Source organism: Chiloscyllium plagiosum, unplaced genomic scaffold, assembly GCF_037043375.1.
Source record: "Chiloscyllium plagiosum isolate Xiang-an unplaced genomic scaffold, Cpla_swu_hap1 HiC_scaffold_35, whole genome shotgun sequence".
Taxonomy (NCBI): Eukaryota; Metazoa; Chordata; class Chondrichthyes; order Orectolobiformes; family Hemiscylliidae; genus Chiloscyllium; species Chiloscyllium plagiosum.
Genome location: NW_028270173.1, coordinates 13,868,332 through 14,012,510, shown reverse-complemented (window position 1 = coordinate 14,012,510; position 144,179 = coordinate 13,868,332). Strand labels below are relative to the sequence as shown.

The 144,179-nt window shown below is 44.5% G+C and overlaps 1 protein-coding gene and 1 pseudogene across 1 annotated transcript; both read left to right on the top strand.

Annotated features, from left to right (window-relative positions):
• Positions 1-31,417: 31,417 nt before the first annotated feature.
• On the top strand, positions 31,418-118,341 carry LOC122541451 (E3 ubiquitin-protein ligase TRIM69-like; annotated as a pseudogene).
• Positions 118,342-123,755: 5,414 nt separating this feature from the next.
• LOC148140079 (zinc-binding protein A33-like) lies at positions 123,756-134,311 on the top strand. Its single transcript, XM_087979275.1, is given in 7 exon segments — positions 123,756-124,216; positions 124,441-124,536; positions 124,630-124,863; positions 125,460-125,482; positions 128,020-128,135; positions 133,745-134,277; positions 134,279-134,311. Coding segments are annotated over 7 exon segments (1,446 nt in total). The 5' UTR covers positions 123,756-123,805.
• The last annotated feature ends 9,868 nt before the right edge of the window (positions 134,312-144,179 follow it).

The window sequence follows — 144,179 nt, the reverse complement described above, 5'->3', positions numbered from 1 at the left end:
CTAAAGAGCTGTAACCCGCTGCAGCTTAGCCACTGAGGGCCGATCACAATATACCTTCCCTGTTGTTTTTAGCCGTGCTTCAAGCAGGTATTGCTGCTCCCCCTTCTGTCATTTCTGACACTGTCTAACAACATGTTAACATCGAAAAGGAAGAATTCGACTGATCAATTGCTGAGCTTAAACAAAACAAACCTCATGAAGCCTAAAAAATAGAGAAACTAAAACTACTACATATAGCAAAAAAACTGACAAACCGAACACTTAGTGAGGGACTGTACCTCATGCCAACGTGGGCACTTACATATCTCAACAACATCTTCATAACTCCTTCTAGTTTGAGCCGCATCCCAGATTCAAGCCAAGAAAGGAAAGAAGAAAAAAGTAATATTAACAAGGAAATTCAAAGTAGGCTCTGCACCCATCCCCAAATATACATTAATACCCATTGATATCAGAAAAAAAATCAACAACACTTTCTTTCAGAAAAGGAGAGAGAGAGAGAAGAAGAGCCACTATTGTCCACATCCTTTAAATCATCCAGTCTATTTTAAAGCATCCAAACATTTTTTCACTTTTTCGGAAGAGTCAAGGAAGTGCAAAGACCCATCATAAGTGAAACAAAGGATACCTCAAGGAATATTGAATACCGAGGTTTCTCAGTCTTCTCTTGGCTTCATCAAAGGAGTCGCTTTCATGAATCACAGCCGCAGAAAAGTTCTGGAAGAACATTATCCTGGAACCTTTGTGAGTTAAGTCTTGTGGATCCTTCCACTTCATTCTGGAGGCCTCCATAACTTTAACTTTGTCCCTCTAACTGTGGAGTTGCACGAGGACCATGCAAGGGTGCTTGTCCAAACCGAGCCTACACACCGTAACCCGATGAGCCCTCTCAGCTTTCACCCGGCCTGATGCAATCTCCAAGCCAAAAAATCACAATAGTCAGCTTTCAAAGGAGCTCGCTGACTGATTGTCCTCCGCTCCCTCTGGCAACCCGATGGTGTGGATATTCTTCCACCTACCTCTGTTCTTGAGGTAGTCGACTTGTTCCAGTTCAGTAAGGAGCAGCTTCTCAAGAGCTCAAATCTGTTCCTTTGAAGAGTTCATCGCGGTCTCTGAAGCTGTGAGCCTTCATTCAACCTTCTCCATTTGGCATCCAAGGCCTTCCAACTGCTCCTCGTGCTTGTGGAGCATTGCCGAGATCAGTTCTAGCCTACTGCAGAACTTCTCCTCGATCAACAACTTGATCATTTCTCATTGTTTCACAAACTCTGCAGCCAGGGCCTGATGGGTGAGTGACTCTGACAGACTAGTGGAGGGGGCTGCAGGTGCGGCCATGTGCATGTTTGACATCTCCGGTGAGTTGGGTCTTATTCAAACCTTTACAATTTGTCATATTTCTTTAATAGAACAGACTTTGTAAAAATTGGTAGAGGTTCTAAAGCTCTTTAAATGCTGATTTTCACAAAGATAACTTCAGTGGGGATGATGAAGGTGTTACTTTGCCTGAGTTGAGATGCCGAGCTCAGCAAAGCAGACCTTTCCGATCGCCACGATCTTGGATCCCCCAAGGTCCCTTTTCAATCTTTTCCCTCGCACCTTAAACCTGTGCCCTCTAGTTTTAGACGCCTCTACCCTGGAAAAAAGACCAGGGCTATTTACTCTGTCTGTGCTCTGTGTGATTATATAAACTTCTGCAAGTCATCCTCAGACTCCAGACCTCCAGGGAAAATAGCCACAGCCTATTCAGCCTCTCCCTACCACTCAAAGCCTCCAATCCTGGCAACAACCTTGGAAAGCTTTTCTAAACATTTCCATCTTTCGATAGCCGTGAGACCAGAATTGAATGTGACTTATTTTTTTTGAAGAAGGAACGAATAGAATTGATGAAGGCGGAGTGGTGGATGTGATCTATCTGGATTTCAGTAAGGCGTTCGACAAGGTTCCTCATGGTATACTGGGTAGCAAGATCAGATCACATGAAATACAGGGAGAACTAGCCATTTGGACACAGAACTGGCTTGAAAGTAGAAAGCCAAACACTTTAACTCCCCCTCCCAGTGCACCAAGGACGTGCAAGTCCTCTGCCTCCTCCACTGCCAAACTCTAGCCACCCTTTGCCTGGAGGAGGAACACATTATCTTCTGCTTTGGGGACCTCCAACCACATGGGAACAATGTAGATTTCACCAATTTCTACATTTCCCCTCCTGTCACCTTTTCCTAATCCAACCTCCCTCTTGAACTGTCCTACCTGTCCACCTTCCTTCACAACTCTCTGCTCCACATTCCTTTCCAAAACTATCACCATCATCCCCCAACCTCCATCTACCTATCACATTCCTATCTAGCTTCTCACCGGCCCCACCCATCTCCCATTTATCTCTCAGCCCCTTCGGCCATGCTCTCATTTCCTGATGAAGAGCTTATGCTCAAAACGTATGTTGCCTGACTGGCTGTGCTTTTCGAGCACCACACTTTTTGACTCTGAACTTCATCATCTGCAGTCCTCACTTTCTGCTTTAAACCATCTTTGCAGAAACTGTCCACCATCATGTCTCTCCCAGACACCATTTCCCTCCACACCTTCCGAGCACATGCCTCATCAGTTGTCTCACCTTCACTGTTATCTCTCTGCTCCTCAACTGCTTTTCCTCCTCATTCCATCAACTTGCATCCTCCTCTCCTCTTCCATGTCTTCTATCCAAATATATATCTGTTGTCAGAGCTCTGATTGTCCTACTCATCACACTCACCAGTTCTCCAAACATAGTGGGTTCTCTCCATCATTACCTCTTAGTCCAGCATTTCTTCATATCGTCTGTTATCTTTATGATCATTTACATGCTATTTCATATTACCACAATGATTGCATCTCCCCCAGCCTCACATGATGGCTTTCCCCTCCTTCCCACACTGTTTTTGGTGATTCATTATAGTGATCAGCCGAGATAACTCCTCCGCAGCATTTAAGAACTGTTGTGGCAGCAAATTTCAAATATCACACAAAACATAAAGAGGAATTTTCAAATATAATTGATAAAATAAATGACAGCATGAGTATAAATAACTATGTTACGTAAATTACTCCAGCTCCAGCGTATCTGACATTGGATCTGAACACAGCAAACCCTTGGCTCATCCTGTCTGAGGGCCGGACCCAGTGTAAGACTCAGAAACAAACTACAACCTAACATCCCGGAGAGATTTGTCAACTGGCTCTTTGTCCTGGGATCAGAAAGATTGATATCAGAGAGACATTACGGGCAAGTGGAGGGAGAAAACAAGACTGAGTGGAGTCTGGAAGTGGTCTAAGGGTCTTTGGAGTGGACAAAAGGAAGTTAGTTTCAATACTGACACCGGCTATTGAATTATGCAGCTTTTTCCTGGAAAAAGTTATTTTGCCAACACCACCATCTTCTCGACCCCTCTCATCCCGAAAGCTAAATGCCAAAATATTTGCGTTTTCCTGGATTGTGAGAATGGACAGGTGTCATTTTACAATGCAGGCAACATGTTCCATTTCCACATTTTCACCTAAACTTTCAATGAGAGGATTTTTCCCTTCTTCAATCTGGGATCTAAGGAATGTGGAAAGAACTCAGCACCACTGACAATCTGTGATATTCAAGATCGTTCACAGGTCCTGCATGTAATTCCACACCATCTTAATTTTCTCTGCCAGCCGTAAACTGATGGAGATTTGTCTTCATCAGCCTTAAGTAAATATTTTATCTTTTTTGTAATAAAGAAACACTGATTGACAACACACTGATCAATGCTGTTGGAAGAGTAAAACACAAACTGCGATAGAATAAAAACCAAAAGAACTGTGGATGCTGCAAATCAGATTCAAAAATAGAAGTTGCCAGAAAAGCTCTGGAGGTCTGGCAGCATTTGTGAAGATAAATCAAGATTTCGGGAAAGATGCTGCCAGACTTGCTGAGTTTTTCCAGCAACGTCTGTGTTTATGAAACAGATGAGTTGTTTGCAAAGCCAGCTCTCAGAGGGACCTCATAAAGTAACTTGTAGGTTCCTTACTATCAGCTGCCCTTGCATTTCTGGGTATCAGAAGTCACAGATTTGGAAGGTGCTATCGATTAAGATTACCAAGGACAACCTACAGTTATATAATGCTTTCCATGTAGTTCAATTCATTCCATACATAGAAGTCATAGAGTCAGACAGAACAGAAACAGATTCTTTGGTCTAATTTGTCCGCACCGAACACATATCACTGTCTGACCTAGTCCTACCTGCCAACATTTGGCCCTTAAAACACTTCCTATGCATACAACCATCCAGATGCTTTTAAATGTTGTAATTGTACCTGCCTCTAGAGGTTCCTCAGGCAGTTCATTCCAAAAATATACTGCCTTTTGTATGTTATGCCTCAGGCCATTTCATAATCTTTTCCCTCTCACTTGAAACCTCTGTCTTCTCATTTTGGCCTTCCCCACCCAGAGAAAAGGAGATTAGTTAATTATCTTATGCATGCCCCTTATGATTTATAAACCTCTAGTTCTCCAGCTCCAGGACGGAGAAACAAGTCACTGATTCATGTGGTCACGAGCATTTATGAATAATCCTCCCTGCCAAACTCTCTGGATTTCCTTCCTCACTGGAGATCAGGGGCTTCACATGATTTCCCAAGAGTGAAAGGTCTTGCTTCTGGACAGCATGGTTTTGTGCAGGGGAGATCTTGCCTCACTGTCTTGATTGCATTTTTTTGAGGAGGTGACAAAGATAATTGATGAGGGAAAAGTGATTGGAGTTATCTAAATCATAGTTTTCTGCAAAGCCTTTGACAAGGTCCCTCAAGAGAGATTGGTACAAAATTTGAAGTCACATGCTACCAGGGGTGAACTGGCAAGATCGACACAGAATTTGCTTCGTCACAGGAGAACAGAGGGTGGCAGTGGGTCGGAATGGAAAGTTGTGACAAGTGTTTCCAAAGGGATCAGTGCTGGGATTTCTGCTGTTTGTGGCCTACATAAACAATTTGGGGGAAATCATGGCTAGTATAATTAATAAATCTGCAGATGGAACAAAGATTGGTGTACATGCAGATAGTGAGGAGGATTGTCAGAAGATATGGCAGAATATAAATGAGATGGAGGCATGGAGAGAAAAATGGCAGATGGAGTTTAATCTGGACAAATGTGAGGTGATGTATTTTGGAAGGTCATATACAAGTAGAAACTATAGTGACAGAAACTTAGTAGGATTGATATGCAGAGAGATTTGGGTGTGCAGGTCCACAGATCACTGAAGGTGGCAGCACACGTAGCCAAGGCAGTACATAAGGCATATCACCTGCTTGTCTTCATTGGAAGGGGCATAGAGTGTAAGGATAGAAATGATATGCAGCAGCGTTATAGAACTTTAGTTATGCCACACTTGGAATATTGCAGTTCCGATCAGCAGACTGCCAGAAGAATGTAGATGCTTTGGTCAGAGTGCAAAAAAGAACGTTTACCAGGATGTTGACTGCTATGAAATATTTTAGCAAAGAAGAAAGGTTGGATTGACTGTATTAGCTTTTACTGAAATGAAAAAGATTGAAGGGTGGCACGAGTGAAGTTTACGAGATTGTGAATGGCATGGATAGAGCTTTTTATTTCCCCAGGGTGGAGGTGCCAATTACTAGGGGACACAGGTTCAAGGTGTGGAGTGGGGTGAAATGGATGATCTGAAAGAAATGTATGAGACACGTTTTTTCACACAGAGACTTGTCAGTGCCTGCAACGTGCTGTCAGAGGAGGTGCTGAAAACAGATACAATAGCAATATTCAACAAACACCTGGACGAATACATGAATTGGAAGGTACTAGAGGGATGCGAATCCTGCAAAGAAAGACCATTTCAGTATGGAAGAGCCAAATGTATTGGCGCAGGGCCTGTTCCTGTGCTGTATTCCTCTTTGTTCTATTACACTAAACGTCAGCCACCCCCACCTCGGGTACATGAACCATCTCCCTTTCTCCGCCTCACGATCGTGGCTGTTCCCTGATGGGACGCTTCCTGGCAGGATGGGTAAAAAAAAATACCCGTCTGCAGACCCGGGAGCTATTCATTCTGCAGGCTTTGTGGCCATCACACAGAGTTTCTGCAACCACCAGCTCCAGGCATCACTTACCTCTGCAAATACAACAAAGGAAGGTCCCGTGTGTGGCAACGTCCGCGCAAGCGTATCCTACAATGCAGGAGATAGAAGAAGTCTATTACCCTGTAGTATTATGGGTAGCCAGCCCACCATTGGAATCCGTACTGTAGTTGCGGTTACACATTTGTTGTGACATCGGATAGATAGGTGTTTCAGAATTAATGGACAAACAGAGTCCCACACGTAGGAGCAGCTATGGTTGGGTCTCACACATAACGGCAACTATCACCGGAACAATTCCTTCAATGTTTGCTCAGCAATGCCCAGAAGGTGGGATGCTTTCGGGAGTGTTTTCTGTGAAGAACTGTCAAAATCGCATTCTCGTAAGTGTACCAGGGCATGCATTTTACTTATGCCAGTGCATGAGGAAAGAGCAGGGAATCCTTGGGACACAGGCCACAGCTTCTTTATTAACCCCTTAAGGGTAAAGTTGCTGCCAGCATAGTCTTTTGTTATTGCCATTCTTAAAAGCCATGAGAAGATTCCATTGAACTCATTGTCGGTCTATTTGCTGCATTCCATTTGGATTGTAGTGTTTCCAAATGATTTGTACACAGCCACAGGTATTTCAGACTCAACCACTTTGTTGTGTTTGTGGAGAAATCTGGAGGTCAGATTAGAATGGCAAGTTTCTCTTCTGAAAGGAAGAACATATTTTTACTTCTATTTTATTTACTTTTCAACTATGCAGCAAAATTGGAAAACATTACTTTGAATTAACAGAACTGTAGAAAGAAAATGGCCACTGTTTACAAAGAAACGACTCTTGCTGAATTTGCCTATAATTTGCAAAACAAAAACACTGAATGGGCGAGAAATAAATGATGTCAATGTGTGGGAATATCGAAGCCATACAATTTCTCTCTACCTATTCATTTTTGAGAAAATTATATGCAGTGACAATGGTTGTCAATGCCTAGCTTTTTCATTGACCAGGAGGAGTGGTTTGGAGACAGATCAAATGGGAAACAGCTTTTGGATTATCGTGACCAGTTTTGCCATGCAAGAAAAAAAGGAGAATCTAACTTCTGTAGAGAAAGTATCTGGAGACAGCTCTATCTCTCTCTAACCTACATCTGAAAAGTACCAGTAAATCCAGCTTCGTTTTTAAAAATTATTTGTGGCATGGAGACATCGCTGACTTGTTAGCGTGTTGCCCTTGAAGGGACTTTATAGTGATTAATACTTATGAATGGCTTGCTTGGCCATTTCAGAGGGTAATTAAGAGTTAACTACCTTAGAACTGGATGAAGGCAAGACCAGGTGATTGTTGGCAGTTTCCTTACCTGAAGAATCAAATTGAGTCAGGTGGGATTTCCTGAAATTGATTTTATGGTAGGCAGTCGACACTGAATTCCAGCTTTTATCTGCTTTTTAAAATTCAAATTCCACCACGCCCCCACCCGATTTGAACCCTGGTCCACAGAACATGAGCTGAATTTCTGGATTAATAGTCTAGTGATTATGATCACTATGCCATCGCTCTCCATTCTTTATATTAGCAATTTTCATCTACCATCTTCATTATGGGGTGGCACGGTGGCTCAGTGGTTCGCACTGCTGCCTCACAGCACCAGGATCCCAGGTTTGATTCCAGCTTGGGCGACTGTCTATGTGGAGTTTGCACATTCTCCCTGTGTCTGCGTTGGTTTCCTCCGGGTGCTCCAGTTTCCTCCCACAATCCAAAAATATGCAGGTCAGGTGAATTGGCCATGCTAAATTTCCCATAGTGTTGGGTGCATGAGTCAGAGGAGAAATGGGTCTGGATGGTTACTCTTCGGAGGGTGGGTGTGGACTTGTTTGGCCGAAGGGCCTGTTTCTACACTGTAGGGAATCTAACCTACCCATTTCTATAAACTACCTTTTACATATCCCAACTGAAGGAACTAAAGGAAAAGTTTCCAGAGTAGCGTAAAAATCTATTTCAAATGATACAAATCTAGTCCCTTTTGTTTTCTAAATATTGTTCCATGGCTCAAGGAAGTCCTTGACATTTTTCATAGGGCAATAAACCAGGCTGGACACTCTGGTTTGGTACAGAGATGAAAATGATTTGGAGAGGCCTTTTGTGTATTTGTAAATAGATGAGACTTCAGGACAAAGCGGTCATGTTTTAGAAGTGACCTGTCTAATGAAAGGGGACTTATCCTGTCTCCAACTGAGTAGTTTAGTTCAGTCTTAAACTGGTGAGAAGTTCAACAGAGAGCTGTTTGGAAACTCCCTCTCTCTCTCTCTCTCTCTCTCTCTCTCTCTCTCTCAAGCATGTGTTCCATTTAAACTGGATTTGAAAGAGAGTTTGCTTGTTGGGACTGTTGTGGAAATTTGGAACAGCATAATTAATTCTAGTTGGATAGGCTGACTTCTGTCGGGATTCTTTATTCTGTTCTTTGTGTTTCATTGTGTAATTTTGTGAATAATTTTTTTGTCTGTTATAAAATCTAGTAGTCAATCTAGCTAAATTAATCTGGGTAATTTTCACTGCACACTTACGCAAACAAATTGCAAAGTTATGATCTGAGCTGTCTGCTTAATAATGTTTTGAGTGGTCTGGCTTAGTCCATAACACAAATTAGTGACTGATTATTAAATAATTGGGCAAATTGTTTTGTGGCATTTTCAAAAATAAGCATGGAAGTAAATGATAGCATGAATATAAATAACTATGACTTTTAAAAAAATATACTTCTGTTAACAAAAGTAATTGCTTTTCTTTTGCATATTACAACAAATACAAAACTAAACAATTCGAACCAATGTTAAAAAGCAAACGAACTAATTATGTAATAAATAATAACTAATAACTAAGCTAAAAAGGAAAAACTTAATAATTATTATTATTATTATAACCATAACACAGCTCAGCGAAACAAAGCAATAGCACATGATCATCAAATGCATAAGTTTACACATATTCATATGTTCGTCGTTCCTCCGCTCTGGATACAGATTCATTACATGGAATTGCCATGACTGTATAAAGGCTGTTATTAGTATGGCAGACAAATCTGTACCCAGATCATCCAAAAGGAACCACCACATCTTATAGAAATTTGCAGTTTTTGGTGCACCATACTCATAAGAAAGCCCAAGGTGATGTGCTCCATGACCAGCTCACGCCAGCCTACCGGTCCAGGGGATATCTGACACCCACTCCAATAGAATGTTCTTTCTTGCACAAAAGTGAGGATAATGAAAAGGCCTTTTTGTGTGTGCATCCAATGAAACTGAATTAACAAAGCTAAGAACAAGAGGTCCATCTCCATCTCCATCTCCATCCCCATCCCCAAGGCATTCTCTATTTCACCTGCCCCAGTGCTCCAGTATGTCTGCAGTCTGTGGCAAAACCAAAGACAATGAGTATGTGTGCCTATGCTCACTTTACATTTAGGCCACATTGGAGAATCTCCTGCTTTAAATTTAGCGAGGCTGCCTGGCGCCAAATGGATCCTGTGGGGAATCTTCAATTGCAGGACATGGGTCCTGTTGCCAATCCACCTCCTTCTTGCATTTTCCCAGATATCCTCCCATTTTTCAGAAGAGATCTCAACGTCTCACTCCCTCTCCCATACCTGACAGAGCTGTTCGGTCTCTTCCAAGGGATCCTCTCCCAACAGATAATAATGGTTACTAACAGATAATGCCCTCTTCTCCATGTCGGACCTATAACAATCAGTTAGAAGTATGGTCTCTTTTTGAATTAAATTTCTAATTTGAAAGCAATGAAACAGATCCCCACTGGGCAATTCATATTTCTGAGCCACCTGGTCAAAGGACATCAATGCGTACCCTTCAAAATAATCACCCAGGCAAGACATGCCCTTTAGCTTCCCATATTTAAACCCAGAGTCCAGCATCACTGGCTGAAAGCCCAGCATACCAACTATGGGTGTCAAAAATGATGTTTTGGCCATATTGCCCTCACACTGATGCATTGCCCTCCACACCTTCACAGTAATTATGACTATTGGGCTATGGCAATATTCCTTAACTGTTTTCATTTTGTCGAAGAAGACCACGCCAGTAAGGGGGCATCTTGCCTCAGATGCTTCGATGTCCAACCAAAGTGAGTGAGGGACCCCCTGTCCCAATCATTCACGAAAGATAGCAATGAGATGATTTGATAGTTTTTGATATCTGGGAGGCACACTTCTCCCAGTCTGTGAGATAAATGCAATTTAGTCAATTTGATTAGGGGCCTCTTGTGATCCCAGATTAAGGAACTGAACCAGCCATTCAGTCTTCTCAACATCTGCTTAGTTAAAAAGCAGAGGAAGCATTCACATGGGATTCAACATGTAGGGCAGAAGTTCACTTTAATGTGGGCTATCCGACCTAACTAAGCACCTCCCATCTATGAAGGTCCTGCTTGATTCTGTCAAATAAATGGGCAAAATTTAAATGGCCAATCAAAAATGGGAGTAATGAATATACCAAAGTAGAGAAGGCCCTCCTGCAACCATCTAAAGGGGATCCACCCTCAGGATCAGGCACTCGCCAGAGACCACCCATGGGCACGGCCTCTGATTTCGCAAAATCGATCTTCTAACCCGAGAAGGCCCAAAATAGATTGATGCACTGTATCAGGTTTGGCACTGAGACTGTTGGTTTGATAAGAACACAAGAACATCATCCGCATACAGCATGATCTTATGTGACTTCATCCCCACTTCTGGAGCGGTTATCTTGGGATTCCTATATATTACCTCCACCAGTGGTTCCATCACCAATGTGAAGAGCAATGGTGACAAGGTGCAGCCCTGGCCACTGCCCCTACAAATATTAAAATTGCTTGACCATACACTATTGGTGAGCACTATGGCAAGAGGATTACTAAATAAAACCGCCACCCAACTGATGAAGGTCTTTCCCAGGCCAAACTGCTTCAACATGTGAAAAAGATATGGACCCTCGACCCTGTCAAATGCGTTTTCTGCATCAAAGGAGATCACCAATCATCGTACCAATGGCTGTTGACATACTTGGATCATGTCAAGTAACCTCCTGATATTATCTGTCGATCTGCCAACTTTTATGAATCCTGTCTCGTCTTCCTTCATCATGCAGGACAGTACAGTTTATAGCCTTAATGTCAGAGTCTTAGATATGATTTTGAAATCGACATTCAGGAGTGAAATGGACCTACTGGATGCACAGTCCTCCAGTTCCTTCCCTTTAAGAATGAGAGAGATGTTCACCTCTCAAAGATGATGGGAGGAGGCCACAACTATGTGAGTCATTAAACATACTATGCATGTACAATGTACTCACAAAACCCGTATAGAGTTCACTGGGGAGCCTGTCAAAACCCAGCGCCTTTCCATTCTGGAGATGCCACACAGTCTCCTGCACCTTTTGCTCTGACAACGGGGCATTGAGGAGAGACTCTTGTTCAGAAGCCACTCCCAGAAGGTCTAAATTCTTAAATGAAGGCTCCATCCTGACCTGCTCACTCTCAGAGCTGTCAGATCGGTATAATTCAGAGTAAAGTTTCCAAAATGCTGCAATAATCCTTTTAAAATCGTAGTTTAAATTTCTAGTGTCCTCCCTGATCAAAGGAATGACTTGGGTGTTTTTCCTCACAAAGTATGCTAGGTACTTGTCTGGCTTATCCCCATGCTCAAACAGGCTTTATCTTGCAAATGTAGGCTCCCTCTTGGCTGTCCATGTGAGCATGGAGTTCAATGTGGCTGGAAGCACTGTGATCCTCTGCAGTATAACCAGCAAGATCTTGTCAAAGTATGCCTTTTCAGCTACTTTCAGATGCATCTCAAGCAAGCGTTGCTGCTCACCTGTCTGACACTTCTTACTGGTTGAATAGGAAATATCCAACCCCCTTGCATAGGCTTTAGCTGTTTCCCAAAGAATAGCTGGGCTACTGGCTGAGGCTAAATTAATATCTAAAAAAATCCCTGAACTCAGTCGAAAAAAAATCAATAAACTTGCTATCCTTGAGGATAAAGGGCCCGGTTGCTAGTACCTTGAGCCTACCACAGTATCCTTACTCTTAATCATAAAATACATTAGGGTGTGATCAGAAATAGTGATACTGCACATTGTATATGATGCCACCAAGCCCAGATGTGCTGTGGGAGTCAGAGAAAGATCAATCCTGGTATGGCATTTATGTGGATTCCAGAAGAATGTGAAGTCCTTGCCAGTATGATGAAAGTGCCTCTAAACATTAGCCAACCCCAATTCAGCTGAATCCCTTAATTGTTTAGATTGCAAAAAAGATATTGGCTGGCCTTTGGGCAAAGTACTCAAAATCGGGTCTATGAGACAACTGAACTCACCTCCTATGACAATATGTTGAGATGCAAGGTTAACCAGTCTAGAAAGTGCAAGTGTCAAGAATTTAAGTGGTTGGACAGGTGGACAGTAAACATTTAAGATCCCATATTCTTCCCCATGTATCAAAGCTTTATTACAAATCTCCTGTGAGTGTCTTTAATACCCTCGAATCACTTAAATGGGGGTTCTTTTTCACAAGAATGCCCACCCCTCTACTCTTCATATACTCCTCATACCTATTCTGTTGCAGCTTCAAAGTGTGTTTCGGCATCATCCAAGTGTGTTTCTTGTAATAAGGCAACATCCATCTTCTCCCTTTTAGTGCTGGAAAGTACCTCCTTTCTCTTGACAGGCAAATGACTCCCCTTAATATTCCAATGGATCACTTAAACATATCCTTAGCCATAACCTTCTATAGCACCATTTAGACTCCAGAGAGGAAGAATTTGAACTACAAATCACTGAGCTTTCATGCAAAAGAATTTACAAAACCCAAAAACTACAGACTAAAATAACTAGCCTATAAATCTACAAAACTTACAAAAACTATATGTAGCAAAAACAGAAATACAAAAAATTGCCAAAGGCACTGATTGGAGGAATTTACCCCAACCAGCCGCCACCCTTCAAAGGAGTAACTTCCACATCCTACAACTCTACAAACCATCCTGACCGTCCCCCTAACTCCTACCAACTAGGGCCATGCCACATATACCGACAACTTGGTCAAGAAAAACAAAGACCAACTAAGAGCAAGGCTAGTACCATAGACAAGTGAACTAAAAATAAATATGTCACCCATCCCTTAATATCTGGACATCATTTCACACAACTTATTAATTGAAAGGAGACTCCATAAAGTTCTTTTTGAAAGAAGAACAAACCCAAACAGCTCTGTCCTCTGTGCCTTTTGGCCATTCGACTTAAGTCAATGTGTCCACAAAATTCTTTGCTTTCTCTGGCGTGTTGTAAAAAATGGATTATGATTGATCCAAAGCACTGCTGGATATCTTGAAGAATAGTGGTCCCCAAACTCTCAATCTCCTCCTGGCGCCATCGTAAGACTTCATTTCCAGATCACTGCCACTGAGAAGTCTAGAAAAAACATGACCCTGGAGCCACCATATACCAACGACCTCGGGTCCCTCCCCTGGGTTCTTGAGGCTTCCATGACCCTCTGCTGGATTTTATAATGATGGAGCCTTACCAGGACAAGGTGTTGGCGCTGATCCACACCTGGCTTTCATGCCGTGATCCAGTGGGCTCTTTCATTTGTTATCCTTCCCTTCTCAATATGCAAACCAAGGAATTCCCAGGAACCACTTCTTGAAAAACTCCACTAGCCACTCACTTTCAGTCCCCTCCGTATGCCACAATGAGCAGGTCCTTTCTTCTGCACCTGTTTTTGAGATTGTCTACCAGATCCAACAGACCATGAACCTGTGTTTCCAGGTCTTCAGTTTGGCCCTTGCAGGAGTCAGTCTCTGCCTCTACCCCTGCAGCTCGGTGCTCGAGTTCATCAGTCCTTTTTCCGAAGTCTTGCAGCATATCAAATACAGGAGCCAGGTTCTCTTCAATTACTTTCCTGGATCTGCTTCCCCAGATTCACGACATCGTGAGATTTGGCCAGCTCCTCAACCAGGGTCTGCTGAGGCAGCAAGCCTGCTGCTTCAGTGGGCTGGGCTGTGGCCCCATCTCCGGGAGAGTCTGGTAAGGAGGGAAGGTCTTTTAAGAAGAGGCTGAGGGACTTGAGGCAGTTTTCATGAGAGAGAAGAATGTTAAGATGTGACTTAATTGTGACATATAATCAGAGGGTCAGATAGAGTGGACAGTGAGAGCCTTTTTCCTCGGATGTTGATAGCTAGCACAAGTGGCCATGGCTTGAAATTGAGGGGTGATAGATACAGCACAGATGTCAGAGTTAGTTTCTGTGCTCAGAAACTAACAAGGGTGTGGAACACACTGCAGGCAACAGCAGCAGGCTCGATAACTTTGAGGGCATTTAAATGGTCATTGCATAAACATATGGATGAAAATGGAATAGTTCAGTCTTAACTGCCTCTGGTGGTGTACAAATCACTTGGAAAGACTAAAATTCAAATGGAATGCAGCAAATAGACATAAAATGAGTTTAACAGAACCTTCTCAAGGCAATAATGAAAGGCAATAACAAAAGCTAACACTGGTAGTAACTACACACTATAATGAATTAAAAAAGGGGTTGTGGCATGTGTCCCAAGGATTCCTTGCACTTATCTAGGTCATTTCTCAAAATGACAAACAACAATGCCCCCAAAACAGACCATTGCGGTACATCACTAGTAACTGAACATTTCCCATCAACCAACACCCTCTGTCTTCTTTCAGCTAACCAATTTCTGATCCAAACCACTGAATCACCCTCAATCCCATGCCTCCGTATTTTGTGTAATAGCCTACCATGGGGAAGCTTATCAAATGCTTCATGAAAATCTACATACACAATATCGACTGCTTTACCCTCATCCACCTGTTTGGTCACCATCTCCAAGAACTCAATAAGGTTTGGGAGGCATGACCTCCCCTTCACAAAACCGTGTTGACTATCCTTAATAATAATTGATTATGAATTCTATCTTTTATCAACTTTTCCAACACTTGACCCACAATCGAAGTGAGGCTCACTGGTCTATAATTACCAGGGTTGCCTCTACTCCCCTTCTTGAACAATCTTCTGCCACTGTTCCTGTAAACAATGACGATGTAAAGATCAAAGCCAAATGCTCTGCAACCTCCTCCCTGGCTTTCCAGAGAATTCTAGGATAAATCCCATCTGGCCCAGGGGACCAAACTATTTCACACTTTCCAGATTTGCCAACACCTCCTCCTTGTGAACCTCAATCCCATCTAGACTAGTAGCCTGAATCTCAGTATTCTCCTTGGAAACATTGTCTTTTCCCAGTATGATTACAAATGAAAAATATGCATTTAGTGCTTCCCCTATCTCCGCAGACTCCACACAACTTCCCACTATCCATGATTTCCCTAATCTTTTGTTCCTTACACAGCGATAGAAAGTTTTAGGATTTTCCTTGATCCTATCTACCAACAACTTCTCATGTCCCCTCTTGGCTCTTCTTAATTCTCTCTTCAGGTCCTTCCTGGTTAACCTGTAACTCTTAAGTGCCCTAACTGAGCCTTCACATTTCATCCTAACATCCGCCTTGTTCATCCTCTTAATGAGAGATTCAACTCCTTTAGTAAACCACGGCTCCCTCACTTGACCACTTCCTCCCTCCCTGACAGGTACATACTTAGCAATGACATGCAGTAGCTGTTCATTGAATAAGCTCCACATTTCAATTGTGCCCATCCCCTGCAGTTTTCTTCCCCATCCTATGCATCTTCAAACTTGCCTAATCGCATCAAAATTGCCTTTCCCCCAGCAATAACTCTGCCCTGTGGTAATACCTATCCATTTTCATCCCTAAATTAAACATAACCAAATTGTGGTCACTATCACCAAAATGCTCATGTGCCTCGAAATAAAACACCTGGTCAAGTTTGTTACCCAATACCATATCCAATGTGGTCTCGCCCCTTGTTGGCTTGTCTACATACTGTATCAGGAAACCATTGGACAAAAACTGACCATCTAAAGAACTCTAAAGCCCCTTGTTAAATGTTTTATATTTGGTTTAATCTGTTGGGTTTTTTTGTACATGTTAGAAAAAGTGATTTCAGCTTAGTTTTTTTTTAGGTTTTTTGAATCTATTTTGTCTATACTCAGCAGTTGATAAGTTGAATTCTTCCTTTTTGGAGACTTAATTATGTTAAAAAGGGTCATGGCTAATTGTGTCCTCAAGTGGTGTACCTGGAATGAGAGAGGGATCCATTTGCCAGTTAAACAGAAAAAGGAGAGGCTGAATATTGCCATTTTGCAGGAGACTCATCTCAATGATAAAGAACATTTGAAATTACAACAGGGTGGGTTTGATGGGGGAGAGGGGTACTTCTCTTCCTTCATATTAGGAGCAGGAGAGACCCATATCATAAGGAAGCATCTTCAAGTTAAGTTGTTAGAACTGATTAAAGATGAGTACAGGCGGTTTATCATTCTTAAGACCTCAATACACGGAAAAGACAATGATATTTTGAATGTTCATTGGTCCCCAGCACACCCTCTTAAATTTTTAATTGATGCACTCTCCAAATGTCTCTTGCACTGCGGCAGATTTTGATACAAGAAGACTTTAATTGCCTCAAGGATCACACGGTGGACAGAATGCCTAAAGGCCCCTTAACACATAGTGATCTCTTTAGATAGAGAAAGGTCACTTGTTTGGGTCAAGCGGCCTTCTCTTTTTTACAACTTTGGATTGGGAGAGGATTGTATTTGGTGGATGAAGGTCCTTTTTACTCATCCTCTGGCGGCAGTTCTCATCAATGGTGTGAGATCGAATAATTTTAATATTTGTCGGGACTGTCAGCAAGGTTGCCTTCTCTCACTTTTCACATTGGTGATTCAGCCGCTGGCAGAGGCCGTCCGTCGGGATCAGAATATAGCTGCCCTGAAAGTAGAATCTAAATCGCATAAGATCTCATTATACACAGATAATGTTTTTGTTTTTTCTGTCGCATCCAGTGGTCTCTGAAACTCATCTCATACAATGTATCAACTCAGTACCTGCTTTTTGGATTATGAGATTAATTCGTCTAAACTGAAGGCTATGTCTATGAGGGGGCCGGGGTGGTCTTATGAGAACATCTGAGGTGGAGGGTGAATCATGGTTCCCCTTCAAATGGTCACAGGGGTTTTCTTTATTTTGGCATCTTTGTTATTTTTGACTTTGATCAGTTGCTTAAGGCCACTTCTGCCCATTTGCTTGACAGGATTAAGCAAGATCTCCAGCGGTGGGTGGTGTTTCCAATATCTTGACTCGGCTGGATAGCTCTTATCAAAATGAATGTTCTCCCCCTTTTGTCATACCCGATACAAACACTCCCCTTCATTTTTCTGAGTGAAACATTCCAGAGACTTAATGGATGGTTCAGCTCCTCCGTTTGGTGCTGCAGGTGACCTCTTAACAAGCTGTCTAAATTACAGTTGCCTCATGAGTTGGAGGGGATGTGGATTTCCCGGATATTAAAAGATACCAATTAAGTTCCCTTCTATCTTTTATCAGTAACTGGGCTTGTAAAGGCTAGGTGTCAATATGGCTAGACATTGAGTCCTCCCAGCCAAAATGTCCCCTTATTATTCTGTATTCTTTGACAAAATGAAGATGATCATGGAATATTGCCATAATCCAATAATTATCAATACTGTGAAGGCATAGAGGGCAAAGCAGCAGAGGGAGGTTAATATGTCCAAAACGTCCTTTCTTACCTCTATAGCTGATATGCCAGGTTTTCAGCCGAGGATAATGGGCATCAGATTTAAGCTCTGGGCAGCTCGGGGAATCTCCTGTCTGAGTGATTTATTTGAAGGTGAAATAATGATGTCCTTTGACCAAATAATTCATAAATATGGCCTGGCTAGTAAAGACCTTTTTCACTTTTTGCAGGTCAGGGATTTTATTCAAACAGGGACAATGCTTTTGACCAACCCTTGCAGATCTGTTATGGAGAAGAGGATGCTTCATGCTAAAAGTGGTCTCTCTATTGCTACTCTTCATCATATGTTAGGGGTTGATCTTTCAGCAGATGTTGAGTGACACTGTGTGGTCTGGGAGAGAGCACTCAGGTTGAGATCTCTATGGAGGCATGAGGGACATTTGAAGGAATGCGAGGAAGATTTCAGTCTGTAATAGGACGCATGCCATGCATCAGGTCCATCTGGCCCCAGACAGTCTCTCAAAATTAGAGATGGGAGTATCTTCCTTATGTTCTCAGTGTAAAATAAGCATCAGTACTCTCACTCATTGTCTGTGATCTTGCAACAGGCTCCATACATACTGGAGTGCTGTGGCAGGAGTTATAGAGCAGTTATTGGGGGCCAGATTTAAGAGGGAACCTATCTCTGTTCTCCTGGGCCTACCCAACATTATCTTCATTGGACAAACATAAGAAAAAAAAACGTTATAATATTGTCACTTCTTGTGCAAGGAAATATATTCTAAAGTGTTGGACTTTTGAAACCCCTGCCGGGTCTGTCAGATTGGCATAGGCTTATTATTGGAACATATTCCTCTGACCTTTCTTCCGAATATGGTACACCAGTAAACTGAAAGTTTTTATGGGTTATGGCAGCTCTTTTGGGACTATTTGGATGTCGATTTATCTACCATTTTAATCAGGGTTTTGTGCAGCTGTGATGGTCTGATCCAGTGCACTTGATGTCCTTGAAGAATTTTGAATAAAATTGTGTGTAAAACTTAGTGCTCTCAGAGGTTGGGAGTTAATGTTTTACTGTGCTGAGACATTCTATTTATTTATTTATTTATTTATTACTTTTACTGATTTGCCTATTTTGCACATGAGTATAGTTGTGTTTTGTTTGTATTTTTTTCTCTCTTTCGCTGTTATATTCATATAGAGTAATGTTACTTTCCTCTTGTTGGTTTGTTAGTGCTGTAATTTTGCTGTAATTTTGTAATTTTATAAAAATCCTTCCTTTCAATCAAAACATCTATGTAAAACAATATTACAGTAGTATTAAAAAATGCTAGAATCAATGAAAAGGATGGAACAGACACTTGGGATGACAATGATCTACTAGGAAACTGCATGATTTATGAATAGAAAATCAGTTTTTATGAAGCTGTGGATTTTGTTTTGAAAATGTTATGAATGAAATTGATAAAACAGAGCAGATGGAAACAATATCCTAATATTTCTTGGAGGCTTTTGTCAAAATCCACCAGTGGAGATAGTTTTAGTAAAATAAAAGCATATTGAACAGGAGGCAATATATTGAGGTGCATTCAGAATTGCTTGACAGACAGAGTAGGAATAAATAGGGCTTTCTCACATTGTCAGGCTGTGACTAGTGGGGGACACAAAGATTAATAATTGGACCCCATCAATTCACAACATTGATCAGTTATTTCAAGGGGAGTATCAAGCGTAATATTTCAAAAGTTGTGACCGATGCAACGCAGTGTGAGAATTTTTGTTGGAGAAAGGCGTAAGGCAGGATTAGGAGGATTGGGACAGGATTATTGAATTGACAAAAAAGCACAGAAGATGGAATATAACATGATTAATTGTGAAGTTATCCCTTTGGTGGCGAAAGACATGAACAGATTAGTTTTAATTGGTAAGAGTTTGGAATGCCTAGAGGTATAAAGGGATGTAGTCTGTGTTAATAAGTCACTGAAGTCTAACTTGCAAACTCAGCAGAATGCTTGATTGATTAATAGAATGTTAGCCCTTGTTGCAAGAGTTGTTGAGTACAAAAGTACAACATAATATTGCCATAGATAGAGACAGTCTTGTGTCCTGCTTGGTGGGGTTGATAAAGCATGGCGCTGGAAAAAGCACACCAGGTCAGGTAGTATCTAGGAGCAGCGTCAATGTTTCGGGCATAACCCTTCTTAGGCAAGTGGAGGGTGAAGTGGGCTGAGAAATAAATCGATGAGTGGGACTGGTTGTGGGATGGCGATAGGTGGGCAAAGTTAGGAGGTGACGATGATAGGTCAGTGGGAAGTGTGGAGCAGGCAGGAGGGTAGATAGATGGACAGGTAAATCAGGTCAAAAGGGTGGAGCTGAGTTGCAGGGTAGGCTGTAGGATGGGGTGGGGGAGAGGAGATGTATAAACTGGTGAATTCAATGTTGAGACTGTGTGGTTGTAGGCTCCTGAGATAGAAGATGAGGTGTTCCTCCTCCAGTTGTAGGTGGCCTTGTGTAGGCGGTGGAGAAGGCTCAGAGTGGACATGTCATCGGGAGAATGGGAGGGGGAGTTGAAGTGGATGGCCACAGGAAGGTGGGGTTGGTTGGTGGGTATGGACCAGAAATTTCCCTGGACTGTTCTATGAGTTTGAGCTCGGTATACGCAATGTTGGAAGAGACCACATCAAGAGCAACATTGCAACAAACTAAATTCAAGGATATACAACTAAATCTCGGAATTGACATTCAGGGCCTTGGATGGAGGTGGGGGGATGGGTTGGTGAGTGGTATGGGCACAGGTTTTGCATACTTTCAGTGGTAAGGAATAGTTCCAAGTTGAGAGAGGGGCTTGGTTTGGATTGTAGGCCCTTGTCAGGGAGTTGTGGAGGGAATGGTCCCTACGGAATACAAATAGGAATGGGGAGGGAAATACATTGTTGCTGGTGGGATTTGACTGTAGGTGCAAAACTGGCGGAGTATGATACACTGGATTGTGGAATGTGAGAACCAGGTACCAGTGCTGAGTTGGTCAGTGGAGATGGACAGGTGCAGGAAGGGAAGGTAGGGGTCAGAGATGGTCCAGGAGAATTTGAGATCAGGGTGGAAAGTGAATGAACTGCTCAAGACCCTAGTGAGAGAATAGAGACAGTCTTGTATCCTGTTTGGTGGAGTTGGTGCTGGAAAAAGCACAACAGGTCAGGCAGCATCTGAGAAACAAAAGAGTCAACATTGATATTGTCATTGATGTTGAGGAGGAAAAGGTGCGGGATGGTACCAGTGTAGCTATGGATGAGGAACTGTTCTATTACCCTACAAAGAGGCAGTCAAAGCTGAGACCTATGCAGGTTTCCATAGCCACCCCTCTGGTTTGTCGGAAGTGGGAGGATTGAAAGACGAAGTTGTTAAAGATGAGGACCAATTCTGCCAATCGAAAGAGAGTGTCATTGGATGGCTGGGTCAGCAGAAGAGCTTTTGGGCTTTCCTTGTGGGAAATGCCGGTGTAGATGGACAAGATGCCCACGGTGAAGATGAGGTTTGGGGTCAGAAAATCGGAAGTCAAGGAGGAGGTGAATGGTGTGGATGATATCTTGAATGTATGTGGTGAGATCCAAAGCAAAGTCCAGCAGGGATTTATTTGTATATCCTCAAACCTTATTTACTGCAACTACTACTCTCAAAGTAGTCTGCTCTACACCAGAGAGACCGAGCACAAACTCATGGAACAGTTTGTCTCTGGTCCTTCCTGTGGCCATCCACTTCAATTCCCCCTCCCACTCTCCTGATGACACGTCCATTTTGGGCCTCCTCCACCACTGACACAATGCCACTCAAGCACTGGAGGACAATCACCTCACCTTTGGCCCCTGGACACAAGAACCACATGGCCTAAACAATGAAATCACCCGTTTCCAAATCGCCCCTCCCCCTACCCCATCCCAGATCCAACACTCCGAGTCAACTCTGCTTCTTGACCTGACTTACCTGTCCATTTTCCCTGTCAACTATCCACTCAACTCGTCTTGCCGACGTATCACCATCACCTCCAATCTTCCCCCACCAATTGCTATCCCACCTCCCTTTCCCCAGCCCCACCACCACTATTTATTTCTCAGCCTACTTCCCTCTCCGCAGTCCTGATGCTGCCTGACGTGCTTCCTGACCTGCTCTGTTTTTTCCAGCACCACATTTTATCAACTCTCACTCTCCAGCATCTGCAGTCCTCACTTTCTCCTTGTTCCTGGATGGTGGAATTGTCTTTTGAAGAGAGATGAGAAAATTGGGTTTGTATTCTTCAGGATTTTGAATATTGAGAAATAATCCCATTTGAATGTGACAGGGTATATGCAGGAAAGTTGTTTCTTGGATAGATATCTACAAAATATAAATGGAGATGGCCCTTTTCCTGGAGATGAATAGAATTAATTTTCACTTAGATTTAAATATGATTAATAAAAATAAATTGATAATTTTCAGATTATCATTTTTGTGTGGGAAAATGGGGATTGGGTGTGTGAGAAGCATTGTAGTGTTCAATTAGCCCATGATAGCACTAAGTGCCTGAACATACGTAATGTGTTGAATGCTTTACTTCTGTTCCTTTTTCCCAATTTCCTCCAGAAACTTTCAGTGAACATTTATGAAATTCCATGTTTGTTTTGGTTTTGTAAACTACTTACACACCCATGTGGACTTTTTCAATTTGAAACAAAGCTTTAACAGATTCAGAAGAAATGTAACTTGCAGCTTATGTGACTTGCATGTGGGAGTTCCTTCTGGAATGGCTGCCTGCTTTCCAGGCCTCAGTTTTGATCCTCTTGGTCACTGCTGGGAAGGCAGTTGTCATAGGCTCCTGGCTGTAAAAAGGCAAATTGATCGACAGTGTGGTCAAACAGCAAGGGATTCTGGGCACATTGGCCAAGTAAAATTCTGAAGTCGCAAACATGGACAACGGACGCAGTGCAAATGCAGCAGTCAGGTGCTAATAATATTAGCATAATATAAAAGGAACAGTTACTCTGAACAGAATATCCCCAGCAATTTATCCACCAAACAAAGGAGGGCCCAGACAGAGAGGCACCGGGTCCTGCTGCACAACGAAACAAACAGCAGGAAGCCATCCAAATGATTAACAATGTTTCAAACTGTTAAATGAGTGTCACTGATTGGCTAGACATGGAGAATGTTTCAGAAAACTATCCAAAAACGTATCAAAACAGAGTTCACCTGCAAACCAAGCTCTTGACACCTTGTGGAGACCTTTTGAGGAGACCAGCAAAGGCAAGAGGCCGAGACCATCTGACCATCCAGAGAGAGAGAGAAACAGAGAGAGAGAGAACAGCATTACAGACCCAAAGACAGAGCCAGAGAGCAAGCAATTGTGTCAATCCACAAGAGACTTGGGTAATATTGTAAGCTTAAGGGGTCAAATAGGGTTGGAATCAGAATGTTACCATTAAAGTTTATTCTAACTTGTTGCCTAATAAAGTTGGAATTGTTTATATTAGTACCAGCTTGTGTTCATAGTGATTTAGGAGAAAGTGAGGACTGCAGATGCTGGAGATCAGAGCTGAAAATGTGTTGCTGAAAAAGCGCAGCAGGTCAGGCAGCATCCAAGGAGCAGGAGAATCGACGTTTCGGGCATGGAGCCCTTCTTCGTGATTTGACCACTTCAATGTTTTGGGCCACCTGGGCAAGTTCATTCATCACATTCAGGTTGAAGATGCCTCACTATTTTTAAGGAGGAATAAGACAATACTGCAAACTCCCCAGGATTCCCAATCCCTATTCCTACAGCTTGCGACTTGACTCCCCAAGTGAGGATGATGTGACCTGACTCCTTCCTCTTTCCAGAGTCTGCTTCAATGAACATCGGTGATTACAACTTGGCTGGAGCTCGAAGTGATTGCATGGCTAAGTAGTGAACTTCAAAGGCGTGGACTTTGTTCTGGTTTGTGGAGGCATCTGGTATTCCAGGGTTGTTTATATGGCTGTTGGACTTGTACAGCATGGAGTTCGAGGGCACTCCTTTCATTGACTGTCCGAACAGATGACATTGCTGCGTGGGTAGGTTCTGAAACCCCACATGTGGCCATGCACATGAGCAGCTTACAGGGAATTCATTCTTCTATATTCCAATGATCACAGGCTGAATCACTCAACCCCTCTTTCAAGACAGTCCTTCCAAACATGGTAACAGCAAAATGAAGCTTCTCTGTACTGTCTTCAATGCCAGTAAATCTTACCTTAGATAAGGAGCCCAAAACTATTCATGTAACCCAGCTGTGATCTGGCGAGTGCATTATAATCCTTTAACAGAACTGACCTAATTTTATTTTCCATGATCTTTGAAATAAATACCAACATCTCATTTGGCTTCTCTAACACCCACTGAAATCGATGCCAGTTTTCTGTGATTCATGAATGAGGACTCCTAAATCCCACTGTTCAGTAGCTCTAAGGGGAGGGGATCCAGCAGAGGTTTACAAGCATGATTCTGGGATGAATGTCCTGCCGTATGCGGACTCTGGGTCCTTACTCATTAGTGTATAGAATGACGTGAGGGGGTCTGATTGAAATGTACATAATTCTGTGATGCCTGGATAGAGCTAACCTCGAAATGATGTTTCCACCAGGAGGAGAGACTCAGACATGAGGGCATAGCCTCTGAGTGAAGGGATGACCCCTCGGAACTCAGATGAGGAGGTATGCATTCAGCCAAAGGGTGGTTAATCTGTGGAACTCATTGCCACAGAAAGTTGTGGAGACAAAGTCATTGAGTAATTTTAAGACAGTGATTGACAGGTTCCTGATGAGTAGGGACATCAAGTGTTATGGGGAAGGCAGGAGAGTGGAGAAGGAAGGTGAATGAATGCAGGAGTTGAGAAATATATCATCCACAATTGAATGGCATAGCAGACTTGATGGACTGATTGCCCTGATTCTGCTCCTGGTCTGAAATTCCAGTCAACTCTGCCCTAATTTTTACTGAATGGCAGAACAGGGTCAAGGAGAAAATGGCCTGCTCCCACTGCTGGTTTGTATGTTTCTATGTTCATATCAATTAACTCTTGAGGCTGGGCAGATCCTTAATTGAGCTGTACGTGAGGTTTGCCCAGCTTTGAGACACATAGGCAGCCAAGCTGTTTCAACTGATTTGCATTTGATGTTTCTACACAACTGCATGACTGTGATTAAGGGTCGACGCACAGAAATTGAATTGTTTAGTTTTAAGTAAAACAGATCAGTGCTGCGGCACATTGCATATTGTGTGAATAATTGACAAATTGTTCAACTTCAAGAGAATATTTGTCACACACATGTTATTTCTGTGGATCCAGTTAAACCTTTTGTTGTCCCTCTCATCAAGTGGACCCTGTGCGGAGCGGTGGATAAAGATGTGGCAAGGCTGAGTAAATGACAATGGAGACAGCATCTGGTGCAATGCTAGATTGAGACGAAAACATCAGCCCAAGGTCACCCGGTGGGAGAAGAGAAAGTCCCAGGACTTAACCCTCAAGTCTGCACTCACAGCCTTAGCCAAGGCTCCAGGTCCATGGCTAGGCCTGGGCACCAGATGGCTGAGGCAGTAACGGTGATGTGTGTGGATCCAGGCCAGGTCCCTGCAGCACCAGCAGTGGCTTCACAGGTGAGCTCGGCCCAGCATGAAATCGTGGCGGCAGCATTGGTAGAGGCGAGATGGCGCTGGAGTGTGGCAATTCTTTGTTCCAGCAGTGACGGTGTGGTGAAGCATGGTTGCAGTCATGTCATCAGTTTAGCAGCAGGGACTCGAGGCATCGGGGTGGAGGAGCTTATATCCAGGTCCATGCCTGAGCTAGAAGGGGAGTTGTTTCAAAGACACCTCACTTTATTGAGATAAATTTATAAGATGAATTTATTGTTTTATTTTTCTGGTTTTATATTCTGCACTTTGGTTTACTTTCTGTGTTTAAAGATAGGGCCATCATTGACAACATTAAATAACATTTTTCACTGCATTTGTCATTAATAGACTTGACAAGAAATCAAATCAAATGGTTGGCCTGTGTCATGTTTCTGATCCATTGGTCCCATCAAGGTGTTTGAGTGCAATTGGCATGAAGTCATCTTAAATCTGGCATAAATCTGGACAAATTATCCTGTTTTTTTTTACTTCTTTAATTCTTGCAGTCAGATTTTCCACTACAAAGTTAAATGATTAAATTTCTGGATGCGGTTAGCCTGGATTTCTGATGTGATAATCACATTACAAGTTACTGCCACCATTTTGTTGAATGCAATAGCAGTTTGCCTACGCAATGGCTGTATTGAAACTTGAATCTGAAATGAAAATAGTAGTCTTCTATCATTTTGTTGCTCATTTTGGATTGTATGACATTATTGATGTGTGAATAATCTTTTATTCCTGTACTGTCCCAATCTTTACTTTGCTTTTTTCCCAACCTTGATTTGGCAAAACACCTTGGCCTTTATTTGCAGCTATCCTCGTTTGTTGCTGCTGAATGTTGAAATTTACCAAACTGGGAATCATCAACATGAGTTACAGCTGACCACTCTGAACAAACTCACTTCAGCATTTGGGCTACATAGTCATTTCTTGACTTTCTCTATGACTATTTAGCCAGTTAATTTCTGTTCTATTAACTAAAATAATGCACGGGTTTAACTATTGTTTTTAATCATAAGAAAGTATTTAAGTATTCAACCTATTGAATTTAGGCATTGGGATGGCAGGTTGCAATTGTACAAAACATTGATGAGGTCACTTTTGGAGGACTGTGTATGGTTTTAGTCACCCTGCTTTTGGAAGGATATGACGACAATGGAGAAGGTTTAGAAAAGGTTCACAAGTAAGTTGCCGAGACTGCAGGTTTTGAATTATTAGCAGAGGCTGGATAGACTGGGACTTCTTTCTCTGGAGCATTGGAGGTTGAGTTTCATAATATCACAAGGAGCACAGTTAAGGTGAATACCAAAAGTGTCATCCTGTGGATATGGGAGTTTAAAACTAGAAGCATATCTTTTAAGGTGAGAGGAGAAAGGTTTAAAAGGAGACTTTTCACACAGGAGGTGGTGCATATGTGCCAGTGGACTGCCAGAGTAAGTGACAGATGCAAGTACAGTTAGAACATTTAGAAGATATTTAACAGGTGCATGAAGAGAACATGTTTACATGTACAGGGACCAAACACAGGCAAATGGGACTAGGTTAGTTTGGGAAACTTAGTTGGCATGGATGAGTTGAACCAAAGGGGCTGTTTCTGTGTTCTTCGACTTGATGATTTGCTGCCTCAATGACTCTATCATTCTTTTGATTCTTGTCATCTTTTGTTCTTAAACATAGATTCTTGTTCAGTTTTGCTGCAGCATTTTTGATTGAAAACTCTGTGCCAAGCAGACCAGTGATCAGGACACACTTCCCCAACCTCAAGTAAAATATAACATAGAAATTTGAAAAGGCTGCATGTACAGTGTACTTTATCATGCTGTCAATAAAATTACATATCATATTTGTAAGTTAGGTGTTATTTTCACTGAAGTGGACAGTGATGGGAAAGAACATTAAACCAGAAATAAATGATTTTTTAGCTCCACCAATATTCTCATGGGGAGAAATATTATGTGTGGATGCCCTGATCAATACAATGAGTTGCACATCATATCCAATACAGATAGTCAAATCAGTCTCACACCACATAAATGTTGGAAAGGCTAAAGTCCTGTTTACTGTTTTAAAAGCATCATATGAGTTTCCTTCTATTCAATTTTATGACATAATATTGACCTTAGTGTGACAATATTTACATGTTAACAATAAATAATAATTTATACATTTATAACTATAAATAACAATATTCGTGGTATTCCTGATGAAGGGCTTTTGCCGGAAACATCAATTTTACTGCTCCTCGGATGCTGTCTGAACTGCTGTGCTTTTCCAGCACCACTCCAATTGAGACTCTGGGGTTTCCAGCATCTGCAGTCATTATTTTTCCCTAACAATATTCATAGACCTGTGCAAATCTAGTCGACTTTGTCAGTGTTACTTTACCATGTAAGGACATTGCTTCCGGATGATGAGATTTCCAGTGAAGTGAAATTGACAGGTTTATCACAATTGTAGACATTAACACAAAAATGATGGAAACACTCACTGGGCCAGGCAGCACTTGCTCATTACCTGAGTCCAAACTGAAGAGAGCCAAATATCACAGCAGCAGCTGGTTTTCCTCCTCCCATTCCATCCTACCGAAGGTAATTCAGAGTTTCCCTGCTGAAAACCATAACAATCAAGAATCTCCATCACTATGAAGAAGGTGAGAATTTGGGAAGTTTGAATGTTCAAATGTATTGCCTGCTGGGCTGTCCTCATTGCCCTTGAGAAGTTGGTGAGCTCTCTTCTTGAAACGCAGCAATGCATGTGCTGTAGGTAGACTCACAATATCCGGGGGAGCGAACACTTGGGTTTCCACTCAGCAACAGTGACAAGATTCCAAGTCAGTTTGGTGAGTGATTTGGAGCTAATTTTCAGGTGGTGGTGTTCCCATGTATTTGCTGCTTTGCCATTTTAAATAGAAGCAGTCGTGGGTTTGTAAGGTGCTGTCCAAGGCTTTTTGGTGAATTTCTGCAGTTCAGCTTGTCAATAGTACACACTGCTGTTACTGAGCATTGGTTGTGGAGGCAGCAGGGTATTTGTTGATGTAGGCCAGTCAGGTGGCCTGCTTTGTTCTGGATAGTGTCAAGCTACTGGGGTATTGTTGGAGCTGCACCCACCCAGGCAAGTGGGGCAGATTCCATCACATTCCTAGCTTGTGCCTTGCAGATGAGTGACAAGCTTTTGGGAGTCAGGAGGTGCATGACTTCACACAGTATTCTGAGACTCTGACCTGATCTGAAAGCCACTCCATTTATATGGTGAGGCCAGTTGCACATTTGGTTAATGGTAATCCCTGGGCTGTTGTCAGCAGGGAATTCAATAAAGGCATTGTATGTCAATGGGCAGTGGCTGGATTGACTCTCATTGGAGAAGGTCATGACTCGGCATTTGTGTGGCACAAATTTGAATTCACACCTGTCAGCCCTAGCTTCAATATTGGTCAAAGTCTTGCTGCATTTGTACATGTGATGTTTCAGAATATGCAGAGTCATGAATAGTGTTGAAGATTGCACAGTTATCCAGCAGACAAACATCTGACTTTATTACTGAGGGAAGGTCACTATGAAGCAACTGAAGACATTCATGTTCACGTTCATCATCTCCTTGCCAGGTAACCAGTGGAACGTTTGTCTCCCTCCACCCCTGATTGCCACAGACTCCAGGGTTCCTTGTTACCACACTTGATGAAATGTCATGATTTGGACACCCTGATGAAGGAGCGGTGCTCCGAAAGCTAGTGTTTCCAATTAAACCTGTTGGACTATAACCTGGTGTTGTGTGTTTTTTTTTAACTTTTATTGATGAAATGTGGCTGTGATATCAAGGACCTTCACACTCACCTCACCATGCCAGAATAAGACAAACTTCTGGTAACTTAGAGAACGTGGCATCTGTTGCAATTTCCCTTCCAATCCCTCATCACTCAGACCCCATTAGTTCCTCAATCACACTCAGGAGAAATGATTTCGTGTCCCCCCTGGAAAGACTCCCCTGAGCCCAGTCTGAGAACCACTGACTGATTCATCTCCAACATGGTCATGTAGCGCCATCTCCCGCCTGTGGAGCAACATTACAGGCAGGAAGGTCCCTGGGTTTCTGCAGCTCACAGCTCACTACCCAGTCAGTCCCTCTCTCCAATTGAGCTTCTACTTGTTTCTTTTCTCCCCCTCCTTCTTTCCCCCAGTCCTACACAGCTCCTTGCTGATCTTTCAGTTCCCAGTTCCGATACAGGGTTTACTCCTGGAATGTTAACCTGGCTTCTCTCTACACCTGTGACTGAGATCCGCCCCCCCCCCCATCAGTTTAAATTTGGCAGGAGGCAGGGGGACGGAGTGAAATTATGGGATGGATCTGTCAGTGCCCTTGAAACCCGCAGCTTGTCAGAGGGACGGAATTTTTCCCGCCGTCATTCCCTGCCGGACAGAAGAAGGGAAAGACCCTCTCAGTGAAAGTGTGGAGATGGGACATGGTGTCTGCATTGTAAAATGACACCTGTCCACCCTCATAGTCCAGGAAAACCCCGATCTTCCAGGGATTCACACTCGGGGAGAGGGGAGTCAGTGAGGGGGAGGTGGCGGCGAAAAAACCTCTTCCGCGAATCAGCCACACAGTGTCTCCCTGATCCCAGGACTCATTCGCAGGGATCAAATCTCTCCGGGGAGTCAGGGAGCGGCTTCCGTTTGTCTCCGAGTCTCACACTGGTCCGGTCCTCAGATAGGATGAGCCGGGGATGCGCTGTGCTCGGATCCAGAGTCAGAGAGGCTGGAGCTGGGGGAGAGATCAAATAACACCGTCAGAGAGAGGCCAGGGAGAGTGAGGGGCGCAGGGAGTGAGGGGTGAGCGATGAAGAGAGTGGGATGAGTGTGGAGGCGAGATAAGGTGAGCCTGAAAAGGGGGAGTTTGGAGGAGGGGAGGGTCAGGGAAAGGGGAGTGAATGAGGAAGAGTGCAGTGAGTGATGAGAGTGTAGGAATGAGTAGGAAGGATGTGTAATGCGGATGGATGGGGAGGGAGGAAAGGTGAGAGAGAAAGGAAAGGAGATTGAAAAATGGTACGAGAGAGAGGGGTGTGGAGAATGAAGGCGAGCCCGGCGGTGGGGTGGAGGGGAGGAATGGGAGGGTTGAGCCCAAATAAATCTATTCACTCGCCTTCCCAGAGCGCAATTCGACCGCTCCCACCCAGCTCCTCACTCTCCCCGCTCCCGCAGCAAAATCAATCTGCCTCCTGGTTGGAATACAGACACACTCTAACCTCACACCTTTCAGGCATTGTCTGAGCTGAGATGCCACTTTTTAAAATAAAACTTAAAGTTATATCGGAACTGTGACTTGAATCAATTAATTTGCATATTAATCGACCGAAACCTGCAACCCATTTTAAGTGATTAAAGAGTTAACAGCAATCTAGGTTTGTTCAGTACATCGCAACATTTATGTGACATTTTCTTCTTTTACAAAAAATTGTGTGTCCTGTGATCCTGCCCCACTAGCTCCCTGACGAAGGAGCAGCGAAAGCTTGTCCTTCCAGATAAACCTGTTGGACGATACCCTGGTGTTGTGTGACTGTTACCTTGGTAATTCTTCGTGTCGTGAAAGACGATACTTAAACGTAAGAGACTTACAGACCGGATCCCCGGAACTGCCTCCGTATCTGTCATCTCATTATCTCGATATCTAATACTTTGTGTTTGAGGGTGAGCGGGTACAGTCATTCACACAACCCAGCTCAGTGATCTGGATCTTACACCGGGTTGCTCCAGACCGGGTTTGTAATGGGCTTGTAATAGTGAGTTCAGTCTGCAGCAAAATTTAGGGATAACTCGCTCCCCGCCCATCTCCACCCCGCCCCCTCTCTGTCTCTCTCTGCCCCTCCCCAAGGGACAGCATTCTGTGTGTCTTCACCCTCCCGTCCAGGGTTCAAGTTCAAATCCCCTGTTCAAGTTGTGTTTCTTCTTCAATTTATGCGTGTTTGAATATATGGAGGATCAAGTTTAAAATAACCATTATTTGTACTGAAATTCATCGGGAAATCGATCACCTGAACGTGTTTACCTGCGCAGGAACCTGGGAGCGGTTTAAATCGGGAAGCGCTAAGGTTGATCATGACTTCCAGACGGAAACTTCTCAGACTGACCGAGGAGACAGTTTGTCCCATTTGTTTGGATTTCTTCACCGATCCGGTTACACTGGATTGTGGACACAACTTCTGCCGCTCCTGTATCACCCAGAGTTGGGAAAAGGAGATAAACTCCTGCCCGGAATGTAGAGAGGTGTTTCCGGAAAGAAACCTCAGGGTAAATCGGGCCTTAGCGAATCTGGCCGAGGAGGCTCGAAAATTAAAGCTGGATCCGAAAGAGAAGGAAAGTAAACCTCACTGTGAGGTACATCAGGAAGATCTGAAGCTGTTTTGTGAAACTGACAAGAAATTGATCTGCCTGATTTGTCGAGATTCCCGGGAACACAAAACTCACAACTTCCTGCCGATAAATGAGGCTGTTGAAATCCACAGGGTAAAAGAGAGAATACTTTATAATCTGCGCGTTTCATCACATATCGAACACCTGACCTAACACATCTCACTCTGCAATTTCTCTCCCCATTCTAGAATAAGCTGAAATCTTCTTTAGATTCTCTCACAGAGAAGAAATCGGCGGTTCTACAAACGGAACTGACCCAGAAACGGAAGATTTCCGAAGTGAGGGTGAGCTCTCCCTGTGCTGATTCTCTGGGATCTGGGTTAGTTTTGTTCCCTTTATCGCGGGACATTAATGAGGTTTCACATTTCATTTGGAAGGAACAGGCGAGCAGTCTGCAGACCCACATCACATCCGAGTTCACTAAAATGCACCAGATTCTCACTGAGAAAGAGCAGCGTTTACTCAGAGATCTCAGGGAAGAAGAGGAGAGGGTTGTAGAACCAATGGAGAAAACCCTTCGAGAGATTCAGGAGAATTTAAATTCTATTGAGGAGGAACTCTCAAAGTTGCAGAGTCAGATGGATCAAAAAGACGAGCTGATATTTCTGAAGGTGAGGGATTATATTCCAGGTAAGGTAATGGAAATTTCACCCAGTTACAAAAAAGTATTAATTGTTTTATTAATAAAGAATTTTACAAGAAAATATAGAATTCAATCAATCTGTGACTGGACTATTGCGATGCTGTCACTGAATTAAACTCATGTACACTGTCTGATGCATTACTCTCAGGAATGGATGGTGATCTTGACAGTTGCTTAGTTATTATCTCCATGCTCCGTGTTCCCCAAGTTTAATTATCTCTTGGAATTCCCACTGTAATCCTGTTGCAGCTCCATGTGGAGAGTGTACGGGTGTGTTTGGTACAGTGGGAGTGTGAGAGTCACTGTGTCCGTGAGCGGGACTGATGGTTAGATCCAATTTACTTTACCCTCTCCTCAATCTTCCTTCCAAAATGTATCACGTTACACTTCCGTGTTGTGTCTGTTCATTTCAGCAGCCTGTCTGTCTCCTCCTGAAATCTGTTACTGCCATCCTCATTGTTTGTGATTCATTTCTTTCAGGAGGAAGCTTGTCGGAAGAGAAGGTAGGACATGCTCTTTACTGAAACTCTGCACAGTTTGCTCAATAACTCAGGGATGGGTTATTATGGGGTTATTTTCTGGTTATTGTGACCGCTTTAAAGAGTCATTTATTGGGCGGCAATAACTCCAGTTATGGTTCACACACAAGCGTTTTTCTAAAAAAAGTTTGTTATAGATTTTATTGGATTTTATAAAACTGTTCTGCAGTATTGTAAACAATGACAAGATGCCTGTAAATGTTGCGACCTGGTTCTCAGGCTGGAAGTGATCACTGTCCTGATTTGGGCTGTTTGTGTCACCCTGACCTTCCTTCTGACCGTGAGAGAGACCGTCGGCTCACGTTTCCAGTGAATGGCCATTCCTGTCCCTGCATGGCTCCTGACCAACCCCAGACGGTCAGAAGGGAGAGTTTAAAATACATTTTGTTCTCGCCTTTAAAGAGTACAAACTTGCTGTTTAACATTTTGACTGCAATACTTTTCTGTGTTTAAAGAGCACCTCGAACGTCTCGAGCTGTTTCACAGGAGCTTTCGGAAGTGAATAAAATCAAAATGACACCGATATATGAATCCAGATGATTAGTGCAGGATTTAGTGCATCTTAAAGGAGGAAAGAGGAATAGAGAAATGGAGAGGCTCTGGAGGCAATTCCAGAGCTGAGGGTCTTGGCAGTTGAAGGTCCAACCTCCATTGGGGAGAGAGACAAATCAGAGATGGTCAAGAGGCTGAAAGTATAGGAGCAGGATTCTCAGAGGGTTGTGAGACCCATATATTGCACAGTTAGACAGGAGGCATTTAGTTGTTTAAGTTTTTTGTGTCTGTTCCACAAGCTCTGTTTATAATACAGCAAGGGGATGGGGGAAATGTATACCATCTCCTGAGGTGTATGATGTCCCAGTAACTAATCTGTTATCGGGACACGGGCCTTTCTTTGGACCTGGGTGTTTTCCAAACGTTTTCCTTTCATTATCAAATTCTTGCTTGATCAGTTACAAAAATAAGATGAATATTTCACTTTCTAGCCCATTCACTCAAACGTGAACAGTGCTGAAAGCTTGAATATTTAAATTATTCCATAAATGTTCTAACGAAGCACCATTTCTAATGTCACCTGTTTAATGTTTACAGGATTAGTGATGAGGTGAAGACACTCTCAGCTGCTGATGGCTCTCTGTCTCTCGGACAGTTCACTGGCCCTTTACAGTACACAGTCTGGAGAGAAATGATACACACCATTCACCCAGGTAAACATGTATATTCATTTTCCTGATGATAAATCCAGTTGTGCAGGGGTTCCAAGGCATCTTCAAATCGATAGTTATAGAGTCAAAGAGATGTAGAGCACAGAAACAGACCCTTTGGTCCAGCTCGTCCACGTCGACCAGGTTATGCTAACATAATCCCGTCCCATTTTCCAGCAATTGGCCCATATCCCTCTAAACCCTTCCCATTCAAATACCCTTCCAGAAGCCTTTTAAATGATGTAATTGTACAATTATCCACCACTTCCTCAGTCAGCTCATTCCACACACGCACTACCCTCTGCGTGAAAAAGTTGCCTCTTGGGTCCCTTTTATGTCTTTTCCCTCTCACCCTAAACCTATGTCATCTAGTTCTGGACTCCTCATACTAGCGGAAAGACCTTGTATATTTATCCTATCCATGCACTTCACGATTTTATAAACCTCCATAAATTCACTCCTCAGCCTCCAATGCTCCAGAGAAAATAACCCCAGACTATTTAGCCTCTCCCTGCAGCTCAAGCCCTCCATCCCTGGCAACATCCTTGTAAATCTTTTCTGAACCCTTTCATGTTTTACAGCATCCTTCCGATAGGAAGGAGACCAGAATTGCACACAATATTCCAAAAGTGACCTAAACAATGTCCTGTACAGCTATAATATGACCTCTGAACTCCTAAACTCAGTAATCTGACCAATAAAGGAAAGTGAACCAAATGCTTTCTTCAGTATCCTATCTACCTGCGAGTCGACTTTCAAGGAACTTTAAACCTGCATTCCAAGGTCTCTTTGTTCAGCAACACTCCCGAGGACCTTACCATTAAGAGTAAAAGTGCTGCACTAATTTGCTTTTCCTAAATGCAACACCTTACATTTCTATAACTTAAACTTCATCTGCCACTCCTCAGCCATTGGCCCGTCTGATCAAGATCCTGTTGTAATCTGAGGTAACCTTTTTCACTGTCTACTTCACTCCAATTTTGGTGTCATCTGCAAACTTACTAACTCTACCTCCAATGTTCACATCCAAATCATTTATATAAATGATGAAAAGTAGTGGACCAAGCACAGATACTTGTGGCAAACCACTGGACACCGGCCTCCAGTCTGAAAAACAATCCTCTACTGCCATCCTCTGTCTTCTACCTTCGATCCAGTTCTATATCAAATGGGTTGTTCTCCTTGTATTCGATGAGATCTAACTTTGCTAATCAGTCTCCATGGTGAACCTTGTTGCACGCCTCAGTGAAGTCCATATAGATCACGTCCACCACTCTGCCTTCATTAATCCTCTTTGTTACTTCTTCAATAAACTCAATCAAGTTCGTGAGACATGATTTGCCATGCACAAAGCCATGCTGACTATCCCTGCTCTTAATTCCAAGAGACTCTCCCTGGAAACATGATACTTTCTGTGGTTCATTTAGATCAGTGTCTGGAGCCATCAGCTCTGTGTATCAGAGCAGTGAAGGGTTCTGTCTAACCAGAGGCATAGAGCATGGAACCAGGAATTCTAAAGGAGACTGGACTGGCTCCATCTGGAGTGACATTGGAGGAACAGTTTTTATCACAATATCAGAAAGACATGAAGACATTAAACAGCCAGTGTTAATGGGAACATGTCTACTGGGGATTGCATGAGAAACAAAAACAGAAGTTGCTTGAAAAGCAGAGATGTTGGCCAGAGAACAGGGCAGTGTGTTAAAGTGGCAGAACTTAGATGTTCTGGAAAGTGGTCACCCAGTGTATGCTTCGTTTGCTCAGTATAGAGGAGACCACATTGCGAGCAGTGAATGAACTAGACTAGACTGTATGAAGTGCAGGTAAAGTCCTGCTTCACCTGGGTGGTGTGTTGGGCCCTTGAATACCGAGGAGAGAGCAGGTAAATTGGCAGGTTTTGTACCTTTGGTGGGGAATGGGCTAAGGACTGTGCTGTAGGTAACTAAGAAATAAGCAAAGGATGATTACCTCATTGGGATTGTTGTACAAGCCCTCAAACAGACAGTGGGAAATTGGGAAGCAACATGGAGGGAGACATCCGATAGCTGTAAGATTAATATTGTTGTAATAGTAAGGGATTTTAACTGTCCAAACACAGAATGGAAATGCCAATGTGTTAAGGAATTGGATGGAGAGGAATCTTAGTGTGTCCAAGAAAATTTTCTTATTCAATATGTGGATGCACCTGTTTTCCCTGCAGGTCTGGAGGCTGAGGGGTGACCTTATAGAAGTTTATAAAATCATGAGAAGCATGGATGGGGTAAATAGACAAGGTGGAGGTGGGGGAGTCCAGAACTTGAGGGCATGGATTTAGAGTGAGAGGGGAAAGATTTGTAAGGGAAGTAAGGGGTAATCTTTCCACTACTGCGTGTGTGGAATTAAGTGCCAGAGGAAGTGGTGGAGGCTGATACAATTCCAACATTTAAAAGCCATTTACATGGGTATATTTGAATGAAAGCTTTAGAGCGATATGGGCCAAGTGCTGACAAATGGGACTAGATTAGTTTAGGCTATCCGGTCGGCATGAACGAGTTGGACTGAAGACTCTGTTTCTGTGCTGTACATCTCTGTGAATCTATAACTCTTTAAAGAAATGGCAAAACATGACTTTGTCTTGGGAAGTAGGGCAGGGCTAATTACTGAGCTGTCAGCGGTGGGACACTTTGGGGCAAGTGATAATAATTCCATTAGTTTGAAAACAGTTATGGAAAATGATGGACCAAAACTAAAATTGAAGGTTCTAAATTGTAGTAAAGATCCAGAATTTGATGGTATTAAGCAGAAACTTTCAAACATTGATTGCGGCAAACTGTTCACAGATAGAGGGAGATAACGGAATGTCAGAGACAGTATGTTCCAATTAGTGAGAATTGCAAAATTGGCAGGACTAGAGAAATTGAGGCTCTGGTCAAGAAAAATAGGGAGGTATTTGCCAGCTATTGACAGCTGGAATGGAGTGAATCGCGTGAGGTGTATAAGAGCAGTAGTTGTGTAATTAGAAGGAAATCAGGAGGGCAAAAACAGGGCTTGAGATAGTTTTGGTGAATAGCATTCAGTGAATCCAAAGAGATTGTACCAACACTAAGGGCAAAATAATAACTCGGGAGAGAATAGGGCCCCTTACAGAACAAAGAGGATGTGTATGTATGGAACTACAGGAGATGGGTGAGATGCTAAATGAATATGTCACGTCAGTGGTTTGCTGTGTAGAAAGACCTGGAAGTTAAGGAAATAAATAGTGATGTCATGAAGAGTCCATATTACAGTAGTGGAGGTGCGGATAAGTGCCTGGAACCTGATCAGATTTATAGAGTCATAGAAATATGCAGCACAGAAAAAGACCATTTGGTCCAACTTGTCCATGCCTCCCAGGTATCCTAACTTAATGTAGTCCCATTTGCCAGCAGTTGGCCCACATACCCTTGAAATGCTATTCATATACCCATCAAGTTGCCTTTTAAATGCTGTAATTGTACCAGTCTCCACCACTTCCTCTGGCAGCTTATTTTGTACACGCACTTCCATCTGCATGAAAAAAATTGCCTGTCAAGTCCCTTTTATACCTTTGAACTTTGTAGGAAGCTCAAGATGAGATTGCAGGGCCCATTGCTGAGATATTTGCATCATCAATCAGCAAGGGTGAGATGAGGCAAGACAGGTGGATTCTTAATGTTGTGCCATTATTTAAGAAATGCGGTAAGGTAAAGCTAGGTGATTGATGACCTTGATGTCGTTGGTGGGTAAGTTGTTGCAGGGGATTCTAGGGCGTGTTACCATGTATTCGGAAAGGCAATGATAGCCTTCATGGCTTTGAGATTGGGAAAACATGACTCACTGATATGACTGAGATTTTTGAAGAGGTCACAAAGAAGATTGTCCTCGCGCTCTGTCTCTCCCCTCACTCTCATTCTCCCTTCCCCTTCCATCCCACAATGCCCATTCCTGTCAATTCCCATTACTGTCACTCTCACCCTCAGCTTTATGCTCACTTCTGCCTCACTGTCCCTTCTGCCCCACCCTCCAACCTTACCTCTCCCCTCCACCTGGCTCTGCTACTCCATTGATGTTCCCTCTATATCAGTTCCCAGCTCTAAATCCCCATTACTCCAAATCTCACAGGTTAATAATCTCATGTTCTCCCCTGCCACTCTATATCGCCCTCCCTCCTCATATTTATTCTCACTTTCCCTTCTGGATATCAATAATACAAGGCACTTCACATCAACACAATTAACAAGAAAATAAAATAAAGAATTGTGGATACTGTAAATATGAAACCAAATCAGAATCTATGATAAAAACTCAGCAGCTCTGGTCGCACCAATGGAGGGAAAGCAGAGTTAGGTTTTCTGATCCAGTGACTCTCCTACAGAAGTGGATGGTACCTGGAAAACGGAAGTAGATTTGCTGAAAGCAGGGTGTCCAGGTGGAAGTGTGGGGGGAAGAGTTTGTCAAGAAATAAAAATAACATCAGTGGAGACAGAGCCCAGAAGAGAGAATGACAGTTAGGCCGACAAAGGGATGGATAATGGTGAGCCAGAGAGACAGAAAAGCTGATAGTGGGGACTATAAGGAGGTGAAATAGGGTTGGCTGCACTGAAAGTAGCTCATGTCATGACAGGGCCTGGGGTGTCTGCATTGGTAAAGGACATGGAAGAAGGTGTTCAGGCCCTAACATTATTGAACTCAGTACTGACTCCTGAATGCTGTAGTCTCCCCATGCAGGAAATGAAATCTCAGAGAAGTGCAAAAGCAAAATGTTAATAATATCAGGGAATTCAGCTTCCCCATGATGAACTGGGACAGGCAGATTGTGACGGGCTTAGACAGCACAGAATTCTTAAAATGTCTCCCCTTGATCTTCTTAAGGCAGTGTATAGAAAATCCAATAGGAGACAGGGCAGGGCTGGAACAGCTGAGATTCACCAAGATGTTGCCTGGGCTGGAGCGTTTCACCTCTGAAGATAGACTCGATCAGCTGGGGATGTTTTCATTGAAGCAGAGAAGGCTGATGGGAGAACCTGATAAAGGTGTAGTAAGTTATGAGGATTACAGTTTGGGTAGACAGGAGGGTACATTTCCCCTCAATGGAATGGGCAATAACAAGTACATAGATTTAAGAGGAGGAGCTGGGGTTTTCAAGGGGAATTATGATAATATTTTTCCCCCAGATGGCAGTCGGCATCAGGAACTCACTGCCTGAAAGGAAACAGAAATCTTTGCAGAATTTAGAAAGTTATTCAGATGGAGTTATAGAGTCATAAAGGATGGAAACAGACTCTTCCATCCAATGAGTCCACACTGATCAGATATCCCAAACAGACCTTGCCCCATTTGCCAGCATTTAGCTGATATCCCTCCAAACCCTTTCCTATTCATATCTCCATCGAGATGCCTTTTAAATATTGTAATTACACCCACCTCCACCACTCCCTCTGGCAGCATATTTCATACACACATCACCCTCAGCGTGAAAAATCTACCCCTTGAGTTCTATTTAAACCTTTTCCATCTCACTTTAAACTAATTCCTTCTAGCTGTCGAGTCACCTACCCTGAGGAAAATATGTTGGCTATTCACCCTATCCATGCCTCTCGTCATATTATGAACTTCTATAAGGTCACTGCTCAGCCTCCAACATTCCAGGGAAAAAAGTCCCAGCCTATTCAGCTACTCCCTATCACTTTTTTCAAGACATCAATATTTATTTCCCCAAGTTCCCTCGCTGCTGGAAAATGGAATATACATTGAGAGGCTCTTGATGACCGGCACGGTGGGCGGCACGGTGGCACAGTGGTTAGCACTGCTGCCTCACAGCACCATAGACCCGGGTGCAATACCCGCCTCAGGCTTTTGACTGTGTGGAGTTTGTACGTTCTCCCCGTGTCTGTGTGGGTTTCCTCCAGGTGCTCCGGTTTCCTCCCACAGTCCAAAGATGTGCAGGTCAGGTGAATTGGCTATGCTAAATTGCCCGTAGTGTTAGGTAAGGGGTAAATGTAGGGGTAAGGGCGGGTTGCGCTTCGGCGGGTCAGTGTGGACTTGTTGGGCCGAAGGGCCTGTAATGTAATCTAATCTAATCAAGGTCACAATGTGCTGAAGGACCTCATTTGATGCTGTATTACTTGCTAGCTAATGTAGATTGGTTAGCTCAGTTGGCTGGACAGCTGCTGTGTGATACAGGTAACAGTAACAGTGCAGGTTCAATTCCTACACTGTGAAGATCCTGTCTTCTCATCTTTGCCCCTTCAATGCAGGATGGTGCCACTGACAATAAACTCAGCACCAGCCTTTCACTCTCTCTCAGATCAGAGAGCACCCTCTGGGACGATGACAGCTTCACTTGATTTTTACTCTTATTACTCAAGAAGCGGACTCTCTGGTTCTCCCTATAACTATGAGATAATGTTTTTACTGGAATGTTCAGCTTCTCTCGACATTAAGGTTAACCTCCCATTAACCCTCTTAATTACTCATTGTTCCTGCAGACTAACGTTTTCTGACTCAAGCGCTCTAACACCCAGATCATTCCGTAAATTGCAATTCTGCAGGTTTTCTCTGTTTAAGTGATGCTGATTTTAAAAATTCTTCCTTGTGAAGACTCCTGTCCCCCTCACATCACTCAGGCCTCACTCTTGCCTTCCCCACATCATCTCCTCTCCCACTTCAACCACACTCACTACCTCCAGCAAAGCAACACCTTTTAATAATGCCCCACCTCTTAAACTTGTCCTTCATTTACCCCTCTTTGTCACACTCCCCTCCACCACTCCATCCTACACCCCACTTCCTCCATGCTCCAATGTCAATTGCACTCCCCTTACCCCTCTCCCTCCTCACATTTTACACTCATCCTGCACCGACATCAAACACATCACTCCCCTGGTCCTCTTACCCTCATATCCACTCGTCCTCACTCTCCCCTCTCACTCGCACTTCCCCTCATTTTCTCTTCCAGCCTATTCTCCAATTACTCTCCCACCTCACTCCAACTCCCGAACACTCACGTCCTGACTCTTCACTCTTCTGTTATGGATCAGGCCAGAATCCCTCAAAACATTTCAAGAAAGTAGCCCAGACCATAACATTTCCAATTGTTTTCTACAGATGTATAGTGGATATTCCAGGAGGGATGCAGATGGCCCAACCACACACTTTTAAACAAAGCAGTATTTATTTACACATGAACTAAAGAAAACCAAATTTAGAATAATATAACTATTTAAAAAAACTAGTCGACTCTCTCGCAACTGAATGACGCTGTTCCAAATATTTGCAACATCCTTTTGGCAAAAAGAGGAAACATCAAACTCAGGTTCTCCCAGGAGAGATGTCAGACAGAGAGAGGATCAGCATGGAGTTGTTTCTTTGACTAGCAGCCTAAAAAAAAAACTGCTTGCCAAATCCAGAATAAACCCAAACCAGAGTGAAGCTGAGCTGGGAGAAGTGGCCATTCCCCTTTCATTGTACAAGTGTTTTTTTTAAACTTGAAAGCCTTTTAAAGCCTGAAGCATTATCTGCTAACTATAATCAAATTGACCCTAAAACCCATAGAAACCAGACACATGGGAACCGATGCATTTATGGCCTCTCTGACAAAAAACCTTTAACCTTGTTAAAGGTGCAGCATCGTCACACCCCTCACTCACCCCAACACTCTCTGCCTGTCTCCACACATTTCCCTTTCACTCTCTCCTCCCCTCTCCCTGGTTCTCCTCCTCTGAGTCATCCACCTCATTTTCATCCCCCTTCCCCATTTCCCCCTCGGCTGCCAATTTCCCTGTCTTTTTCACTTATACTCTTTGTCCCCTCCTCCAGATTCATGAACTTGCACACAGCCTGTCACTATCTCCTCAGGTTCCTTGTCCCTATCCATCACTGCATTATATTTCCAGACAGGCCCCATTCTCCTCACCCTCCCTCCCCATCACTCTTCCATGGATCTCACTCTTCACTCCCTACCTCTAAGCAACACTCCCTCCTGATCTCCCACCCCACTCTCTCCTGCTCTCACTGTCTCCCTTCTGCTCACTATCCACTCCCATTTCTGACACACCTATCCACACACACCTCCACCACTTCCTCTCTGCCCTCCTGCTCATTCTGCATTCACTCTTCCCTCTTATTCTCTGTCCCCTCTAGCTCAGCTTCCCATCCCGGTCACTCTCACCTCGACCTCATTCTCCTCTTGGTTTGTACCTGCCATTAACTATCCCTTAGCCTGACAGACCATGGTCTCACTGCATTCTCCACCTTCCATCCCACTCACCTTCACATTCCTCATATCCATTTCTCATTTCAACCTCACTCTGATCTCACCCTCTACTTCACACTGCCCCTCACCCTTATCTCACTTCGCCCTTCCCCTCCACTGCATTCCTTCATAATCACTTCACCAATTCCCACACCCCTGACTCTCCCCTCCCTTTTAACCTTGCTTCCTCACACTCCCCTTCCCCTTCAGTCTCACCTCCACCTCTCTCCCCCTCCACCTCATCCTCATATTCACTCACGTCCACCACATTCCACAGACATCAACTTCTGAGACCTGACTCTCTCCTTCCTTTTAAACCTCCAACCTACATTCCCCTCATCTTTACTCTCCTCCCCCCCTCACAGACTCCATCTCATCCTCCAATTCACTCACCTCCAGAATCCCCACAAGACCTTATTTTGATCCCCTCCAGCTTCCACATACGGACCAATTCCTCGTACTGTTAACATTCCCTCCCTCTTCTATACCCTGCCAGTCCCTGCCACTCACTCTCCTCTCCCACTCTCTCATTCCTCTCATGGTCAAAAGGAACCTGCATTTCTCCCCTCCAGCTCAGCCATCTCTTCCTTCTCATTCTCACCTCCCTTTCTCTCTTCCCCTCACTCATTGCATCTCCATCCCTCAACCTTCCCACTCACTCTCTCAATCTCCAAATCTCAAACGTCCACTTATTTTGAAGACCTCGTGTCCGCACACTCTCATTCTATCCTGTCACTCACTTTCCCTGACCCCATCCCAAACACCTTTCCCCTCACAAAACCAGTACACTCTCTCCCACATCCTTACTCAGCACCACTCATTCCCTCCTCCATCACTTACCGCATCTCTTTACTATCCCATTTCATGCCCTAAGGTTAAAAACCTTCCCTCATTTTCTCCCATTCTCTGTGATGCTCCCCTCCTCCTTCCTTAAACCCTCGCTTACACATGCAATCCCACTCTACCCTCCCCCAGTCTTCCCACTCCCTTGCTGCCCAACACTCCTGCCTCCCCTCACTATCCCTATTCACACCGACTCACATCACCTCACTCTCCCCTTCCTCTTGCATTCACTCACCTTCTTCCTACTGACCCCACCTTCTTCCTACTGACCCCTCCTGCTCCAATCCCCCTTTCACCTCACCGTCATGCTTCCTTCGTTTTGTTATTGCACTCCTCCCTGTGCTCACTTTCCCATCACTTTGCCCTCCTCTCACTCTCCCTTCCTTGTTCCTACTCACTCGCTCTCCTACTCACTCTCCTACTCACTCTCCCTCCTAATTTGTGACTTCTTTCTGGACCCAGCCATCTCCCTTTCCAGTCCATGCCCCATCCCTCTCTCTTAGTTTCTCCTCTCCCTCACACTGACTTCCCACACCCTGTCCATACCTTTCACTCTCATTAACCCCTTCACTCTCCCCCACCTCTTCTGTACCCTTCAGTCTCCCCTCCCCCACCTGGCCCCCACCATCCTACACTCCCCTTTGCTCTCCCACACCCTCTTGCTCTCCCCTCACTCTCGGTCTCATTCCCCAACCCCTAGAACTGCTTCTCCCTCCACGTCTGCCACACACTCTGCCTCTCGCTCCCCCCCACACCCTCTGCTTCAGTTTATCCTCCCCAGCTCCCTCCTGCCAATACCATCACACTTCATATCCACACAATTCCCCCTTCTTCTCCCAAATCCTCCTGACTCTCCAGATGATGCTGCATCCTCCAACCTGCTCGCTCCCTCCCCAGCCCTCATTTGACACCTTCTCATTGCTCTCACCTGAGCACTCAACCCTCCCATTACTCATCCCCTTCTGAGATCCCCCTCATTCTCCACACCTCTCTTTCTCGTACCACCCCTGCACTCTCATTTATCTCCCACCTCTCCATACTCTATCCCACATCTCCTCCCCCTCCCCCTCTCTTTAACCTTCCCCCCCTCCCCCTCTCTTTAACCTTCACCTCCCTCCTGCGATAAGGTTAGGGTTAGGGTTCTGTTCTTCATTTCCCCACTCACTCCCCTCAAGTGAGCCCTCTCACCTCCCCTCCCTCATTCCTTCCTCCCAAGCCCTCTGCCTGAACCATCCTTCCTCCTCATTCCTTCACTCTCCACACTCACTGAACTCTCCTTCACTCACTCCTCTTTCCCTGACGCTCCCCTCCTTCAAACTCCCCTTTTCAGATTCACCTTATCTCCCCTCCACACCCATCCCTTCTGTCACTCAACCACTCACTACCTGCTCCCCTCACCCTCCTTGGCCTCTCTCTCCCTCCCTCTCTCTCCCTGACGGTGTTATTTGATCTCTCCCCCAGCTCCAGCCTCTCTGACTCTGGATCCGAACACAGCGCATCCCCGGCTCATCCTGTCTGAGGACCGGATCAGTGTAAGACTCGGAGACACAGAGCAGACGCTCCCTGACTCCCTGGAGAGATTTGATTCCTGGCTGTGTGTCCTGGGATCAGAGGGATTCACATCAGGGAGACATTACTGGGAGGTGGAGGTGGGGGAGAAGACCTGGTGGTGTCTGGGAGTGGCCCGAGAGTCTGTGGAGAGGAAAGGGAGGATCAGACTGAGCCCCGAGATTGGATTCTGGATTGTGGGACTGTTTCCCGGATGTGGTTATTTAGCCGCCACCTCCCCCTCTGAGACCCCCCTCTCCCCGAGTGTGAATCCCTGGAAGATCGGGGTTTTCCTGGACTATGAGACTGGACAGGTGTCATTTTACAATGCGGACACCATGTCCCATCTCCACACTTTCAGCCACACTTTCACTGAGAGGGTCTTTCCCATCTTCTGTCCAGGAGGGAATATTGATGGGAAAAACTCCGCCCCGCTGACAATCTGCAGGATTAAAGGGCACTGAAATCCTATAATTTCATCCCGTCCCCATGTCTCCTGCCAGCTGTAAACTGATGGGGTCGGTCTCAGTCTGGTGGAAAGAAGGAGGGGGAGAGAAGAAAGAAATAGAAGCTCAGTTGTCGAGAGGGACTGACTGGGTAGAATGAGCTGTGAGCAGCAGGAACCCGGGGACCTTCCTGTCTGTAATGTTGCTCCACAGGCGGGAGGTGGCGCTACATGACGGTGTTGGAGATGAATCAGTCAGTGGTTCTCAGACTGGGCTCAGTGGGAGTCTTTCCGGGGGACACCAAATCGTTTCACTGCAGGGTCAGTGGTGTCTTTCCAGGGGGACTGGGCTCAATCCCAATAAAATGTCAGAATGATCTTCTTTAGATTTCCACCATGTGTCAATAATGTGTATCCCACACGTGATTTAATAATATTGAGAACTGTCTTGTTGTGCTCAGGTCTGTAAATATTGCCCAGAATCTTACTGCTCTTTCAAAAAATTTGGAAAATTTGAAAACTTCAGATTTGATGGGTGAACCGATCGTTTATGTCAAGATCAGATCATATTTAACCATGTTTGAAACCATTCAGTTGGTGCAAACTGCAATGAAGGTGGAGCCACAGTTTTCACTTATTTCTGAGTTATTGCTCTCTCATCATTATCTCCTGTGAAATAATCCTTAAGTCACCCCAATGAAAATGTCGGCTTGATAAAAGTCATTACTCTAGCACTCTGTGCATGGAACTATTCAGATTTCTCATTGTTTATGTTTATGTAATTCTAACTTATATTGGAGTGCAGGATCAAATTTGAAAATAGCTTCTTCAACCAAATCAACATCTGCGACTCACTAGAGTGAAAGCAAGGTTTCTTTAAAAACTACTTCATCAATAAATCCAAGAGAGTAAACCTGTTGTCATTTTATTTGTAAATTTCTCCAGAATATGTATCCTTCTACCTCGCATTCCAACTTCATCTGGATTGTTTTAAAATTTACTGTTTCGAGTCAATGGAGTGTTAGTTGCCCGGAAATGATCCCAAGTTTACTCTAGACATTCAGTTGTTGCTCCTTTCGGTGGGGCCTTTGTGTCAGAGATTGTTAGAGCCCTACAGCATAGACTGGCTCAAACTGATCCATGCCAAACAAAAGGTCTATCCACACTTATCACATTTCCCGGCACTTGGCCTGTAACCTTCTAAACCTTTCCGATTCATGTATTTCTCCAAATTTCTTTGAAATGTTGTTAATATACACATCTGAACCATTTCCACTGGCAGCTTATTCCGCATACAATCCACCCTCTGTGTAAAAACATTGTCCCTTTTATTCTTTCCCCTCTAACTGGAAACTGATGTCCTCTCTTCCTTGATTCTGCAACTCTGGGTAAAAGACTGAGTGCATTCACCTTGTCATTGCCTCTCATGATCTTATTCACTTCTGTAAGTATCCCCCCCTCAGTCTCCACTGCCCTAAAAAGTCCTCGTTTGTCCAACCTTTCCCTATAACTCAGACCCTTGAGTCCAGGCAACATCCTTGTAAACGTTTTTGCACACGTTCTAGTTTAATGCTTCCTACAGCAAGGTGACCAAAACTGAACCCAATAATCCAAGCGCAGCTTCACCAAGTCCTGTACAACTGCAACATAACTTCCCAACGTCTATACTCAGTGCCCTGACTGATGAAGGCCAGTGTGCCAAAAGCCTTCTTCATTGTCCTGTCTACTTGTGACTTTCAGAGAACCGTGTACCTGAAGTCCCTCTGTTCCACTACACTCGTTAAGGCCCTAACATTCATCATGAAACACCTACCTTGATTTGACTTTCCAAAATGCAGGACATCAAACTTATCTATATTAAACTCTATTTGCCATTTCTTGGCCCATTTCCCCAGCTGATCAAGGTTCTGCTGCAATTTCTGACAACCTTCCTCACAGTCAACAATATCGCCGATTTTAGTGTTATCTGAAAATTGTCATGTGGTGGGCAGTGGGAGTGTACACATGTTTCAGACAGTGAAGCTGTAAAGGCACATTGATAGAGTATTCAGCTGGTCCAAGTCCAGTCCCTTTTCCTCTCCTGCCCTGTAATATTGTTTTTACAGTCAAACATCCATGTAATTTTGTAGTACCGTCAGTGGTTAAGTTTCTTAACATAAAGTGTAAATGTAAAGCCTCAGCAGTGGTGAGATTAACCTCAGTGGAAAATTTTAAGGATAATGTTCAACACAGTTAAGCAATTCTGGATAATTGAGGAAAGCCAGTGTGGGCTTATTCAAAGCAAGTGATGTTTAACTGAATTGATTGAGCTTCTGACTGAAGACACAATTAGGATTTAGAGGGAATTTGATCCTGGAATTGAAAAGGCTTTTGCGAAATTGTCTCATAAAAGATTTAGAAGTATAATTGAAGCCCATGGAATGAAATGCAAGTGATAACATGAGGTTGAATTTGACAGGGTGGCAGTGAATGAGGATTTTTGAGATGAGGTTAATTTTACAGTAATGTTCTATGTCGGTCTGTTCCAGGAACATTGGTGTGGCAGCATCTGTGCAGAGAAAACAGTTTCTCCATCAGTTTGTGTTTTATTTCTGATTTCCAGCATTTGTAATTCTTTATTTCTTGAACACTAGGTGTGCTACAAACTTCAATTTTCACTGCCAGGGTGAAATTGCTGGTGAGAATCAGCAATCTGGCAGTGTGAGTGGAGAGAAAGAAGAGACAACATTTTAGGTCCAGTGACACTAATTCAGTTTTTCGAACAATTTTTATTTTTGTAGGATACCTTGTGATTGGCAGTGAAACACAAATTCTTCCAGATCATTTCAAAGGGTTGATGACTTTGGTTTCAAGTGGGCTGAGGGGATTCCATGTTATCTTCTCGAATTCCCTTTACATTGCAGGGCTGTGCCTCTGTGGTGAGAAAAGGACTGTGAAGCCTCTCTAACCCATCGCATGAATCAACACTTTTCTACACCCTCCCACTGGACAGACACAAGCAAGTCTGAACAAGAGTCATGCTGGATTGGAAACATTGCTCGCATCTCAGCTGCTGCCTGACCTGCTGGGTTTCTCCAGCATTCTCAGTGTTTGTGTGGAATTTGATGCGGCAGAGGGCTGTTAAGGCTGGCTCATTCAGCATATACAAGGCTTAAATGGACAGATTTTTAATGAGGAAGCGAATCAAAGATTATGGAGTTAAGGCCAGAAAGTCAATTTGAGAATGATCAGATTAGCTATGATCTTATTCTCTGGCAAAGCAGAGGAGAGATCACATCTGACACACTTCATGGAGATGTTTGTGGAAGTGACAAAGAAGTTTTGATGAGTGCAATGGAAATGTGTTTTTCAGACTGGAGATCTGTGACCAGTGATGTTGTGCAGTGACATGTGCTGAGATCCTGTACATTTATAATTTGGAAGAGAATGTAGGTGGTCTGAGCTTGCAGTGTGTGACATGATCGTGAAAACTCAGACTGACACTTGAGTGCAATACTGAGGGAGTGCTGCAGTATTGGGACTGCACTCTGATCAATGACAATTTGATCCAAACCTCATGTCGGGATGAATATAAATAAGATCTCATGGCCAATATTTATCTCTCATTCAACATTAAAATGATTTGATGACCTGTTCACATTGCTGTGTATGGGAGCTGCTCTGTACAGACTGACTGCCTTATGTTTCACCTTCCATCATTGAATACAATTCTGAAATACTTCATGGACTGTAAGAAGCTTTGAGATGTCATTACAAGCACTTTGCAAATACTAGTCTTTTTATTTGAGATATTCAATAGGGTATTCAGAAGCTTGACACGGTCAGTATACCATGTTATCACTTGTGATGGTGATTGGGAGTTATAAATATAAGACAGTCACTAATATATCCAGATGACAGCTTCCCCTCTCCTGACCATAAGCTGCAGCAGCAGAATGAGGTCATGCACCAATCGAGTTTCCTCCAGCATTTGATTGTGGCTGATATATTTTTCAGTCCCTATTCTCCTGCCTTCTCCCTGTAACCCTGGTCCCTTTACTAATAAAGAACCTATCCATCTCTGTCTTAATCACTCTCAATGACTTGGTCATCACATCATTCTGCAACAATGAGTTTGACAGATTAAACACCCTCTGGCTGAAGATATTCCTCCTCATCTCAGTTATAGAGTCAAAGAATCATAGAGACGTTCAGCATAGAAACAGACCCTATGATCTAACTTGTCCATGCCAACTAGGTATCCGAAATTAATCTAGCCCCATTTGCCAGCATTTGGCCTGTTATCCTCTCAACCTTTCTATTTATTGACCAATCCAAATGCCTTTTAACTTTTTAATTTTACCAGCCTCCACCACTTCCTCGGGCAGTTGATAACATTTTTTTCCTGAAAACATTGCCTCTGAGGTCCTTTTTTTTAATAGATATTTTTATTGAAAGAGGTAGTTTTTTTGTAAAATTATAGAAGTACAACCACAATAAGCCCACAAAAAACACTACTCTCTATCTAAAACAAAAAAAAACAAGAAACAACAATGCAAACAAAACACAACTATTCTCATGTGCAAACTGAACAAATCAGTGAATGTAATAAATAAATAAAACAGCTCAGCACAAGAAATATCAGTTCCCAACCTCTGAGAGCATTGAATATTACGCATGAATTTATTTGAAATTTTTCCTTCAAGGGCATCAAGTTCACTAAATCAGATCATCGTGGCAACACAAAAGCATGAGTATAGATGGCAGATAAATCTATATTCCAATCATCCAAAATGGGCCGCCATATCTTATACAAATGTTCAGTTTCTCGGTGTACTATATTTGTAAGAAATTCCAAATGAATATGTTTCTAATTAGCCTACGCCAAACCAACAGACCTGGGGGGTTTACAGAGATCCAACACATCACAATTTTTTTCCTTGCACAAAAAGTAAGAATATTAAGAAGTTTTTTTCCCTTGAGCGTCTAAAGAAGATAAATTAGGGAGGGCCAGGAGAAGAGAAATAGGGTCCCTCTTCACTTTGATCCCCAAGAACCTCTCTATTACTCATGCCACAACCCTCCAGTATCTGCCTGAGGCAGGACCACAGACAATGTGTGAGAGTACCAATACTTATTTTACACATTGAATGCTTCTTCCACTCCCTCTGCCTCTGGATTACTTTTTCCATCAAGACACCTGACCACCCTCCGAAGACCCCTTCTCCTGCCTCCAACACACCCCATCCACCTGGACACCCCGTGCTGGTCTGTTACCTACCCGTGATCTCTTTATTTCAAACTGCCACTGAGACATTGACCGCCTCAACCTGTCCACCCCCAATACCCACTCCAGCCTCTCACCCACAAAACGCGCAGCTCTCCGCTCACTACGCTTCAACCCCAACATCACCATCAAACCTGCAGGCAAGGAGGGTGCAGTGGTAGTTTGGCATGCTGACCTTTACACCGCTGAAGCCAGGTGCCAACTTGAAGACACCTCCTCTTACCGCCCCCTCGACCATGACTCTCCTCCCATCACCAAACCATCATCTCCCAGATCGTACACAACCTCATCACCTCAGGGGATCTCCCACCCACAGCTTCCAACCTCAGTTCAGGAAACCAACACTGCCTGGTTGTAACTCCTACCCAAGGTTCACAAACCTGACTACCCTGGCCAACTCATCATCTCAGCCTGCTCCTGCCATACCAAGCTCATCTCTATGTACCTTGATACTGTCCTATCCCCCCAGTCGAGGAACTCACCACATACATTCAGGACACCACCCACTCCCTCCATCTCCTCCAAGACTTTTGTTTCCCTGGCTCCCAACACCTCATTTTCACCATGGATATCCAGTCACGACACACATCTATCCATCATGACCAGGGCCTCCAAGGCCGCTGTTTCTTCCTCTCCTGGCATCCCCACCATTACCCCTCCACGGACATCATGTTGCTGAACTGGTCCTCACCCTCAATAATTTCTCCTCTGAATCCTCCCCTTCCTCCAGCTGAAAGGGATAGCCCACATGGGCACCAGCTACGCCTGTCTCTTTATCAGTTATGTGGAACAGTCCGTCTTCCACAGCTACACCGGCACCATTCCCCACCTTTTCCTCCATTACTTTGTGGACTGTATCAGCGCTATCTCGTATTCCCAGGAGGAGGTTGAACAGTTTGTGAATTTCACCAAGATATTCCATCCTGACCTCAAATTCACCTGGACCATCTCAGACACCTCCACCTCCTTCCTGGACGTCTCCATTTCCATCAACGGTGATGACTCAACACAGACATCTTCCACAAACCCACAGCAATCTCGACTACACCTCCTCTCACCCTGCCTCCTGTAAGAATGCTATCCCTTATTCCCAATTTCTCCACCTCCACTGCATCTGATCCCAGAAGGACCAGTTCCACCACAGAACACACTAGATGGCCTCCTTCTTCAAAAACCGTAGTTTCCCCTCCCACGTCGTCGATGATTCCCTCCAGTGCATCACATCAACTTCTCGCACCTCCTCCCTTGAACCCCACCCTCCAAGTGCAACAAGGACAGACCCACCCTGGTCCTCAACTTCCACCCCACCAACCTCCAGATACATCGCATCATCCTCCATCTTTTCTGCTGCCTACAAACAGACCCCACCACCAGAGATACATTTCCTTCTCCACCCCAAATGCATTCCAGAGAGACCATTCCCTCCGTGACTCTCTTCTCAGGTCCACGCCCACCACCAGCCTACCCTCCCCTCCTGGAACCCTCCCTTCCCGGCACCCTCCCGTGCTACTGCAGGAATTACAAAACCTGCACCCACAACTCCCCCCCTCCTCCGTCAAAGGCCACAGAGCGGCTTTCCACACTATCAGAGTTTTACCTGCACTCCTACACATGTCATTTACTGTATCTGTTGCTCCCGTTGTGGTCTCCTCTACACTGGGGAGACAGGACGCCTATTTGCAGAATGTTTCTGAGAACACCTCACTGCCAACCAACCCCACTGCCCCATGGCCAAACACTTCAACTCCACCTCCGCCAAGAACATGCAGGTCTTGGGCCTCCTCCATCGCCACAACTTAACCACCTGACGCCTGGAGGAAGAAGGCCTCATCTTCCACCTTGGCACCCTCCAACCCCACGGCATCAATGTGCATTTCACCAGTTTCTTCATTTCCCCTTCTCCCACCTTCTCCAAGACCTAGCCATCCAACTCAGCACCGCCCTCATGACCTGTCCTACCTGTCCATTTTCCTTCCCATCTATCCGCGCCACCTTTCTCTCTCACCTATCACCATTACTCCACTTTCATCTATCTATCGCACTCTCAGCTATCTTTCTGGCAGCCCAACCCCCCTCCCATTTATCTCTCCACCCCCTTGGCTCACAAGCCTCATTCCTGATGAAGAGCTTTTGCACGAAACGTCGATTCCCCTGCTCCTCAGCTGCTGCCTAACCTGGTGTGCATTTCCAGCACCACACTCTCGACTGTGAAAGGGCAATGTCCACCCTCTCCTTTCTGAGATTCGAAAGCACCTTTTTTCTCTGAACTGGCAAATGGCTCCCTCTAATATTTTAGGTACACCATTTGAGGAGCCAGTTGGCTACGATTCCCTGTAACAACAGTTGAACTCCAAAAAGGAAAAATTCTATTGACCAATTGCTGCGCATAAACAAAAAAAAATTAATGAAGCCTAAAAAATACATAAACTAAAACTACTACAACAAAATACATGTTACGACATACACAAAAAACCCAACAACTAAACCTAATATCAGGCAACTAGTGAGGGGATCTATCCCTGCCCACAAGAGGGACTTAAATATCCCAAAAACACATTCATAATTCCTTCCAGCTTGAACTGCATCCCAGACTCAGGCCAAGAAAGGAAAGAAAAAAAAAAGCAACATGAACAAGGAAATTGAAAGTAGGCACTACACCCATCCCCATATACATTAACACCCATTGATATCAGAACAAAAAAGTCGACAACACTTTTTTTAAGAAAAGGAGACAGAGAAAAGGAAAAAGAAAGACACTATTGTCCACATCCTTGAAGTCATTCAGTCTATTTTAAAGCATCCAAAAAGTTTTTTCACTTTTTATGCAGTGTCAATTGAGTGCACAGACCCATCATAAGTGAAATGAAGCATCGCTGGATATCTCAAGGAATACAGGATACCAAGGTCTTCTGTTGGCTTCATCAAAGGACTTCCTTTTATGAATCACAGCTGCAGAAAAGTTCTGGAAGGACATTACCCCAGAACCTTTGTGAGTTAATGCCTGTGAACCCTTCCCCTTCATTCGAGAGAGTTCCATAACTTTAACTTTGTCCCTGTAACCGTGAAACTGCACCAGGACCACATGAGGGTGCTGGTCTGAACTGGGCCTATGCACTGCGACCCAATGGGCCCACTTAGCTTTCACCCGGCCTGATGCAACCTCCAAGCCAAGAAACCGCAGCAGCCAGCTGTCAAAGGAGCTCACTGGCTGATGGCCTTCCCCTCCCTTCAACAGTCCCATGCTACGGAGATTGTTCCACCTCCCTCTGTTCTCTCTCACATCCTGAAGTTAATCCCTCTGGTTTTAGGACATATTCCCAGTCATCAAATTTCTCCTGGATGTCATGGAGTTGCAGCTCTGTGTCTCCAAGTCTCACGCCGATCTGGTCCTTAGACAGAATGAGCCAGGGATTTGCTGCAATAGGATCCAGAGTCAGAGAGGCTGGAGTTGGGGAGAGATCAAATAACACCATCAGAGAGAGGGACAGAGTAGGGTGGAAAAGGTCTGTGGGCAGCAAAGACTCGGCAAGTGAGTGAGAGTGGGAACAGGTGAGCAATGGATAGAAGATGGGAATGGAGGGGAGATTGAGGTGAATGGAAGGAGGGGAGTTGAAAGGTGAATGGTTGAAGAGTGAGTGAGAGAGAAGGTACTGAGTGAGGACAGTGGAGGATGAAAGGACAGGTGGAAAAGGAGAGAGACTTAGGAGGGGGAGGCAAGAATGAAGGAATGAGATGAATGACCTCATTTCGAGGGAAGTTTTTGGGGAAGGGACGGGTGATGTGACAGCAGATGGAGGGGAAAGTGATGTGGTAAGAGGCAGAGGAAGAGAAGTGAGGGTTGGTGAAGGGGTCAGTGTGGGTGCAGCAGGGGATGAGAAGAGTGCAATGTGGAAGGGGGAAGTGACAGAGAGAGAGAGACAGAGTGAAGAAAGTGTGGGTGTGCTGCGTATGAAGGACCAGTTGAAGAGAACAAGAGGAGAATGAGGTAGAGAGGAAGGACTGTCACTGGGAGAGGATAATTGTGGGAAGAGTCAAGGTTAGATGGGAGAGGCCACAAGGGGCTACAAGTGGTGTGTAGGAATGGGAGAGAATGGGAGTATGGTTAGGGTAGAGGGGTAAGTGTGTGCGGTCAGTGGATGGGGATATAGAGAATGGATGGGCAGGGAATTGGGAGGGCAGTGGTAAAGTGAGTAGGGTAATGAATGAATGTGGGTTCAGAGAATGTAAGAAAGCAATCGGTGTGGCCAGAGGACAAGAAGAGGGTGAGCAAGAGGAGAGAAGATGGCAGAGGGGCAATGCTGAGTGAGGTGAAGGAGGGAGAATGAGGAAGTGGTGGCAGATTGCAAGGGAGCAGAGTGAGGGGAGGGGGAGGGTGATGGAAGGTAGTAGGGTTGAGGAGACTGAGTGTGTGGAAGATGGAGGGATAGAGGATGGGGAAGTATCTCCATGAGGTGGGCACAGGGAAGTGATGTCGAAGGAGTGGGAGTAGGGGAGCAGAGTGTGGGGAGTGGGGAGAGAAGATAGCGAGGAGAGGCTGGGAGACAGGAGAACGTGGGGATGGGAGAGTGGATGGTAAGTCGGGGGGTTGGGGGAAATTATTGTAAGGGCAGGAAATCAGCATTGGGGAGAAGAGTGCCAGGGAGAGAAGGGCAAGGCCAGAGGAGAAAGGCAGATGGAGAAGGGGAGGGGGGGAAGTTGCCAGTGTCATGTCGACTCCAACAACTTGTAAGATAGGGGTCAAACAGTCCCATCACCTTGAAATCCACCTCAGCTTCTGTAGCAATGAGAATAGAGAGTGAATCAGATCCATCCGTCTTCGCAAAAGTCATTACTTTTGTATCATTCATAATAATAAAAACAGTAAGGGAGGGCGACAGAAAGAATCTGAGAGAGAGAAACAGAGGGACAGAGAGAGAGAGAGACAGCCAGATGATAGTGAAGTCAGAAAGTGATTGATAGTTCTCTCAGTACAACTCTGTGATAGTGGAGTACTCTCAGAGAACAAGCTCTCCACTCAGGCAGAACTCCCTCAGTAGAGATTCTGACACTGCACTCTCCCATTCTGACAGTGTGGCATTCCCTCAGTTCTCACCTTCTGGCAATATGGCACTCCCTCAGTGCTGACCTGTTGACAGCAAAGCACTTCCTTCGTCCAGAGCATCGACAGTACAGCACAGTCTCTATACTAGCCCTTCAGAAGTGTAGTACTATCTAAGTGCTGAGCCTCCAAATAGTGCCCTGTTCCTTGCATCCTGTCCCTCTGGCAGTCTAGCATTCAACAGCGAGCCACGTTTGCTGACTCAAATCTCTGGTCCAGGAACTGCCTGGATGCGTTCAGCTCCAATAACATTTGCGAAGCTTGAAATTATCGAGGACAAATCAGCCAACTGGATTATCACCCCCTCCATCACATTGAACTTTCACTGCCTCCACTAGCAATGCACAGTAGTCAGAATGTGTATCTTCTGCAAAGTGCAATGCAGGAACTTAACAAAGCAACTTTGGAAACTCTTTCCAAACTTTGAAACTAAAGAAACTCAGCAGGACAAGGGCAGCAGACAGGTGGGAAAACCACTACCTGCAAGTTGCCCTCCAAGCATCTGGATTTGGAAATATATCACTGTTCATTCAGTCTTCTCAGATCAAAATCCTGACAACTCCTTTCCTAATATTGCTATGGTTTCTGACATCCTGGCAGAAGGCAGCTCAATACCATCTTTTCTGGACAATTAAGAATAGCCAAGAAAACCTGCATTCATCAATGAATAAAAAAAACCTTGCTCCTCTAAGTCGGTGTGTAATGAACGACTAATTCCACCAGAGAAATGGCGAAATTGAAACAAGTTTTTTTTGTGCAATTTCTTTCTCACCCATGGAAGATCCAAATAGGAAATGGAAGCTGGAGAAGCATTCCAGAATTTCAGAAAGCCAGTGTCAGCAGATTCAGAACATGATGAGTTGCAATCACCTGAAATGGTATCCGAAGCTTAAATCACACACAAACTACAAATGAAATAATCGAAGCAAACATTCTGGCCTCAGTAAATGGAATATTCATGAATGTGTGTCCAGACATATTGACCATGTATCAATTTCTAGGAACTTACATTGTAGAATTTCCAAAAAAATGGATAGATTCCTTATTCTACTTAAGTAACATTTTCCAAATTTGTATAAACTTACAGCAGATATTTTTTCAAGGAGTAAGAAAAATTCCAAAGGATGGATCAGTAACTATGGTTAACTCAAAATGTTAAAGGTGGTGTCAAACATAAAAAGAGCATGTAATTGTGTAAAGACAGATGACAGGTCAGAAGATTGGTCAAAACATTTTTAAAAACCAAAATATGACAAAAGGTTAAAGGAGATTGGTAAAATTACTCTGTGGGAGAAAGCTAACCAGAAATATTTTTAAAAACGGCAAGTAAGAAGTTTTATAAATATTTAGAACAGAAAAGTTAAAGTGAATGTTGGTTCTAGAGAAAGCGAGGATGAAGAATGAATAATGGAAAATAAGGAAATAACAAACAAATACAATGGATTTTTCCATTTGCCTTCACAACCTGAGATATATGTAACATTCCAGAAACAGGGAATGGAAGAAAGGGAGGAACTCAGGACACTCATGATCACTTGAGGGGCAGAGCGATGGGGAGAGAAAGAGAGAGAGAGAGAGAGAGAGAAAGAAAGAGAGAGAGAGAAGGGAGAAAAGACTGAGGCGAAGAGTAAGGGTGGGACAGAGAGATTGGGATAGATGAGTGGGTCACTTATTTCCTTTCAGGAAGGTAAACTGCCACCCTTACCTGGTCTGACTTACATGTGACTCAGAACCACAGCAAGGTGGTTGAATTTTAACTGTCCTCTAAAATAGTCCCACAAATCACTCAGTTCAAGGGCAATTAGGGATGGGCAATACATTTTTGCTGTGTCAATGATGCCTACAGCCCATGAAAGAATAGGAAAAAGTAAGAAGGAACCAGTCAGCACCATCAGTGATCGTTCCAATGTTGGGCCAAGTAAAAGATGAACCTGACATTGTGAGAAGCATGGACCTGACATATTGAACTGTGGGACCCAAGGTTGGTGTTTTACCCAAGTGATAAACAGCGAAACACTCAGAACCATAGAGCGAGCTGGATTCATGAAGACAGGAGAATAAATGTCTGCAAGGCCTGCACAAATAAGTAAACATGTGGGACAAGGCAACCGATGGAAGAAATTCTGTTCTGGCTGCATTCTACTAATCAGTGGATTCCCCACAACTTCAGACTTTGGAGTCCTGGCAATTCACAACATAATCAAAGGAGGGAAACAGAGGATTTTTAATGAATTCTTCCATTGTGATTACTAATTCTGTGAAGGTGCATTTCTTGCACACCATTACTGTTATCTCAGAGCACAATATTTCAGCGAGGGCAGGCCTGTAAATGAACATGTACTCAGAGAATCCCCTCCCTACTTCCTGTGATGGAAACATAAGTCTCAGTGAACGCTCGGGACTTGACACAACAGAACCACCAACACCCAAGACAATGTTTGGAGAAAGTGAGGACCGCAGATGCTGGAGACCAGAGTCAAAACATATGGTGCTGGAAAAGCACAACTGGTGAGGCAGCATCCGAGGAACAAGAGAGTCAATATTTGGAGCGTAATCTCTTCATCTGAAATAAAAGGTGGGGGGGGGGGGGGGAAGGGGGCTGAGAGATAAATAGGAGGGGGTAGGACTAGGGAGAAGGTAGCTGGGAATGACATAGATAGATAAAGGTGGAGTTCAATGGTGATAGATTGGAGTGAAGAGTGGAGTGGACAGGTGCGAAGGAAGTCGGACAGGTAGGTCAGTTCAAGAGGGCTGTGCCAAGTTGGAGGGGTGGATCTGAGATAAGGTGGGAGGGAGGGGAGATGACAAAACTGGTGAAATTGATACTGATCCCATGAGGTTGGAGGGTCCCAAGGCGGAAGATGAAGTGTTCTTCCTTCAGGGGTCTGGTGGCTAGAATTTGGCCAAGGAAGAGGTCCAGGGCTTGCATGTCATTGGCGGAGTAGGAGGAGGAGTTGAAGTGTTTGGTTACAGGGCAGTGGGGTTGCTTTCAATGTGATCTCCTCTGCACTGGGGAGCAAGGATGCCAACTTGTGGAATGTTTCAGAGTACATCTCTGCGACACGAACAATCTATCCAACACTACAGGGGCTAGGGTAGATTGTTGTGTGTGTTCCAGAGATGTTCTCTGAAATATTCCACAAGTTGGCATCCTGTCTCCCCAGTGTAGAGGAGACCACATTGACAACAACTCTTGAATCCACTTTTCAATTGTCTCTGTAGTGAGAAAAGACCATGAAACCTCTCTTACCCACCTCACAAATCAGTAATTCTATACTGTCTCACTAGACACACACAGACAGCTCCAAAGACGTTTCATATCAAACTCAAAATACAAATTTGTTTCCTTCTCACCAGCTCCTGTCAGAACTGCAGAGTTTCTCCAGAATTCACAATGTTTATGTGGATTGTATTACTACAGATGATCTGATGAGGCTGGGTCATTCAGTACATTCAAGGGTCAATGGATAGATTTTTAACAAGGAGGCAAGTCAAAGACTATAGGATTGAGACCAGAAGTTGGAATTGAGGATGATCAGATCAGCCGTAATCTCATGACAGTAATCTGAAGAAGGATTACACCCAAAACATCAACTTCTTAGATTAGATTACTTACAGTGTGGAAACAGGCCCTTCGGCCCAACAAGTCCACACCAACCCGCTGAAGCGCACCCACCCAGACCCATTCCCCTACACCTAACACTACGGGCAATTTAGCATGGCCAATTCACCTAATCTGCACATTTTTCGACTGTGGGAGGAAACCGGAGCACCCGGAGGAAACCCACGCAGACACGGGGAGAATGTGCAAACTCCACACAGTCAGTCGCCTGAGTCGGGAATTGAACCCGGGTCTCTGGTGCTGTGAGGCAGCAGTGCTAACCACTGTGCCACCGTGCTGCCCACATACCTCCTTATGCTGCCTAGCTTGCTGTGTTCTTCTTGGGTCCTGCCTGATTATTTTGGATTCCAGCATCTGCAGGCTTTTTTTTCTTGAACCAACTATGATCTCCTTAAAGGCAGAGCAGATTCGATGGGCTGAATGGCCAACTTCTGCTCTTGCTATGTTCTCATCTGATACAATCCTTCAAGCATGCAGTCATAAACAGCAGATGATCTTCTCATTATCTCACCATTATGTGAGAGAGCTTGCTATGTGTAAATTGGCTGCAGTGATTATAATACAACACTGACTACACTCCAAAAGGACGTAAATGGCAGCAAAGTGCTTTGACTCATCAAGTTGCCTAGTAAGGTGCTTTATAAATGCAAGTCTTTCATTTCCTTCCTCTTAAATCTCTGTCTTTATCCGCCTGTAAAGCATTACTTCAATCTTTCTCTTTTCCCAAGTTCTGATCAAGGTCCTGTGGGGATTGGTATCAAATGTTTGTTTAATATTTGCTCCTGAAAGGCTATAATCTTAAAGATACTGGAGAAATGCAATTTGTAACCATGTAACCAGGTGCCAGACATCAATTTACACAATTTTTCCAACAGTGCATTATGAGGAAGTGTGGAAAGATTTTGAAGTTCAGTCTTTTCAAGGATAAAGTGGTGGAGCTCGGTGACATGATTTAATATTTAAAATAGTTGACATGGGAGGATAGGGGCATTTAAATAATAGGGCTTCACATTCACTACATTGTAACATTCTTGCCTCAGTTTTGAAAAGTCACTTCATTGACTATGAAGAACTTTGGGGCATCCGGACATCAAAAAAGGTATCGTATGAATGCAAGTTTTTCTCTCTCGACTGTATGGAGAGTGTCAGCCTGGATTTTGCTCTCAAATCTCTGGAATGAGGGAGTACTGGCTGAGCTTCTGAGGTGCCATGTTTAGCTGAACACACTGTGCAAGGAATCCATGGGATTGGAGTTTGAGGGAGGAATATTGAACTCACTGCTCAAAGTCGTGCTAGAGTTAGAAACTGCTCTCTTCATTTAAAAAAAATTGAGATCTGCTCATGAAGTCCTGGAACCTACACAACTACCGTTCAGGAGTTGGAAAACATGCATAAACCAATTCTGTGTCTTTCTATAAGCTTGTACCCTGAGCCTATATGACAGAGGAGCTGAATGACGCCATTCAACCGATCTGGACTCCTTCACCATTCGATATGTATGATATGTTTCTCAACCCAATTCTCCTCCACTTCCCGCATGCCCCGCCCTTGAACCCCATCCCGCTATTCGCAACAAGGACAGACCCCCTGGTCCTCACCTTCCATCCCACCAACCTCCAGAGATGATACATCATCCTCCATCATTTCCACCAACTACAAACAGACCCCACCACCAGGAATATATTTCCCTCCCCACCCCATCTGCATTCTGCAGAGATCATTCTGTCTGTGACACCCTTCTAAGTCCCTGGACCACACCAATCCACCCACACTCCCAGCACCCTTCCTTGCAATTGCAAGAAGTGAAATGCCTGTGCCCCCACCTCCCCTCTCACCACTATCCAAGGCCCCAAATAATCCTTCCACATCCAAAAGAGATTTACCTGAACTTCCACACACACCATCTGCTGTGACCATTGCTCTCGGTGTGGTCTCCTCTAACTTGGGGAGACAGAATGCCAACTTGTGAAACGGTTCAGAAAACATCTGTGGGACACACGCACTAAACAACCACACCACCCTATGGCCGAACACTTTAACTCACCCTCCCACTCTACCAAGGACATGCAGGTCCTGGGCCTCCTCCACTGTCAAACTCTAGCAATCAGACGCCTGGAAGAGGAACACCTCATTTTCTGCCTTGGGAACATCCAACCACATGGGATCAATGTAGGTTTCACCAATTTCTTCATTTGCCCTCTCACCACCTTTTCCCACATCTAACTTTCCAACTGAGCACCGCCCTCTTGAACTGTCCTACCTGGCCACCTTCCTTCACAACTCTCTGCTCCACCTTCCTTTCCAACCTGTCACCATCACTCCCAAACTCCATCTGCCTATCACATTCCTATCTAGATTTCCACCAGCTCCACCCATCTCCCATTTATTTCTCAGCCTCCTTGGGCCATCCCCTCATTTCCTGATGAAGGGCTTGTGCTAAAACGTTGAGTCTTTTGGTTCTCGGATGCTGCCTGACCGGCTGTTCTTTTCTAGCACCACACTTTTTGACTTTGATTGCCAGTGTCTGCAGTCCTCACTTTCTCCTTTAGCCTTTGCCTAAACTCTCCATCATACATCTCTCGCAGACACCATTTCCCCCTCATTCGCCCTCTATACCTTCTGAGCATTTGTCTCAACCTCACTATTGTCTCTCTACTCCACAACTGCTTTTCCTCCTAATGCTATCAATTTGCATCCTCCTGTCCCCTTCCACCTCTTCTGTCCACCTGTATCTCTTTTGTCTGACTCCGATTGTCCTATTCATCACACTCACCAGTTCGCCAAACATTGTGGGTTCTTTCCATCCATGCCCCTCAGCCCAGCATCTCTTCATGTCACCTGTTATCTTTATGACCACTTATATGCTATCTCATCTTATCATAACGATTGTGGCTCCCCCAGCCCTGCATGATTACTTTTCCCTCCTTCTACACTGTTTTCAGTGATTTCCAAGATTCCAGACAATAAAACACTGATTCATTGTGGAGAAAGGCCGAGATATCTCCTCCACAGTGTATAAGCCCTGTTGTGACAGAAACTTTCACATACCACATAAAACTTGAAGAAGTATTTTCAAAAATAATTGTTTGATACCACAAATATGAATAGCTATGTTATTTTAATTACTCGAACTCCAGCTTCTCTGACACTGGATCCAAACACAGTGAATCCTTGGTTCATCCTGTCTGAGGGCCAGAGACAAATGCAATGGCTACCTAACAACCTGGAGAGATTTGTGAACCGGCCCTTTGTCCTGGGATCAGACAGATTCATATCAGGAAGACATTACTGGCAGGTGGATGCAGGAAACAAGACTGAGTGCATTCTAGGAGTGGTCTGGGAGTCTGTGCAGAGGAAAAAGAAAAAAGAAATTAGTCTGAAACCTTGACACCGGCGATTGGATTATACGGCTTGTCACTGGAAAAGGTTATTTGACCAACACTACTGTCTTCTCGACCCTTCTCATCCCAAATGTTAAACACTGGAATATTGGCATTTTTCTGGACTATTACAATGGACAAGTGTCATTTTACAATGCGGACACATGTCCCATTCCAAACTTCCACCCACAATTTCAATCAAAGGATCTTTCCCTTCTTCAATCCAGCATCTAAGAAAGGTGGAAAGAACTCAGCACCATTGACAATCTGTGATATTCAAGATCATTCACAGGTCCTGCATGAAATTTCACACCATCTTTGTCTCTCCTGTCAGCTATAGACTGATGGAGATTTGTCTTCATTAGTATGAAATAAATACTTCATCTGTTTTGTAACAAAGAAACACCGATTGACAACACATTGATCAAAGCTTATGGGAGTGTAAAGCATGAACTGCGATAGAATAAAAAACAATAAAAAAAATTGGTTGATGTAAATCAGACTGAAAAATTGAAGTTGCTGGAAAAGCTCAGCAGGTCTGGCAGCATCTTTCCTGAAACATTAATTTTGATTTATCTTCACAAATGCTGCCAGACCTACTGAGTTTTTCCAGCAACTTCTGTGTTTGTTGATGAAACGTTATGGGTTGTATGCAAGGCCAGCTCTGAGAGCGACCTCATAAAGTTGCAGATGGTAGGAGCATAGGCACTTGTATAATCATTAGTCTAATGCTTGGGCTGCTTGTTGCTATACTCTCTCCACCTGGAGCTTACATGAAACCTGTTAAATAAAATCAAGGCACAAGCTCAGGTTTGCAACTGATTGCAGACTATGAAATGTAATTGATTTTGATAAGTTGAATGATAAAATAACAGATTGACTTGGGAAAGGAATCTAAAGAGTTAAAACTTGGAAAAATTCAATTCACTGCACAGTAAGAGACAGGGGAAGATGTGGACATCAAGGCATAGGCCTCAATTTCTTGCCCATTGTGACAATATTTGGGAAGATGGAAGAAAGTACTGCTTTGACCTAGTGGGATGCTTGGCATATCAGGATATGCACAGTGTTGGCTACAAGATTTAGATGCAGTCACATTAAGGAAATGCCAATATAGTTCAAAATCAGGATGTTACTTGGTTTTGAGGGTAACTTGTAGGTTCCTTTATATCTGCTGACCATACAGTTCTAGGTCATGGATTTGGAAGGTGCTATCAATTAAGATTTGCAAGGAAAACCTGCAGTTATACAATGCTTTCCATGTAGTTCAGTTCATTCCATACATAGAAATCATAGAGTCATACAGAACAGAAACAGACCCTTTAATCCAATTCATCCATGCCGACCATACATCCCAGTCCAACTTAGTCCCATCTGCCAACATTTGGCCCTCAAAACACCTCCTATTCATCCAGCCATTTGGGTACTTTTAAATGTTGTAATTATACCTGCCTCCAGAATGTCCCCAGGCAGTTCATTTCAAACATGCATTGCCCTTTGTGTGTTATCCCTCAGGCCATTTTATAATCTTTCCCCTCTCACATTAAACCTCTGCTTTCTAATTTTGGCCTCCCCCACATGAGGAAGAAGTAATTGGTTAATGACTCTAACCATGCCCCTCATGACTTTATAAACCTCTAGTTCTTCAGCTCCAGATTGAGAAACAAATCACTGATTCAAGGGGTTACGAGCATTTATGAATAATCCTCCCTATCGACCTCGGTGAGTTTCCTTTCTCACCAGAGATCAGAGGTTTCATTTGAATCACCTCAGAATGAAAGGTCTTGTTTATCAACAGCATCGCTTTGGGCAGGGGAGGTCTTCCGCATAAACTTGATTTCATTTTTGAGAAGGTGACAAAGATGATTGATGAGGGAAAAGTGTTTGATGTAATCTACATCGAAGATTTCTCCAAAGCCTTTGACAAGGTCCCTCATGGGAGACTGGTACAAACCATGGAGTCACAAGATATCAAGGGTAAACTGCCAAGATCAATACAGAATTAGCTTAGTCACAGGAGACAGACATTAGCAGCGGAAGAATGCTTTTCAGAATGGAAGGTTGTGACAAGTGTTTCCAAAGGAATCAGACCTGGGATCTCTGCTGTTTGTGGCCTACATAAATGATTTGGGGGAAATTGTGGTGAGTATAATTAGTAAGTCTGCAGATGTAACAAAGATTGGTGTAGATGCAGATAGTGAGGAGGATTGTTGGAAGTTACGGCAGAATATAAAGGAGTTGGAGGAATGGGCAGAAAAATGGCAGATGTAGTTTAATCTGGATAAATGTGAGGTGATACATTTTGGAAGGTCATGCACAGATAGAAACTTTCGTGACAGAACCTTAGGAGGATTGATATGCAGAGAGTTTTGGGTGCGTATGTCCACAGATCACTGAAGGTGGCAGCATATGTAGATAAGGTAATACAAAAGGCATATGGCCTGCTTGCCTTCATTGGAAGGGCCATTGAATGTAAGGATAGAAATGCTATCCTGCAGCTTTATAGAACTTTAGTTCGGCCACACTTGGGATAATGCAGTTCTGTTCACCACATTACCAGGATGTTGCCTCGTATGAGAGATTTTAGCTAAGAAGAAAGGTTGGAGAGACTGCATTTGAGTTCGCTGAAATGCAAGAGGTTGAAGTTTAAAAGATTGTGAATGGCATGAATAGAGTGGAAAGTATGAGGCGATTTTCCCAAGGTGGAGGTGTCAATTACTAGGGGGCACGGGTTCAAGGTGTGGGGGGAAGGTTGGGTGGGGCATCTAAAGAAATGTGTGAGGCACGTTTTTTTCACACAAAGAATGGTGAGTGCCTGCATCGCGCTGCCAGAGGAGGAGGTGGAAGCAGACACAACAGTCGCGTTCAAGAAACACCTGGATGAATACATGAATAGGAAGGTAGTGGAGCGACATGAATCCGGCAAGTAAAGACAGTTTTAGCATGGAAAGGCCAGAATTATCGGCGCAGGCTTGGAGTACCGAGCGACCTGTTCCTGTGCTTTATTGCTCTTTGTTCGATGACACACAACGTCTGCAGATGTTGGAGATCAGAGTCGAACAGTGTGGTGCTGGAAAGCGCAGCCGATCAGCAGCATCCGAGGAGCAGGAGAATCGACATTTCGGGCATAAGTCCTTCATCAGGAAAGGATGCTCCTGGATGCTGGCTCAGCGGATTTGCTTTCCCAGCACCACATTCTTCGACTGTACATGAACCATCCCCCTTTCTCTGCCAAGGTTGTGACTGTTCCCTGATGGGACGCTTCCCAGCAGGGAGGGTAAAAAAAAAACACGGGAGCTACTCATTCTGCAGGCTTTGTGGCCTTCACACAGAGATTCCGCAACCACACCCTCCAAGCATCGTTTCCCAAAGGTCAGGGGCGAGGGCAGTTCCGCGCAAGCGCAGTGTATCTTATAGCGCAGGCGATAGATGGGGTTTCATAGCCTGAAGTATCATGGGTACCTTAATCGCCATGGGAATCCGTATAGTAGCTGTGGTCATATTTTTATTGTGACATCATAGAGAGAGGTGTTTTGGAATTGGTGGACAAGTGGAGTCTCACACGTAGCAACTATAGTGAAGTCTTACACATAACGGCAGTTATAGTCGGAAAAATGCCTTCAATCAAATGTTAGGTCAGTGATGCTCAAGAAGGTGGGATGCTTTCGGAAATCTTTTCTGTGAGGAACTGCCAAGATCGTAAATGTTCCAGGGTATGCATTTTACTGATACTGATACATGAGGAAAGAGCAGGGAATATTTGAGACGCATGCCACAGCCCCTTTTTAATTCATGACAGCATGTAGTTACTAACAGCATGGCCTTTTGTTATTGTCATTCTTAATTTCTCTGAGAAGATTCCGCTAAACTCATTTCAGGTCTATTTGCTGCATTCTGTTTGGATTGTGGTATTTCCAATTTATTTGTACACCACCACAGGCAGTTAGGACTCAACCACTTTGTTGTGACTCTGGAGAAACCTGGAGGCCAGATTAGAATTGCAGGTCTCCCTTCTGAAAGGAAAGACATGTTTTTTACTTTATTTACTTTTCAACTGTGGAGCAAAATTGGAAAACATTTCTTTGAATTAAGGGAACTGCAGAAAGAAATTGACTACCGTTTACAAAGAAATGACTTTTGCTGAATTTGCCTGGAATTTACAAAGCAAGAGTATGGGTGCCTAATAAATGGTGTTAATGTGTATGAATATCGAAAGCAGACAATTTCTCTCTGCTTGTTTGTTTTCTTTAAAATTCTTCGAAGTGATAATGGTTTGATAATGGCTAGCTTTTCCATTGACCAGGAGGAGTTGATTGAAGACAGAGCAAATGAAAAAGAGTGTTTAGAATATGGTGACCAGTTTTTCCATGTAATCAAGAAGGGAGAATCTAACTTCTGCAGGGAAAGAATCTAGAGACAGCTCTGTCTCTCTCATCTGCACCTGAAATGTACCAGTAAATCTAGCTTTTAAAAATGTATTTCGGAGGGATGTATCGCTGACTGGTCAGCATGTTCCCCTTGAAGGGACTATTTAGCGATTGGCACATCTGAATGGCTTGCCTTGCTATTTCAGAGGGTGATTGAGAGTTATATGAAAATGCCTAACTGCCTGTGGTGGTGTACACCAAGTGAGGATGGCAGTTTGCTTGTTGGAAGGAGATTAGTGAATCAGATGGGATTTCCTGGAAATTGATTCATGATCGTCGATCAATACTTAATTCAATCTTTTATCTTCTTAAAAAAAAACAAAGTCCACTGGATTTGAATGCCGTTCCACAGAACAGTAGCTAAATTTCTAGATTAATTGTCTCATGATTATTCCACTAGGCCATTACTCCACATTCCTTCCATTAACCATTCTCATCAACTCATCTCCACAAAACTACTTTTTGCATATCCCGCCTGAAGGAACAAAAAGAAAACCTCCCAGAGTAGTGTAAAGATCTATTCTAAATCAGTGACTGATTATTAAATAATTGGGCAAACTTTTGTGTGACATTTTCAAAACAAGTGTTTAAGTAAATGATAACGTGAATATAAATAATTATCTTATTTTAATTACCCCAGTTCTAGCTTGTCTGATTCTGGATCAGAATACAGTGAATTCTTGGCTCATCCTGCCTGAGGACCAGACCAGCGTGAGATTCGGAGACAAACTGCTCCCAGAGAGGTTTGACAACTGGCCCTTTGTTCTGGGATCAGACGTATTCATATCAGGGAGATATTACTGGCAGGTGGATGTTGGAAACAAGACTGAGTGGATTCTGGGAGTCTGTGGTTCGGAACAGGGAAATTAGTCTGAACCTTAACACCACCTATTGTATGATGCAGCTTATCCTTCAAGAAGGTCATTTGGCCAACACCACCGTCTTCTCAACCCCTCTCACCCCAAAGGTTAAACCCCAAAATATTGGCATTTCCTGGACCATGAGAGTGGACAGCTGTCATTTTACAATGTGGACATTTTACAATGTCCAATCTCTACACTTTCAATGAGAGGATCTTTCCCTTCTTCAATCCGGCATCTAAGGAAGTTGGAAAAAATTCAGCACCACTGATTATCTGTGAGATTAACATCAGTCATGGGTCCTGCATGTAATTTCACACTACCATCATGTCTCTTGCCAGCTGTAAACTGTTAACATGAAATGAATATTTATTCTGTGGTAGAGAAACATTGATTAAAAACACAATGAACAACGTTGTTGAGAGAGTAAAGCACGAACTGTGATCGAATAAAATTCAAAACAATTATGGATGCTGTAAATCAGTCTCAAAAATATGAAGATAAATCAAAATTAATACTTCACAAAAGATTCTGCCCGACCTGCTGAGTTTTATTTTCAGCAAATTCTGTGTTTGTGAAACATGTTGAGTTCTGTGCAAAGCCAGCTCTCAGAGGGCCCGTAAAAGGCTGCAAGTAATGGGAGCATATGTAATTGAGTGTCAGTGGTCTAATGCTTCGGCTGCTTGTTTTTATACCTTCTCCACCTGCAGCATACGTGAAACCTGATAGATAAAATCAAGGCACAAACCCAAAGTTGCAACTTATTTCAGACCAGGAGAGGTAATTGATTTTGATAAGTCAACAGATAAAATAACAGATGAACGTGAGGAAGGAATGTACATAGTTCCAACTTGGACAAATTCACATCAATGCACAGGGGAAGAAGTGGACATAATGGGCTTGGCCTGCATTTGTTGTTTATTCTCTCAATTTTTGTGAAGATGGAAGAAAGTAACTTTTTGGGTGGTGCAATCCTTGGCATGTAGCGATATGCACAGATTTTCATGCAGCCATATTGAGGAAATGCCAAATGGTTCAAAGTCAGGATGTTACCTGATTTTGAGGGTAACTTGTAGGTTCCTTTACATCTGCTGCCCAAACATTTCTCGTTGGAAGTGCTCATGGATTTGGAAGATGCTATCAATTAAGATTTGCAAGGAGAACCTGCAGTAATATGATGCTTTCCATGTAGATCAGATCATTCTGCACATGGAAATCATATAGGTATACAGTGCAGAAACAGACCCTTTAATCCAATTCATCCATGGGAACCATACATCACATTTTGACCTAGTCCCACCTGCCAACATTTCGCCCTCAAAAACCCTTCCTATTCATCCAGCCATTTGGTCACTTTTAAATGTTGTAATTATACCTGCCTCCAGAACTACCCCAGGCAGTTCGTTTCAAACATGCATTTCCCTTTGTGTGTTATCCCTCAGGCCATCTTATAATCTTTCCCCTCTCACCATAAACCTCTGCTTTTGAATTTTGGCCTCCCCCACATGAGGAAGAAGCGATTGCTTAATGACCCTATCCATGCCCCTCATGACTTTATAAACCCCTAATTCTCCAGGTCCAGACTGAGAACCAAATCGTTGATTCAAGGGGACATGGACATGTATGAATAATCCTCCAGGCCATCCTCTTCGGGTTTCCATCCTCACCAGAGATCTGGGGCTTCACTGGATTTCCACGGAGTGAAATGTCTTGTTTATAGGCAGCATGGTTTTGTGCAGGGGAGTTCTTGCCTCAGTAACCTGATTGCATTTTTTTGTGCAGGTGACAAAGATGATTGATGAGGGAAAAGTGGTTGATGTTATGGACATCACAGACTTCTGCAAAGCCTTTGATAAGGGCCCCCCATGACGCAATGGTGCGAATGGTGAAGTCACATAATAGCAGGTGTGAACTGCCAAGGTCGATACAGAATTGGTTTAGTCACTGGAGACAAAGGGTAGCGGTGGAAGGATGCTGTTCAGAATGGAATGTTGTGACACGTGTTTCAACAGGGATTAGCACTGTGACCTCTGCTGTTTGTAGCCTACACAAATGATTTGCTGGAAAAAGTGGCTAGTATAATTAATAAGTTTGCTGATGTAAAAAAAGATTGGTGCAGCTGCAGATAGTGAGGAGATTTTCAGAAGATAGAGCAGAATATAGATCAGATGGAGTCATGGGCAGAAAAAATTCAGATGTAGTTTAATCTGGACAAATGTGAGGGGATGCATTTTTGAAGAAAAATACAGGTAGAAACTTTGGTGACAGAACCTTAGGAGGATTGATATGCAGAGGGATTTGGGTGTGTAGGTCCACAGATCACCGAAGGTGCATTACAGGGAGATAAGGTAGAAAAAAGGCTTATGTCATGCTTGGCTTCATTGGAAGGGGCATTAAGTGTAAGGATAGAAACGTTATGCTGCAGTTCCATAGAACGTTAGTTACTCCACCCTTGGAATATTGCAGTTCTGGGTCTCACTGCCAGAAGGATATCAATGCTTTGGTCAAGATACAGGAAAGGGTATTTACCAGGATGTTTGCTGGTATGAGAGAAATTAGCGAAGAAGGAAGGTTGGATAGACTGTGTTTGAGTTCACTGAAATGCAAGAGGTTGAAGTGTGACACGAGAGAATTTAAGATTGTGAATGGCATGGATAGAGTGAAAAATATGAGACATTTTTCCCAGGGTGTAGGGGGCAATTATTAGGGGACACAGGTTCAAGGTGCTGGTGGGATGGGGTGGAGGATATAAAAGAGATGTGTGAGGCAGGTTTTCACACAAAGATGAGTGAGTCCCTGCAACGCGCTGCCGGAAGAGATGGTGGAAGCAGACACAACAGCAGCATTCAAGAAACACCTGAACAAATACTTGACTAGGAAGGGAATAGAGGGATATGGATCCTGCAAGTGAAGACAGTTTGGAAGGGCCAAATGTATCTGTGCAGGTTTGGAGGACAGAATGGCATGTTCTTGTGCTTTATTGTTCTTTGTTCTATTACACTCAACGTCCACCCCACCTCGGCCCCCAGCTCGGGTAAATGAACCATCTCCCTTTCTCTGCCCCATGATGGTGGCTGTTCCTTGATGGCACACGTCCTGGAAGGGAGGGTTTTAAAAAAAGACTGCAAATGTAAGCTACTCCTTTTGCAGGCTTTGTGGCCTCCATACTGAGTTTCAGAAACCACCAACTCCAGCTATTGCTTAAATCCTGCAAATCCAACCAAGAGAGGTCCCGGGAGAAGGCAGCTCCACGCAAGTGTATGTTATCTTACAGCACCGAGATAGAGGGTCCACAGAACATTAGCTGAATTTCTGGATTAATACTCTAGCAATTATACCTCTGGGCCATTATGCCTCATTCCTTATGTTAGGCATTCTCATCTTCCCATTTCCACAAACTTTTTTTTTAATTTCCCGACTGAAGGAACAAAAAGAAAACCTTCCAGAGCAGGGTAAGGACCTATTCTAAATCAATGACTGAAGATTGAATAATTCAGCAAACTGTTGTATTTTCAGCCAATAACTGTGAAAGGATCAAGAGGAACTGGAAGACATAGAAATGAAATAGCTAATTGATGCCAATCTTGACAATATTAAACAGTATCATCACTGTTTTCATTCCTAAAATCCATATCTTTAACTATATCTATCTGTGTACTTTTCTGCAAACTTAAGGAGAGACAGAGTCATAGGGTTTTATGTAAAGGGAATTCATCTGTAATATTTTGTTTTTCTTTTTGTTAAAAAATACAAGCCTGCAAGTATGTCTGGGAAAAGAAAGAATTGTGGTTGCTGGAAATCAGAAACAAAAGCAGAAATTGCTGGGAAAAACTCAGCAGGTCTGGCAGCATCTGTGGAGAGAAATCAATCTTAATGCTTATGGCCAGCTGACTTTTCTTCAAATGTGAATGTTTCGGAGGAACTGTCACTGGACTTGAAACATTAACAGTGTGTCCGCAGTGTGTTTTAACAATTTACACAGCAACAACCTGACAACTAGGTAATTGTCATGATAACGGAGGCATACATGTTGTCAGAATCAAGAACACTGGTCATCAGCACCTCATCAAGGGCAACCTGGGACAGACAGTAAATGATTGCCAGACAGTGATACCTATGTACCATGTCCCATGAATGATTTTTTTAAAAAAGAGAGGAATGAGAACGTGGTCATGCTAATCTGAATTGTGTCAGTGCTTTGCTTTCATCAATGTAAAAGTGTAGATATGGCTTCTATTTAACATGTCATCCAATATATTTTCTGTGTTGCACTAAGTTATCATCCAAAATCCCACACAACAGGTCTTGTCAACACATAGTCTGCTCTTACCCAACCCATTCTTAGCTTTTAACAGTCCCCATTACTAACTATTCATCATCATTTTTGAATTTGTTCTCACATTGAATAGTAATTTCAATGATTCCTCAATGATATAAACAAGTTTCATGCCACCATCAGACTTACCATGGACTACTCTTTAGAATCAGTTTCATTCTTGGACACATGCAGATCCATCCAGGATGAGCACCTCAGTACCTCACTCTACTGCAAGCCTATGGATAACCTCATGAAGCTGCATTTCTCTAGTTTTCAGCCTAAACAAGTTAAAGAAGCCACTCCTACAGACATGCTCTGCATATAATAGGATTTGTTCAGTTGATGAAGCATGTAATGTAAAGATACTAAAGGCTGCCTTCTTAAGAATGGAATACAATGCCCAACTCATTGATCACCAGTTCCAACATACCACAGTGAAAAACAGCAATGGCCTCCTCAGAAGACATACACAGGACACAGCCAATAAGTAATTTCTGTCATCCAGCACTTCTCTGGAGCAGAGGAATTACGTCATATTCCTTGCAGCCTTCAAAATGTCAACAACCATACTGCCAAGATCATCCCTACTCACTTTCAAACAACCATCAAACCTTAAACAGACCATTGTTCAAAGCAAACTACACAGGACAGCATCAATAACAGCACCACACAACCCTGCCATGGTAACCTCTGCAAGACATATCATTGACATGAATACTACTATCACACATGGGAACACCACCGACCACGTACATGGGAGATATTCATGTGACTTGGCCAACATTGTCTACCTCATACTCTGCAGCAAAGGATGCCCTGAGGCATGCTATGTTTGCGAGATCATGCAGACACTATGACAATGAATGGATGGAAGCCACGCAATAATCGCCAGACAGGAATGTTCCCTCCTAATCGGGAAACACTTCAGTGGTCAAGGATGGTCCGCCACCAATCTTCAGTTAAGCATCCTCCAAGGTGGCCTTCAAGATACATAACAATGCAGAATTGCCAAACAGAAACTAACATTCAAGTTCTCTACCCCTGAAGACAGCTTCAACCATGATCTTGGGTTTATGTTGCACTACATGTAACCTCACCTTACTGTTCTTCACTTGTAAAATCTTCCTCACTGTCCTCTTTGACACCATCACCTCGATAACTTATTATGCTCCCTCTCCCTTAATTACTTTGCAGGTTAACTACTTGTTACTTTGATTGGACCCTCAGCATGTGACTCTTAAACCTATCATATTATTCCAGCCATTTGGTTTGTTGCCAGCACCACCTTATTATTAACTTTTTTGCAATTGTGTGTCAACTATTTGTGCCATCTTTTGAGCTCTCTGCTTATAAATTCCATGTTTGTGTGCCTCTCTTCCCTTCATCTGATGAAAGAGTAATGGTCCAAAAGCTTGTGATTTTAAATAAAACTGTTGGGCAATAACCGAGCATCGTGTGCCGAGAGATCCAAGTGGCTCGGGAGAATAAGGAGTTGAAGGAACATAGACCATAGTTCATTACATCGCAGTATAGGCCTTTCAGCCGTCGATGTTGTGCCAACTTGTGGAACCAATCTGAAGCCTATCTATCCCATACTATATCACTTCATCCATATTTTATCCAATGACCATTTGAATGCTTTGAAAGTTGGTGAGTCTACTACTGTTGCAGGCAGTGCATTTCACATCCCTACTACTCTCTGAGTAAAGAAACTACTTCTGCCATCTGTCCTACATCTGTGACCCCTCAGTTTAAAGCTATGTCCCCTCATGCTAGCCATCACTATCCAAGGAAAAAGGCTCTCACTCTCCATCCTACTCACCCCTCTGATTATCTTATATGTCTCAATTCAGTCAGCTCTCAACCTTCTTCTCTCCAAGAAAAACAGCCTCAAATCCCTCAGCCTTTCCTCCATACCAGGCAGCATCCCAGTAAATCTCCTCTGAACCTTTTCTGATGCTTCCACAGCCTTCCTATGATGCAGTGACCAGAAATGTAGGCAATACTCCAAATGCGGCCACACCAGGCTTTTGTGCAGCTGCAGCATGACCTCATGGCTCCAAAACTCAATCCAGTTAGCCCAGTATTCTTTATTTCTGTTGGTCCTTCCAAAGTGAATCACTTCACACTTTTCTGTAAAAATATTCATTTGCCACCTCTCAGCCCATTTCTGCAGCTTATCCATATCCTCTGCAACCTGCAACATCCTTCAGCTTATCCACAACTCCACTGACCTGAGTGTCATCTGCAAATTTCCTAACTCATCCTTCTATGCCCTCATCCAGTTCATTTATAAAAATGACAAACAGCAGTGGCCCCAAAATAGATCATTGCGGTAAATCACAAATAATTGAACTCCAGGATGGACATTTCCCATAAATCAAGACCCTCTGTCTTCTTTCAGCTAGCCAATTTCTGATTCAAACTGCTAAATCACCCTCAATCCCTTGACTCCACATTTTGTGCAATAGCCTACCAGGGGGAACTTTATCAAACACCTTACTGAAATCCATACACACCACATCAAACACTTTACCCTCATCTGTTTGGCCACCATCTCAAAAACTCAATAAGGTTTGGGAGACAGGACCTACCCTTCACAAAACTGTGTTGACTATCCCCAATCAACGTATTCCTCTCTACATTATCATGAATCTTACCTCTTATAACCTTTTCTAACACTTTATTCACAACCGAAGTAAGGCTCACTGGCCTATAATTACCAGAGTTGTCTCTTCTCCCCTGCTTGAACAAGGCAACAATATTTGCTATCCTCCAGTCCTCTCGCACTAGAAAATGATGACATAAAGATCAAAGCTAAAGCCTCTGCAATCTCCTCCCTGGCCTCCCAGATAATCCGAGGTTAAATCCCTTGCGACCCAGGGGAGATCCCTATTTTCACACTTTCCAGAATTTCTAACACTCCTCATTATGAACCTCAATCCCATCTAGACTGATAGCCTGTATCTCAGTATTCTCCTTGGCAGGATTGTCATTTTCTAATGTGAATACTGATGAAAAATATTCATTTAGCACTTCCCCTATCTCCTCAGACTCCACGCACAACTTCCTACTACTATCCTTGATTGTCGCTGAAAATGTGTTGCTGGAAAAGCGCAGCAGGCCAGGCAGCATCCAGGGAACAGGAGAATCGATGTTTCGGGTATAAGCCCTTCTTCAGGAATTCCTGAAGAAGGGCTTATGCCCGAAATGTCGATTCGCCTGTTCCCTGGAATCTGCCTGGCCTGCTGCGCTTTTCCAGCAACACATTTTCAGCTCGGATCTGCAGCATCTGCAGACCTCACTTTATCCTTGATTGTCCCCAATCTTTCTCTAGTCATTTTTTTTTATTCCTGATGTACCGATAGAAAGCTTCAGGGTTTTCCTTTATCCTGTCTGTCAATGACTTCTCATGTCCCCTCCTGGCTCTTTTTAATTCTCTCTTTAGCTCTTTCCCGGTTAACTTGAAACTCTCAAGCACCCTAACTCAGCCTGCAAGTCTCATCATCTGAGGAAATAAATAAGAACATGGTATGGGAGAAACTAATGGTACTGAAAGTTAATCAGAAACTGATTGTCTCCTTCATTGTGCATTCAACCACATCCTAACATAAGCCTTTTTCTTCCTCATGACAAGAGATTCAACTTCTTTCGTAAACAGTGGCTCCCTCACTTGACCACTTCCTCCCTGCCTGATAGGTACAGACTTATCAAGGACATGCAGTAGCTATTTTTTGAATAAGCTCCACATTTCAATTGTTCCCATCCCCTGCAGTTTCCATCACCATCTTATGCTTCCTAAATCTTGCTGAATCACATCATAATTGCCTTTCCCCCAGTAATAACTCTTGCCCTGTGCTATATACCTATCCCTTTCCATCACTAATGTAAACATAACCAAATTGTGGTTACTATCAACAAAGTACTCAGCACCTCCAAATCTAACACCTGGCCAGGTTCAGTACCAAATCTAATGTGACTTCATCCCTTGTTGGCTTGTCTACACACTGTGTCAGGAAACCATCTGTACATATTGGGCAAAAACTGACCCATCTCATGTACTGAACTACAGAATTTCCAGTCAATATTTAGAAGGTTAAAGTCCCCTATAACAACTATCCTATTACTCTCGCTACTATGCAGAATTATCGTTGCTATCCTTTCCTCTCCATCTCTGGAACTATTTGGAGGTCTATAGAAAACCACCAACAGGATGATCTCTCTTTTCCTGCTTCTAACTTCAGTCCATACTACCTCAGTAGACGAGTCCTCATCAAACGTCCTTTCTGCCACTGTAATACTGGCCTTGACTAACAAGACCACACTTCCCCCTCTATTACCATCTTCGCTATTCTTACTGAAACATGAAAATCCCGGAACCTGAAACAACCATTCCTGTCCCTGCTCTATCCATGTGTTTGAAATGGTCACAACGTCGAATACCCCTCCCCCTTAAGGATCCTGAAAACATGATCCAAGACATCATGAACCCTGGCACCTGGGAGACAACACATCAACCGTAAGTCTCTCTTGTTCCAACAGAACCTCCTAATCTCTCCCCCTAACTATGGAGTCCCTCAGGAGTAACGCTCTGCTCATTCTCCCCCTTTCCTTCTGAGCAACAGGGACAGACTCTGTGCCAGAGACCTGTACCCCATGGCTCACCCCTGGTAAGTTGTCCCCCCAACAATATCAAAATGGTATACTTGTTATTGAGGGGAAAGGCCACAGGGGTTCCCTGCACTGCTGACCAGTTCCCTTTCCAGATACTGACTGTAACCCATTTGTCTTTTTCTTGCACCTGAGGAAATAAATAAGAACATGGTATAGGAGAAACTAATGGTACTGAAAGTTAATAAGAAACTGATTGTCTACTCCATCGTGCATTCAACCAGATCAAATGTAATCCATGCACTAGCAATTATTTTCCAATATTCTATCAGTTCTGGAATGGTACCCTTGAACTGGAAGGCTGCAAATTTGTCACCACTATTTAAAAGGGAACATACAAAAAATTCTTAATTAAAGATCTGTTAAACATATTCTGGGGCTCCAAGATGGTGGCAATCTGAGGGGTCTGCTTTGCTGAGTTCTGTACCTCAGTTCGTGCAAAGTAGCACTCTCACCTCCCCACTTAAATCATTTCTTTGATAATTCAGTCTTTAAAGAGCTTTTCAACTTATAGAACTTGTATAAATTATTTTATGAAGTCTGCTTTATTAAAGAAACATGTCAGAAGGTAAAGGCTTCAGCATGTCCCAACACACGGGACACTCACCTGAGAAGTCGGACATGTCTGCACCTGCAGCTCCCTCTACCAGCCCACCGGAGATGTTCACTCACCAGGCCCTAGCTACGGAGTTTGTGAAGCTGTGAGAGATGATCAAGTTGTCGATTAAAGAGAGGTTCCGCACCAGACTGGACCCAGTCATGGCCAGTCTCCACAAATATGAGAAGCAGCTGTAGGGCCCAGGATGCAGAACAGAGACAGTTGAAAGGGGGACCACAGTTTCAGAAACCAAGACTGATTCTTTAAAGGAAAGAATCTGAGTACTGGAGAGGCAGGAGCAAGTCGATGACCTCAAGAACAAAGGTAGGCAGAACAATGTTAACGTTGTGGAGCTGCTGCGGAGAGTAGAAGATGACCAACCGGCGAGCTTCTTCAAAAGCAGGCTGTCCTCAATTTCTAGGTCTGGAGGCTACGTTAAACTTGAAAGGGCCCATTGAGTCGCAATGCGCAGGCCCGGCTTGGACCAATGCCCTCGCATGGTCCTAGTGCAACTCCACAGCTATAAGGACAAATGTAAAGTTATGGAGGTCTCCAGAACCAAGGGAAAAAGTCCACAGGCCTTAACTTACCAAGGTTTCAGAAATTCTCTTCAGCTGTAATTCATAAAAGGGAGACTTGATGAAGCCAACAGAGACCTTGGTATCCAGTATTCTCTAAGGTACCCAGTGGTATTTCATGTTATGTATGATGGGTCTATGCATTTGTTTGACTCTTCAGAAAAATGAAAACATTTTTTGGACTCTTTATAATAGGCCAGATAACCTAAAGGATGTGGGCCATAGTATTTCTTTTTTCTTGTCCTCTCTCCCTTTATTTAAGAAGATGCTGCTGGGTTTTTTTTCCTGATATTAACGCGTGAATGTGTATATTCAGGAATGGGTTTAGTGTTGACTTTTAATTTCCTTGTTAAGATTTTTGAAACTCTTTTTCCATCTCTTTTTTTTGGCCTGAGTCTGTGATGCTGTTCAAGCTGGAAGCAAGTATGAAGGGGGTTTTGGGATATGTCAGTGCCCCCTGTGGGCAGTTGGTAGAGCCCCTTGTTCAATGTTTTGTGTTTGGATTAGTCTGTTGGTTTTTAGTGCAAGTGGTTATTAGGATGTTAGATGTAATAGTTTCAGCTTATGTACTTTTTAGGTTTTGTGCATCTTTTTTTGTCTATGCTCAGCAGTTGACAAGTCGAATTCTTCCTTTTTGGAGATTAACTGATGTTTTTGAGCGTCATGGCTAATTGGGTCCTCAAGTGGATTGTTAGAGGGATCCATTCGCCATTTAAAAGGAAAGAGGTGCTTTCTAGTCTTAGAAAGGAGCGGAGGATAGTGCCCTTTTGCAGGCGACTCATCTCAATCATAAAAAACATTTGAAATTGCAACAGAATGGGTTTGATCAGGGGTACTTCTCTCCCTTCAATACTAGGAGCAGGGAAGAGACCATACTCATGGGGAAGAATCTTCCATTTAAGTTGCTGGAACAGATTAAAGATGAGTATGGGCAGATTATCATTCTTCAAGCTTCAGTACATGGAGCAGAGTATGGTATTTTGTAGGTTTATTGGCCCCCAGCACAACCTCTTACATTTTTGTTACATGCACTCTCCGAATTGATGGCTCATGTACCATGGCAGATTGTTATTAGAGGAGACTTTAATTGCCTCATGAATCCCATGGTGGATAGTATGCCTAAATCACACAGCACTGCTTTTAAAAAAAAAAAGAAAAAAAGAAAAAAAAATAAACAGGAGAAAAAAAAATAAACAGGAGGGTCACACAGCACTAAAAATAGAAAAAAGAAAAGAAAAAAAAGTATGCCTAAATGACAATTAACACATGCTTCACAATCTGAACAACGAGTGGACTTAAGTGCGGCGTTGGGATTGATGGATGCCTGGAGGCATCTCCACCTCATTCTTTTCTAATCCACAAAAGTGTCATACCAGGATTGATCTTTTCCAAATCCCTACATTATCCCTGGATTCAGTAACATCCTATATAATTGGAAATATTACTATTTCGTATCATGCTGCAGTATATTTAGAGATTAAAGTTTTAAGGACAATGTTGTGGGCTCTCAGCACTGATGTATGGATCCCTTTATTCTGAGGCACAGTAAGTTAATTGAAAATTTCCTGAATGAATTTAAGGTATTCTTATCCATTAATTCGGATTTGGCCAGTAACCCGTCTATTCTTTGGGAGACAGCTAAGGTTAATGCCAGGAGGATAATCATTTTTTATTCTGCCAGTCAGAAGCAACAGAAGGGGAAGCAACAACGCCTACTCAAGATGTGGTGAAAGACTGCTGAAAGAGCGCATTCTGATAAGCCATCAGTGGTTAAGCTGCAGCGGGTTATGGCTCTGAGGTCCACCTTGAATTCCTTGCTTGCACAGACAGCAAAGACTGTTTGAAAATGGTGACACACCGGGCGGGAATCTAGCATATCTTGCCAGGAGAAAGAATAGCCCCCAATCCATTACCTCAATGAGGAATGGGACTGGGATGGTCACTTGCGACTCTAAAAAGATCAATGCAGCATTTCAGAAATTCTATTTTGAACTAAAACAGTCTGAGCATGTGAGGGTGGATGGGCTAAGATGGAATCTTTCTTTAAGAACTTGGATCTTCCAGGTGTAACTTCTGAACAGGCGTCTTTCCTTGATGCTCCTTTAAAAATACAAGACATAGAAGGAGACTGTGAAATCGATGCAGAGTGGGAATGCGCCTGGCCCTGATGGTTTTAAAGAATTTATAAGTATACTGTCGGGACCAATGTTCGACATGTATAATTATTCATATAGCCACAAGCATCATCCCTGGGTGAGACTAACATCTCTCTCATTCATAAGGAAGGGGAGATTCCAGAGGAATGTGCCCCTTGTAGGCCCATCACACTTCTGAATTCTGATCTTAAAGTTCTGTCTGAGGGTCTTGCGTTAAGATTGCAAAATGTGCTGCCTTCATTGTTAAGGATGACCAGACTGCTTCTATAAAAGGCCATAGATCCTCTAATAATGTCAGGAGGTTGCTGAACATGATTCAGGTTTGTCAGCAGCAGTCAGGTCAGGGATTAGTGGTCTCCTTAGATGCAGAGAAGGCACTTGGTCAGGTCAACTGGCTATATCTTTTTTATAACCTTCAGCGATCTGGTTAAGGGGAGATTTTTATTAGATGGTGAAGGTCCTTTATTCTGATCCTCTGGAGACAGTTCTCACAAATGGTGTGAGATCTAGTCATTTTAATATCTGTAGGGGCAGTAGGCAAGGTTGTCCCCTCTCGCCATTACTTTTCACATTAGTGATTAAGCAGCTGGCAGAGACGGTCCGTAGGGATCCTAAACTAGCCGCTCCAAAAGTAGGATCCAAATCACATAAGGTCTCATTATATACAGATGATGTTCTTGTTTTTCTGTCGAATCCAGTGGTCTCTGTATCCCATCTCATAGAATATGTCAACTCATTTGGTTCCTTTGCAGGTTATAAGATTAATTTGTCTAAATTGGAGGCTATGCCTCCCCCGTTTTGCTATATCCTATACAAATGCTTCCCTTCATTTTTCCGAGGCAAACATTCCAGAGACTTAATGGATGGTTAAGCTCCTTCATTTGGTGCTGCAGGTGACCGCTTATCAAGCTGTCTGAATTACAGTTGCCTCATGGGTTGGGGGGAGTGGATTTCCCGGACATTAAAAGATAACAATTAAGTTCCCTTCTGTCTTTTATTGTAACCCAGCGTCAATATGGCTAGACATTGAGGCCTCCCAGACAAAATGTCCTCTTATTAGCATGCTGTTCTGAGGCAAAATGAACACAGTCATGGAATGTTGCAGTAATCCAAGAATTACCAATACTATTAAGGCATGGAGGGCGATGTGGCAGAGGGAAGGTAATGTGTCCAAAACGTCCTTTCTTACCCCTATAGCTCATATTCTGGGTTTTCAGTCGGGATAATGGACATTGTATTTCAGCTTTGGGCAGCTGGGGGAACCTTCTGTTTGGGTAATTTATTTGAAGGTGAATTAATGATGTCTTTAGACCAAATAATCCATAAATATGTTCTAAGTAGTAAAGACCATTTTTGCTTTTTTCGGGTCAAGGATTTTATTCAAAAAGCGATCATGCTTTTGACCGAGTCCAACAGATCTATTACGGAGAAGAGGATACTTCATGCTAAAAGTACTCTCTCTGTTAGTATTCTTTATCATATGTTAGGGGGTGATCTTTCAGAAGATGTTGAGTGGCTTTGTGGGTTCCTGGAGAGAGAACCATGGGTTGAGATCTCTGGAGGCATGGGGGGACATTTGCGAGAATGCAAGGAAGCTTTCAATCTGAATAGGGTCCATGCCAAGCAGCTGAAGATTTTGTATAGAGTCCATCTGGCCCCAGACCATCTCTCAAAATTTAAGGTGGGAGTATCTTCATTATATCCTATGTGTAAAATAAGTATCTGTACACTCGCTCATTGTCTGTGGTCTTGCCGCAGGCTCCGTACGTGTTGGAGTGCTGTGGCAGGGGTAATAGAGAGGGTCTTGGGGGCAAAGGTTAAGCTGGATGCTATTTCTCTTCTTCTGGATGTACCCAATATTATCTTCTCTGGAGGCTCATGGGAAAAAAAAACTATTAATAATCTCACTTTTTGTGCAAGGAAAAATATGCTAAGGTTTGTGCAAAGATTTGTAGCTTGGGTGCTCGTTTTTTGTGGTTCTGTTCGCCGAGCTGGAAATTTGTGTTGCAGACGTTTTGTCCCCTTTCTAGGTGACATCCTCAGTGCTTGGGAGCCTCCTGTGAAGCGCTTCTGTGTTGTTTCCTCCGAAATTTAGAGTGATTTGTATCTGCCGCTTCCAGTTGTCAGTTCCAGCTGTCCGCTGCAGTGGCCGGTGTATTGGGTCCAGGTTGATGTGTTTGTTGATAGAATCTGTGGATGAGTGCCATGTCTCTAGGAATTCCCTGGTTGTTCTCTGTTTGGCTTGTCCTATAATAGTAGTGTTGTCCAAGTCGAACTCATGTTGCTTGTCATCGGCGTGTGTGGCTACTAAGGATAGCTGGTTGTGTCGTTTCGTGGCTAGTTGGTGTTCATGGACACGGATCGTTAGCTGTCTTCCTGTTTGTCCTATGTAGTGTTTTGTGCAGTCCTTGCATGGGATTTTGTACACTACGTTGGTTTTGCTCATGCTGGGTATTGGGTCCTTTGTCCTGGTGAGTTGTTGCCTGAGAGTGGCTGTTGGTTTGTGTGCTGTTATGAGTCCTAGTGGTCATAGTAGTCTGGCTGTCAGTTCAGAAATGTTCTTGATGTATGGTAACGTGGCTAGTCCTTTGGGTTGTGGCATGTCCTCATTCCGTTGTCTTTCCCTTAGGCATCTGTTGATGAAATTGCGGGGGTATCCGTTTTTGGCGAATGCATTGTAGAAGTGTTCTTCTTCCTCTTTTTGCAGTTCTGGTGTGCTGCAGTGTGTCGTGGCCCTTTTGAATAGTGTCTTGATGCAACTTCTTTTGTATGTGTTGTGATGGTTGCTTTCATAGTTCAGGACTTGGTCTGTGTGTGTGGCTTTCCTGTATACCTTTGTGGTGAATTCTCCGTTCAGTGTTCTCTGTACCATCATGTCTAGGAATGGGAGTTGGTTGTCCTTTTCTTCCTCTCTAGTAAATCTGATTCCTGTGAGTGTGGCGTTGATGATCTGATGTGTGTTTTCTATTGCTGTTTTTAATTATTACAAATGTGTCATCTACATATCTGACCCAGAGTTTGGGTTGAATTTGGGTAAGACTGTTTGTTCTAATCTTTGCATTACAGCTTCTGCATGGGTGTGCCGTTGATTTGTTCATATATTTGGTTGTTGAATGCGAAGTGTGTTGTGAGGCACAGGTCCAGTAGTTTTTGTTGATAGGTTCCCCGTCTTGTTGTCTGTTCTGTATGTCCAGCAGGTTGGCTATTGTTTCTCTGGCTAGGGTTTTGTCGAGAGGTGAACAGTGCCGTTACATCGAATGAGACCATAGTTTCTTCCTTGATTATGTGTATATTTCTGATGTTGTCAAAGAATTCCTGTGTTGACTGTATAGAGTGTCTGGATCCACTGATCAGGTGTTTCAGTTTCTATTGCAGTTCTTTTGCCAGTTTGTGTGATGGTGTCCCTGGTTGTGATACGATGGGTCTGAGTGGGATGTCTGGTTTGTGCACTTTAGGTAGTCCATAGAATCTGGGGGTGGTGTTGCTTTCAGGTTTCATTCTCTGTAGGTCAAACCTGGTTATCTGTCCGTTTTTTTGCAGATTCCTCAGTGTGTTGTTTATCCTATTGGTGAACTGTGGGGTGGCGTCAAACTTCCTCTTTTAGTAGGAGTTGGTATCTGCAAGTAGTTGTTGCGCTTTCTGGATGTACTCTGCTTTGTCCAGGATGAGCATCATTCTGCCTTTGACTGCTGATAGTATGATTATGTTCTTATCATTTCTTAGTGTTTTTAGTGCTTCCCTCTCCTTGGTGTTGAGGTTGTGTGTTTGTCTTTTCCTTGTTATCAGGGTACGATATTTTGTCTCTGTTTGTTGTGTCTCTTCTGTCAGGGACAACACTACTATTATAGGACAAGCCAAACAGAGAATAGCCAGGGAATTCCAAGAGGCATGGCACTCATCCACAGATTCTATCAACAAACACATCGACCTGGACCCAATATACTGGCCACTGCAGTGAACAGCTGGAACTGACAACCGGAAGCGGCAGAGACAAACCACTATAAATGCTGGAGAATAACTCAGAAGCGCTTCACAGGAGGCTCCCAAGCACTGAGGATGTCACCTAGAAAGGGGATGAAACGTCTGCAACACAAATTTCCAGCTCGACGAACAGAGCCACAACAAAAATATGCTAATATGTTGGGTTTCTGAAACCCCTCCTGGTCTATCGGGTTGGCATAGGCTTATGATGGAACATGTTCCTCTGGACCTTCTTACGAATATGGTACACCAGAAAACTGAAAATTTTCAGAGATTATGGCCTCTTTTTCTGAACTATTTGGATGCAGATTTATCTGCCATTTTAACTCGGGTTTTTGTGTAGCCATGACAGTCTGATGTGGTGTACTTGATGTCCTCAAAGGAAGAATTTTGAATAAATTTGTGTTTAATACTTAGTGCTCTCGGAGGTCAGGAGCTAATGTTTCATTGTGCTCAGCAGTTTTATTTATTTATTCCATTTACTTATTTGTCTATTTTGCACAAGTATAGTTACATTTTGTTTGTGTTTTTGTTTTTTTTTCTCTTTCGCTGTTATATACATATCGGATAATTTTTTTCTTGTTGGTTTGTTGGTGTTATAATCTTTTTGTAATTTTGTCATTTTATTTAAAAAATCTTTCTTTCAATAAAAACATCGACATAAAAAATTCCAGTCGTATGGAAAATGCTAGAATCAATGAAAAGGATGGAATAGACTTTGGATGATAATGATCCACTTGGAAATAGCATGATTTATGAATGGAAAATCAGGTTTTATGAAGATGTGGATTTTGTTTTGAAAATGTTATGAATGAAATTGATCAAATAAAGCAGATGGAAACAATTTCCTAATATTTCAAGGAGGCTTTTGTCAAAATCCACCAGCAGAGATTATTTTAATAAAACCAAAGCATATTTAATAGGAGGTTATATATTGAGGTGCATTCAGAATTGCTTGACAGACAGAAAACAGAGTAGGAATAAACAGGGCATTCTCACATTGTCAGGCTGTGACTAGTGGGGTTCACAAAGATTAGTAATTGGACCCTGGCAGTTCACAACATTGGTCAGTTATTTCAACGTGAGTATCAAACATAATATTTTAAAAATTGTGACCAATGCAAAGCAATGTGAGAATTTCTGTTAAGAGGAAGGTGTAAGGCAGGCTGAGGAGGATTGGGATAGGCTTACTGAATTGACAAAAAAGCACAGAAGATGGAATATAAAATGATAGACTGTGAAGTCATCCCTTTGGTGGTGAAAGACATAGATTGTTTTAAGTGGTAAGCACTTGGAATGTCGAAATGCATTAAGTGATGTAGTCTGTCTCAATAAGTCACAAAAGTCTAACTTGCAGAATGCTCAAAGGATTAATAGAATATTAGCCCTTGTTGCAAGAGACGTTGAGTACAAAAGTACACCGTAATATTGCCAAAGATAGAGACAGTCTTGTAGCCTTGTTGGTGGGATTGATAAAGCATAGTGCTGGAAAAAGCACAACAGCTCAGGCAGCATTTGAGTAGCAAGACACTCAACATTTTGAGCATTTTCCTTCTTCAGGCATTACGGGGGGAAGGGGCATGAGAAATAAATGGGGTAGTAGGACTGGGGAAAGGTAGGTGGACAAAGTTAGGAAGTGATGGTGATAGGTCAGTAAGAAGTGTGGAGTACACAGTTGGGAAGAAAATGGACAGGTAAATCAGGTCAAAAGGGTGGAGCTGAGGCAGGGTAGGATTTGGAATCGGGTGGGGAAGGGGAGCTGTGTAAACTAGGAATTCAATGTTGAGACTGTGTGGTTGTAGGCTCCTGAGGAGGAAGATAAGGTGTTCTTCCTCCAGTTGCGGGTGGCCTTGTGTAGGCGGTGGAGGAGGCTCAGAATAGACATGTCATTGGGGGAGTGGGAGAGGGAGTTGAAGTAGATGGCCACAGGAAGGTGGGGTTGGTTGGTGTGTAAGGGCCTGAAATTTCCTTGAACCGTTCTGTGAGTTCGTGCTTGGTATCAGCAGCGTGGAGGAGACCACATCAAGAGCAACATTGCAGTAAATGAGGTTCAAGGTTATACAACTAAATCTCTGCCAGATTTGAAATGATCCTTCGAGGCCTTGAATGGATGTGAGGTGGGTAAAGTGGGGGTTGTGGGGTTGGAATGGGTGGTAGGGGGAGGTGTTGGCACAGGTTTTGCACTCTTTTGGTGGCAAGGGAAGTGCCAATTGTGGAGAGGGGTCTGATTGGGAGTGTGGACCTAACAAGGGAGTCGTGAAGGGAACAATCCCTACGGAATACAGATAGGAGTGGGGAGGGAAATATATTTTTGATGTGGGATATGACAGTAGGTGGCAAAACTGGTGGAGTATGATACACTGTATTGACAACTGTTGGAGTGGCATGTGAGAACCAAGGGGAATCTATCCTTGTTGGGATTGAGGGGGGGGGGGGTTGGAGTATCGAGTGCGGTGGTGCAGGAAATAGAAGAGAAACAATTGAGGGCACTGTTGATCACAGGGGAAGGGAAATTATGGTCCTTGAGGTAGGAGGACATCTGGGATGTCCTGGAGTGGAATTGCTCATCCTGAGAGCAGATACAGCAGAGGAAGAGCAATGGGGAGTAGGGGATCATGTTTTGGCAGTTGGGTGGGGCGTTGGGAGGAAGTATAGTCAAGGTAGCAGTGGGAGTTGGTGAGTTTGAAGTATGTGTCAGTGTTGAGTCAGTTGCCAGAGACAGAGAGGTGCAGGAAGGGGAGGGAGGCATCAGAGCTGATCTTGGTGAATTTAAGGTCAGGGTGGCAGCTGTTGGTGTGGTGAACGAACCGTTCAAGTTCCTCATGGGAGCATAACATGGCATCATACTGTCATCATTGTAGCGGAGGAAACTGTGGGGGATGGTGTCAGTGTAGCTATGGAAGAGGGACTGTTCTATGTATCCTACGAAGAGGCAGACATAGCTAAGACCCATGCGGCTTCTCATAGCCCCCTCTCTGGTTTGTAGGAAGTGGGAGGATTGAAAGAAGAAGTTGTTAAAGATGAGGACCAGTGCTGCCAATCGAATGAGAGTGTCATTGGAGGGGTACTGTGTGGATCGATGGGGGAGGAAGAAAAGGAGGGATTTTAGGCTTTCCTCATTGGAAATGCAGATGTAGATGGACTGGATGCCCACAGTGAAGATGAGGTGTTGGTGATCAGGGAATCGGAAGTCAAGGTGGATAGTATGGGTGATGTCTTCAACGTATGTGGTGAGTGCCGAGACAAATTCTGACAGGAATTTACTTTTGTGTCCTCAAACCTCATTTACTGCAACCGTTGCTCTTGATGTGGTCTCCTCTACATGGGAGAGAGTGAGGACAAACTCTTGGAATGGTTTGTCTCTGGTCCTTACACACCAACCAACTCCACCTTCCTTTGGCCATCCACTTCAACTCCCCCTCACACTCTCCCGATGATATGTCCATTCTGGGCCTCCTCCACCGCCTACACAATGCCACCCGAAGACTAGGGGAGGAACACCTCATCTTCAGCCCCTGGACCCGAAAACCACATGACCTCAACATTGAATTCACCAGTTTCTAAATCACTCCTCCCCCTTCCCAATCCAAAACTCCAATTCAGCTCCGCCTTCATGTACTGACCTATCTGCCCATCATCCTTGCCAACTATCTGCTCCACACTTCCCACCGACCTATCACTACCATGTCCTAACTTTGCCCACCAATCACCAACCTCCCTGTACCCAGGTGGACCACACGCAATTTATTTCTCAGCGCCCTTCCCCTCGCCAGTCCTGTCGAAGGATTATGACTGAAAAGTTGATTCTCTTGCTCCTTCAATGCTGCCTGACATGTTGTGCTTTTTCCAGCACCATACTTTATCAACTCTGACTCTCCAGCATCTGCAGTCCTCACTTTCTCCTAGTTCCTGAATTGTGGAATTGTCTTTTGAAGAGAGACGAGAAAACGGGGTTTGTATTCTGCAGGATTTTGAACACTGAGAAATAATTTCATTGAAATTTATTATGTACTTACAGCCATGACAGGGTATATGCAGAAAAGTGTTTCTTGGCTAGATGCCTGTGGGATATAGGTAAAGTACTCCTGCCAACTTCATCTGCAGGAAATGCAGTCAGATCCTGCTCCTCACAGAACGAGTTAGGGAACTGGAACAGGAGTTGGATGAACTGAGGATTATTCGAGAGGCTGAGAGGGTGATAGATAGAAGCTACAGGGACATAGTTACGCCAGAGAACAGAGGTAGCTGGGTAACAGTTAGATGTGGGAAGGGGAGGAAGCAGGCAGTACAGGGATCCACTGTGGTCGTTCCCCTAAACAATAAGTATACCGCTTTGGATATTGTTGGGGGGGACGGCCTAGCAGGGGTAAGCTGCAGTGACCGGGTCTCTGGCACGAGGTCCGGCTCTGAGGCTCAGAAGGGAAAGGGGGAGAGGAGGAGAGCACTAGTTATAGGAGACTCTTTAGTTAGAGGGATGGACAGGCGGTTCTGTGGACATGGGCGAGACTCTCGGATGGTTTGTTGCCTCCCGGGTGCCAGGGTCCGAGACGTCTCGGACCGTGTCTTCAGAATCCTTAAGGGGGAGGGTGTGCAGCCAGAAGTCATGGTGCACGTTGGCACCAACGACATAGGTAGGTAGAGGGGTGGGGAGGTCATTCAGGAGCTCAGGGAGTTAGGCTGGAAGCTAAAAGCTAGGACAGACAGAGTCGCCATCTCTGGGCTGTTGCCGGTGCCACGTGACAGTGAGGCAAGGAATAGGGAGAGAGTGCAGGTGAACACGTGGCTGCAAGGATGGTGTAGGAGGGAGGGCTTCAGGTATTTGGACAATTGGACTGCATTCTGGGGAAGGTGGGACCTGTACAAGCAGGACGGGTTGCACTTGAACCAGAAGGGCACCACATCCTGGGGGGTAGGTTTGCTAGCACTCTTCGGGGGGGGGTTTAAACTAATTTGGCAGGGGAATGGGATCCGGACTTGTAGTCCAGCAAGTAGGCTAGCTGTTTGTCAGGATGTCCAAGAATGTAGGGAGGCTGTGGAGAAGGTAGCACTGACAGGGAGTACTTGCGGACATAGAGATGGGCTCAAGTGTGTATACTTCAATGCAAGGTGAGGGATGCCATCGACGTCCCTGCCGATTACACTTGCAGGAAGTGCACCCATCTCCAGCTCCTCCAAGACCGTGTTAGGGAACTGGAGCTGGAGTTGGATGAACTTCGGATCATTCGGGAGGCAGAGGGGGTCATAGATCAGAGTTATAGGGAAGTAGTAACTCCAAAGATGGCAGATAGATGGGTGACAGTGAGGGGGACTGGGAGGAAGCAGCCAGTGCAGGGACCCCCTGAGGCCGTTCCCCTCAAGAACAAGTATACCGTTTTGGATACTTGTGGGGGGGATGACTTACCAGGGGTAAGTAACGGGGCTCAGGTCTCTGGCACGGCGCCTGTCCCCGTTACTCAGAAGGGAAGGGTGAAGAAGAGCAGAGCAGTAGTAATTGGGGACTCGATAGTTCGGGGCACAGATAGGCGGTTTTGTGGGAATGAGAGAGACTCACGTTTGGTATGTTGCCTCCCAGGTGCAAGGGTACGTGATGTCTCTGATCATGTTTTCCGGGTCCTGGAGGGGGAGGGGGAGCAGCCCGAAGTCGTGGTCCATATTGACACCAACGACATAGGTAGGAGGAGTGCCGAGGATGTTAGACAGGCTTTCAGGGAGCTAGGTAGGAAGCTCAGAGTTAGAACGAACAGAGTTGTTGTCTCTGGTTTGTTACCCGTGCCACGTGATAGAGATTCGAGGAATAGGGAAAGAGAACACTTAAATGCGTGGCTACAGGGATGGTGCAGGAGGGAGGGATTCCGGTTTTTGGATAACTGGGGTTCTTTCTGGGGACGGTGGGACCTCTATAAACAGGATGGTCTACACCTGAACCTGAGGGGCACCAGTATCCTTGGGGGGAGGTTTGCTAGTGCTCTTGGGCGGGGTTTAAACTAACTCTGCAGGGGCATGGAAACCCAGATTGTAGCTTCAGGGTGCAGGGCCTGGAGTGTAGGGAGGTTAGGAACATGGCATCAATTTCAAAGGAGGGTGCCTGTAAACAGGAAAGTGGCTTGAAGTGTGTATACTTCAATGCAAGAAGTATACGAAATAAGGTAGGTGAACTTGCAGCGTGGGTTGGTACCTGGGACTTCGATGTTGTGGCTATTACGGAGACATGGCTAGAACAGGGACAGGATTGGCTGTTGCAGGTTCCAGGATTTAAATGTTTTAGTAGGGTCAGAGGTGGGGGTAAAAGAGGGGGAGGTGTGGCATTGCTTGTCAAAGATAGTATTACAGTGGTGGAATGGACGATGGATGAGGACTTGCCATCTGAGGTAGTTTGGGCTGAGGTTAGGAATAGGAAAGGTGAGGTCACCCTGTTAGGAGTCTTTTACAGGCCTCCTAATAGTCCTAGAATCATTGAAGAAAGGATAGGGAAGGTGATTCAGGAGATGAGTGACAGTAATAGGGTGGTTGTTATGGGGGACTTTAACTTTCCTGATATTGATTGGGAAAGCTATAGCTCAAGTTCGTTAGATGGGTCAGTGTTTGTTCAATGTGTGCAGGAGAGTTTCCTGACACAATATGTAGACAGGCCAACAAGAGGTGAGGCCATACTGGATTTGGTTCTGGGTAACGAACCAGGCCAGGTGTTAGAATTAGAGGTAGGTGAGCACTTTGGGGATAGTGACCATAATTCGGTGATTTTTACTCTCGTGATGGAGAGGGATAAGTGTGTACTACAGGGCAAGAGTTATAGCTGGGGTCAGGGAAATTATGATGCGGTGAGGCATGACTTAGGATGTGTGGCTTGGAAAAGTAGACTCCAAGGCAAGAGTGTAAATGATATGTGGAGCTTGTTCAAGGAGCAACTATTGAGTGTCCTTGATAATTATGTACCTGTCAGGCAGGGAGGAAAGGGTCGTGCGAGGCAGCCGTGGTTTAATAAGGAATTGGAATCCCTTGTTAAATGGAAGAGGGCGGCCTATCTCAAGATGAGACGTGAAGGTTCAATTGGGGCGATTGAGAGTTATAGGGTAGCCAGGAAGGACCTGAAGAGAGAGCTAAGAGCAGCAAGGAGGGGACATGAAAGGTCCTTAGTCGGTAGGATTAGGGAAAACCCTAAGGCTTTCTATAGGTATGTTAGGAATAAAAGAATGACTAGGGTAGGAATAGGTCCAGTCAAGGATAGTAGTGGGAAGTTGCGTGTGGAGGCAGAAGAGATTGGGGAGACACTGAATGAATACTTTTCTTCAGTATTTACTCAGGAACAGGGCATTGTCGTCGATGTGAATACTGAGTCACAAATAAGTAGAATGGATGGCTTTGAGGTATGGAGAGAAGAGGTGTTGGAAATCCTGGAAAAGGTGAAAATAGATAAGTCCCCTGGGCCTGATGGCATTTATCCTAGGATTCTTTGGGAAGCAAGGGAGGAGATTGCAGAGCCATTGGCCTTGATTTTTATGTCCTCTTTGTCTACAGGAGTAGTGCCAGAAGACTGGAGGATAGCAAATGTGGTTCCCTTGTTCAAAAAGGGGAGTAGGGATAACCCTAGTAACTATAGGCCGGTGAGTCTCACTTCTGTTGTGGGCAAAGTCTTAGAGAGAATTGTAAGGGATAGGATTTATGCACATCTGGATAGGAATAATGTGATCAAGGATAGTCAGCATGGTTTTGTGAAGGGCAGGTCGTGCCTCACAAACCTTATTGAATTCTTTGAAAAGGTGACGAAGGAGGTTGATGAGGGGAAAGCGGTAGATGTGGTATATATGGATTTTAGTAAGGCGTTTGATAAGGTTCCCCATGGTAGGCTACTGCAGAAAATACGGAGATATGGCATTGAGGGTGAGTTGGAGGTTTGGATTAGGAATTGGCTGGATGGAAGAAGACAGAGGGTAGTAGTTGATGGCAAAGTTTCTTCATGGAGTGCCGTCACTAGCGGTGTTCCGCAAGGATCTGTTTTGGGACCATTGCTGTTTGTCATTTTTATAAATGACCTGGAAGAGAGATTAGAAGGTTGGGTGAGCAAGTTTGCGGATGATACGAAAGTCGGAGGAGTTGTTGACAGTGAGGAAGTATGTGGTAGGTTACAGCAGGATATAGAGAAGCTGCAGAGCTGGGCAGAAAGGTGGCAAATGGAATTCAATGTAGCTAAGTGTGAGGTGATTCACTTTGGGAAGAATAACAAAAAGATGGGGTACTGGGCTAATGGTCGGATACTTGGCAGTGTGGATGAGCAGAGGGATCTTGGTGTCCATGTACACAGATCTCTGAAAGTTGCCACCCAGGTAAATAGTGCGGTGAGGAAGGCATATGGCGTACTGGCTTTCATTGGTAGAGGAATTGAGTTCCGGAGTCCTGAGGTCATGATGCAGTTGTATAAGACTCTGGTGCGGCCGCATCTGGAATATTGTGTGCAGTTTTGGTCGCCATACTATAGGAAGGATGTGGAGGCACTGGAACGGGTGCAGAGGAGGTTTACCAGGATGTTGCCTGGTATGGAAGGAAGATCGTATGAGGAAAGACTGAGACACTTGGGGCTGTTTTCATTAGAGAAAAGAAGGTTTAGGGGTGACTTGATTGAGGTGTACAAGATGATTAGGGGGTTAGATAGGGTTGACAGTGTGAACCTTTTCCCACGTATGGAGTCGGGTATTACAAGGGGGCATAGCTTTAAATTAAGGGGGGTAGATATAGGACTGAAGTTAGGGGTAGGTTCTTCACTCAGCGAGTCGTAAGTTCATGGAATGCCCTGCCAGTAGCAGTGGTGGACTCTCCCTCTTTATGGGCATTTAAGCGGGCATTGGATAGGTATATGGAGGATAGTGGGTTAGTATAGGTTAGGTGGGCTTGGATCGGCGCAACATCGAGGGCCAAAGGGCCTGTACTGCGCTGTATTCTTCTTCTTCTTCTTCTTCTTCTTCTTCTTCTTCTTCTTCTTCTTCTTCTAAGGAGTATCAGAAATAAGGTGGGTGAACTTAAGGCGTGGATCGGTACCTGGGACTACGATATTGTGGCCATCACGGAAACATGGATAGAAGAGGGACAGGAATGGTTGTTGGAGGTTCCTGGTTACAGATGTTTCAGTAAGATTAGGGAGGGTGTTAAAAAAGGAGGGGGGGTGGCGTTGCTAATTAGAAATGGTATAACGGCTGCAGAAAGGCAGTTCGAGGGGGATCTGCCTTTGGAGGTAGTATGGGCTGAAGTTAGAAATAGGAAAGGTGCAGTCACCTTGTTGGGTGTTTACTATAGGCCCCCCAATAGCAGCAGAGATGTGGAGAAACATTGAGAAACAGATTTTGGAAAGGTGCAGAAGCCACAGGATAGTAGTCATGGGTGATTCAAACTTCCCAAACATTGATTGGAAGCTCTTTAGTTCAAGGAGATTGGATGGGGCAGTGTTTGTGCAGTGTGTACAGGAAGCTTTTCTAACTCAGTATGTAGATTGCCCGACCAGAGGGGAGGCCATATTGGATTTGGTACTTGGTAACGAACCGGGACAAGTGATGGGCTTGTTAGTGGGTGAACATTTTGGTGATGGTGACCACAATTCTGTGACTTTCACCTTGGTTATGGAGAGAGATAGGTGCGAGCAACAGGGTAGGTTTTACAATTGGAGGAAGGGTAAATACGATGTTGTAAGACAGGATCTGAGGAGCATAAGTTGGGAGCATAGGCTGTCAGGGAAGGATGTCGTGAAAATGTGGAACTTTTTCAAGGAACAGATACGACGTGTCCTTGATATGTATGTACCTGTCAGGCAGGAAAGAGATGGTCGTGTGAGGGAACCTTGGTTGACGAGGGAGGTTGAATGTCTTGTAAAGAGGAAGAAGGGGGCTTACATAAGGTTGAGGAAACAAAGTTCAGACAGAGCATTGGAGGGATACACGATTGCCAGAAGGGAGCTGAAGAAAGGGATTAGGAGAGCTAAGAGAGGGCATGAAAAATCTTTGGCGGATAGGATCAAGGATAACCCCAAGGTATTTTATGCGTATGTGAGAAACATGAGAATGACGAGAACGAGGGTAGGTCCAATTAAGGACAGTAGTGGGAGACTGTGTATTGAGTCGGAAGAGATAAGTGAGGTCTTGAATGAGTACTTTTCTTCAGTATTTACAAACGAGAGGGACCGTATTGTTGAAGAGGAGAGTGTGAAATGGACTGGTAAGCTAGAGGAGATACTTGTTAGGAAGGAAGATGTGTTGGACATTTTGAATAACTTGAGGATAGACAAGTCCCCCGGGCCTGACGGGATATATCCTAGGATTATGTGGGAAGCAAGAGAGGAAATTGCAGAGCCGTTGACAATGATCTTTTCGTCTTCACTGTCAACAGGGCTGGTACCAGGGGACTGGAGAGTGGCGAATGTTGTGCCCCTGTTCAATAAAGGGAATAGGGATAATCCCGGGAATTACAGGCCAGTTAGTCTTACTTCGGTGGTAGGCAAAGTAATGGAAAGGGTACTGAGGGATAGGATTTATGAGTATCTGGAAAGACACTGCTTAATTAGGGACAGCCAGCACGGATTTGTGAAGGTTAGGTCTTGCCTTACAAGTCTTATTGAATTCTTTGAGGAGGTGACCAAGCATGTGGATGAGGGTTGAGCAGTGGATGTAGTATACATGGATTTTAGTAAGGCATTTGATAAGGTTTCCCATGGTAGGCTTATGCGGAAAGTCAGGAGGCATGGGAGAGAGGGAAATTTGGCCAGTTGGATAGAAAACTGGCTAACCGATCGAAGTCAGAGAGTGGTGGTAGATGGTAAATATTCAGCCTGGAGCCCAGTTACAAGTGGAGTTCCGCAGGGATCAGTTCTGGATCCTCTGCTGTTTGTAATTTTTATTAATGACTTGGAAGAGGGAGTCGAAGGGTGAGTCAGTAAATTTGCAGATGTTACGAAGATTGGTGGAGTTGTGGATAGTGAGGAGGGCTGTTGTCGGCTGGAAAGGGACTTAGATATGATGCAGAGCTGGGCTGAGGAGTGGCAGATGGAGTTCAACCTGCCAAGTGTGAGGTTGTCCATTTTGGAAGGACAAATAAGAATGCGGAATACAGGGTTAACGGTAGGGTTCTTAGTAAGGTGGAGGAGCAGAGGGATCTTGGGGTCTATGTTCATAGATCTTTGAAAGTTGCCACTCAGGTGGATAGAGCTTGCAAGAAGGCCGATGGTGCATTAGCGTTCATTAGCAGAGGGATTGAATTCAAGAGTCGTGAAGTGATGTTACAGCTGTCCAGGACTTTGGTTAGGCCACATTTGGAATACTGTGTGCAGTTCTGGTCGCCTCACTTTAGGAAAGATGTGGAAGCTTTGGAGAGGGTGCAGAGAAGATTTACCAGGATGTTGCCTGGAATGGAGAATAGGTCGTACAAGCATAGGTTGAGCGTGCTAGGCCTTTTCTCATTGGAACAGAGAAGGATGAGGGGTGGCTTGATAAAGGTGTATGAGCTGATCAGGGGAATAGATAGAGTAGACAATCAGAAACATTTTCCCTAGGTACAACAGAGTGTTACAAGGGGACATAAACTTAAGATGAAGGGTGGAAGGTATAGGGGAGATGTCAGGGGTAGGTTCTTTACCCAGAGAGTGGTGGGGGCATGGAATGCGCTGCCTGTGAGAGTGGCAGAGTCAGAATCATTGGCGAACTTTAAGTGGCAATTGGATAGGTACATGGATGGGTGCTTAAGCTAGGACAAATGTTCAGCACAACATCGTGGGCCGAAGGGCCTGTTCTGTGCTGTATTGTTCTATGTTCTATGTTCTAGTGTTACTTCTGCAATCATAATTACTTATGCAAGGTAAATGAACTCACACTAGTGTATAATTGTTTCACTAAGAGCTGAGTCAACAAGAATGAAAACTATGTGAAGGATATACATAATTGTTTTTCTATTCGCTAAAATGTGCATGCAAGAATGAAATGTGCCTGCAAACAATGATAGATGTTACAGACAAATAGATAAGGTGCTGTGAGGGGAGGGGTTTAAGCTAGGGGGTACTGTACAAACAGTAGTTATAAGCATCTATTTCCCGCTTCTGCAAAAACAAGAACAAACCACAATCAAGAGGTCATGAGGTCATAATAAGTAAGGGAAACGGATGGTAGTGAAGGAGGGTATACCTAACAATGGACCACAGAGGGAGATGGTCAAACGGCCTTGTGAGGCCAGAAATAAGTGTTTTGTCACAGACAGGGCCAGATAAGGCAAGAGACAAACAAGAGTAATGGGCGCCGGTCTTAGAGAAGTGGGAGATGTAAACAGGGGAGGAGCAATGGGAGGAGAGAAGGGAAACAAATTATATAAATATTGTGTACTAGTTGAATTCAGTGTGTGCGTGTCTGTGACTGCCTTTGTACACAGTAGACACCACACCCCTCTTGCAAGAGCGAAATAAATAACATTACTGATTCAGATCTTATCTCGGACTGAAATTATTGAAGTGAGTGAGCTTCGTTTCTCACATGCCTATAAAAATATAAAGGGAGATGGCACTTGTTTTCTGAAGATTAAGAGAATTATTTTTTACTTAGAAAGTTTTGAACCTTGGGAATTGTGTCCCACATAGGACTGTGGAACTTCAATACTTGTGTATGATTAATGTAGAAATTGATAATTTTCAGGTTATCATTCAAGTATTGGATAATGTGGATTGGGTGTGTAAAAAGCATTGTAATGTTCGATCAGCCCATGATAGTATTGAGTGACCAAACAGACTTAATGTGTTGAGTGACTTACGTCTGTTCCTGTCTCCCTGCTTCCTCCAGAAACTTTCAGTGAGCATTTATGAAATTCCATATTTGCTTTGGTTTTGCAAACTACTTACATCATCCATATGGACTTTTTCAATTTGAAACAAAACTTTAACAGATGAAAATGAAATTTAACTTGCGGCTCATGTTATGTGGTGGTTCCTTCTAGAATGGCTGCCTGCTTTCCAGGCCTCAGTTTTGATCCCCTTGGCACTGCTGGGAAGACAGTTTTGATAAGTTCTTGGCTGTTAAAATACAGGTTAAACGATAGTGTGATCAGACAGCAAGGGATGCTGGGTACATTGGCCAAGTAAAATTCCAGTCACAAATATGGACAACAAAACACAATGCAAAAGCAGCAGCCAGAGATATTTATAATGTTAACATAATATCAAAGGCAACAGTTATCCTGGACAGAATATCCCTAACAACTAATTCACCAAACAAAGGAGGTCGCAGACAGAACGGCACCGGGTCCTGCTGCACAAAGAAACAAACAGCAGCGAGCCATCCAAATGATTAACGATGTTTCAAACTGTTAAATAAGTGTCACAAATTGGCCAGAACTGTAGAAAGTTTCAGGAAAGTTTCCAAAAACATATTTTGAAAATGGGCCGAGATTAGTTTGGGAAACTTCGTTGACATGGATGAGTTGAACCAAAGGGGCTGTTTCTGTTTTCTTCGACTTGATGATTTGCTGCCTCAACGACTCTATCATTCTTTTGGTTCTTGTCATCTTTTGTTCTTAAACGTAGATTCTTGCTCAGTTTTGCTGCAGCATTTTTGATTGAAGACTCTGTGCCAAGCAGACCCGTGATTAGGACACACTTCCCCAACCTCAAATACAACATAACACAGAAATGTGAAAAGGCTGTATGGAACAGTGTACTTTATCATGCTATCAACAAAATGACATATATATTTGTAAGTCAGGGGTTCTTTTCACTAATGTGGACAGTGATGAGAAAGAACATTAAACCAGAAATAAATGATTTTTTTTAACTCAACCAATATTCTGCAGAACAAATATTTTCATGGTGAGAAACGTTATGTGTGGATGCCCTGATCAATACAATGAGTTGCACATCATAACCAACACAGATAGTCCAATCAGTCTTCACTGCAGTCTCACACCACATAAATGTTGGAAAGGCTGAAGTCCTGTTTACTGTTTTAAAAGCATCATATGTGTTTCCTTCTTTTCAATTTTATGACATATTACCTACCTTAATATGACAATATTTACATATTAACAATAACTAATGATTTATATATTACTAACTATAAATAATAATATTCATAGACCTGTGCAAATCCAGTCCACTTTGTCAGCGTTCCTTTACCATGTAAGGACATTGCTGCAGCATGATGAGATTTCCAACGAAGTGAAATTGACAGGTTTATCACAGTTGCAGACATTAACCTAAAAATGATGGAAACACTCATTGGGCCAGGCAGCATGAAAATGGCACTTGCTCATTATCTGAGTCGAAACTGAAGAGAGCCAAATATCACAGCAGCAACTGGTTTGCCACCTCCCATTCCCTCCTACGAAGGTCATTCAGAGTCTCATGCTGAAAACCATACCACTAAGAATCCCCATCACTATGAAGAAGGTGAGAATTGGGAAGTTTGATGGTGGAAATGTTCACAGATGTTCATTCTTTTACTTGCTCAAAGGACAGATGAGTTGCCTTCTGGGCCATCCCTCGTTGCCCTTGAGACATTGGTGAGCTCTCTTCTTGAACCGCTCCAGTCCATGTGCTGTAGGTCGACTCACAACACTCTGAGGGACGGAATTCTTGGGTTTCCACTCAGCAACGATGACAAGTTTCCAAGTCAGGTTGGTGAGCGATTTGGAGCTAATTTTCAGGTGGTGGTGTTCCCATGTATCTGCTGCTTTGTCGTTCTAGATAGAAGCAATTGTGTGTTTGCAAGGTGCTGTCCAAGGCTGTTTGGTGAATTTCTGCAGTTCAGTTTGTCAATAGTACACACTGCTGTTACTGAGCATTGGTTGTGGAGGCAGCAGGGTATTTGTTGATGTAGGACAGTCAGATGGCCTGCTTTGTTTTGGATAGTGTCAAACTACTGGGGTATTGTTGGAGCTGCACCCACGCAGGCAAGTGAGGTGGATCCATCACACTCCTGGCTTGTGCCTTGCAGATGAGTGACAAGTTTTTAGGAATCGGGAGGTGCGTGTCTTCACAGTATTCTGAGCCACTGACCTGATCTGAAAGCCACTGCATTTATATAGTGAGGCCTGTTGCACTTCAAGTTAATAGTAATCCCTGCGCTGTTTTCAGCAGGGAATTCAATGAAGGCATTGTATGTCAATGGACAGTGGCTGGACTGACTCTCATTGGAGAACGTCATGACTCGGTATTTGTATGGCACAAATTTGAATTCACACTTGTCAGCTTTAGCTTCGATATTTGTCAAAGTCTTGTTGCATTTGTACATGTGAATTTTCAGAATATGCGGAGTCATGAATAGTGTTGAAGATTGCACAGTCATCGAACATACCAACTTCTGACCTTATTACTGAGGGAAGGTCACTATGAAGCAACTGAAGACGTTCATGTTCTTCTTCCCATGTGCCAGGTAAACAGTGGAAAGTTTGACTCCCTCCACGCCCACTTGCCACAGACTCCAGATTTGCTCGGGTTCCTTGATACCACACTCGATGAAACGTCATGATTTGGACACTGATGAAGGAGCGGCGCTCCAAAAGCTCGTGTTTCCAATTAAACCTGTTGGACTATAACCTGGTGTTGTGAAATTTTTAACTTTCATCGATGAAATGTGGCTGTAATGCCAACGGCTTTCACACTCACCTCACCACGCTAGAATAAGACAAACTTCTGGTAATTTACAGAGTGTGGCATCTGTTGCAATTTCCCTTCGATATCCCTCACCACCCAGCCCCCATTAGTTCCTCAATCACACTCAGGAGAAATGATTTGCTGGGCCCCTGGAACAACTCCCCTGAGCTTCTATTTGTTTCTTCTCTCCCCCTCCTTCTTTCCCCTAGCCCTACACAGCTCCTTGCTGATCTTTCAGTTCCCAGTTCTGATACAGGGTTTATTCCCGGAATGTTAACCTGGCTTCTCTCTCCACCTGTGACTGAGACCTGTCAATTTACAGCTGGCAGGAGGCATGGGGACAGGGAGAAATTATGAGATGGATCTGTCAGTGCCCTTTAATCCCTCAGATTGTCAGCGGGGCGGAATTTTTCAAATCATCATTCCCTCCCGAACAGACCATGGGAATGACCCTCTCAGTGAAAGTGTGGGTGAAAGTGTGGAGATGGGACATGGTGTCTGCATTGTAAAATGACACCTGTCCACCCTCATAGTCCAGGAAAACTCTGATCTTCCAGGGATTCACACTCGGGGAGAGGAGGGTCCGTGAGGGGGAGGTGGAGGTGAAATAACCTCTTCCGCGAATCAGCCACACAATGTCTCCCTGATGTGAATCCCTCTGATCCCAGGGATCAAATCTCTCCGGGGGGTCAGGGGGCAGCTGCTCTGTGTCTCCGAGTCTCACACTGGTCCGGTCCTCAAACAGGATGAGCCGGGGATGCGCTGTGTTCGGATCCAGAGTCAGAGAGGCTGGAGCTGGGGAAGAGATCAAACAACACCATCAGAGAGAGGGGCCAGAGACAGTGAGGGGAGCAGGGAGTGAGGGGTGAGCGATGAAGGGAACGGGATGAGGCGAGATAAGGTGAATCTGAAAAGGGGGAGTTTGAAGGAGGGGATAGTCAGGGATAGGGAGTGAGTGAGGGAGAGTGCAGTGTGTGATGAGAGTGGAGGGATGAGGAAGGATGGGTAAGGCGGAGGAATGGGGAGGGAGGAAAGGTAAGAGAGAGAGAGAAAGGAAAGGAGATTGAAAGGTGGTATGGGGGGGGGGGGGGGGGGAGAATGAAGGCGAGCCCAGAGTGGGGTGGGGAATGGGAGGGTTGAGCCCAAATAATTCAGTTCCCTCACCTTCCCAGAGCGCAATTCGACCGCTCCCACCCAGCTCCTCACTCTCCCCGCTCCCGCTGCTGCAGTAGCAAAATCAGTCTGCCTTCTGGTTGGAATACAGACACACTCTAACCTCACACCTTTCAGGCATTGTCTGAGCTGAGATGCTGCTTTATTTTAATAATAAAACTGAAAGTTATCTCGGGACTGTGACTTGAATCAAGTTCTGGGATTTACGTATTAATCAATCGAAACCTGCCACCCATTTTAAGTGATGATAGATTTAACAGCAATCTAGGTTTGTTCAATATATCGCAACATTTGTGTGATATTTACATATTTTACAAAAAAATTGTGTCCTGTGATCCTGCCCCACTAGCTCCTGACGAAGGAGCAGCGAAAGCTTGTCCTTCCAGATAAACCTGTTGGACTATACCCTGGTGTTGTGTGATTTTACCTTGATAAAGCTTAGTGACGTGAAAAACGATATTTAAATATAAGAGTCTTTCAGACCGGATCCCCAGAAAGACTGCCTCTGTATCTGTCATCTCATTTTCTCGATACCGAATACATTGTGTTTGAGGGTGAGCGGGTGCAGTCATTCACACAACCCAGCTCAGTGATCTGGATCTTACACCAGGTTGCACCAAAGGGTTTGTCGTGGGCAGTGAGTTCAGCAAAATTCAGGGAAAATTCGCTCCCCGCCCATCTTCACCCCCGCCCCCTCTCTGTCTCTCTCTCTCTCTGCCCCTCCTGGGTCTTCACCCTCCCGACTCCCTCTCCCTGTTCGAGTTGCGTTTTTTTCTTCAATATATGAATGTTTCGATTCGTCTCTGTCAGAATATCGGGAGAATAAAGTGGAAAGTAATAATTGTTTGCAGTGAAATTCATCGGGAAATCGATGACCTGAACGTGTTTACCTGCGGAGGAACAGTGAGACTGGGAACAGTTTGAATCAGGAAGTGCTGAGATTGATCATGGCTTCCAGACAGCAGCTCCTGAGACTGACCGAGGAGGCAGTTTGTCCCATTTGTCTGGATTTCTTCACCGATCCGGTTATACTGGAATGTGGACACAATTTCTGCCGCTCCTGTATCACCCAGAGTTGGGAAAAGAAGGAGATAAACTCCTGCCCTGAATGTCGAGAGGTGTTTCCGGACAGAAACCTCAGGGTAAATCGGGCCTTAGCGAATCTGGCTGAGGAGGCTCGAAAATTAAAGCTGGATCCGAAAGAGAAGGAAAGTAAACCTCACTGTGAGGTACATCAGGAAGATCTGAAGCTGTTTTGTGAAACTGACAGGAAATTGATCTGCCTGATTTGTCGAGATTCCCGGGAACACAGAGAGCACCGCTTCCTGCCGATCAATGAGGCTGTTGAAATCTACAAGGTAAAAGAGAGAATATGTCACGAACTGCGCGTTTCACACATTCCTGATCCAACACCTGAACTAACGGATCTAACTCTGTAATTTCTCTCCAAATCCTAGAAAAAGATAAAATCTTCCTTGGACTCTCTTACAGAGAAAAAATCGGCGGTTCAACAAGCGGAACTGACCCAGAAACGGATTTCCGAAGTGAGGGTGAGCTCTCCCTGTGCTGATTTTCTGGGATCTGGGTTAGTTTTGTTCCCTTTATCGTGGGACATTAATGAGGTTTCACATTTCATTTGGTAGGAACAGGCGAGCAGTCTGCAGACCCACATCACATCCGAGTTCACCAGATTCTCACTGAGAAAGAGCAGCGTTTACTCAGAGATCTCAGGGAAGAAGAGGAGAGGATTGTAGAACCAATGGAGAAAACCCTTCGAGAGATTCAGGAGAATTTAAATTCTATTGAGGAGGAACTCTCAAAGTTGCAGAAACAGATGGAGCAAAAAGACGAGCTCATATTTTTGACGGTGAGGGAATATATTCCAGGTTAGGTAATGGAATTTCACCCAGTTACAAAAAAAAAACTCATGGTACTTGTTAATTAATAAAGCAATTGCTAAAAAATATAGTATTCAAGTCAATCTATGACTGGATTATTGCGACACTGTCACTGAATTAATCGCTTCTACACTCTGATGCGTTTCGGGAATACCGGATTATTTTACCCTCTCCTCAGTCTTCCTTCCAAAATATATCACTTTACACTTCCGCGTTGTGCCTGTTCATTTCAACAGCCTGTCTGTCTCCTCCTGAAATCTGTTACTGCCATCCTCAATGTTTGTGATTCATTTCTTTCAGGAGGAAGCTTGTCAGAAGAGAAGGTAGGACATGCTCTTTACTGAAACCCTGCACAGTTTGCTCAATAACTCAGGGACGGGTTATTATGGGGTTATTTCCTTGTTATTGTCGCAGCTCTAAAAGGTCATTTATTGGGTGACAGTAACTCCAGTTATGGTTCATAAACAAGTGTTTTTTTTCTGATAACAAGATTGTTACAGGGTTAAAACAGTATTAGCTTTGATAAAACTGTTCCATGATATTGCGAACAATGACAGGGTGCCTGGATATAGCACAACCTGGTTCTCAGGCTGGAAGTGATCACTGCCCTGATTTGTGTTGTTTGTGTGACTGTGCCCTTCCTCCTGACCCTGAGAGAGAGACAGGGCCCACGTTTCCAGAGAATGGCCATCCCTGTTCCTGCATGGCTCCTGACCAAACCGAGGCAGTCAGAGTTTAAAGGGAGAATTATTTTGTTTCACCTTTTACAACACTAATTGCACCTAGACTTTATAAAGGGTACAATAATTCCAAAATCAGAAACTAAATCCTAATTAATGTAATGTAATGTTCTGAGGTACTTTACAGGTGTGTTGGAAATTATAGAAAAGTCACACTGAACTATTAATCCAGGTCATTGGTGCAGGTTTTAGTGCAACTTAAAGGAGGAAAGAGGAACAGAGAAATAGAAAGGTTCAGGGAGGGAATTCCAGAGCTGAGGCATTCGGCAACTGAAAGTCCAACCTCCAATGGGGGTTGGGGGGGAGAGGCTAAAATCAGAGATGGTCAAGAGGTCAGAAATAGAGCAGCAAAATTCTCGGAGGGTTGTGGCACCCATGTATTACACATGGTGCAATGTGATGTATCAGTAACTGATCTGTTAGTGGGATATGGACATTTCTCTGGATCTGGGGGGTTTCCAATCCTTGCCCTTGTATTATTGAATTCAGTTTGGATCAATTTACAAAAATAAGATGAACATTTTTTCGCCCATTGACTGAAATGTGAACAATACTGAAATAATTTATGATTTGAGTTTAATAATTTATAACGTAATCTGTTCAATATTCATAGGGTTAGTGACAACAAGAACAAACTCTCAGCTGCAGATCCCTCTCTGTCTATTGGAAAGTTCTCTGGCCCTTTACACTACACAGTCTGGAAAGAAATGATACACACCATTCACCCAGGTAAACACATGTATTCATTTTCTTGATGATAAATCCAGTTATGCAGGGACTCTCAGGTACCAGTTTAAACCTTCACATCAGGTGTTGTTAATTCTGGGACACAGAACAATATTTTGAGGAACTTTCTTCAGCGTATTTGCAAAGATTTGTAGCTCAGGTTATGAACAGATTGTTAATTTCCTTGCTGAGTTGGTAAGTTAGTTCACAGATGTTTCATCCCTATTCTCAGTAACATCATCAGGGTGCCTTAGATGAAGTGTTGGTGTTCTGTCCCACTCTGCTAGGGTTGATGGTACCATTTCCAGTTTTGTTGTTGGTTTTGTATCTTAGTGATTGGTAAATGGGGTCCAACTCTTCCTATTTGTTAATGGAGTTCAGGGATTAGTGTGAGGCTTCCAGGAATTCCTCTGACATATCTCTGTTTGGCTTGTCCTAGAATGGATATATTGTCTCAGTCGAATTGGTGTCTGTCATTGTTAATGTGAAGTGACATAAGTGCTAAGTGATCATGTCACTTGCTGGCTAGTTTGTGGTTTTGAACCCTAGTGGCTAATTTCCTTCCTGTTTGCCCAATGAAGGTTTATACCCAAAACATTGCCTTCTCCACCTCCTGATGCTGCCTGGCTTGCTGTGTTGTTCCAGCCCCTTATTTGTTTACTCATGTAGTGTTTTTGGCAGTCTTCACATGGTATTTTGTGTATAACATTGATCCTGTTGGTTGTGTGTAGAGTATATACTTAGAATCATAGAGTCATCGAGATGTACAGCACAGAAACAGACCCTTCAGTCCAACTCATCCATGCTGACCAGACCGCCTCAGGCGACTGACTGTGTGGAGTTTGCACGTTCTCCCCGTGTCTGCGTGGGTTTCCTCCGGGTGCTCCGGTTTCCTCCCACAGTCCAAAAGATGTGCAGGGTCAGGTGAATTGGCCATGCTAAATTGCCCGTAGTGTTAGGTAAGGGGTAAATGTAGGGGTATGGGTGGGTTTCGCTTCGGCGGGTCGGTGTGGACTTGTTGGGCCGAAGGGCCTGTTTCTACACTGTAATGTAATCTAATCTAATACCTTCATCTAATAGAGTCCAATTTGGCAAAACTTGGCCCATATCCATCTAAACCCTTCCAATTCATAAACACATCCAGATGCCTTTAAAATGTTGTGAATTTACCATCCTCCACCACTTCCTCTGGCAGCTCATTCCATACACACACCATCCTCTGTATGAAAAAGTTATCCCTGAGGTCTCTTTTATATTTTCCCCATTCACCCAAAATCTATGCCCTCTAGTTCTGGATGCCCTCACCCCAAGGGAAAATAACCCTGTCTGTTTATCCTATCATATCCCTTGTGATTTTATAAACTCTATAAGGTCACCCCCCAGCCTTTGATGCTCAAGGGAAAATAGCCCCAACCTATTGAACCTCTCCCCATGGCTCAAATCCTGCAACATCCTTGTAAATCCTTTCTGAACCCTTTCAAGTTTCACAATATTCTTCTGATAGAAGGTAGACCAGAATTGCACACAATGTTCCAAAAGTGGCCGAACCAATGTCCTGTACAGCCACAACATGGCGTCCCAGCTCCAATACGCAATGCTCTGTCCAATAAAGAAAAGCATACCAAATGCCTTCTTGACTATTCTATTAACCTGCAACTCCACTTTCAATGAACTATGAACTTGCATTCCAAGGTCTCTTTGCTCAGCAGCACTCCGCAGGACCTTACCATTAAGTGTACAAGTCCTGCTAAGATTTGCCTTTCCAAAAAGCAGCACTTCTAATTTATCTAAATTAAACTCCATCTGCCACTCTTTGATCCATTGGCTCATCTGATCAAATCCAGTTGTACTCTGACATAACCTTCTTCACTGTCCACTACACTTTCAATTTTGGTGTCATCTGCAAACTTAATAACTATATCTCTTATGTTCACATCCAAATCATTTATTTGTGTGCTGAAAAGCAGTGGACCCAGCACCAATCCTTGTGGCACACCACTGGTCAAAGGCCTCCAGTCTGAAAAGCAACCCTCCACCACCACCTTCTGTCTTCTACATTTGAGCCAGTTCTTTATCCAAATGGCTAGTTCTCCCTGTATTCCATGAGATCTAACCTTGCTAACCAGTCTACTATGAGGAATCTTGTTGAAGGACTTACTGACATCTGTGTAGATCAGGTCCATTGCTGATCCCTCATCAATACGTGCTGTTACTTCTTTAGACAACTCAATCTAGTTCATGAGACATGATTTGCCATGCTTAAAGGCATTTTGACCATCCCTAATCAGTCCTTGCCTTTCCAAATGCAAGTAAACCCTTTCCCTCAGGATTCCCTTTGACAACTTGCCCACCACTGATATCAGGATCACTGGTCTATAGTTCCCTGGCTTTCCCTTCCCATCTCCACTCTTCCAGCACCTGACCTGTGACTATCAATGATATAAATATCTCAGTCAGGGGTGCAGCAATCACTTCCCTAGTTTCCCACAAATGTCTAGGGTACATGTCTACAATGTCCACCTTTTTTCTCAACGGAGGATTCCCCAGCAATGTTGTTGACAGGGCCCTGAATTGCACCAGCCCATCTCCCACACTTCCGCACGTATCCCTCTCTTCCCCACCCTGCAACAGCAATAGGGTTCCCCTTAGTCTTACAGAGAACATAGAACATTACAGCGCAGTCCAGGCCTTTTGGCCCTTGATGTTGCGCCATCCTATGAAAACCAATCTGAAGCCTGTCTATTCTGCACTATACCATTTTCATTCATATGTTTATCCAATGACCATTTAAATGCCCTGAAAGTTGGCAAGTCTACTACTGTTGCAGGCAGTGCATTCCACGCCCCTAATACTCCCTGAGTAAAGAAACTACCTCTCTCATCTGTTCTATATCTCCCACGCCTCAATTTAAAGCTATGTTACCTCATGTTAGCCATCACCATCTGAGGAAAAAGGCTCTCACTCTCCACCATATCTAACCATCTGATTATCTTATATGTCACAATTAAGTCACATCTCAATATTCTTCTCATGAAAACAGCCTCAAGTCCCTCAGCCTTTCCTCATAAGACCTTCCCGCAACACCAGGCAACATCCGAGTAAATCTCCTCTCCACCCTTTCCAAAGCTTCCACATCCTGCCTATAATGCAATGACCAGAACTGTATGCAATACTCCAAGCACAGCTGCACACAACCTTGTGGCTCTGAAACTTAATCTCTCAAGCTAACACACCGAATGCCTTCTTAACAACCCTATCAGTCTGGTTGGCAACTTTCAGGGATCTGTGTACATGAACACTGAGATCTCTCTGTTCATCTACACCATCAAGAATCTTACCATTAATTTTATTCCTGTACCTTTTATTCCAATAATTTTTATTCCTGTTGCTGCTTCCAAAGTGAATCACCTCACAGTTTTCTGCATTAAACTCCATTTGCCAGCTCTCAGTCAAGCTCTGCAGCTTATCTATGACCCTCTGTAACCTGCAACATCCTTCAGCACTATCCACAACTCCACTGACTTTAGTGTCATCCGCAAATTTACTAACCAATCCTTCTACGCCCTCATCTCGGTCATTTATAAAAATGACAAACAGCAGTGGCCCCAAAACAGATCCTTGTGGTATACCAGCAGCAACTAAACTCCAGAATGAACATGTCCCCTCAACCAGCTAGCCAATTTCTGATCTAAACCGCTAAATCACCCTCAATCCCATGCCTCCGTATTTTATGCAATAGCCTACCATGGGGAACTTTATCAAATGCTTAACTGAAATTCACATGCACCACATCAACTGCTTTACATTGATCCAACTGTTTGGTTAATTTCTCAAAGAATTCAGTAAGGTTTGTGAGGCACGACCCACCCTTCACAAATATGTGTTGACTATTCCCAATCAATTTATTCCTCTCTAAATGATTATAAATCCTATCTCTTATAACTTTTTTTCCAACACGTTACCCACAACAGAAGCATGGCTATCACACTTACCTACCATCCCACCAGCATTCCCATCCAGAAAATCATTTGCTGTCATTTCAACTAACTCCAGCGAGGTGCCACCACCAAATACTACACACCACCTATCCCTTGTCAGCCTCTCGCAGGAACTATTCCCTTTGGGACACCCCGGTTACTTCCAACACCCCTCACAGCCTCACCGCACCTTCTCCTGCAACCACCAAAGGTGTAACATCTGTCTGTTTACTTCCTCCCTCCTCAGTATCCCAGGACCCAAACACATCTTCCACCTGCCTGCACATCTCACAATCTAGCCTACTGCATTTGCTGCTCACAATGTGGCCTCCTCTCTATTGGGCATATAAAGGGTCGACTGCTTGGTCACTTTACAGAATGCTTGCTTTCTGTTTGCCAAAAAAGACTTTGAACTTCCAGTTGCCTTTTAACACGCCACCGTGTAATCTGGCCAACACCTCTGTCTCAGGCTTGCTGCAGTGTTCCAGTGAAGCTCAGTGCAAGCTGGAAGAACAACACTCCATTTTTCGGAAGGGTATCCTGAAGCTTCCAGACTCAATATTGAATTCAATAACTTTGGGTTCTGACCTCTCCCATGTTGTTACCACAACACACACAACCAGGCCTTGTTAGCACAGAGTTTGCTATTAGGCACCACCCATTGTAACCCACTAACAGTCTCCATTAACAGTTATTCAACCTTCCAGCCAAATCATTATCCACTCCTTTGTCTGCCTAACTGCTCTTCTCTCTCTTTGGGCTCTATCCCCATTTATTATTTACTCCTTACCCATTCCCCACTCTATCTTCTGAATATAAACCAACATTTTCCTAGCTACCATGACTTCTGAGGAAGGGTCACTCAATCCTATACATTAACTCTGATTTTTGTCCACAGATGCTGCCAGACCTGCTGAATCTGATAAATATCCATAGATTTAACATTGTCAAACATTTATAAATATCTGTAAGGGGAGTGTGAAAAGGGGAGTGTTAGTGAGACTGATAGAATCACTGAATCCCTCCAGTGCGGAAGCAGCCAATGAGTCCTTCGAGTCCACACTGACCCTCTGAAGAGCATCCCACCTGGACCGAATCCCCACTATATCCTTGTAACTCAATATTTGCCATGGCTGATCCAACAAGTCTACTCATCCATGGGCATAATAGACAAAAGCTGCACATCTTTGGACTGTGGGAGGAAATCCTACAGACATGGGAGAATGTGCAAACTCCACACAATCACGTGTGGCTAGAATTGAACCCAGATGCCTGGTGCTGTGAGGCAGCAATGCTAACCATTGAGCCACTGTTTCAATATTTTCAGTAATCTCATTGATCAAGCAGTGAACCCAGTTGCTGCTCCATTAGTTTGATCAGAGGCCCAATTCAACATGAGGGTTCTGATTCAGTGCAGTGTTTCATGGTCTGTTTTCCAAGAGTTCGGAATATGAGAAGGTGCTGGGTGGTCCTGCAGGAGGAAACAGGTATCTGGAAAACTGCCTTCACTTCCAGATGAGGGAAGTGTATGATTTGTGATGTTGGGAATATGGGACCAAATGGAAAATAAAGGAGCAATGAATAGCCATGTGAATAATTAACGCAAATCCTGATAACAAGGAATTCATGACAGAGGAGAGTATGATAAATCAAATTGTGTTCAAATATCGCCCATGTGCCTACAGCATAACCCAAAGAGCTTCTGAACCACTGATATATTTTTGATAAATATTCCCTGTTGTAATGTAGGAAATAAGAGAATCAATCTGTGAACAGTGAGGTCACAGAAACAGCATTGTGATGATGAAAAAATCATCAGTTTGAATGGTATTTTTTGTCGTGGAAAAGTTCAGTGACACAGAGGGTAATTATACATTTCATTGTTTCTAATAACAATGCAGGAGATTAAAAACCGGTCATGAAATTAGCCTATATCATGACAGAGGCTAGAGTGTCCATGTGGGTAAAACATGGAAGAAATTGTTCAAACCCTAACATTATTGGTTTCAGCTCTGAGATCTGAAGGCTGCAGTGGGAAATGAGTAATGTTCATCCAGCTCGAGGATCAGCACAAACTGGAAGAACAGCGTCTCATTTTCCACTCCACTGAGGCCACATAGGGAGAACTTTATAAAAATTGGGAATTACATTGTTGGGAGTGTGCTGTAGAGTGTAATCAGAGATAGATTAAATGCTGATGTGTAGCAAATCTCAGAAAAGTGCTAAAACAAATGGTCATAATATCAGGGGAATTGAACTTCCCCTGTATGCACTGGGACAGGCAGATTGTGAAGGGCTCGGACAGGACAGAATTCTTAAAATGTCTCCATGTGATCTATTTAAGGCAGTGTGTAGAAAATCCAATAGGAGACAGGGCAGGGCTGGAACAGCTGAGATTCGCCAAGATGTTGCCTGGGCTGGAGTGTTTCACCTCTGAAGACAGACTCGATCGGCTGGGGATGTTTTCATTGAAGCAGAGAAGGCTGAGGGGAGAAGCTGATGAAAGTTATGAGGGTGACAGACTGGGTAGACTTTTCCCCTTAATGATTTGGGCAATAACAGGTACATAGATTTAAGAGAAAGAGCAGGGATTTTCGAGGGGAATTAAGGATGATATTTTTACCCTGGATGGCTATCAGTCTCAGGAACTCACTGCCTGAAAGGAGACAGAAATCTTTGCAACATTTAGGAAGTTATTCAGATGGAATGATAGCGTCACACAGGATGGAAACAGATGCCTCCATCCAATCAGTCTGCACTGATCAGCTATCCCAAACCGACCTCGTTCAATATGCCAGCATTTGGCTCATATCCCTCTAAATCCTTCCTATTCATGTACCCATACAGATGCCCTTTAAATGTTGTCATTAATCCCATCTCCACCACTTCTTCTGGCAGCTTATTCCATATACGGACCACCCTCTGCGTGAAAAAGTTAATTCCCAAGTTCTTTTTAAACCTTTCCCATCTCACCGTAAACCTATGCCCTCTACTTTTGGAGTCATCTACCCTGGGGAAAATACATTGGCTATTCACCCTTTCCATCCCCCTCATGGTTTGATAAACCTTGATAAGGTCACCCCTCAGCATCCGACATTCCAGGGAAAGATGTCCCAGCCTATTCAGCCATATCCTAAAACTCAAACCCTCCAGACCCAGCAACACCCCTGTAAGTCCCCTCCACACACTCTCGAACCTCACAACATACTTACCGCATTGAATGGTGACCAGAACTACACTCCAATGTGCCTCACCAATGGCCTTCACAGTCACAACATTACACCCCAACATTCCAACACTCAGCACTCCAACAAATGAAGGTAAATTTGCCATACTCCCTATTCACCACCCTGTCCACCTGCAACTCCAACCCAAGGAATCATGTACCTGCTCCCTCAGGTCTCCTGCTCAGTAACACTCCCCAGGGTCCCACCATCAACTGGCCTGATTTGCCTGACCATAATACAACACCTCACATTTATCTAAATTAAACTCCATCTCAGCCCACTACACGATACTTTCATGTCATCAGCCACTTTACTAACAAGCAAGAGGCTGGAAGAATACAGCAAGCCAGGCAGCATTAGGGGATGGAGTATTCGACGTTTCAGATGCAACCCTTTCTCAGGCCTCTATCTCCTGATGCTGCCTGGCTTACTGTGTTCATCCAGCCTCCTGCTTGTCCACCATGGATTCCAGCATCTGCAATTTTTTGTCTCTAATATACTAACTATGCTTCCTATGTTCACACACAAATGATTTATACACATGACCAAAAGCAGTGGGACCCAACCTTGATCTGTGTGGCACACCATTAGTCACAGGCCTCCAGTCATACCATCACACTCTGACTCCTACCTTCAAGCCAATTTTGTACTGAATTGGCTACCTTCCCCTGGATCCCAAGAGATCTAACCTTACTAACCAGTCTACCATGCAGAACCTTGTTGAATGCTTTGCTGAAGTCCATCTCGACCACGTATACTACTGTCTTTATTCAGCTTCTTTGTTACCTCTTCAAAAAAAACTCAATCAAAATGCGATTTCCCACTTGTGAAGCCATGTTAACTATTCCTATTAAGTCCTTGCCTTTCCAATTGCATGTATATCCTGTCTCACCCACTCCAATAACTTACCTACCACTGGTGTAAAGCTCACTGGTCTATAGATCCCTCACTTTTCCTAACAGCCTTTCTCAAATAATGGCACCAAATTAGCCGACCTCCAGTTCTGGCACCTCACCTGTGGTTGTTGATGATACAAGTATGTCAGTAATCGGTGCAGCAATCTCTTCCCTAGTTTCTGGTAAACACCTGATCCGGTCCTGGGGATTTAACTAGCTTTGTACAATTGAAGACCTCCACAGCACATCCTCTTCTGTAATATGAACTCTTTCCAAGACATCACTATTTATTTCCCTAAGTTCCCTAGTTGCTGGGAAATGGAATAGAGCTTGATAGACCCTTGATGACTAGCATTTCCACAATGGGCTGAAGGGCTGTATTAATCTATGGCTATGTCGGTCGATTAGTTCAGTCGGCTGGACAGCTGGTGTGTGATACAGATGATAGTAACAGTGCAGGTTCTCTCTCTCTCTCTCTACCAATTCTCTCTATGGCTAAAAGATATCATTTTTACTGTTAAGTTCATCTTATCTTGAGATAAAGGTTAACTTCCCATTAACCTTCTTAATTACTCACTGTTCCTGCATCCTAACATTTTCTGACTCACACACTCAAACACACCCAGATCACTCTGTATCTCGCAATTCTGCAGGTCTTCTCTGTTTAAGTAACGCTCTTTGTTTTTACAATTCTTCCTTGTGAAGACTCCCATCCTCCTCACATTGCTCAGGCCTCACTCTATCCCCCATTCTCTCACCCCACAAACTCCCATCCACCATCCCAAAGTTGTCCTATCTCCTCAACCTTGCTTCCAACCCCATCTCCTCTCCCTCTTCACCCTCACTCCCTCCCTCCAGCAAAACAACTCCTTTCAACAATGCCCCAAATCTCTTACACTTCTCCCTCATTGACCTTTCTTACTCACACTCCCCTCCCCACTCCACACCCCAACCTACTCCCCAGCTCCCTGCAAGCTCTAATGTCAATCACTCTGCCCCTACGCCTCTCTCTCCTTACCCTTTACAGTCAACACAACACTCACCTGACCCACTTACTCATATCCACTTATCCTCCCTCTCCCCTCTCAATCGCACTTCCCCTCATTTTCTCGTCCAGCCGACTCTCCAATTACTCTCCCACATCATTCTAAATCCCTGACACTCACATCCCCCTGACTCTTCACTCCCCTGTTATGGACCAGGCCAAACTCCCTCAAAACATTTCAAGAAGGTAGCCCAGACCTAACATTTCTAATTGTTTTCAGTAGGTGTACAGTGGATATTCCAGGATGGATGCAGCTGGCCCAACCACTCAGTTTGAAACAAAGCAGTATTTATTTACACATGAACAAAAACCAAATTTAGAATAACATAAGTATTTAAAAACCGAAACAACTCTATTGCAACTTAATGATGCTGTTCCAAATAATTACAACATCCCCATGAACACCTCCTTGGCAAAAAAAGGAAAAATCAAACCCAGGTTCTCACAGGAGAGATATCAGAGAGAGAGAGAGAGAGAGAGAGGATCAGCATGGAGCTGTTTCTTTGATCAGCAGCCTCAAAAAAGCTGGCTGCTTGCTAAAACCAAACCAAAACCAAAGTTGACCTGGGAGAATTGGTCACTCTCCTTTCAGTGTCGAAATGGTTTTTTTTAAGATTCGATTACTTACAGTGTGGAAACAGGCCCTTCAGACCAACAAGTCCACACCAACCCTTTGAAGAGCAACCCACCCAGACCCATTCCCCTACATTTACCCCTTCACCTAACACTATGGGCAATTTAGCATGGCCAATTCACCTAATCTGCACATCTTTGGACTGTGGGAGGAAACCAGCACACCCAGAGGGGGGGCACTGGGAGAATGTGCAAACTCCACACAGACAGTTGTCCAAGACGGGAATTGAACCCAAGTCTCTGGTGCTGTGAGGCAGCAGTGCTAACCACTGTGCCACCATGCCACCAAAGTTTTGTAAATCTTGAATGTGTTTTGCCTGAGGTAGCTTCTGTTAGCTGTAATCAAATTGGCTCTAAAGCCCATTCAACCCAGACACATAGGAAGGTTTGTGTTTCTGACCCCTCTGGAAAAAGCCAAGGATAACCTAAACTTGTTTCAGGAGCATCATTGTCACTCCTCTCACTCACTCCGACTCTCTTGGCCCTCCCCCACACATCTCCCTTTCAGTCTCTCCTCCCCTCTTCCTGGATTCGCCTCCTTTGAGTCATTCTCCTCATTTTCATTCCCCTCGCTGCCAATTTCCCTCTTCTTTTCCCTTACACCCTGCCTCTCACCTCCTCCACACTCATGACCTGACAGCCTAGTTCTTTATTCATCTCATCACTCTCTCCTTGTCCCTATCCCTCACTGCATTCCCCTTCCATCTCTATACAGGCCCCACTCTCCTCCTCCTCCCTCTCCATCACTCTTCCATGGATCTCACTCTCCACTCCCTACCTCTAACCAACACTCCCTCCTGATCTCCCACCCTACTCTCTCCTGCTCTCATGTGTCCCCTCTGCTCAATTCCCACTCCCATCTCTGACCCACTCTCTCTATCCACATCTCCATGACTCTCACTCCCTCTTGTCCCTCCTGCTCACTCTCCATACACACTTCCCTCTCATTCACTCTCTCCTTTAGCTCAGCTTCCCATCCCAGTCAATCTCCCCCTGACCTCATTCTCCTCCTGGTTTATACCTGCTATTATCTGTCCCTTAGTCTGACAGACCACACCCTCACTGCATTCTCCACGCTCCATCCCACTCACCTCCAAATTCCCAACATCCATCCATTCCTCTTGATTGTTCACCATTCAGTCCTCCCCCACCCTCCCTTCATTGTCCACCCTTCACAATTCCCTCTCCCCTCCACCTCACTCTCCAAACTTCACTGTCCTTGCCACTCCAGCTCTCCTTTATACTCTAGTTGGCCAGACTTTCCAATCTCCCTCCCCATCAATGCTGCCTCACTCCCTCCTGCTCTCCCCTTCCCCCTCAATCTCACAGCCCCCTCATGCTCACTTCTCACACCCTCCCAGCTCACTCTTCCATCTTCCTCACTATCCTCTCAAGTACAGCTTCCCAATCTGGTAACTGTCCTCTCAACCTCGCTTTGCTCTCTCTCTCTCTCTCTCTCTATACCTCACATTGCCCCTCATTCCCATCTCACATTTGCCTTCTCCATCTCCTCTGTTCCTCCATAATCACTCTGCCATGATTTCACCCACACCTGGCTCTCCCCTCCATTTTAATCTTACCTCCTCACACTCCCCTCCCCTTCAGTCTTGCCTCCATTTATCTCCCCTCCATCTCATCCTCAAATTCACTCACCTCCTTCACATTCCACAGACTTCCTCAACTTCCGAGACCCAACTCTCTCCTTCCTTTAAAACCCCCATCCTACACTCCCTTCATCTTGACTCTCCTCTTTCCCACAAACTCCACCTCATCCTCCAGTGCATTCACCTCCAGAATTCTCACAAGTCCTTATTTTGTTCTCTCTCATTTCCACATACAGATTAATACGTGGTACTCTTAACCCTCCCTTCTCCCTCATACAGAATATCCCCCTCATTCCCTGGCACTCACTCTCCTCTCCCACTCCCTCACCCTCCCATGGCCAAATGGAACCTGTATTTCTCCTCTCCACCTCATCCATCCCTTCCTCCTCACTCTCACCTCCCTCACTCACCGTATCTCCATCTCTCAACCCTCCCACTCACTCTCCCGACCTCCAAACCTCAAATGTCCACTTATTTTGCAGACCTCCTGTCCTCACCTTCCCATTCTACCCTGTCATTCACTCTCCCCACCCCATCCCAAATTTTCCCCTTCCCTCACAAAACCTCCACATCTTCTCCCAATCCTTACTCAGCTTACACTCATTCCCACTTTCAATACTCCCCCCATCTCTTTACTCTTCCATCCCCTGCCCTGAGGTTAAAAACCTCCCCTCATTTCCTCCCATTCTTCATGATGATCCCCTCCTACTTCCCTAAACCCTCCCTTGCAAATGCAACCTCACTATACCCTCCCTCCGTCTCCCCACTCCCTTGTTGCCCATCACTCCTGCCTCCCATCACTATCCCCATTCCCACCCACTCACATTATCTCACTTTCCCCTTCCTTTTGTATTCATCCGCCTTCCACTTACTGTCCCCTCCTCCCCAATCTCCATTTCCCTCAGGCTCATGTTCCCTCCATCTTGTTATTGCCCCCTCCCCTGTTCTCCCTTGCCCATCACGTTCCCTTCTTCTCGTTCTCCCCTTCCTCTCACTCTTCCTTTCTCCTTCTATCACCCTCACTCTCCCCTCCTCAGTCATGTCTTCCTCCTGGACCTAGCCATCTCACATTCCAGTCCATTCCCCATCCCTCACTCTCAGTCTCTCCTCTTCCTCACCCCACCCTGTCCATACTGTTTACTCTCACTAACCCCCTCACTCTCCCCCACCTCTCCTGTACCCCACACTCTGCTCGTCACTCTCCCCTCCCTTTCCTGGCCCCCACCATCTGACACTCCCCTATGCTGTCCCATACCCCCTTGCTCTCGCTCTACCTCCCCAATCCCTAGTGCTTCTTCTCCCTCTGCTTCTGCTACACTATCTGCTCCTCGCTCTCCCCTCACCTTCTGCTTCAGTTTACCCTCCCCAGCACACTCTAACCTGTGCCACTACCATCACACTTCCCATCACCACAATTCCCCCCTCTTTTCCCCACTTCTCCTGGCTCCCCAGATGATGCTGCACTCCCCAACTTGCTCTCTCCCTCCCACTCCCTCAACTTACCCCTTCCCATCACTCTCACCCGAGCACTCAAACGTCCCATTGCTCATCTCTCTCTAAGCTCCCCCTCATTCTCCACACTTTTCTGTCTCATACTACCCCTTCACTCTGCCCTCCTCTCTCTCTCTCCCACCTCTCCTCACTGTCCACCCTCTATCCTACATCTCCTCGCTCTCGCCCTCTCTTTAACCTTCCAAGCCTTCCTGTTCTTCCTGTGCACTACCTCATTTCCCCACCCACTCTCCTCCAAATGATCCCTCTCACCTCACCCACTCCTCCCTCCCAGCCCTCCACTTTACTCATCCTTCCTCCTCATTCCTCCACTCTCATCACTCACTGCACTTTCCCTCACTCACTCCCCCTTCCATGACCATCGTCTCCTTCAAACTCCCCTTTTCCACACTCTCCTTATCTCCCCCTCCACTCCCATTCCCCTCTATCTCTCCAACCCTCACTTGCTGCTCCCCCCACTCTCCCTGGCCTCTCCCTCCCTCTCTCTGCCTGACGGTGTTATTTGATCTCTCTCCCAGCTCCAGCCTCTCTGACTCTGGATCCGAACTCAGCGCATCCCCGGCTGAGGACCGGACCAGTGTGCGACTCGGAGGCAAACGGCAGCCGCTCCCTCACTCCCCGGAGAGATTTGATTCCTGGCTCTGTGTCCTGGGATCAGAGGGATTCACATCAGGGAAACATTACTGGGAGGTGGAGGTGGGGGAGAAGACTGAGTGGTTTCTGGGAGCTGTCCGAGAGTCTGTGATGAGGAAAGGGGGGATCGGACTGAACCCGGAGACCGGATTCTGGATTGTGTGGCTTGGACCCGGATGTGGTTATTTTGCCGCCACTTCACCTTCTGACACACCCCTCTCTCCGAGTGTGAATCCCCGGAAGATCGGAGTTTTCCTGGACGATGAGGGTGGACAGGTGTCATTTTACAATGCGGCCACCATGTCCCATCTCCACACTTTCACTGAGAGGATCTTTCCCTTCTTCAATTCCGGAGGCAATGACGGTGGGAAAAACTCCGCCCCGTTGACAATCTGCGGGATTAAAGGGCATTGACAGATCCATCCCATAATTTCACCCCGTCCCCCTGCCTCCTACCAGCTGTAAACTGATGGGGGATCGGTCTCAGTCTGGGGGAAAGAAGGTGGGAAATTTGTAAATTTCTCCAGAATATGTATCCTTATACCTTGCACACCAACTTCATTTTGCATTATTTTAAAATTCACTGTTTCGAGTCAATGGAGTGTTAGTTACGGGGCAGTGAGATTAATCTCGGTGGTGGGAAATTTTAAGGATAATATTCAACACAGTGAAGCAATTCTGGATAATCGAGAAAAGCCAGTGTTGATTTATTCAAAGCAAGTCATGGTTAACTGAATTTATTGAGCTTTCGACTGAAGACACAATTAGGATTCAGAGTGAATTTGATCCTGGACTTTGAAAAGGCTTTTGACAAATTGTCACATAAAAGATTCAGAAGTATAATTGAAGCCCATGGAATGAAATGCCAGTGATAACATGAAGATGAATTTGACTGGGTGGCAGTGAATGAGGATTTTTGAGATGATGTTCTGTATCAGTCCATTCCAGGAACACTGAAACTCAGCAGGTGTGGCAGCATCTGTGCAGAGAAAGCAGTTTCTCCATCAATTTCTGTTTAATTTCAGATTTCAGCATTTGCAATTCTTTGTTCATTGAATATGAGATATGCTACAAACTTCAGTTTTCACTGCCAAGGTGTGCTACAGAAACAGAAATTACTGGTGAGAATCAGCAATCTGGTAGTGTGATGGAGAGAAAGAAGAGACAATATTTCGGTTCAGTGACACTGCTCCAGTTTCTCGAGCAATTTTTGTTTTTGTGGGATACCTTGTGATTGGCAGTGAAATTCAGATTCTTCCAGACCATTTCAAAGGGTTGATGAATTAGGTTTCAAGTAGGCTGAGGCATTAGCTTCCCCACTGCCGACCAAGGACTCCATGTTATCTTCTTGAATTCCGTTTATGTTGCAGGGCTGTGCCTCTGTGGTGAGAAAAGGACTGTGAAGCCTCTCGAACCCATCATATAAATCAACACCTTTCTACACCCTCCCACTGGACAGACACAAGCAGGTCTGAACAAGAGTCACACTGGATTTGAAACATTTCTCAATCCTCCTCAGCTGCTGCCAGACCTGCTGAGTTTCTCCAGCATTCTCAGTGTTTGTGTAGAATTTGATGCTGCAGAGGGCTGTTGAGGCTGGGTCATTTAATATATACAAGGCTTAAATGGACAGATTTGTCATGAGGAAGGAAATCAAAGGTTATGTAGTTTAGGCTGGAAAGTGGAGTTGGGAATGATCAAATGAGCTATCATCTTATTAAATGGCAAAGCAGAGGAGAGGTCACTTCTGACAAACTTCACTGAGTTTTTTGAGGAATTGACAAAGAAGACTGATGAATGCTGAGTGGTTAATTTTGCATAAATGGATGTTAGCAAGGCCTTTAACCATGGCCCTCATGGCTACCTGATACAGGAGGAGATGCCACATGGGACCTATGATGGGAGGGTGTTTTTCTGACTGGAGATCTGTGCCAAGTGGTTTTGTGCAGTGAGCTGTGATGAGACCCCATGTATTAATAATTTGAAGGAGAATGTAGGTGGCCTGAGCTTGCTGTGTGTGACATGATCATAAAAACCCAGAATGACACTCGAGTGCAGTACTGAGGGAATGCTGCAGTATTGGAACTGCACTCCGATCAAGGATAGTTTGATCCAAACCCCATGTGGGGGGTGAATATTAAAAAAAATCCCACAGCCAATATTTATCCCTCATTCAATATCACAATGATTAGATTACCTGTTTACATTGATGTTCATGGGTGACTGCTCTGTACAGACTGGCTGCTTTACGTTCCACGTTCTAACATTGAATACAATTCTGAAATACTTCATGGGCTGGAGGAAGCTTTGAGATGGCAAGAAAAGCACTTTGTGAAAAACAGTAATTTTAATTGAGGCATTCAATAGGATATTCAGGAGCTTGACAGGATAAGAATACCATGTTATCATTTCTGAAGGTGACTCGGGGTTATACATATATAGATGCCGGCTTCCCCTCTGCTGACCATATTGTAAGACCATAAGATATTTGAGCATGATGATGTCATACACCAGTCAGGTTTGCACCACCACTTGGTCGTGGCTGATATATTTCATGGGTGTCTAGGGATTATAAATATAAAGCAGTCACCAATTGCTGGTTTTGCGTCTGCTGACCATATTATAAGTCCATAGCAGAATTAGGTCATACATTAATTGTATTTGCTCCACCATTTGATCATGGCTGATACATTTCTCAATCCCCATTCTCCCACCTTCTCCCTGTAATCCTGGTCCCTTTGCTAATTAAGAACTTCTCTATCTCTGTCTTAAATGCACTCAATGTCTTGGTCTCCACATCATTTTGCAACAATGAATTTGACAGATTAAACACCTTCTGGCTGAAGAAATTCTGCCTCACATTAGTTATAGAGTGAAAGAGTCATAGAGATGTTCAGCATAGGAACAGACCCTATAGTCCAACTCATACATGCCAAGCAGATATCCTAAATTATTCTAGTCTCATTTGCCAGCATTTGACCCATATCCCTCTCAACTCTTTCTTTTCATATTCCTACCCAGATGCCTTTTAACTGTTGTAATTTTACCACATCCACCACTTCCTCTGGCAGTTCATTTCACATTTTTAAAAAAATGCTGCCCCTTAGGTCCCATTTCAATCTTTCCTATCTCACCTTAAAACTATGCCCTCTACTTTTGGACTCTCCAACCTTCATAAAAAGATCTTGGCTATTCACCATGTCTGTGCTCTGCATGATTTTATAAACTTCTATAAGGCCACCCCCTCAGCATTCAATGCTCCAATGAAAACAGCCCCAGCCTCTCCAGCTTCTCCCTACATTTCAAACTCTCCAACTCTGGCAACATCCTTGTATATTGTTTCTGAACACGTTCATGTTTCACAACATTGTTCGCTGGCTGTGAGGCCAGATTTGAATGTGTTCGAGTTTTTTGAAGAAATAACTATTAGAATTTATGAGAGCAGAGTGTTGGATATGATCAATACAGACTTCAGTCAACCTTTTCATAAGGTTCCTCATGGTAGACTGGATAGCAAGGCAAGATCACCTGGAATGTAGGGAGAATTAGCCATTTGAACCAGAACTGGCTTGAAAATAAAAGGAAGAAGGTGGTGGTGGAGGTTTGCTTTTCAAGAGGAGCCCTGTGACCAGTGGTGTGTCACAATGATCAGTGCTGGGTCCACTGCTTTTCGTCATATGTATAAATGAACTGGATGTGAACATCGGAAGTATAGTTGGTAAGTTTGCAGATGACACCAAAATTGGAGATGTAGTGGACAGTGAAAAAGATTACTTCAGAGTACAATGTGATTGTGATCAGATTGTCTAGATTAGAGTGGTGCTGGAAAAGCACAGCACGTCAGGCAGCATCCGAGGAGCAGGAAAATCGACATTTCAGGCAAAAGCCCTTCATCAGAAATAGAGTGTTGATGAATAAACAGACCTTGGAATGCAGATTCACAGGTCCTTGAAAGTGGAGTCGCAGGTAGATAAGACACTGAAGAAGGCATTTGGTATGCATTTGGTATGCTTTCCTTTATTGTTCAGAGTATTGAGTAAAGGAGTTGGATGTATTGTTGCAGCTGTATAGAACATTGCTTTGGCCACTTTTGGAATATTGTGTGCAATTCTGGTTTCTGTCCTATCGGAAGGATGTTGTGAAACGTAAAAGAGTTCAGAATATATTTACAAGGATGATGCCAGGGTTGGACGGTTTGAGATATAGGGGGAGGTTGAATAGGCTGGGGCTGTTTTCTCTAGAACGTCAGAGGCTGAGGGATGATCTTATAGAAGTTAATAAAATCATGAGAGGCATACATAGAGTAAATAAACAGTCTTTTCCATGGGGTGGGGAAGTCTAGAACTGGAGGACATAGGTTTAGGGTGAGATGGGAAAGGGACCTAAGGAACAATTCTTTCAAGCAAAAGGTGATGCAGATATGGGATGAGCTGCCAGAGGAAGTGGTGGATGCTGGTACAATTATAACATTTAAAAGATTAGATTAGGTTAGGATACCTGGTAGGCATGGATGGGTTAGCCGGAAGGGTCTGTTTCTATGCTGTACATCTCTATGACTCTATTGATGTCTCCATTATTTCTTCAGCTACCTCTTTCAGAACTGTTGTGTGTAGCTCATTTGGTCCACGTGATTTATTCACTTTCAGACCTTCCAGTTTTTCTCTCACTTTTTTTCTGGCTATGTAGCACACCATCTAAATCATTAATCAATAGAGTGATCAAAAGAAGAGAAATATAAATCAGGCAAGGAGCAAGTAAATGTTTCTCGCTCGTGTGAATATGCTCGTGCTCACTGAATAGAGATGACCAGGTGAATCTCTTTCCACCTGCTGATTACCTTTTAGTGATTTATTGACAAGAAACAGAGGTCCCACTGTCCACCTGCACTCTTCAACCTCATCCTTCAGGAAATACTCTGCGAATCTTTTCTCCACATAGTTTCACGTTTCTCCACATTATGATCTATCCAGGATGTTCTTGCCCATTCATGAAGCCTGACAATTCCTCCTGGAGCTGGTTTACATCTTCCTCACGACACACCTTCCCCCTGAGCATTGTCCTCCCCACAAATCTGTAAAGATTACATTTGGCCCCCAGCTTCTATCCACTGATATATTTTGTGGACGGCTGGGGCCCAAATACTGATCCTTGCTCGGGGATCTGAGTACAGGAGCAGGAAAGACTTGCTTCAGTTGGATAGGAGCTCAGTTAGCTTGCATCTGCAGGACTGTGTGTATATTTGGTCTCCATATCGGAGGAACAATAGCATTGCCGTTCAGGGACAGCAGCGAAGGGTCACCAGACTTATTCCCGGGATGGCGGAACTGTGTCCAATGACGAGAAACTGGGCAAACGGAGCCTGTATTCCCCAGAGTTTTGAAAAATGAGAGGCGATCAAGCTGAAATTTACAAAATGCTTAAAGAGGTGGACAGTGCCGCTTCAGGTGAGATATTCCCGCCGGGCTGGAGATTCCTGAACTAGGGCCCAACTTCAACATAAGGCGGTTCTCACTTCGGTCTGAGATGAGGAGAATTTTGAATTCCCTTGGATGGCTGTGAATCTTTGTGATTCTCTACAGCAGAGGGGCGTGAGAGATCACTCTTTCAGCATGTTTCAGGATGGAGTTTCCAGGTTTCTGATTACCAACGGCATTCAGGGTTATTGGAATCGGGAGGGTAAAAGGCACTGGAGTAATCGATCAGACAGAATCATGTTGAATGGTGGGGGCTGAATAGCCGAGACTCATTCCGATTTCCTGTAATCAGTCTCTGAGTATTGCGGTGAAATTCCTCGGGGAAACGTTGAACTGGATGTATTTACCAGCGCAGGGATATCGAAACTGAAAGTGGTTTGAATCAGGAAGTGCTGAGGGTGAACATGGCGTCCAGACAGCAGCTCCTGAGTTTCACCGAGGAGACAATTTGTCCCATTTGTCTGGATTTCTTCACCGATCCGGTTACACTGGATTGTGGACACAACTTCTGCCGCTCCTGTATCACCCAGAGTTGGGAAAAGAAGGAGATAAACTCCTGTCCGGAATGTAGAGAGGAGTTTACGGAAAGAAACCTCAGGGTAAATCGGGCCTTAGCGAATCTGGCGGAGAAAGCTCGAAAATTAAAGCTGGATCCGGCAGAGAAGGAAAGTAAACCTCACTGTGAGAAACATCAGGAAGATCTGAAACTGTTTTGTGAAACTGACAAGAAGTTGATCTGTCTGATTTGTAGAGATTCGCGGGAACACAGAGAGCACCGCTTCCTGCCGATCAATGAGGCTGTTGAAATCTACAAGGTAAACATTGTATTTTGTCATCGATATTTCTAAGCAATCTGTTCAGACCATCTTTGAGACTCGTCTGGACTCACACACCTCCGTCAGAGACCAGAAACAGGAATTGTATCGCTGACAATTGCTCTCCTGCAGCGTTAGTGTTCTTCTGAAATAGTTTTAATAAGGAATTAGCACATTTTCAGGGGCGAACACTTTGAGAATGTAATTTTATTTTCCAATTCTAGGATCAGCTGAAATCTTACTTAGATTCTCTCACAGAGAAGAAATCGGCGGTTCTCCAAACGGAACTGACCCAGAAACGGAAGATTTCCGAAGTGAGGGTGAGCTCTCCCTGTGCTGATTCTCTGGGATCTGGGTTAGTTTTGTTCCCTTTATCGCGGGACATTAATGAGGTTTCACATTTCATTTGGTAGGAACAGGCGAGCAGTCTGCAGACCCACATCACATCCGAGTTCACTAAAATGCACCAGATTCTCACTGAGAAAGAGCAGCGTTTACTCAGAGATCTCAGGGAAGAAGAGGAGAGGGTTGTAGAACAAATGGAGAAAAATCTGCGAGAGATTCAGGAGAATTTAAATTCTATTCAGGAGGAACTCTCAAAGTTGCAGAAACAGATGGATCAAAAAGACGAGCTGATATTTCTGAAGGTAAGGGAAGATATTGCATGTTATTTCAGATACATTTCAGACATAATGCTGACTGTAGAAATAATATCGAATTTAGTGCAAAGAAAGTTAACTGAACTTGTGACTGTCTGGACGATTCTGCTGTTGTCTCTGAATTAGGCTCAGTGCTCCCGAAACGTTCACTCTGAAGTCTGTCCACAGATCCTTCCAAACCTGTTGAGAATTTCCAGTAATCTCTGTTTTCTGTAACTGTTGCCACACCGTCTGCAGATTCTGGGGATTACAGACATTCTCCCGAGAATCAGTTGTTATTTTGTTTTTGTATTATTATCTGTGTTCCCAAAGCTTAATGATCTCCTGGAACTCCCATTATAATCCAGTTCCAGTTCCATGTGGAGGGTGTGTGGGTATGTCTGGTACAGTGGGAGTGTGAGAGTCACTGTGTCTGTGAACGGGACTGATGGTCAGTTCCAGTTTATTTTACCCTCTCCTCTATCTTCTTTCCAAAATGTATCACTTCACACTTCCGTGTTGTGTCTGCACATTTCAGCAGCCTGTCTGTCTCCTCCTGAAATCTGTTACTGCCATCCTCACTGTTTGTGATTCATTTCTTTCAGGAGGAAGCTTGTCGGAAGAGAAGGTAGGACATGCTCTTTACTGAAATTCTGCACAGTTTGCTCAGGGATAGGTTATTTAGTGTTTATTTCCTGGCTATTGTCACTGCTTTAAAGGGTTGTTTATCGGGCGACATGAACTCCGGTTATGCTCACACACAAAGTGTTTTTTACAACAAGAAGCTCATTACAGGTGTGAAACAGCATTAGCTTTGATAAAACTGTTCTACAGTATTGTAAACAATGACAAGATGTCTGTAAATAGTACAGCCTGGTTCTCAGGCTGGAAGTGATCACTGCCCTGATTTGGGCTGTTTGTGTGACTGTGACCTTCCCCTGACCCTGAGAGAGACACACGGCCCATGTTTCCAAGGAATGGCCATCCCTGTCCCTGCATGGCTCCTGACCAACCTGAGACAGTCAGAGTTTAAATTGGGAATCACAGAGTCATAGAATTATAGTGGCATACGGCACAGAAAGACTCTTTGGGCCAACTCGTCCATGCCAACCAGTTATCCTAACCTAATCTAGTCCCATTTGCCAGCACTTGGCCCATATCTCACTGCACCCTTTCTATTTATATACCCACGCATATGCCTTTTAAATGTTGCAATTTTACCAGCCTCCACCACTTCATCTGGCAGCTCATTCCATACACACACCACCCTCTGCATGAAAATGATGCCCCTTATGTCCTTTTATATCTTTCCCCTCTCACCCTGAACCCTCTACTTCTGGATTTCCCCACCCCAGGGAAAAGACCTTGTCTATTTACCGTATTCATGCCCCTCATGATTTTTATTAACCTCTACACAGTCATCCCTCAGCCTCCGATGTTCTAGAGAAAACAACCCCAGCCAATTCAACCTCTCCCTATAGCACAAATCTTACAACCCTGGCAAGATCCTCATAAAACTTTTCTAGTCCTGTCAAGTTTCATAACATACTTCCACTAGGAACAAGACCAGAATTGCATGAAAATTCCAAAAGTACCTGATACAATGTCCTGTACAGCCACAACATGACCACCCCACTCCTATACTCAATGCTCTGTCCAATAAAAGAAATCATACACAACACCTTCTTCACTATCCTATCTACCTGCAACTGTATTTTCAAGGAACTATAAATCTGCACTCCAAGGTCTCTTTGTTCAGCAACACTCCCTAAGAACTTTCCATTTAGTGTATAAGTTCTGCTCTGATTTGCTTTTCCAAAATGCAGCACCTTGAATTTATCTAAATTAAACTCCACCTGTTACTCCTCAGTCCACTGATCTTATCCAAATCCTGTTGTACTTTGACGTAACCTTCTTCACTGTCCACTACACCTCCAGTTTTGGTGTCATCTGCAAACTTACTAACCATACATCCAATGTTCACATCCAAATCATTCATATAAATGAAGAAACATACTGGACCCAGCACTGATCCTTGTGGCACACCACTGGCCTCCAGTCTGAAAAATAACCACCACATCCTGTCTTCCACCTTTGAGCCAATTCTGTATCCAATTAGCTAGTTCTCCCTGTATTCCATGAGATCTAACCTTGTTAACCAATCTCCCATGGGGAACCTTGTTGAATGCCTTACTGAAGTCCATACAGCTCATGTCTACTGCTCCGCCCTCATCAATCCTCTTTGTTACTTCTTCAAAAAACTCTGTCAAGTTCAGGAGACATGATTTCCCATGCACAAAGCCATGCTGACAATCACTAATCAGTCCTTGCCTTTCCACAGTTTTCGAAATCCTGTCCCTTAGGATTCAATCCAACAACTTGCCCACCACCAATGTCAAGCTCACCAGTCTATAGTTCCCTGGCTTTTCCTTACCACTTTTCTTAAATAGTGGCACCATGTTAGCCAACCTCCAGTCTTCCAGCACCTCACCTGTGACTGTTAATGATGCAATATCTTAGCAAGGGACCCAACAATCACTTCCCTAGCTTCCCATAGAGTTTGAGTGCACACCTGATTATGTCCAGAGGATCTATCCACTTTTATTTATTTCAAGACATCCAGCACCTCCTCCTCCGAAATATGGACATTTATAAAATATCGCCATCTATTTCTTTATCTTTCATGTCCTTCTTCACAGTAAACACTGGTGCAAAATAGGTGTTTAGTATCTCACCATCTCTTGTACCTCCACGCAAAGGCTGCCTTGCTAATCGTTGAGAGGCACTACTCCCACCCTCATTACCCTTTTGTCCTTCATATATTTATAAAAAGGCTTTCAGATATTTCAGTTTTTTTGTCTCTGTTCCACAAACTCTCTTGATCATACAGTAAGGGGATGGAGGAAATGTCTATCATTGCATGGTGTGTGATGTCTCAGTAACTAATCTGTTGTCAGGGCATGGGCCTTTCTCTGGATGTGGGGGTTTCCAATCCTTGCCCTTGCAATATCTAAGTATTTTTGGATCAGTTTTAAAATAAGATGGACATTTCACATTCAAGCTCATTGACTCAAACATGAACAACACTGAAAGCATGATTATTTAAATCATTTCTAATATTTGAACAAAACTGAATTTATAATGTCAACTGTTTAATATTTACAGGATTAGTAAGGAGGGGAACGAATTCTCAGCTGCTGACAGCTCTCTGTCTCTCGCACAGTTCACTGGCCCTTTGCAGTACACAGTCTGGAGAGAAATGACACACACCATTCACCCAGGTAAACATGTGTATTCATTTTGCCTGATGATAATCCAGTTGTGCAGGGTCTCCAAGGCCCCAGGTTACATCTTCATATCATTAGTTGTAAATTCAGACAGACTCTCCATGGAAACATTGTTCTTTCTGTGGGTTCATTTGGATAAGTGTCTTGAGCCATCAGCTCTGTGTGTCAGAGCAGCAAAGGGTTCTGTCTAATCAGAGGAATAGAGCACGGAAACAGGATTTCGAGAGGAGACTGGGCTGGCTTCATCTGGAGTGACATTGGAGGAACAGTTTTTACCAGAATAGAAGGAAGACGGGTAGACCTTAAAGAGCCAGGGCTGACAGGCACATATCAAATGGGGAATGTTTGAGAAACAAAAAGAGAAGTTGCTTCAAAAGCTCAGCAGGTTTGGCAGCATCTGTGGAGAGAAATCAGAGTTAGCATTTCTGATTGAGTGACCCTTCCGCAGAACAGATTCTAACTCAGAAAATGTCAGTTTAAATGCAGAGGATTGGGTGGGGTGAGGGAGTAAGGAGTAAAGGATAACTGGGGATAGACCCCAAAGAGAGAGAAGAGCAGTTAGACAGGCAAAGGAGTGGATAATGATCTGGGTATGAGGGTGAACAGCTGTTAATAGAGACTGTTAATGGCCAGCAATAGGTTGTGTGTAATGTCAGACTATGTGATAACAAGGCTGGACATGGGAGAACTCAGACCCTAAAGTTATTGAAGTGAATACTAATTCCAGAGAACTGCAGTGTTTGCAAGCAGACAATGAGCACTGTAGCAAGCTTCTGATAGAGATATTCGGCAGGGAACAGAATGGTGTGTTAAGGTCAAAAGTACAGCCGGTCAGACAGCATCTGAGGAGTAGGAGAATCGACTTTTCAGGCATAAGCCCTTCATCAGGAATGCTCTGTTAAAGTGGCAGGCAACTAGAAACTCAGGGTCTTTTTTGTGAGCAAAAAGTAGGTCTTCTTCAAAGTGGTCATCCAGTTAATGCTTTGTTTCCCCAAGGGTAGCAGAGACCACATTGTGAGCAGTGAATACAGTAGACTAGATTGTGGGAAATGCAGGTAAAGTACTGCTTCACCAGGAGGGTACATTTGGAGTCTTGGATACTGTGGAGAGAGGAAGTAAATGGGCAGGTGTTACAACTTCGGCAATTGCAGGCAAAGGTGCTTTGGGGCTCTGTGTGTGTGTGTGTGTGTGTGTGTGTGGGGGGGGGGGGGGGGAAATGAAGGAAGATTGCAACAGGATGTCCCTGAGGGAATGATCCCTGCGGAAGGTGGTTAAGAGAGGGGAAGGGAATATATGTTGGTAGTGGCATCTCACTGGACATGGTGGAAATGTGGCTAATATCCTCAAGATGTGGATGCTGATGGGATGTTAGGAAAGGACAAGGGAAGCCGATTGTTGTTACAGGAGGGAAGAGAAGGTGAGGGCGGAAGTGTGGGAGAAAGGTTGGACCATTTCAGGGCCCTGTAAACAACAGTGCTGGGGTATCCTTGGTTGAGGAAGAAACTGGACATCTCGGAAATTCCCTTGTCAAAGTTGGCATCATCGGAAAAAATGTGATGGGGTGGAGAATTGGGAGAATGGACTGGAATCGTTACATGTAGCAGGATGCAAGGATGTGCAGTCCAGGAAACTGTGGGAATCAGTGGATTTATAATGGATATTGGTGGCCTGTATATTCCCAGGAAAGGAATGGAGGAGTCAGAGCTGGACTAGGTTAAGGTGAGAGCGGTGTGGAAGCTTGAAGTGAAATTGATAAAATTTTCCAATTCCAGACATGAGAGTGAGGAGGCAGCATTAATGTTATCATCGACATACTGCAGAAAGCCTTGTGGGTGGGGGCCGGAATAGGACGAGAAAAGGAATGTTTCACATACACCCCAAAGAGACAGGTATAACAGGGGCCCATGTGGGAAATGATTCCTACCCCTCCGACCTGAAGAAAATGAGGGGAGTTAAAAGAGAAGTTGGTGAGGGTGAGGCTAAGCTCGGCCAAGGGGAGGAGGGTGGTGGGGGTGGGCACAGTTCAGGCCTTTGTTCCAGGAAGAAGCGGACAGCCCTGAGACCATCCTGATGAGGGATGGAGGTGAACAGACATTGCATTTTTTTAAAAAGTTGAAAGCCGTTTGAAACCTGAGGCATTATCTGTTCGCTCTAACCAAATTAGCCCGAAAACCCATAGAAACCAGGCACATGGGAAGATATGCGGTTATGACCCTCCACCCCCGGACAAAAAACACAGGGACAACCTAACCATGTTAAAGGAGCAACATTGTCGCGCCTCTCACTCACACGACATTCTCAGCCTTCCCACACACATCTCATTTTCACTCTCTCCTCCTCTCTCCCAATTCTCCTCCTCAGAGTTATCTTCCTCATTTTCAAACCCCCTCCCCCTCGCTGCCAACTTCCCTCTCCATTTCCCTTAACCCCTGCCTTTCACCTCCTCCAATCTCATGACCTTGCACACAACCCATCTCTTTATTCACCCCATCATTGTCTCCTCAGATTCCTTGTCCCTATCCCTCACTTCTGTCTCCATACAGGCCCTACTCTCCTCACCCTCCCTCCCCAACACCTTGCCATGGATCACCACTCCTCACCTCTAAGCAACACTCTCTCGTGGTCTCCCACCCCACTATCTCCTGCTCTCACTGTCTCCCTTCTGCTCACTCCCCACTTCTACTCTCTTGACCCTACTCTGTGTACTCACCTGATGAAGGGCTTTTGCCCGAAATGTCGATTTTACTGCTCCTCGGATGCTGCCTGAACTGCTGTGCTCTTCCAGCACCACTAATCCAGAATCTGGTTTCCAGCATCTGCAGTCATTGTTTTTGCCGACTCTCGCACTCCCTCTCTGCCCTCCTGATCACTCTCCATTCATTCTTCCCTCTCCTTCACTGATCCCTCTAGCTTAGCTTCCCATCCTGGTTACTTACTCCTTGACCTCATTCTTCTCTTGGTTTGTATCTGCCATTAATTGTCCTTTAGCCTGACAGACTATGGCCTCACTGCATTCTCCACCCTCCACCTGACTCACCTCCACACTCTTCACATCCATCATTCCTCTAAATTGTTCACCATTCAGTACTATCCCCACCCTCCCTCCATTTCCAAACTTTGACAACCTCTTCCCTCCACCTCATTCTCCCCTCCACCTCCCCTTTACACTCTGGTTTCCCACACTCTCCAATCTCCATTGCTATCAATGTTTCCTCACTCCCTCCTGATTTCCCTTTCCCCCTCAATATCACAGCCCCCTCCTGCTCATTCCTCACACTCTCTCAGCTCTCCCTCACTGTCCCCTCAATCACAGCTTCCCAATCCAGTCAGTCTCCCCTCAACCTCACACTGCTCTCACCCTCTGCTTCACACTGCCCCTCACTCCCATCTCACATTCACCCTCCCCTTCCACTCCATTCCTCCATAATCACTCTGCCATGATTTCCCCCACCCCAGACTCTCCCCTCTTTTAATCTTGCCTCCTCACTATCCCCTTCCTCTTCACTCTCACCTCCACTTCTCTTCCCCTCCACCTCATCCTCAAATTCACTCACCTTCTCCACATTCCTCAGACTTGCTCAATTTCCAAGACCTGACTATCTCCTTCCTTTCAAATCCCTGGCCTACAGTCCCCTCATCTTGACTCTCTTCTCCCCCTCACAGACTTGACCTCATCCTCCAATTCACTGACCTTCAGAATGCCCTTATTTTGTTCTCTCACTTCCACATACGGATTAATTCCCCATACTCTTAACATGTCCCATCCCTCTCATATACCTCGTCACTCCCTGCCACACATTTTTCTCTCCCGCTCACTTATCCCTCCCATGCCCAAAAGGAACCTGTCCTTCTTCCCTCCAGCTTAGCCATCCCTTCCTCCTCACTCTCACCTCCCTTTCTCTCTTCCCCTCACTCACTGCATCTTCATCTCTCAACCCTCCCACTCACTGTCCCCATCTCCAATGCTCAATCGTCCACTTATTTGGCAAATCTCCTTTCCTTATCCTTTCATTCTACACCATCAATAAATCTCTCCTATCCCATCCCAAACCGTTCCCCTCCCTCACAAAACCCCTATACCCTCTTCCCCCATCTTTACTCAGCTTCCACTCATTCCATCCACTATCACTTCCCCATTTCTTCAATCTCCCATTCCCTGATCTGAAATTTTTAAAAAACCTCCTGTCATTTCCTCCCACTCTCCATCATGCTACCCTCCCCTTTCCCTGAATCCTCCCTGATAAATGTAACTTCACTCTACCCCTCCCTCAGTCTCCCCACTCCCTTGCTGCCCATCACTCCTGCTTCCCCTCACTATCCTCATTCCCACCCACATCACCTCACTCTCCCCTTCCTCTTGCATTCACCAACCTTCCACTTACTGTTCCCTACCCTTCCAGTTCCACTTACCGTCCACTTTCCTCACTCTCCATTTTCACTGACACACATTTTGTTATCGCACTCCTCCCTGTGCTCACTTCCCCATTACTCTTCCCTCCTCTCATTCTTCCCTTCCTGTCCCTCCTTTCCTAGTTCCATCACCCTCAGTCTCCAACTCACTCTCCCCTTCTAATTCGTATCTTCCTCATGCACCTAGCCATCTCCCTTGGAGTCCATGTCCATCCATCTCTCTCAGTCTCTCCTTTCCCTCATTCTGCCCTCCCCCAATCCTGTCCATATAATTCATTCTCACTAACTCCTTCAGTCTCCCTCACGTCTCCCGTACCCCTCACTCTTCCCATCGCTCTCCCGTCACCCTTCTGGCCCCTATCATCTGACACTCCCCTATGCTGTCCCACACCCCCTTGCACTCCCCTCACTCTCCCCTCTACTTCCCCAACCTTTACTGCTTCTACTCCAACCTCTTCTGCCACACAATCTGCCCCTTGCTCTCCCCTCACTTTCTGCTTCAGTTTACTGTCTCCAGCACACTGGAATTTGTCACGACCATCACACTTCCCATCCCCACAATTCCCCCTTCTTCTCCCCACTCCTCCTGGCTCTCCACATGATGGCACTGCAGGCATTCCCCAAACTGCTCTCTCCCTTACCCGGCCCTAGGAATACCCCTTCCCATTGCTCTTACCTGAGCACTCACCCTCGCATTGCTCTCCCTCCTCTGAGCTCCCCCTTAATCTCCACACCACTCTCTCTCATACCACCCCCTCAGTCTCCCTCCTCTCCCTCCCACCTCTCCTCACTCTCCACCCTCTATCCCAACTCTCCTCACTCTCTCCCTCTCTTTCACCTTTCTCTCCCTCCTGCGATAAGGTTAATGTTAGGGTTAGTGTTCTGTTCTTCCTTTCCCCACTAACTCCCCTCCAAATGAAGCCTCTCACCTCACCTCCCTCCTTATCCCTCAACAGCCCTCGGCCTTACCATCCTTCCTCCTCATTGCTCCACTCTCACTGAACTCCCCCTCACTCACTTCTCTTTCCCTGTCCCTCCACTCCTTCAAACTCCTCTTTTCCAGATTCGCCCTATCTCCCCTTCACTCTCACCCCCCTGTCTCGGTCAACCCCTCACTACCTGCGCCCCTCACTCTCCCTGGTCTCTCTCTCTCCCTCCCTCTCTCTGACGGTGTTATTTGATCTCTCCCCCAGCTCCAGCCTCTCTGACTCTGGATCCGAACACAGCGCATCCCCGGCTCATCCTGTCTGAGGACCGGACCAGTGTGAGACTCGGAGACACAGAGCAGCCGCTCCCTGACTCCCCGGAGAGATTTGATTCCTGGGTCTGTGTCCTGGGATCAGAGGGATTCACATCAGGGAGACATTACTGGGAAGTGGAGGTGGGGGAGAAGACCTGGTGGTATCTGGGAGCGGCCCGAGAGTCTGTGATGAGGAAAGGGGGGATCAACCTGAACCCGGAGTCCGGATTCTGGATTGTGTGGCTGGTACCCGGATGTGGTTATTTTGCCGCCACCTCCCCCTCACGGACCCCCCTCTCCCTGAGTGTGAATCCCCGGAAGATCGGGGTTTTCCTGGACTATGAGGGTGGACAGGTGTCATTTTACAATGCGGACACCATGTCCCCTCTCCACACTTTCACCCACACTTTCACTGAGAGGCTCTTTCCCATCTTCAGTCCGGGATGGAATTACGGCGGGAAAAACCCCGCCCCGCTGACAATCTGCGGGATTAAAGGGCACTGACAGATCCATCCCATAATTTCACCCCGTCCCCCTGCCTCCTGCCAGCTGTAAACTGATGGGGGTCGGTCTCAGTCTGGGGGAAAGAAGGAGGGGGAGAGAAGAAACAAATAGAAGCCCAATTGTAGAGAGGGACTGACTGGGTAGAGTGAGCTGTGAGCTGCAGGAACCCGGGGACCTTCCTGCCTGTAATGTTGCTCCACAGGCGGAAGGTGGCGCTACATGACAGTGTTGGAGATGAATCAGTCAGTGGGTCTCAGACTGGGCTCAGTGGGAGTCTTTCTCGGGTTTGGGACACCAAATCATTTCACTGCAGGGTCAGTGGGGTCTTTCCGGGGGGGGGGGGACACACAAAATCACTTCACTGCCGGGTCAGTGGAGTTTTTCCACGGGGACTGGGCTCAATCAAAATAAAAATGTCAAAGTGATCTTCTTTCGTGTTCCAACATGTATTAGTAATGTATCTCCCACAAATGATTTAATAACATTGAGAAACTGGTCTTGTTTTGCTCAGTTTTGTAATTCTTGTCCAGAATGTTACTGCTCTTAAATATAATTGGAAAATATGAAAACCTCAGCTTTGAAAGTGATGGTAAAGACAATGACTGCAGATGCTGGAAACCAGATTCTGGATTAGTGGTGCTGGAAGAGCACAACAGTTCAGACAGCATCCAAGGAGCAGTAAAATCGACGTTTCAAATAAAAACCCTTCATCAGGAATACAGGCAGATAGCCTGAAGGGTGGAGAGATCAGTGAGAGGAAGGTGGGGGTGGGGAGAAAGTAGTAAAGACGACAATGGGTGAGTGGGAGGGGATTAAGGTGATAGGTTGGGGGGGGCGGAAGGGTGGAGTGGATAGGTGGAAAAGAAGATAGGCAGGTAGGACAGGTCATGGGGACAATGCTGAGCTGGAAGTTTGGAACTGGGGTGAGGTGGGGGAAGGGGAAATGAGGAAACTGTTGAAGTCCATATTGCTGCCATGGAGTTGAAGTGTTCTGAGGCAGATGAAGAAGCGTTCTTCCTCCAGGCATCTGGTGGTGAGGGAGCGGCGGTGAAGGAGGCCCAGGACCTCCATGTCCTTGGCAGAGTGGGAGGGGGAGTTGAAAGGTTGGGCCACAGGGTGGTGTGGTTGATTGGTGCGGGTGTCCCGGAGATGTTCCCTAAAGCGATCTGCTCAATGTAGAGGAGACCGCATTGGGAGCAATGGATACAATAAATGAAATTGGTGGATGTGCAGGTAAAACTTTGATAGATGTGGAAGGCTCCTTTAGGGCCTTGGATGGAGGTGAGGGAGGAGGTGTGGGCGCAGGTTTTGCAATTCCTGCGGTGGCAGGGGAAGATGCCAGAATGGAAAGGTGGGTTGTAGGGGGGCGTGGACCTGACCAGGTAGTCACGGAGGGAACGGTTTTTGCAGAAGGCGGAAAGGGATGGGGAGGGAAAATACCCCTGGTGGTGGGGTCTGTTTGGAGGTGGCAGACATGTTGGCAGATGATTTGGTTTATGCGAAGGTTGGTAGGGTGGAAGGTGAGCACCAGGGTGGTTCTGTCCTTGTTACGGTTGGAGGGGTGGGGTCTGAGGGCAGAGATGCTGGATGTGGACGAGATGCGTTGGAGGGCATCTTTAACCACGTGGGAAGGAAAATTGCAGTCTCTAAAGAAGGAGGCCATCTAGCATGTTCTGTGATGGAACGGGTCCTCCTGGGAGCAGATATGGCGGAGGCGGAGGAATTGGGAATACGGGATGGCATTTTTTCAGGAGGTAGGGTGGGAAGAGGTGTAATCCATGCAGCTGTGGGAGTTGGTGGGTTTATAAATGTCGGTGTCAAGTCGGTCATCATTAATGGAGATGGAGAGGTCCAGGAAGGGGAGGGAGGTGTCAGAGATGGTCCAGGTAAATTTAAGGTCAGGGTGGAATATGTTGGTGAATTTGATGAATTGCTCAACCTCCTCACGGGAGCACGAGGTGGCGCAAATGTACTCTTCAATGTAGCAGAGGAAGAAGTGGCGAGTGGTGCCGGTGTAATTACGGAAGATGGACTGTTCTACGTAGCCAACCAAGAGACAGGCATAGCTAGGGCTCATACAGGTTCCCATGGCTACCCCTTTGGTCTGGAGGAAGTGGGAGGATTTGAAGGAGAAATTGTTAAGCGTGAGGACCAGTTCGGCCAAACGAATGAGAGTGTCGGTGGAAGGGTACTGTTGGGGATGTCGGGAGAGGAAGAAACAATGGCTTGGAGGCCCTGGTCATGGCGGATGGAGGTGTAGGGGGATTGGATATCCATGGTGACGATGAGGCATTGGGGGGCAGGGAAACAGAAGTCTTGGAAGAGGTGGAGGGCATGGGTAGTGTCTCGAACGTATGTGGCGAGTTCCTGGTCTAGGGGGGGATAGGACAGTGTTGAGGTAGGTATAAATGAGTTCAGTGGGGCAGGAGCATGCTGAGACAATGGGTCGGCCAGGGTGGTCAGGCTTGTGGATCTTGGGATGGAGTTAGAACTGAGCAGTGTGGGGTTCCCGGACTGTGAGGTTGGAAGCTGTGGGTGGGAGATCTCCTGAGGTGATGAGGTTCCGTATGGTCTGGGAGGTGATGGGGGGGTGGGGTCATGGTCGAGCGAGCAGTAGGAAGATGTGTCCTCGAGTTGTAGTTTGGCTTCAGTAGTGTAGAGGTCAGTGCGCCAGACTACCACTGTGCCCCCTTTATCTGCTGGCTTGATAGTGAGTTTGGGATTGGAGCAGAGGGATTGGAAGGCTGCGCATTGTGAGGGTGAGAAGTTGGAGTGGGGGAGGGGGGTAGATAGGTTGAGGCGGCTAATGTCTCGGCGGCAGTTGGAAATGAATAGGTCGAGGGCGGTAAGAGGCCAGCACAGGGTGTCCAGGTGGATGCAGTGTGTTGGAGGTGGGCAAAGGGGTCCTCGGAAGGTGGGCAGGAGTCCTGATTGTGAAAGTAAGCTCGGAGGCAGAGGCGGCGGAAGAAATGTTTGACGTCATGGCGTGTGTTAAATTCATTGATGGGTGGATGAAGGTGAGTCCTTTGCTGAGGACTGATTGTTCGTCCTCAGTGAGGGGTAGGTCTGGAGGGATGGTGAAAACTTGGCAGGGTTGGGAGCTGGGACCTGATGTGGGTCTGGAGCTGGGAATCGGGGCGGAGCTGTAACTGGAGTGGGGGAATGGGGGTGGAGTCATCAACAGGGGTGGTGTTCCCCTCAGGGTTCTGGGCAGCAGGGACGGTGACAGTGGGATCTGTGGGGGGGTGTGTCAGCAGAATGCAGGTGAGTGGCGTTGGGGGCAGAAGTGGTGGCAAACACAGCAGTTGGGGCGGGGCGGAAGTCACTAATTATAATTTATATTGGAGTGCAGTATTAAATTTGAAAATATTTTCTTCAATCAAATCAACATCAGCGATTCACTAGAGTGAAAACAAGATTTCTGAAAACATTATTTCATCAATAAATCCAAAAGAGTAAACCTGTTCTCATTTTATTTGTAAATTTCTCCAGAATGTGTATCCTTATACCTCGCATTCCAACTTCATCTGGATTATTTTATTTATTTGAGCATGGCTGATATATTTCTCAGTCCCCATTCTCTTGCCTTCTCCCTGTAACCCTGGTCCCTTTACTAATCAAGAAGCTGTCCATCTCTGTCTTAAACACACACAATGACTTGACTTGATTTCCACATCATTCTGCAACAATGAGTTTGACATTAAAAACCCTCTGGCTGAAGAAATTCCTCCTCATCTCTGTTATAGAGTCAAAGAGTCATAGAGATGTCCAGCATAGAAACAGATCCTATGGTTTAACTCATGCATACCAACCAGAGATCCCAAAGTAATCGAGTCCCATTTGCCAGCATTTGGCCTGTTACCCTCTCAACACTTTCTATTCATATAACTATCCAAAGTGTCTTTTTTTATAATATATTTTTATTAAGAAAAAATAGATTTTTAAATATTCCAACAAATACAAAACAATGCAATTCAAAACAGTACAAAAATAATACAAAACTAAATCCAAATGATAAAAAAATTCCCCAACCCACCCTCCTATACGAATGTATAAACATATATAAAGAAGTATAAAATTAAAAGAAAACCTAAGCTAGCTATTTAACTAACTAAATAAATACCTAACAACAAACAAATAAATAGTAATAACTCAGCCCAGCCAAACAAAACACTCATACATTCACAGTTCCGCCTCCCTGGATATTGGACTCATGAAACACAATCCTTATGGCTATATAAAAGCCCTTGTTAGTGTGGCAGATAAATCTGTGTCCACGTATTTCAAAAAGGGTTGCCATGTCTTGTAAAAATTCTCAGTTTTGTGATGTACCATATTTGTTAGAAAATCCAGGGGAATATGGTCCATAACAATCTTCCGCCAACCTGACAGGCCTGGGGGTTTTTCTGATATCCAACCTAGCAAGATATTCTTCCTTGCACAGAATGTAAGAATATTGAAAAGTTTTGCCTTATGCGAGCCTGCAGGAAATACAACGGGTAGGCCCAAAAGGAGTGAAATAGGGTCCTTCTCCACCCCTACACCTAAAATCCTCTCCATTGCACCCACCACAGTGCTCCAATATGTTTGAAGCCTGTCACTAGTCCAAAGACAATGGATAAGAGTACCCGTACAGATCTTGCACTTGGGGCATGCTGAAGATACCCCTGGTTTAAATTTTGACAAATGGTCTGGGGCTAAGTGGACCTGTGGAGAATCTTCAACTGTAAAGCATGGGTCCTATTGCAAATTGATATCTTCCTTGCATTCTCCTAAATATCTTCCCATGCCTCTGAAGAAACTTCAACACCCAGCTCTCCCACGTCTTGCAGAGTCGATCCGACTCATCTGAGGTGGTACCCCCAATTGGTGATATAGAGTACTGACAGAGAGTGTACTCTTAGCCCTTAGTACCCCTCTTTCTATGTCAGATTTGTAGGGATCAGCCAAAAGTGTGGTCCTTTTTTAAATAAAATCCCTAACTTGAAAAAACAAAAGCGGTCTCTATTAGGTAACTCGTACTTCCGTACTAACTGATCGAAGGACATCATTACATCTCCCTCAAATAAATCACCCATGCAAGATCTACCCCTATCTGCCCAACGTTTAAATCCTGAATCTATCATACCTGGTTGAAAATTCGGCATACCCACTAAAGGTGTAAACAAAGATGTTTTGCTAATATTACCTTCCCTCTGCCATATTGCCCTCCATGCTTTAACAGGGATGACTATTGGGTTATGGCAATATTCCCTAACTGTCCTCACCTTGTCCAAAAACAGCAAACTGGTAAGGGGGCACCTTGCCTGGGAGACTTCGATATCTCGCCATATTGAAAGAGGGTCCCCACAAACCCAATCACTTACTTAGGTCAAAAGCGAGTTTAATTGGTAATTTTTATTATCCGGAAGGTCTTCTCCCCCCAATCTGTGAGGCAACTGCAGTTTGGCTAATTTAATGAGGGGCTGTTTATGGTGCCAGATAAAGGAGCTGAACCAACTGTTCAGTCTCCTGACTGTTTGTCTATTGAAAATCAAGGGGAGCATCTGTATAGGGTATAGCAAATGAGGGAGAATATTCATCTTAATAAGTGCTATCCGACCCAACCATGAGACTGGAAGTACCTCCCATCTTTGGAGATCTTGTTTAATTTTTTCAAATAATTGAGTAAAATTGGCTTTGAACGGCCAATCCAGAACTGGAGTAATGAATTCGCCCAAATACACAAAACCTCCCTGTGACCACCTAAATGGGAATCTATAGCCACTCTCAAGAGCCAACTGAGCTGAAAATGTGTTGCTGGAAAAGCACAGCAGGTCAGGCAGCATCCAAGGAACAGGAGAATCGACGTTTCGGGCACAAAATGTCGATTCTCCTGTTCCTTGGATGCTGCCTGACCTGCTGTGCTTTTCCAGCAACACATTTTCAGCTCTGATCTCCAGCATCTGCAGTCCTCACTTTCTCCTCAAGAGCCAACTCTTTTGTAAGACCACCCATAGGCATAGCCTCTGATTTAGTAAAATTAATCTTATACCCTGAAAAAGCACCAAATGCGTGAATGCATTGTATCAGGTAAGGCACTGAGACTACTGGATTTGTCAAGAAAATTAGAACATCATCTGCATACAGCGAGATCTTATGTAATTTTGACCCCACTTCTGGAGCTGATATATTGAGATCCCCACGAATGGCCTCTGCCAATGGTTCAATCACCAACGTAAAAAGTAATGGTGAAAGGGGATAGCCCTGCCGGCTGCCCCTACAAATATTAAAATTGCTTGATCATACCCCGTTGGTAATGACCACAGCGAGAGGTACACTGTAGAGAACCTTTACCCATCTTATGAAAACTTCGCCCAGACCAAACCGGTCTAGAGTATAGAAAAGATACGGCCACTCAACTCAGTCAAATGCCTTCTCTGCATCTAAAGTAATCACCAATCCCTGTATGGACTGCTGTTGGCATACTTGAATTACGTTAAGCAGCCTCCTAATGTTATTGGAGGATCTGCGATCCTTATGAAGACCGTCTGAACCTCTTTAATAATAGAGGGTAACACAATCTCCAGCCTTAACGCAAGAGCCTTAGAGAGGATCTTAAAGTCCACATTTAAGAGCGAGATGGGCCTATATGAAGCACAGTCTTCCGATCCTTCCCTCTTTTAAGGATAAGTGAAATATTGGCCTCTCTCAGAGATGGTGGGAGACAAACATGACTGTTTGAATCATTAAACATATTCAGCATTGGGCCTGAAAATATACTTATAAATTCCTTATAGAATTCACTGGGAAGTCCATCAGGACCGGGCGCCTTTCCACTCTGAAGTTGCGTCACAGTTTTCTGCACTTCTTGCTCTGATAGTGGGGCATTGAGAAAGGACCGTTGTTCGGGAGTCACACCAGGGAGTTTCAGATCTCTAAAAAAGGATTCCATTTTGGCCTGTCCCTCCTCACAATTCTCAGACTGATATAACTTAGAGTAGAATCTCTGGAACACCACATTAATCTTTTTAGAATCACATGTTAGGTTCCCAGACCCTTCCCTAATCGCTGAAATGGTGTGTGGGGCACTTCTCTTTCTGGCAAGGAACGCTAAGTATTTGCCTGGCTTGTCACCATGCTCGTATAACCTTTGCTTTGCAAAAGCCAGCTCCTTCTTTGCCGTCTGCGTGAGCATGGAATTTAGTGCAGACCACAGTGCCGTAATCCTCTGTAGTTTGACCAACAAGGGTCTACCAAAATAGGCCTTCTCGGCTGCCTTCAACCATGCTTCAAGGAGACGTTGTTGCTCACCCTTCTGCCGCTTCCTACTTGTGGAATATGAAATAACTAACCCTCTGGCATAAGCTTTAGCAGTTTCCCAGTGAACAGATGAGCTATCAACCAAGCCTATGTTGATGTCTAGGAATGCCCGAAAGTCCCTGGAGAAATACTCCACAAACTTGCTCTCCATGAGAATAAAGGGGTCCATTTGCCAGTACCTTGAATCCACTGTAACATCCTTAATTTTAACCATGAGGTACACTGGAGCATGATCAGAGATGGCAATATTACCAATCGTACAGGATGCCACCAGATCCAGGGTTACTGCAGGGGTCAGAAAAAAAATCAATCCTCATGTGACATTTGTGCGGATTGGAGAAAAATGTGAAATCCCGACCTGTAGGGTGAAGACACCTCCAGATGTCCACCAATCCTAATTCCCCACACAAACCCAATAACTGTTTAGTTTGTTCAGAGGGTATCGAGGGACCTTTAGGCAACCTGTCTACTGTGGGGTCCATGAGGCAGTTAAAATCTCCCCCTATAATGATGTGCCGAGACTTGAGACTTATCAGTTTAGAAAAAGCATCTACCAAGAATTTAAGAGGATGAGCTGGGGGACATTAAACATTTAAAATGCCATATTCTTCCCCAGTTATCTCGGATTTAAGAATTACAAACTTCCTGTATGTGTCTTTAACACATTCCAACAATTTAAATGAGAGATTTTTCCTTACCAATATAGCCACTCCCCTACTTCTGGTGTTAAATGATGAAAAATAAACTCGGTCAAAGCCATTCTGCTGTAATTTCAGATGCTCCTTGTCATCCAAATGTGTCTCCTGTAACAAAGCAATATCCACCTTCTCCTTTCTAAGATTCAAGAATACCTTCTTCCTCTTAATTGGTGAGTGACTTCCCTTGATATTCCAGGTACACCACTTAATCAAATCATTAGCCATAATCTTCTGCAATTAAATTTAAATTCCAGAGAGGAGGAACCCGATCGACAAATTGCTGAGCCTTAGTGTCGCAAGGTCCACCAAATATAAAAACGACATAAACTAAAATCACTACATTTAACAAACATACAAAATTATAAAAAATAAAAAACACTAAAAACCAGAAAACAAACCAACATATAAAGCGCCAATAGCGCTGAGTAGGGGAACTCACCCCCTGCCCAGAGGAGGCAACTACCTATCCCAAACTGCCCATAAATAGGCATATAACCATCTCAACCACCTTTACTTCTCCCAGCTAGATCCGCATCGCAAGCACAAGCTAAAAAGCATAAACACCCCATAGAATATCAATATGAAGAAAAAATCTTTTTTAAAAAAAGGGGGAATAAACACCCCCCCATCGTTTGGTATGTCCTAACTTAGAAATTTAAAATGTACATCTTAACCACAACCAGACATAGTTTGAGCCAAATTATTATCAATAGAGTCAAAAAAAGAGGAAAGTCAAAGCTCCAACCAGATTTCCTCCATTTCTTTTATGGAATGATAAACACATATCCAAGCAACAATATTTATAGATACTACAATTGTTTAAATTAGGTTAGTTTGTCCATAAAGTCTCTTGCCTTCTCCGGTGTGTCAAAGAGATGCACGGATCCATCTAAGGTGATTCGCAGCACTGCCGGATATCTCAGGGAGTACTGAATCCCAAGCTCCTTCAATCTTCTCTTGACACCATCGTACAATTTTTGTTTCTGGATCACTGCCGCTGAAAACTCCTGAAAAAACATGATCTTAGACCCGTCGTAAATTAGGGCGTTTGGATCCTTCCCCTGGAGTCTGGAAGCCTCCATGACTCTCTCCATATCCCGGTAATGATGGAACCGCAGGAAAGGACAAGGGCGTTGACCCAGACCCGACCTCCGTGCAGCGACCCAGTGAGCCCTCTCCATCTTCAATCCTCTCAAGCCAGTCTCCAAGTCAAGGAATTGAGGAAGCCAATCTTCAACAAATTCCACAGGCCGCTCACCTTCTTTACCCTCAGGCAGACCGATGATCCGAATGCTTTTTATCCTACCCCTGTTTTCAAGATCAGCCACTTGGTCATGCAAATTACGAACCTTCGTCATCAGGGCTTGGATCTCATCCTTGAATGAACTGGCATCAGCTTCCACCACTGTGACCCTGTGCTCCACCTCATCCATCCTCTTCTCCAGGTCTCCCAGCAGCTGCTCATGCTTCTGCAGCATGAGAGAAACTGGAGCCAGCTTCTCTTCAATCTGTTTCCCCAACATCTCGCGAGATTTTGAGAGCTGGTTCACCAGGTCCTGGAGAATAATCGGCTCCGAGGCTGCTGCAGGCCGAGCTGCAGGCCCGGCCTCAAATGCTCCTCCTCTCTTTTTAGGCATTTCTGGACAGCTGAAGATACAGGTAAGTCATTTTTTAAATGTTTCTTGGGGCTCCGCAATCTTTCCAACGCCCCAAGAAATCCTGATGACCTGGGTTGGTTGTTAAAGGACCATCCTGCTCCTGCTGCGATGCGAAGCTCTGCAGTGTAATTTTCTCAAATCGCCGCCATCTTAGATCTCCCAAAATGTCTTTTAACTTTGTAATTTTACGAGCCTCTGCCACTTCCTCTGGCAGGTGATTACACAT